The sequence below is a fragment of the Chlorocebus sabaeus genome, chromosome 17, assembly GCF_047675955.1.
Source record: "Chlorocebus sabaeus isolate Y175 chromosome 17, mChlSab1.0.hap1, whole genome shotgun sequence".
NCBI classification, from domain to species: Eukaryota; Metazoa; Chordata; class Mammalia; order Primates; family Cercopithecidae; genus Chlorocebus; species Chlorocebus sabaeus.
This window is the reverse complement of record NC_132920.1, coordinates 33,751,059-33,891,277: the sequence shown is the minus strand read 5'-3', so window position 1 is coordinate 33,891,277 and position 140,219 is coordinate 33,751,059. Positions and strand designations below refer to the sequence as shown.

At 53.0% G+C, this 140,219-nt stretch overlaps 3 protein-coding genes across 3 annotated transcripts; 2 read left to right on the top strand and 1 right to left on the bottom strand.

Annotated features, from left to right (window-relative positions):
• Positions 1–7,226: 7,226 nt before the first annotated feature.
• Positions 7,227–31,190, top strand: IP6K3 (inositol hexakisphosphate kinase 3). Its single transcript, XM_007972913.3, has 6 exons — positions 7,227–7,525; positions 18,305–18,681; positions 24,514–24,727; positions 25,904–26,079; positions 27,209–27,384; positions 29,668–31,190. Exons 2-6 carry the CDS (start codon positions 18,483–18,485, stop codon positions 30,133–30,135), a joined length of 1,233 nt encoding a protein of 410 aa, XP_007971104.3. The 5' UTR covers positions 7,227–7,525; positions 18,305–18,482; the 3' UTR covers positions 30,136–31,190.
• A 10,185-nt stretch (positions 31,191–41,375) lies between these two features.
• Positions 41,376–55,279, top strand: UQCC2 (ubiquinol-cytochrome c reductase complex assembly factor 2). The gene is made up of 4 exons (XM_007972914.3): positions 41,376–41,557; positions 51,412–51,486; positions 52,315–52,384; positions 55,097–55,279. The coding sequence occupies exons 1-4, from the start codon at positions 41,420–41,422 to the stop codon at positions 55,192–55,194; spliced, it is 381 nt and encodes a 126-aa protein (XP_007971105.1). The 5' UTR covers positions 41,376–41,419; the 3' UTR covers positions 55,195–55,279.
• Positions 55,280–56,286: 1,007 nt separating this feature from the next.
• ITPR3 (inositol 1,4,5-trisphosphate receptor type 3) lies at positions 56,287–131,019 on the bottom strand. Its single transcript, XM_007972918.3, has 58 exons — positions 130,649–131,019; positions 112,003–112,073; positions 97,201–97,322; positions 95,072–95,158; positions 94,275–94,433; positions 93,984–94,082; positions 93,554–93,637; positions 90,434–90,580; positions 90,102–90,197; positions 89,559–89,609; positions 89,233–89,375; positions 88,150–88,249; positions 87,906–88,066; positions 87,113–87,254; positions 85,796–85,957; positions 85,125–85,297; positions 84,467–84,586; positions 83,935–84,117; positions 82,523–82,774; positions 82,284–82,428; positions 81,779–81,920; positions 80,852–81,051; positions 79,370–79,499; positions 78,824–78,881; positions 77,225–77,390; positions 76,167–76,331; positions 76,010–76,084; positions 75,470–75,595; positions 74,562–74,684; positions 74,272–74,472; positions 72,967–73,218; positions 72,646–72,771; positions 72,419–72,544; positions 70,462–70,582; positions 69,711–69,901; positions 68,954–69,102; positions 68,658–68,766; positions 68,433–68,523; positions 68,179–68,348; positions 67,582–67,756; positions 67,288–67,472; positions 66,862–67,062; positions 66,596–66,706; positions 65,980–66,075; positions 65,753–65,854; positions 65,244–65,330; positions 64,637–64,747; positions 64,375–64,567; positions 64,028–64,153; positions 63,398–63,570; positions 62,613–62,777; positions 61,700–61,892; positions 61,092–61,196; positions 60,885–61,012; positions 59,929–60,094; positions 59,115–59,275; positions 57,747–57,908; positions 56,287–57,147 (listed from the first exon to the last, which is right to left on the bottom strand). The coding sequence occupies exons 1-58, from the start codon at positions 130,735–130,737 to the stop codon at positions 57,079–57,081; spliced, it is 8,016 nt and encodes a 2,671-aa protein (XP_007971109.3). The 5' UTR covers positions 130,738–131,019; the 3' UTR covers positions 56,287–57,078.
• Between the last annotated feature and the right edge of the window lie 9,200 nt (positions 131,020–140,219).

Below are 140,219 nucleotides of genomic sequence, written 5' to 3'. Positions count from 1 at the left end.
ACCACCAACCTGCCCAGGTTCGGGGCCAGCTGCCAGGGGACAGTGTGTGGGCAGGCCAAGGATGGAGAGCAGCTTCAGCCCCGCCAGCCCAGCTCAGCAGAAAGCAGGGCCGACAGTAATGGGCTGGCAGCCCCCAGCTGCAACCCACTTCATTTTCTGCCACAATTAAATGATCACCCGCATTTGCTCACCCTCACTTATTCAATTACTTTAGTGGCCCTGAAGGACTCTCAAATAAACAGCCATAAATAACACGCGTGGCCGCCCCCCAGGCTATCATCCGTGCCCAGCAATCACAGCCCCAGCCCCGCACCTTCCTTCCAGCAGAGAGATGCTGCCTTGCGCCTCCCCATTCCCCAAGTTAATCCTCCCCAGCTCCCACCACGCACGTCTGAAAGTCCAACCCCCAGCAGGAGAGTCTGCACATCTGGGTCCCCACCTGGCTCTCCCCCTGCCCAGCTGGATGTATCTGGGGGGCCACTGCCTCTGGGGGCTTCCATGTCCTCATCTGTGGAATCCCTGTTATTAAAAATAATAGGCTGCCAGGCATGGTGGCTCACGCCTGTAATCCCAGCACTTTGGGAGGCCGAGATGGGCGGATCACGAGGTCAGGAGATCGAGACCATCCTGGCTAACATGGTGAAACCCTGTCTCTACTAAAAAATACAAAAAATTAGCTGGGCGTGGTGGCAGGTGCCTGCAGTCTACTCTGGAGGCTGAGGCAGGAGAATGGCATGAACCTGGGAGGCGGAGCTTGCAGTAAGCTAAGATCCCACCACTGCACTCCAACCTGGGTGACAGAGCAAGACTCTGTCTCAAAAAATAATAGGCCAAGCATGGTGACTTATGCCTGTAATCCCAGCACTTTGGGAGTCCAGGGCAGGACAATCCCATGTGGAATGAGGAAAAGTCCATGTGAGCTATAAAGTGTTGTCTTGGCAAGGGGCTGCAGTCCTGGCTTCAGTTGAAATGGGCACCCCTGGAGAGGGAGGAGAGATGAGGTGTCCTTCTACCTGTCTCCATCCCCACTTCCACCCCAGCCACCTTGAAGCCTTCCAGAAATGCCATGCTCTTCAGGCCTCTGGGCCTTTGTGGACACTGTGCCCCTTGCTATTCCCTTCATTCACTTCTCTGCTTGGAGATTACTACAGGAGTCCTTCAAGGTCCAGCTTGGATGCCCTCTCTCCTAGGAGGCCTGCACCTCACCCCCATGGCAAGTAGATTAATCTCTCCTACCTTCTGCTCCCACAGCAATTTACGTGTGTCCTGGATTTGGGGGACAATGCCAGATTCAAATATTCTGAGCCACAACATAACCATGTCAAGACATGAATCTAAAATTAGAGTTAGACAGTATGACGACATCATTTCCACTTCCAGAGACCAAGCCCCATGTTATTAAAAATAATAGGCCAAGCATGGTGGCTCATGCCTGTAATCCCGGCACTTTGGGAGGCCAGGGCAGGAGGATCCCTTGAGCCCAGGAGTTCCAGACCAGCCTAGGCAACGCAGTGATACCCCCAACTCTACAAAAAAATCCACAATGGGTGCACACCCACAGTCTTATTTCCTTAGATGGCTGAGGCAGGAAGATCACTCGAGCCCTGCAGTGAGCCATGACTGCACCACTGCAATCCACCCGGGGCAACAGAACATGACCTTGTCTCTAAAATATAAAAAAATTTAAAAATAACAATATTCAAGATTTGGGGGAACCTTGTGTAATACACTGTGCTAAATGCTTTTTACTTGCATTATATCACTGAAACATCACAACAATCCAAAGAAAATTATCCTCATTTTACAGATAAGGAAACTGAGGCCCAGTGAGGTTAAGATGCCCATCCACAGTCACATCACCAGGAAATGGCAGAGTAAAGAATAGAGCCCAGGTGAGTCCACATCCACAGCCCAGCCTCAATTCTGTGCAGCAGAAAGAACTGGCCATTCTGGGACTGGGGTTTAGTTCTGGCTCATCCACTAGCCATCCTGCAACCCCAGGCAGGGCCTCTCACCTCTTTACAGCCTAACTTTGTCTCTCCTCTCCTGGAAAATGAAAAGACTATTATCAGGTGGCTTCTGAAGACCCCTCCAGCTCTGGTGTTCCAGGATTTTCTTTCTTTCTCTAAAGGACTGCTCTGAGTGGAGCCAACAAAGCTGTCAAACCAACAAGAGTGGCAGGCTCAGGCATGCCCTGGGGAGACGCTCAGGGCAGGGTCCTCCCAGTCTCCCCCTCCTGCCTGGAAGGCAGGTGACAGCCTGTTCTCTTCAGGAAAGCAGCCCTCCACCCTAGAGAGGGCAGCAAAAATTTCTCCAAGGACCAGTGGGCAGGGCGGGGCCCCTGCTGGCCACCTTCCTCCTGCAGCCCTTGATGTCAGCCACCGTGAAGGCCTCATAAACGTTACACGCAGATTGTTTGTGGGACAAAGGAGATGCAGGCTGCCATATCAATGGCATGTAATTGGCTTCTCAATGTCACACACTGGCTCTTGCGTGGATTAAAAGTCCACAAGAACCTGGATCCTGGCCTGGGAGGTGGCAGCCCTGGATCCTCTGGGTCCCAGCTCCCCGTGTGGCCCTCAGCAGGGTTATCTTCTCCCTGGGCCTCAGCCAGATGTGGTGTGGTCTGGGGGATGTGGATGAATGACCCAGCACTGCTGGGAGAGCTAGCCCAGTGCCACAACTCCAGCCTGTGGCCACGTGAAGGGGCAGCCATCTCCTCCCCTCCTCCCAGCCTTCCCCAGGCCCAAATAACGGCCCGGGCTTGGCTGGGGAAGTGGAATCGGGACCGTGCCTTCCCCATGACCGTGCCTTCCCCGCTGGGTAGAGATGTGTCTTTGCACCAAGGTGTGACTGAGGGCTGCCTGATCATGAATCCGGTTAGGAGTGGGGGCCCCAGATTCAAATCCCGGCTAGGCCACTCTGTTTCCTCTTCTGTGAAATGAGGGGAATGATGGCCCCTCCCTCACAGGGCTATTGGGAGGACCCAATGAGATAAAGTGTGTGAAGAGCTCAGGGCAGGGCCGGCCCTCTGCCCCCTAACCTGCTTCTACTGATCATGGCCATAGGGTGGGCATGGTGGCTCCCCTCAGCACCTCCCATTCCCAGGGCCACACACACACACACACACACACACATACACACACACACACACACAGCCTGCAGAGGTTGTCTGTCCCTGAGGACCTGAGTGGTAACACCCCTGCTGCTTCCTAGTCAGTGGGGCCGTCTGCCTTCCAGAGAGTTTATCACCTCCCAGATTCCCGGCTGTAGTGGTCTGGGCCGGCCCTCCTACCCCAGTCTCTTCAGCTGTTTGGGAGCCCGACAGGGCAGGCTCTGATGCAGAGCCCTGAACTGGATCCAACACCCAGGCTGGAAGCTCCCAGGTGGGGCTGGGAGCTGGGGGCCAGGTCAGGCCAGCAGGGATGTGATGCTAGGGAAGCCACAAGCTGCCCAGCCTCAAGGTCCCCCTTGCTGTGAAGGGCTGGACGCTGACCTCTCTCAGGGCATGCTCCAACCTGCACTTTCTAGGGAGTGGGGCGGCGGGGAGGAGAAGGAAGGGGAAGGTGCCAAAAGCTGGGGTGCAGTGACAGGGGAGCCCAGCATGGGAGGAGGGGCTTTTACTGGAACCTGGGCAGGTCTGTAGCCGCCACCCATGTTTACACTGTGGGAAGTGGTGATGACATATCCTAGAATGAGGTGGAGGTTGTCTCTAGGGCAGGAACACTGGGTCATGGGAGCAGGGACGGGGGCAGCTGTTGAGGAGGGATGATGCCACAGAGCCACAGCAACCGAGCCAAAGGCCCCCATCAACAGGTCAGGGAGAGGAAAGGAAACCGCTGTTGTGCAAGCCAGAGCATGGCAAGCCCAGGAGGGAAAGCCAGAGACCCAGAATGTGTCCACGTGTTTATCCATTCATTCATTCATTCACCAAACAAGTATTGGAAGGCTGGCGCTGGGTTACATGCTGAGGACATAGCGTTGAGCAAAATGAGCCAAGTCACTGTCCCCAAGGAGGAGATACAGGCAAGGAGCAAGTCACACACATAAATATGCAACTACAGCTGACATATGCACTTCTAAAAAAGGGACTAGGTGGTGGACTGTTTTAGAAAGGGCCGGGAGGGCTTCCCGGAGGTGGTGACACTGGAGCTGGAGCTGGCATCTGAAGGATGAAGAGGAGTTAGCCAGGTGTGAGGTGGGGCTGAGGAAGTGGGCAGGGGCTGAACACTGGGGGTGAAATTTGGACTTTATTCTAAGGATGGAGCCACTGACGAGTATTAAGCAGCAAAGTGACATGACTTGAATTGTTTCTAAACATCACTCTGGGGAGAATGGCTTGTAGGAGCAGGCTGTAAAGAGATGTGGGAGAACAAGAGGAGCTACTGAAGTCATCCATGACCACAAGGTGGGCCAGGCCAGGGCCACAGAGATGGAGAAAAGGGGACCAATTCGAGAAACGTATGGGGCATGAAATCCACAGGACATAGTGATGGATGAACAGCCAGGGAAGGCAGCAGTGAAGGGGGAAGTCCTCAAAGGTCAGTCCAGGCTGAGGAGGGAGAGGCCAAGGGGGAGCTGGCCAGAGAGAGACCTGCCCACCAAATAGTGAGTGCATGCCTATGAGCCCCAGGCGTTTTCTGCCTCCAAATGGTGGCATCTAAGGGCTGGCCTAGGATGCTCCTAGTCCACAGAAGAGAGAGTACCATGCTGGTCAGGAGTGATTTCCGGAAGCCAGGACCAGAGGGTAGGCAGGGAGCAAAGTGGGTCCCAGACATGGCTATGGAAAGCGTAGAGCAGCAGGCATCTTGGAAGGGAAGTTGAGTTTTGGGGAAATGACCATGGAGAGAAGTTGGCTGAAGTCGGAAAACAGAAATAAAGTGCCCTATATGATTGCGTAAGGAAAGTACTGGATCACGGATTCTGGACGGCAGGCCCCTGTGTGTGTTTACTGCTGTACGTCTCAGGTCACATATTAGGAGCTCGAAAATGTTGTTACATAAATAGAAGAATAAGAAGTCAATATGGAACCTTGCTCTTTACAACAGCAGCAAAACAAACACAGAAAGCAGCTGGTGGAAAGTGGACAGGCCCTCCTGGAGACCTGGGGGCCAGGGCACTCACTGGCCATCTTGCTCAAGTGGGAAGTCCTTCCCCCTCTAGAACCTGAAGGGCCTCCTGCTCATCCCTGTGGAGGTTCTGGGGTTCCCAGAATAGGGATGTGTGTGAGTCCAGCCTGAGAGGGAGAGGGGAGGTGGGGCAGGGCTGGGGGGAAAGGAGGTCATACCCTCTTCCAGGGCCAGGTAACCGGAGCCCAGCACACAGCTGGGCAGGGGGAGGGACAGAGCACGCAGGAGGCCATGTGCCTTCCCTGGTGAAATGTGATCAGTCAGTCACTCTGCAGGGGGAGTCATGGGGCAGGGAGGGGAGCATGGGACCCCTACCCCACTTTAAACCAGGCTTCAGGGCACCCCAGGAATTCCTGTTATGTCTGTGGGGCTCTGCCCTCTCTGGGCATGGGGAGGCCCACATCCATCCACACAGTGGAGTGGAGATGGGAGAGGAGCTCAGCCACCCAAGGGCAGCTGGGCAGGTAGGTACCCCCACACGGGCTGCAGCCTCTCCATCACCCCTTGTTCTTTTTTTTTTTTTTTTGGAGACAGGGTCTCTCTGTGGTGCCCAGGCTGGAGTGCAGTGGCGTGATCAATTATGACTCACTGCAGCCTCAGCCTTCTGAGCTCAAGCATTCCTCCTGCCTCCGCCTCTGCCTCTCAAAATGCTAGGATTACGGGAGTGAGCCACCGTGCCCAGTCACCCCTTGTTCTCTTGCTGCTAACACATCTGCTGAGCAGCTCCTGCTGTGCCAAGCGTTGGAGCAGGTAAAGAGGGCACTGAACAGACAACGGCTGGCGGGCGAGGGCCAGGAGAGTGGTTTCCAGTCGCCTTCCCCATCTTGCCTCTGTGAAATGAGCAATGAGGGAGAAGGGGCCGTCCTGGAACATGTTCTCCATGGACACGTGGAAATGGAGAAAGTACTGCACCAACAGATCTGGGGGGACCAGGAGATGGGTAAGGGGGTCCTGGGGGATGAGTCCGAGAAAGGCTGAACCAGACCAGTGGGCGACCTGGGCCTGAGCGAAGCAGGCAGTGTCTCTGGCCAAAGAAGAGGCTGAGCCCCTCATCCACACATTGGAGCGGCCCAGGAAAGGCAGGTGGGGCACCAGTGCCCAGGGGAACTTTAGCCAGATGTCCAGGGTAGCCTGATCTGCCTAATACTCGTCCAGGGTTACTTGGACCTGAAGCCTGTCCCCTGATGAACCCTGTCCTTTGCCCCCACCCCTTCTCTCACGGTCCACCAGCCTGATTCCTCAACATCTCAGGAACTCGCCCTCTCCTTCCCCACACTACCCCCTCTCCCAACCAGGCTAGGACTTTCCTGGAGGACAGCATCTGTCTGCTCACCTTTGAGAGTTTTAGACACAAGCCTGAGCCGACTCTTCCTGGCATAAAGCACCTTAATTCCTCCCAGAGGCTGAGGACAGAGGGTGGTGAGGCCACCTTGTCCCTACCCCATCTGTCCCCAGTCCCACTCCCTGTAGCTTCCACCTCCCTGACCCTCCTCCTGCCTGTCTCTGGGCCTCTGCACAGCCTCTCCTGTAGCTACAGCCCCTTCTCACCACCCTCCCCACTCAACCAAATGACCCTGTTTCTCCTTCAGCTCTCAGCCGGTCAGCTCCTCCAGGACGCCCTCCTCACTCTCTGCAAAGTCCTCTACCCTCTATTCTCTCACCAGACACTTAGCCTGAAGTTGCCCTCTGACTTGCTGAGCCCCCAAATGCAATTCCCTGGCACTGGGGGTGCCTGGTCAGCCCTAGCAGAGGGCCTCAAAAAATGCTTGTTGATGGACTGATTGTCCTCAGTCTAACTGACTGTTGCCTGAACGTCTTGCCGCCTGACTTTCCTTCTCTCTAGCAGCCACAGCTTAGGGTAAGCTGCAGTGAGGTTCCTGCAGAGAGGATGGGGCAAGAAGCCCAGCAGAAGGGAGAGCGTGAACCCCCAACCCGAGACTCACCCCTTTTCTTTCAAATTAGGAATAAAAAAATAACCAGGGCCTTGCGGTGATCGGCCCTTGGTGCCCAGGTCCTGACATCCATGCAGGCAGCTCAGCTGAACTCTCCCCTACCTTAGACCACTCCTCCTTTCCTCCTCCCCTCCTCTCTCCTCTTCTTTGTCCCCTCCCTTCCAGCCCCTCTGGCCCTGCCCCAGAGCAGCAGAACACCCAGCTGACAGCTGGACATGCCAGTCCCCACCAGCCCTTCCCCAGAGGGTCAGGTGACCCTTCCCTCCCCAGGCCACGTCAGCCCGGCTCTCCCGGACAGACCTCGCGCACCAGGGCTCTGGTGGACAGTGAACGCTCCACGCTGGGATGGGCTGTTGCCTGATGCCTGTACATGGTGGGCACTGAGAGACAAGATTCCTGGGCCCTGCCTTCCACACACTCCCCACCATCTCAGAGGAAGCTCTGGTGAGTGCTGCCTTGTGGGCAGGGACGGGCAGGGCCAGCCTTGCTGAGCCTTTGACAGGGCCTGACTGAGGGGAGAGAGGGTCTTGTGTCCACAGGGCCTGTCTATACCCTGGGGTCTCATCTCCATTCCAGGCTGGTCAGGAGTCTGCCCCACGGAGGTGCCAGCGTCTTCGTGGAGGTCTGTCCATCTGTGTGTGGCGGGGGTGGGGTAGAGTGTTGGGACAGTTCAGTGCATATAGGAATTCTGGCATCTGCTCCTCTTTCATCCCTCTCCCTTCTCCCAGGGGAATTCCACCCCTCCCCTTCCAGTGGTGCCTGGAGTCCTCTCACTTCAGGGTGGACTGGGACTGCAGAGGAAGCTGGGGGGAGGGGCAAGTACAGGGGGCTGTGTTAACCCTTAACAGAGGCAGATGTCCAAGAAACATGGGCAGCAGCATCCCCTGGGCCCAGGAACGGCATGTCCTAGCCCAGCAGCCCCAGCTTTCCACGGGAGGGGGCAGGAGGCTGGCACAAGGTTGGATGACGTCAACGTCTACAGCAGCTGCCTGGGGCCTGGGGCCTGGTGCAGGGTGGCGGTAGACCATGGGATGGGGGTCATGGGGGTCGGAGGCATGTCTCCACTAAGCGGTGGTCCCTGATGCCCTGGGCAGTGGTGGAGTCTTGGCCCCCACCCATGACTCTTCTAGGCACCCTAGTGAACCTGAGAACTGAGCTTGCTTTGGGGGCCTTGGGGACCCTGGGGGCCTTAAACCCCCCATGCCAGGCCTCTTCCCCAGAAATTCTGACCCCATGGGGAGGGACTCAGGCTTCTACACTTTTAAAAAGCTACCCATTTATTTTTTATCCTTGTATTATGAAAAACTTCAAGCATACAGAAAAAAATAGAGGGAATGATCTCATGAACACTTGTACATCCTGCGCCTGATTTCAGCAGTGGCCCGAGTTCTGTCGTATTTGTTTCATCAAATACGCTACAGCTAGAGTGTTCTGACATCACAGCATGCCTCTCCCCCATCACAAAGTCCCTCAGTACGTCCTCACATAACCCACTGTCCACTCACAAATGAGCAACTACCCATGAGTGTCTGCATCCTGTCCTCGGTCTCGTTTCTCCAGCTGGCCCCAAATGTCTGTTAGTGTTTTGTTAGAAGAGGATCCAGTCAAAAGGCACTGGGTCAGCAGGTCTCTTAAATCTCTTTCAGTTAGGAAGAGCCTCTGCCAACCTCCCAACCACCCACCATGGGTGATTTTTCCCCACCACTTTGCCTTGCTGAATCGAAGGGGTGGGGGGTGTCCCAAAGGAGGGTAAGAACATGGCAGGGTCAGACAGCTCTCAGTACAGATAGGGAAGCTGAGGCCCAGAGAGGCAGGCACAGGGAGCCTGAGGTAGAACCAGGTCTCCTGTCCCCTCCTGGGCCACTTCCCTGCATCCCTGCCCCTCAGTGCTCCTGTGGCCTCTGGGGCCCTCCCTGTCTTCGCCCTGCTGCTTCTGGGGGTCACAGGCCAGGCCAAGCCCACCACCTGGACAGCGGCATCTCCTGCTTTCTCCTGCCCTCCACAGAGCACTGAATAAATCCTTCCCAGGCAGAAGCCCTGATGGTTGCTATCTTATTCACCAGCAGCCACAGGGAACAGCAATAAACTTTATGAGCATCAAGTCCTTCAGGGAAGGAAGCCTGCGCACTGGCTGGGGAGGTGAGGGGTGGGAGCGGGAGCAGGAGGGGCGTGCTTGCCCGCGGGCTGCAGTTGCAATGAGTTACCTCAATACTAGTTACTGCAACTCATCCAGGGCTGGGAGGCCCAGCTGGCAGCTGAGAGGGCTCACCCACCCACCAGGGTGCCACAGCCTGGGTGGGATGGACAAATGGGGTGGAGATCGCTGGAGACCCCGTCCTGCTCTGCCCAGATGGGCTCTCAAGTGTCCCACCGCCCCCAGCCCATTCCCACCCCCTCCCCCTCAGCCCCTGACCCTGGTTAAGCAGCGGAAGGGGAGGGCAAGAGGAGATGTTATAGAACGTTATGGGGAGAATCCAACCTCAATGATGGCTTCTGAGCTTTTCAAAAACCCCCTGCCTGGTGGAGGCAGAACTTCAGCTGCCGTTGGGGCTCTCTGGGACAGGTCTGGGCAAAGCCAGGCAAACCTAGGGCAGTTCCAAGAATGTGTCCCCCAGTCGCTGGGCAAGGAGGTGGGTGCTGGCTTTAGTTTTCTGTTAATCCCTCTCAGGCATTTGGAGCCTCAACGTGTGTGCTGCTGCCCTCTGCTGGGGAAAGACCTTGCCTGCATTCTCCCTCAGCCACACACTCCCAAACACGCACAAGCATTCACACGCACTCACACAAACATGCAAACACACACACGCACACACACTCCGTCCCATTATTGTGTTTTGACCTTAAAGAGCTGTTCCATCTTGCAACCATAAAACCGCCATGCTAACCGCTGGCAACACCTTGCGTCTGTGGCTCATAGGCCTCTTGCACAAGACAGGTGGTGGCTGGTCATATTACTTAGAGGAATGCGGCAGGTGTGGGGCAGGGTGTTGGAGGCTGGGAAATGTGTAGGCAGGTCTGGGTGTTTGGCAACATCCAAGATCCTGGGTGCAGCTTCAAGAGGCAAAGTCCAGAGGAGAAAAGCATGCCTGGGAGGGGCTGTCAGAGCAGTTGCTAACCATGGCTGAGGAGCTGCGTGTCCAGGGGTCAGGATCTATTAGGGGACCCAGAGGGAGAAGCCCTCGCAGCCTCTGCCTTCCCCAGAGCAGCCCTTCCAGTGGCACTCGACTTCGTGAGTCATCTTTCCCCCATATTTCTCCCACCTTGACAGCAAGATCAGAACATGGTTGGTGCTGCTAAGTACATTTGTCAGTGGCTGAAGGGCTTCTAAACTAATAATCGCTGTATTAAAATCGTATTTGGTCCTCAAGCTGGAGAAACATTGTGAGATTTTAAATGTTAAGAAAAAAGAAGAAAAAAAAACCCTCTCAAAGGATAAGATCAGCCCCGAAATAAGTTTCTATGACTGAGGAATATGAAGTATTGTTCTGTGATTCTAGAAATCAAGCCTTCCCCGGGAAACAGATTCTCTCCTAAGCCACATATTTCAGCCACGGCTGGGAAAGTGATGTGTGAAGTCCCCCAGCACCAGGTATTGATCCCACTGAGCCGGGGAGCCACACGGACGGAGGGCGCACCATCCTACAGCCCTTGAGTCATTTTTAGAATGGATTTTAAAACTCCATTTTTCCCCCTGGAAAATAAGCTTGTACCTTCCAACCTGGATGGCCCCAGATGATGCACGACCCCTCAGCCATGTGAGAAACTCCAAATTTCTCCTGCCCATTACAACCTAAGCGGTTTTAAATGGTTTTTGGGTCCTCTCATCTCTAATAGATTAAAAAATGCTCCCTTGGGCATTGCGAAGACATTGAATGGTACTTGTACCAAACCTCTGGCTCCGAGAGGCCTGTGAAATGTAAGTTAGAGCTTCAGAGGTGAGAGGGCAGGCCATAAACCATGCTGCTTTGCCGCCTGCCACATTTTATATTATAGTTTTCTTTTGCTACAAGCTGTTTCTTAATTATCTTCTACCCAGAAAGCCCTCTCTCCACCACACGGCTAAGATTTATCGGGACGTGGTCCCGAAGGCTTCAGCACCCTGATGATCTCAGGAGACCACCTCCCTGCACTGAGCTAGGGCCCAGGCCAACATCTCCTCTGTTTGGCCAGGCTAGGCTCACTCTCGGTCCCCCTCCATTGCCGGCTGCCTCTGCAGGCGCCCTGGTGCTGCAGCACTGGCAAGGCCAGCCCAGCACTCCCGCATCCTCCTCCTCCACACAACCCTCCCCTCCAGCCATCGCCTCCCACCCTGTCCTTGCCCTTCCCTATTGCTCCTTGTACACACGCTCCCCGAAGCAGGCCCTCCCCCAAGCTCCCCAAGGCTGAGCCAACATCTCCCCTCCTCCTGGACTCCTTCTCAGACCCCTCACACCACCCTGATCTCAGCCAGGAGCAACACCTCTCCTAACCTCTTCTCTAGGACCCATTTGTCAACATAGTTTTTTCCCTACCAGTCCCTATGCAATCCTCATTACACTCTTAGGATCTGTTGATTGAGAAAAAGAGATGATGACAAAAACTACCAGGAATTCAATAATGCCTTTAAATGAATTTGTATTTTGTTAATTACCAACACATTTACATACATTTGAGAATTATCATGCCTCTAGGGGATTACTTTCCTACTCTGCAGACTGTGGTGGTGAGGATTTGGGTAAGGTCTTGGTGGGCCCCCGGGTGACAGCCCTCACCCAGGGCCTTAAGAATCCACACTGCTAAGCACTTCGTTAGGCACTGCCACCAGCAGCAGGATGCCCCTGGGTGTGCGCTCTTGCTGCCTAGCCAGGTGCAGCTTCTGAAAGGCTCCCTATCCTGACACAGGTTACTGAGACAAACGGCATAAAGAGGGCCCCAGACATCACCCTGGCCCTAAGAGCCTGAGTTGGGTCTTGGTCCTGGGTCTCTGAGACTCTCAGAGACAGCCAGAGCAACTCAGCAGCCACTCCCCATCCAAGGGGACTGCACATGGTCAGAATGGGCATCGACTTTAGAATGAGAAAGACTCATCACGGCCGAGTCCCAGGACTAGTGCCTGCTAGCTGTGGACCCCAGGAAAACTCTGCAACCATTCAGACCCTCAGTGTCGCCATCTGAAAATTCTCATCTGGAGAAACAGAGGTGTGACTGTAAAGCCAGGGGTCCAGAATTGACCCTTAGGAGTGGCAATGACATAGGATATGTTTGTGCAAGGAACGATTTGAGTACCTGACTCAAGTGAAGTTGCTTTCTTTTCTTTTCTTTTTTTTTTTTTTTTTTTTTTTTTTTTTTTTGAGATGGAGTCTCGCTCTGTTGCCCAGGCTGGAGTGCAATGGCATGATCTTGGCTCACAGCAACCTCTACCTCCTGGATTCAAGCAATTCCCCTGCCTCAGCCTCCCGAGTAGCTGGGATTACAGGCACGTGCCACCACACCTGGCTACTTTTAAAAATATTTTTAGTAGAGACAGGGTTTCACCACGTTGGCTAGGCTAGTCTCGAACTCCTGGCTTCAAGTGATTCACCTGCCTTGGCCTCCCATAGCACTGGGATTACAGGCGTGAACCACTGCGCCAGGTGAAGTTGTTTTCAACTTAAGAGCTCCACACTGGGTGCCTGGCTGTGAGTCAGTGCATCAGGCAGGATGGACTAGGTCCTGCTGCATAACAAGCCACCCCCAAATCTCAGTGACTTCACAGAGTGAAGATTTATTTCCATAATGCTATATATCCAGTATGTACAGTCACTTAGGGACCCTGCTGACAGAGGCCACACCTCAGCATGTGCTTCCAAGATCACCATGGCCAGGGAAAGAGAATAGGGGGAATATCTCTTGAAGTTCCCGCCCAGAAGTAACACATGGCACCCATCCACGTGATGCTGGCGAAAGCAAATCACGTGGGCCATGCTTACCTTCAAAGCTGCAATCATACCATGTTCCCACAGGGAAAAACAGAATGTTGTGAACAGCCCTGACAATGGCCACAGTCAGCCAGTCTGTTTGCGGATATAAGAAGCCAACAGGCTTTGAAAAGATACAGTCCATGACTAATCTATTCCTATTTTGAACCCCTACAAGTTTGATTTGTGGTTTCGTCTGCCACCTTCCCTAAAATGGGAGTGTGAGTCCTAAAAGAGATGCATCTTCTGTAATGTTAATGAACTCAGATTTAGCATGTGGAAAGTGCTTACAACATACAAAGACTCTCTGGAAATAAAACTGTGCCGACGGGTTGTGACAAGTTATGATGCCCTTCTCCGCCTCGGGTTGATGGGTGGCATCTGTCATTGTGTCTGGCATCAGCGAGGTCTTGGGGTCTTAGAATCACTGGTATTGTCATCTGTCTCCACTCTGGAAGCCAAACCCACTCACAGCCCTGCTATCAGTGACCCTCTTTTCAGACTGGGGAGTGTCTCACGGTCTAGCACAGGCTGGCTGTCACTCAGGCCCCGTGGGGCTGTGGAGCAGGGTCTGTACTGGCACAGACAGCCCAGGGCCTCATTTAACAACCAGCTTGGTGGCTGTGCCCCATCAGCAGAAATTAGCCCTTGAGTCTCCTGGAGTGAGGCCCAGCGTTACTTCATTCAGGACATGATGCAACGACAGGGCAGGAGGACACAGAGACCTGGGGCCATCTGTCCACTTCCTGGTGGTGGCAGGGGGATGGGCAACCTTTAAGTTGAGCTCTTCTGGCTAGGGGCATCTCACCCTCTTCCCTGCCTCATTCTTACTCCCCCTATGCCCCCCTAAGGAGCCCTAGGGAAGGATGCTGGGCAAGGGGTCTGAGCTGCAGGGATGTGGGAGGAGATGTGGGCTGGAGAGAAGGACAACTGTCTCCCTTCAAAGCACTAAAGAGAGCCAAGGATATTTGGCAGCAGGCGCCTCACCTGCCATCCAGCACCCAAGTTGACTCATGGGAGTTGGTCCTGAGAATAACCCAGGCAGTGACAGACCCCGCGTGGTGGCAATGCTTGGAAGAAAGACTCCACGAAGGAGTGTCAGCGCTTTGTCATCAGAGCATCACGACAAGGCTGTGGCAGAGGGCCACAAGCCAAGCCTCAGAGCACTTCCCCGGTTCATCTCAGGCCTCAGCAAGCTCCAGGGGTGCCTGGAGTAGACCCTGAGCTTCTGACCCTTGCCCAAGGCTCTTAGGAAACAGAACAGGCCCAGGGCGCTGTGGCAGAAGTGCCTGCATGTGGCAAAAGGAAGGTCTGGGGTGAGAAAGGTCCTGCCAACTTGAATGATTTAATTGGGACTTGCCCGTGAGGAATGGGAAAAACAGGAGCCTTCCCCAGCTCAATCCCACAGAGCTGGAGGCCACACACAAAGGCAGAAACAGATAAAGAACCCTAGTCTTCCTTGGGAATCTGAGGTCAGCATCAGTGCCAAGGGGAAGCCACAGACTGCCTTCCCGAGGAGCGGTGAAACCTACCCTGCCCAGCCCCAGCTGAAGCTCCAGGGGCAGATGCCACTGCTCCTCCTATCTCCTTCTGCCCCTTCCCACCAACCTGTGTCAGAACTGCAGACCACACAGCTCAGGAGCAGGAGGCCCTGCAGATGTCACCTAATCTACATCCTAGGCTGGCCCTCAAGAGAAAGGGCCTCAGTTTCCCCAGCCACCAAGTCCAGGTTTTTTTTTCACAGGCTGGCTACCTGGTAGACAATCGCTGCCAATCCGTCCAGGTCCAGGGCAGGGGAGTTTGCACTGCTGTGCCACAGGCTGTGCGGAAGGCCCAGGGGTCTTCCCTGCTCACACTGCGCTCTCTGAGGAGGTACAGCCAGGACTCCTGAGAACGTCTGAGATCAGAGGGGAAGACTGCAGCAGGAACCAGTTCCCTGCTGGGAATGACAGCGCCTCTCGGGTCTCAGTGACACCCCCAGCCAGGAGGCTGTGGGAAGGTCGATACCAACCCCTGCTCTAGGTGGGCTCCCGCCTGATCCCTTGTGGTGGTTTCTGCAGAGGTGGGAGAGAGATGTGCTCCCCTCTCCAGCCCACCCACTCCTAGCACATGAACTCAATGTCATCAAGTGGGATAGGAGACAGGCCAGGGGGTAGACCAGGCCTGGGAGACAGGAAAACCTGTCCCAGCACCACCAGTGACTTACAGGTGACTTTGGCCAAGTCCCGGCCTCCTTGTGGCTCAATTTCCTGAAGTTTGAAGTATATAAACAACCCTCAGCCCTCTGCAGTGTGGCCGGGGAGCACACTCTGGGGCTACCATGCCTGGGTTCAAATCCCTGCTCTTCCCATATTAGCCAGGTGCAGATAGGGAAGCTACTTAACCTCTCTGTGCCTCCGTTTCCTCATCAATAAAACGGGGCTGGTAACACGAATTGCCTCACAGGGTTACTATGGGTTGTAAGGCTTAAATGGGTTACTCTATACAAAGCACTAGAATGTGGCCACAGCAAGCGCCATATGCATGTAAACATTTATTGCCATTATTTCCTTGCCACAGCTTGCCACGGTGACGTCCATGTCCTTAGAGCTCTTTGGGGAGGTGAGCCGGGGAAAGACAAGGGGCGTGGACTTCCCAGGGCAGCAGCAGGAGGCCCAGGTGTGATTTGGCTGGGATGAGGCTGTGGAGCTGGGCTGGTATCCACTGAGGCCAGGCCTGGCTAGTGAGGGGCCAGCCCTGGGGATACAAGTGTGCGGGGCGGGAGCCTTGCTCCGTCCAGGAGTGGCTATAAATGAACTTTACAGACTACCTGTCCCTATAGTCACCAGAAGTACCTCTGCCTGGGGACAGGTCAGCTGGCAAAGGCCGACATGCCAGCAAGCCCAGCGAGAGGGGAGGCATCAGGCTGCCTTAGCTTCTCTGCTCTACTCTTTCTTGCCTTCTCCAAATTCCAAGTAGGATTGGGTTTACAGGCAACTGGCATATCCTGTCCCATAACCAAAGGGTTAGCAAACTGAAGTTATCAGTTTTTTTGTGGGCCAATTTTCCTCTGTGTCCAGATACCTATCACCAGCTTCTTTTCTCAGGTCCTGAAACAGCTTCCCGATGGGGCTCACCTCTGCGCCACACTAGAGCAGAGCTGAAGAATGCCTAGGCTGGAGTCTCAGGCCCAGCCCCTTCACCATCAGACCTCCATCCTCCCACCCCAGCAGCCCCAGTTCTCCCAGTCACTCCAGCCACACAGCCAGTCACAGAAGCCTCACCCCTCATCCTACGTACCAGCCTGAAGCCACACTCCTTCTCCCTCCTATAGCGGCACTTTTGGCCTGTAGGGCAGTAGCCAGTGGAAGAGGCCCAGTGTTAGGGAATGAACAGGCTGTGTTGAGGTTTTAAATGCCCGAGTGAGGTAGAAGTCCAGGCGGCTGGCAGGAGCCTCTCTGAGCCAGAGGCCTGGACAAATTGATGGGCACTGCTGTGCATGAATCCAGCCGGCTGTGCCTGTGGCCTGGACTGAAGGTCAATTAGAGGGTTAATCTTGCCCAGCACTGCCCAGCCTGGTGGCATCCATGACCGGGAGTCCAGCAGAGGGAGAGAGTATTAATAGCTTGGTGGTGACGGGCACCGCTGTGGGAATGTGCTCTCAGGACAGGACGAACAGGACTGGAAAAGCCTCCCCTTGCAGTGTCTCCTCGGCACTCTCCTGAGACAAAGTCAGGACATCTTTAGGGGCTGTGTTTCCAACCCAGAGCGCCAGCTTTTGCCTGAGACCCATAGGCCCACCCTCAGGGAGGGTAAGAGGAGGGGGAGGGGGAGGAGGGGGCCAGGCCTAGACAAGAGGAGGCCCCGGCTTTACTTCCCACTCTCCTGGCCAGCCGCAACCCTGCATATGGTACTGTAGGCCTCACTGTCCTCATTTGCAAAGTGGCCTGCCTGTCCTACAACCCAGAGCTGTGAGGAAAATGGGACCAGCATGGCAATAATGCTGGAAATAATGATCACATTTATTGAATGCTTTGCTCTGGGTACTGGGCTGTCCTTTCCACGGGCCTTATCTCAACTACGTCCCTAACTCCATGAGGTGGGTATCATTATTATCCTGTTCCACAGAAGGAGAAGGAGAAACTGAGGCCCAGAAAGGTTCAGTAACTTGTCCGAGGTCCCACAGCACTTATGTCACGGTGCCACGATGTAAATCAATGATGCACACTCATGCTGTACAAAAATAAAGCACTCCTGGCCGGATGCGATGGCTCACGCCTGTGATCCCAGCACTTTGGCAGGCCGAGGAGGGCGGATCACCTGAGGTCAGGAGTTCGAGACCAGCCTGGCCAACATGGTGAAACCCTGTCTCTACTAAAAAATACAAAAATTAGCCAGATGTGGTGGTGGGCGCCTGTAATCCCAGCTGCTTGGGAGGCTGAGGCAGGAGAATCACTTGAACCCGGGAGGCAAAAGTTGCAGTGAGCTGAGATCACACCACTGCACTCCAGCCTGGGTGACAGAATGAGATTCTGTCTCTAAATAAATAAATAAATAAAGCAAGCAAGCAAGCAAGCACTCCTGTACCTGTAATCCCCTGCAAAACAGTGAGAGCCCCAGTAGCAGTGGTTCAGCTTGCTTCTTGTTGGGCCTGGGATGAGTGTTCCCAGATGAAGGCAGGCAACATGACAGGTGAAGTTAAGATACTGTCTCTGCACCCTAGAAGCTTAGCATGTTGCTTGAATTTTTTTAAGTTTTAATATTTAAATTCAAAAAGTACAAAACATTATTTAAAGTCTCTGGCTGGGCCCAGTGGCTCATGCCCGTAATCCTAGCACTTGGGAGGCCAAAGTGAGTGGATCACTTGAGCTCAGGAGTTTGAGACCAGCCTGGGCAACATGGTGAGACTCCATTTCTACAAAAAGTATAAAATTAGTTGGGCATGCTGGCACACACCTGTAGTCCCAGCTACCTGGAGGCTGAGGAGGGAGGATCACTTGAGCCCAGGAGGTCAAGGCTGCAGTGAGCCAAGATCATGCCACTGCATTCCAGCCTGGGCGACAGAGCAAGACCTCCTCTTAGATAAATAAATAAAGTCTCCTTCTCATCCCTGCTCCATGGAGGCAACCACTGTAACTGGTTTCTCATGACAGATTATTCCAGAAGTAATTGATGGATATTCACAGTCTTGTTTAAGGTACCAGTGAGGAACCTGTTCTGGGGTCGAGGCTGTGTGGGCTCTTCTAAGCACTGCCCTGCCCTAGCCACCACCTCCCTCATCTAACTTCCACCTTCCTCCCCTGCTTTCCAGAGGCCCCGCTGAGAACCCACAGACAGGAGGACAACTATGCTATGACAGCAATAAAGGCCAAGAAGGAGAAAGTTGAGGACTGCTGACAGCCCGTGTGCCGTTGGGAGCTGCCCGTTCTACTTCACACCTTCCTCTAGCAAACTGTGCAGGGACCCCACCACCACCACCGTGTGTCACCATGGTTGTGCAAAACAGCGCAGATGCCGGGGACGTGAGGGCAGGTGTGCAGCTGGAGCCCTTCCTGCACCAGGTTGGGGGGCACATGAGCGTGATGAAGTATGACGAGCATACGGTGTGCAAGCCCCTCATCTCCCGGGAGCAGAGGTTCTATGAATCCCTGCCGCTGGCCATGAAGCAGTTCACCCCACAGTACAAAGGTGAGTGCCTGGGCAGCCAGGCCACGTCTGGGTGCCGCCACATGGAGGCCAGCTCATCCAATGCACCCACTGCATCCTCCTGTGCTGTGGGTGTGTATAAGGGTTGCCATGGAGACATGCCCCTCTCCCAGTGGGGCTGGCCTTCGTTGTCCTAGTTTCTCTGCACTCTTCAAGCCTCCAGGTCTAGAGTGTAATGCCGTTTGGCTTCCTTATAAATTAGCTCAAGCCACCAGGCTCCAAGGGATGGAGAAAATAAAACAACACCCTGGTCCCACCCGGTCTCCAAGGGGGCATTCTGGTCTGTGCCTTCCGGGTGCCATAGCCAGCCATCTGATGCTGGCTGTAAACACAGGGCAAAGTGGGGCCTCCTTAACCTCCCTCTGAAAGCCAAGGAGGATGGCAGGACCCTCAGGCCTGGGACAGGGCTTGGGGATGCTGGGATGTGGCTTGCTTGGGAAGCCAGAACTGCCGCCCTCACCCAGGAAGAGGCAAAGCCAGGGATACGGTTTGCTGCTTGTGTGTAGCTGGGAAACTTCTGCATGGGGCAGCATGGATCTGAGCACAAGGTGGGTTCTGGGGAAAGAAAGTGGGTGGGGACGGTGCTGCCTCCAGGCAGGGGTCAGGCTCCCCAGGACAGGGTGATTTGTCCACACCCAGCCTTCTGAAAGTGAGGCTTACAGGGCTCAGCCACACTCTGCCAGGTAGCCGGCCCCAGCAGTGAGGTGACTGCTCAGAGAAATAACCTCTTTAGAGGACTGTAGACCCCATGACTGCAAGCTGCTGCCCTGGTTGTCAAAGTGTTGATGGTGAAGGTCACAATAATATCCAAATAAGTCAATGAAAAACACATTTGCATTTCAATGATCAAGATAACTGGGAAGGATGGGGCCTGGTGTTTCTCAAGTGCAATCTCGCCTGGGAAACCAACTTCACCAGAATCCAGTGTGTATGTGCACAAAGGTGCACAGGTCCCCACGCCCCATGCCAGACATGTGAATCAGAATCCCTGGGTCTTGGGGTGAGGGTCAGGAATTCTCTTTTTTTTTTTTTTTTTAAATAGTTTCGGTCTTGTTGCCCAGGCTGGAGTGCCATGGCGCGATCTCGGCTCATTGCAACCTCCGCCTCACAGGTTCAAGCAATTCTCTTGCCTCAGCCTTCGGAGTAGCTGGGATTACAGGCACCCGCCACCACACCCAGCTAATTTACGGGGTTTCTCCATGGTGGTCAGGCTGGTCTCAAACTCCCAACCTCAGGTGATCCACCCACCTCAGCCTTCCAAAGTGTTGGGATTACAGGTGTGAGCCACTGCGCCCAGCCAGGAATTCCTATTTAGCATGGTCCAGACCTAATACCAGTAGGGAGACCAGGGCCTGGAGCCTTGAGCATTGCTTCCAAGCACTGTTTCACACATGCCTGGACTTCAGGCCTGGCCTGCCACTCCTGAGAGTCTAAGACAAGACCGATCAGTGTCACACACGGAGAGACAGGGGAAGATGGTCCATGGGCCGCCTGTGTGGGCCTCCCTCTCCCTGGGGTCTTCCCAGCCCGCAGGCTGGTGTTGCCTGGCTGGTTGTGGGGTCACTTCCCATCTTGTCAGAGCACCCACTGGAATTAATGTCTGTTCCTTCAGAACTAAACTTCACCCAGCAGAGGGGTAGCAGGATCGTGTGTGGGGCGGCCTCCTGCCAGCACCATTTCACGCTTGCTCCACACAGCTCTGGGGCTGAGATGGATGCCGGGCAGCCACAGGCTAAGTAGGAGAGGCAGAGAGGTTGGCCTGGCCTTCAGGAGGTCATCCTCACCCCCTCCTCTGCCCTGAGGTCTGGCTCCTAACTGTGGGCTCTTGGCCACATGGGCCTGCTCCACTCAGCTACACTGTTACTAAAGGGGTGAACTTGGGTGTCAGTGCTCAGGGGTCATCTAGCCCAAGGAAGGAGGGGGAGTGACTTGCCCAGGGTCATTCAGCGAGGGCCTCAGGTCAGGGGCACCTGAATCCCCATAAGGCTGCCACAAGGGTCTCCCTTTTCTCCGCTCTAGAAACAGCCCTCACTGAGAGGGGCCATTTCTGAAGTGGCCACCACATGCCACAGAGTGCGTGTTCTCTCTTCGCACCGCCCTGCACCATGATGGCATCAGGGAGGACAATGGGCAGGGACGCCACTCCAGAGGGCAGACTCTTGGGTCAGAGCTCGCCCGGGACCTCTGCTGGGCTCTGCAGGCGTGACGGTGCCCTGGGGCTGCACCCCTCTCCTCCCAGGCTGCCGGTCAGCACTGGGCAATGAGGATGTACTCGTAGGTCCAGTTGGTTAACAGTTGACCCGGTTGACCCGATTCATATTACAGACGGCAGCAAGTAAATGCTCTCATAAACTTAAAAATAAATACATGATAGAATATTCACGGAGGCTCAGGAAGCTACTAGGCCAAACCAAAATTGCTGAGATGCTCTGGGCATGCCAGTTGTGGCAGTAAGCTCTCTCATCTGTCCAGCTGGCATGGTCTCAGGTCGAGATGCATGGGGAGGGCTGGGCAGGCCCTCCCGCCCAGGGCAGGCAACTGGAGACTGTTTGTAAGGGGGTTATCTGCTTGTGGTCCCCGACTTCAGAGGGAAGGGCTGTGCTAAGCCACAGAGCAGGGTGAGAGGGAAAGACAGACAAGAGCTGGAGACAGACACAGCCCGTCGGAGGCACGCAGAAAGACAGAGAGGCAGAGATGCAGAGCCTGGCTGTGTAACTCTGACAATATGAGAAATGGAAATGACTTTTGGATTTTATTGGTTTTGGGTTATTTGCACCTCTGCTCTCCTCCATTTACTCAGACACTCAGAACTGATGAGATCAGACAAGAGCTGGAGCCTGGAGAAGCGGGTGAAGGTCACGCTTCCTGTCCCTCCAGGAAGGCCTCCTGGGCCTGGGACTCCCAAGACTATGGTTTCTGGCAGACCTGTCACCGTAGCCTCACATGTAGCAAGGCCAGGGGAGTGCTGGAGGGCAGCGTGAATTTTCCAAGACCCAAAAGGGCTCTGCACAGGACTGGCACACCAGGCTCCCCAGGCAGCTGGGAGGCCTCAGGGTTCCCCAGGACCTGCACCAGGCTGGCAGCTCTCCCCTCTTCTCACACCTGGAAGGATGGGCTCGGGACAGGCATTGGTTTGGCCTGGGCTCCCAGCTCTCAGTGCTGATGACCCTCCCCTCAGGGAGGAATCACAGCCTCTCTGTTCTCTCCTATGGAACAGAATGACCAGAACAAACATGACGGGGGACACAGCAGCAGTGTCCCTAATGCAAACTCAGGGTAAACATAGCGTGACAACACCAGACCCTCTGGAACAGCCTGTCCCTTCCTCCATCTCCACGTCTGGCATGGCCCTCCCAGAGCTCCATCCCACACCGGCTGTGTGCCCTTGGGCAGGTTATCCCATCTCTCTGAGCCTCGGTGCCCACCGTCAACACTCTTCCAGGCGTACTGTGACTTAGCAGTAGCAAGGGAAAAGCAGTAACATGCCACCCAGCAGGTGGAAGACAGGATGGCTGTGACGATCTGTGATTCCTTCCTCAACCTGCCATCAGCCCCTGTCTCGTAAGCAAGACAGAGACAGTGGGCTTGGCCTAGGGGTGAACGTTAATGGCAGGTGAATGGTAAAATGCCAGGTTCAGGGACCGCGTTATGGTTATCATCATGACGACTTCACAGGACACGGGAGCCTGGGATGGGGTGAAGAAAGGCAGCACCTTTTAGGAGATGGAGAGGACTGAATGTCACTCTCAGGCTGCAAAATTAGGGCACTGGGAATCTGAGATGACAGGACTGGCCCAGGGAGACCGCTGAGCTAGGCACAGGCAACTCTGGAGAGCAACCTGCTGAATTATAGAGCAGCCCTGAAAATGAGTGTCCACGCTGACCAGCCCAGGAGGGCCCGGCAGCGATGCAAGCTGGGAGATCAGCTGCCTTCACGGCTGGCTCAGCAGAAATTGCCACTTACTCTGAGAAGGTGACCACGTGGCTGGGGGGAGAAATAAATACCTTGGAGGACATACAAACATGCAGCCTACCCTTTCTTGGTCAGGACCTGGCAGAAAACAAAAGGCACACTCAAACGAGGTTAAATGAAGAAAACCTTAAAAAGGAACTGTTTGGCAGGGTGCAGTAGCTCACATCTGTAATCCCAGCACTTTGGGAGGCCAGGGCGGGTGGATCACAAAGTCAGGAGTTCGAGGCCAGCCTAGCCAAGATGGTGAAACCCCACCTCCACTAAAAATACAAAAATTAGCCAGGCGTGGTGGCTGGTGCCTGTAATCCCAGCAACTCGGGAGGCTGAGGCAGGAGAATGGCGTGAACCCAGGAGACGGAGGTTGCAGTGAGCCGAGATTGCGCCACCGCACTCTAGCATGGGTGATAGCGCAAGACTCCGTCTCAAAAAAAAAAAAAAAGGAACTGTTTGCAGAAATATATGCAGGATTCAAGGAAACACCAGGGACTGGGGGGACCCAGAGACCATCAACGCTGGAAAGCTGTCACCACCCCAGGCCAGGAGGGCCACAGAGGAACACAGCAGGGTATGAACACAGTGAAGAGGGGTGGGAACCAGTGGAATAAATGCCCAACCCTTCTCCTCCCACCCTCCCATCTCCTGCCAGTGCCCCCCACTGGCAAATCCACTGGGAAACTGGAGGGCAAGGGAGCCACTGGTATACTCCATCAGGTCACTCCTTCAGCATACAGCAGGACAGAGGGGTGCAGAGTGTGCTGGTGACGGCAAGCACAGAGAGGATGAGCGCATCAGCGCAGGAGAGAGGACACGTATTCTCACCTCTGCTTCTCCCAAAACCACAAGGGTGGCCATCTCCTCGGCTACTACCAAGACTCTGGCGAGGCCAGGCACCACCGGAAGCCAAACTCCACGGAGGAAGGCCTGGGCTCTGTCACCCCCAGAGGGAGGACACTAAAGGGTGGCCGCAGAGCTGCTAATGTGCCTGCCACAGCTAATTACTCAAGCCTGGCCAATGCCCAGGAGGATGCCCCTTAGCGTGTAGGGTAAAGGTATTTCAGACACTCTTCACTTTCACAACCAGTGTTTTTTTGTGCCTCAATGACCAACACCGATGGTAGGATGTAACACAGTTGGGGAAACCTCAAAAGGCTTGTTTCATCAAAGAACCATGTTCCACCAATAATCTTCATGTGCAGATACGTCTAACCAGAGGAAATGGCCAGCCATCAGCTCAAGGGCAGACAGACGGGGGGAGGGCGAGTGAAGGGGTGACGGGGAGCCCCGAGCCCTGGAAGGCTGTGAGAGGAAGGCTTCCTGGAAGAAGCAGGTCCGATAAAGATACATGGGAGGGAGAGGAAGGGTCATCAGGAGGCAGAGGGCACAGAGGAGGGATAGGATGGGCCCAACTTCCCTCACTGGCACTCTGAGGTAGGAGGCCCCTTCGCAGAGGACCAGCTCCAATGCCCCCAGGTCAGGCAGAGCTGGCTTGGCTGTGGCGTGACTGGGAGGTACGACTGTGCACAGAGGAACTGGAATACGAGGACAAAATGTGAGGAGTTGACTTTGTTTAAAGCGCAAAGGGGCAGGGAAGTGCGATAAAGCAGAGGATGTGTCAAGATCAGCCCAAGGCTATTTTCTCCAAGCTCTGGGGCTCATTCTGGGACAGCGAAACCAGGCAAAACCAGGCCAGTCCCAGAGCTCTTCCTCGAGAGAGGAGCTGGGGAACGGGGGAGGTGGACCTGGACCATTAGGCTAAATTCCCAACCTGTCATCGCTCCTGCATATCCGCATGGTGGCCCTCTCACCTGGCTCCTCCCCTCCCCTTCCCTGTGTGTTTGCAGGCACCATCACAGTGCACCTCTGGAAAGACAGCACAGGCCATCTCAGCTTGGTTGCCAACCCAGTGAAGGAGAGCCAGGAGCCCTTCAAGGTCTCCACAGAGTCGGCGGCAATGGCCATCTGGCAGACGCTCCAGCAGACCACCGGCAGCAGTGGCAGCGCCTGCGCCCTTGCCCAGTGGCCGCACGCCCAGCTGGCACGCTCACCCAAGGAGAGGTGAGGCCACTGGGCAGGATGACAGAAACCCTGTCCCTCAGCAGGGACCGGCACTGCTCCCACCTGTGCCCAAGGCCAACCACTCCCCATTAGGGCTGGTGCTGAGAAAATGAGAAATTCAGATGAATGCTCTGTCTAGAATAACCAATGTGACCAAAGAAAGGAATGGATTTTCTTTATGCCACTCCTAGAAGGGAGGATTGTGATGCATTTTATCTCAGAAGTTGAAGCACAGGCAGAGTTCTCTACTGAGTAGGTATCCGGTACATATTTGTTTAATTAAATACCTGTTTCACTGAGACCATGAAGTGTCTCTGGGGAGGAAATGTACAGAACAGAAACCCTAGAATAGTGTATATAGAGGAAAAGTGTGGCTAATTGCTCTCAGAAATCATCTCTTTCCCTAGCAGTTGGAAGGGGCCAGAAGGGAGGTCAATGTCGTGCTCAGAGGTCCCTGGAGATGCAGGAGGCTCAGGTGCCTGAGGTCCCTACCAAAAGCTTTGACAATGTCAGCTGACCTTTCTCAGGTGAAAAGGCTCCCTGGGGCTTTTTAAAACATTTACGGGAAACAAAAGGGAGCTAATACAATGAAAATGCCTCCCTTCCCAAGGAGTGCCACAGATCTCATTAAGCCTCTGGGCTTGGAGTCAGGAAGCAGGTGCATTATCTCCATTTCACAGATGGCCACGCCAAGACGCCCAGAGGGCAGGAGGAAAGGACCTGCCACTGTCCGCACCCCCTGCAGCCCCCACGCCACTCCCGTGCCCTTCTGAGGTCTCAGGGAGGTGACGGCCTGCCTGCTGGATTATCAGAGTCCAACCCCAGGCTTGTGATTCCGGTTAGGGCCACTGCCCCCTTAGTGTGTTGCCTCAATAGTAAGACCATTAATAATCCAGGTCACTTGCAAGTGAGTTCAAATCACCTCAGTCCTCTGAGGGGGCAACATGTCCTAGTAAGTTCTCCAGGGTTTGGAGAAGCCACTTGAGGGCTGCAGTGTGGTGAACTCTGGCCCCAGGACCTGAGCTGGGCAGGGAGGGTGCCCCAGCCTGATGAGGGCCACCCTAGAGAGCAGCTGGAACCACCCTGTCAGAGCCCATCTCAAAGAGCCCAGTCAGCCCCAGGCAGCAGTGCTCTCAGACCTCTGCTCTGACTGTCCTGTGCTCCCCTCCGCCGCAGCCCAGCCAAGGCTCTCCTGAGGTCCGAAACCCACCTCAACGCTCCAGCCTCCTCGCTGGTGGAAGACACTAATGGGAACCAGGTGGAGAGGAAGAGCTTCAACCCATGGGGCCTGCACTGCCACCAGGCCCACCTGACCCGCCTGTGCTCCGAGTACCCAGAGAACAAGCGGCATCGTATCCTTGCCATCCCCCTCACATGTAGTCCCAAGGGCGGGGGGATAGAGAGACACAGGGGGCAGAGGTGAGTAGAGGAAACACACACAAACACGGGGCCAGCGGAGGGTGGGCAGGGAGAGACAGATGTGAGGGACAGCTGGAAGGCACAAGCCCTCAAACCCAGGTCCTAGAAGAAATCAGCTGCCTCCAAAAGAACAACTAGACAGTATGGGGAAGGCAGATGGAATTACACTGAGCGCAGTGCCCTCGGGGGGCCCTGGCTGTGTCTTTGCCACTTGGCAGTAAAGACGGGTTAGGATGGGAGTGTCTGTGGTCAGACAGGAATGATGAATGCCATATTGGGTGGGGGCAGCAGGGGGCTCAGAGAGCTGGATGAGTTCCCAGCCTCAACCTCCCTTCCATCCCTCCAAATTCTACCTGCAGGCGTCTTCCCATGGGGCCCACACAGTGAGAGGGAAGTGTGGCTCCTCCCTTAGGGGAGTGTCCATGGGGTGGACTATGGGATGAGGTAAGAGCCCCTCCCCTACTTTTTCAGGGAGAAAATTTAGGAAATTTCAATTTCTCCGAAATTGAAATGCCCCTTCGTCACCACTGCTGTGCTCCTTCCTGCAAATGGGTGGCTGGTTTCATAGTATTTACCAAGACACATCTGCAATCATAATCCCTAAGAAGCTTTTGCAGGATAATTACTCCACTGAAATTAATATTCCTGCAACTCATCTCCAAAGCTAACATCAACCCACTTTTCCCAAAAGGTATTGGTCCATTCAGCAGGACTGGAGGTTTTAGCCTTATGATTTTCTGCCGTAAAATGTAAATTGGGCATGGCCTGCCAGGGATTTCACGCTTGCATTTAAATTTCAACCTCAGAGCAAAATGGAAAAGGAAAAAAAGCTCACATACTCATAAACTCCCCCTAAATAAATGGACTTATTAAAGCAGCCTGCAAAGCTAATACTTTGAATTCTTAATAGCAAGGATGAGCTTGTCTGTAAGGAAGGCAATGGGAGTGAAGAATGGTGCCCGGAATAGGGAATTTCCAGGCAGCTTCTGAGGCATGCAAACGGCCTGTGGCGGAACAGTAGCTCTGAAGTCCTCAGAGCCTTCCTTAACGTGGTGTGACTAGGGTTCTTGTTGCTGGAAAATGTAGTGTCACAGTACACGCATCCCTGCGTCCTGGATCTGAAGATGGGGACCCGGCAGCATGGTGATGACGCGTCCGAGGAGAAGAAGGCCCGCCACATGAGGAAGTGTGCGCAGAGCACCTCAGCCTGCCTGGGTGTGCGCATCTGCGGCATGCAGGTAGGTTGCATGGGGCCCGCCGCTGCGGGGGAACATCCCGGCACATCCACGGTGGGGTAGGGATGTCTCCTATCCAGATGCCACTGCCCCCTGCAGAGCCCTTCACTTTGGAGGAGCCACAGAGGAGGCCAGGAGCCAGTCTTCCAATGAGGAAATGCATACCCTGGGCTATGACACACTTGGTCATTTCTTTTTCTTTCCTTTTTTCTTTTTTCTTTTTTTTTTTTTTTGAGACAGAGTCTTGCTCTGTCACCCAGGCTGGAGTGCAGTGGCGTGATCCAGCTCACTGCAACCTACGCCTCCTGGGTTCACGCCATTCTCCTGCCTCAGCCTCCCGAGTAGCTGGGACTACAGGTACCCGCCACCACGCCCAGCTAATTTTTTGTAATTTTAGTAGAGACGGGGTTTCACCATGTTAGCCAGGATGGTCTCGATCTCCTGACCTTGTGATCCGCCCGCCTCTGCCTACCAAAGTGTTGGGATTACAGGCATGAGGCACCACTTCAGCCCACACTGGATCTTTTCAAGAGTACCCTTCAGAATAGTGATGTCAAAAACCATCACATTTGAATGTGGTCTCACAATCTTTGGCAGCTGAAACTTTCCACAGTGGCCATGTGGCTCCTGCTCATGGTGCAAGCGGACCTTTGATGGCAGTGTGTGAGGCTGGGCTGGGGGAAGAACTAAGAGAAAGGGCTTCTTGGTGCAACCCGTGGCTTCCTGAGTCCTCCTTCTCTTGAATGATAAAGCTGAATTCTCTCCTTCTTAGATGCTGTATGGCAGTCAGCTCTTTGAATTTCTATTAGCCATTTCCCCTTCTTAATCCACCTTTTCTGCTGCTTTTTGCTACCAGTTCTGGTTAATAAAGTGGGAAGGTCATAACCTGCTAACCCTGCAAAGGGATGGTTATTTTCTGTAACTCAGACTCCACGCCTCCTTTTTTGGGCTCTGATGTGGCTTATGGCAGGGGCTGCGGGAGAACAGGAGAAAATAAACTTCCTCTACTGTTCCCTCTTATAGTCTGTCTACTCAACGCAAAACCAGACACCGATTTGACGGTAAACGTTATAGCTTTCCTTAATTGAAACTGCCACCCCTTGAAGCTGGAAGTTGAGTCTATAAATTTGTTGCACAGATGTCCTTTGGAAAGCCGGGAATGCAGTCCTCAAGAGAATGGAGTGTGATGATTTGTGGTGTAAATGGAATCTCTCTCTGGACCTCAAATCTTCTGAAATTGATCTGATTTATTTAGAAAGTGATGCCTGTCATGTATTTATGACGGCTAATTTAGCAGCCAATCTGCAGCCCTCCAAAGGCAACACCAAATCTATCATATCTTTCTGATTTTTTTAAACACTGGTTTTCTATAAACATATCATGTAATCTGAGGGCAGGAATGACGTGAGAAACTGTCTTGGCCAGGCACAGGCTGCCCCTTCTAGGTGTGCCAGGCAGAGGGGTGCCAACCCCCCCTCTGACCATGCCCACTGCTGGCCTTGGTTCAACCTCGGCTGCTGCCTGTGCCATCTGAATGAAACGGGGGTGGCTGCCACTGTCCCCCATCAGCATCTCTCTTCCATCTGCTCCCTTCTGGTGGCCAAGACACAATAGGGGAGGGGAGGAGAGATGGTGCCAAGGAGAGGAGCCACCAGCCCCATAGAGCTGCCATGAACCTCCCTCCTCTACCAGGCTCCCCTCAACTGCACTGGCTGCCTGGAAACTCTGTCCACACCTGACCTAGCCTATCTTTTTATCTTCAAACAATTCACCCCACTCTACCTCAAGAGGCATTATTGTTGCCTTGGAATCTGCGGAGAAAGGACTTTATAAACTTTGTTGGGGAAATTTTAATCTAGTTGGCTTTCCAAGGCCATTGGCTGTGATTTCAGATTCCTATTAAAGCTTTCTAGCTTGGGTTTGCTAATATTTGAATTGAAGAGGGCCAGAAGCCAAGGCTTAAATCACGATTTGGAGGTTGACATTGGAAATTCACAAGAAAGAAGATCCAAACGTTTTCCTCGTGGGTGGAGGGTCACCTCTGTAGGGTGAAGGATCTTTAGACCTTGGATTACGACTAAAGACTTGCACAGAAAGCATTTTAAAATGTAAAAGCTACCCTGGCACTTGACGGAAGATCATCTTCTGCTCATTTCAGTCACTCTTGCCCTACATCTCCTAAAAATCTGTTCATATGTTATCCTAGCTTGTGATGCTGCAACCATACCAGATGCGATTTGTTTAAATTTCCAATCTTCACATTTTCTTTCTTCTTTTTAATATAAGGTTTATCAAACAGACAAGAAGTACTTTCTCTGCAAAGACAAGTACTACGGAAGAAAACTCTCAGTGGAGGGGTTCAGACAAGCCCTCTATCAGTTCCTACATAATGGAAGCCACCTCCGGAGGGAGCTCCTGGAGCCCATCCTGCAGCAGCTCCGGGCCCTCCTCTCCGTCATTAGGAGCCAGAGTTCATACCGCTTCTACTCCAGCTCTCTCCTCATCATCTATGATGGGCAGGAACCGCCAGAAAGAGCCCCAGGCAGCCCACATCCTCAGGAGGCTCCCCAGGCAGCCCATGGCAGCTCTCCCAGTGGTCTCACCAAGGTTGACGTCCGCATGATTGACTTTGCTCATACCACGTACAAGGGCTCCTGGAATGAGCACACCACCTACGATGGACCAGACCCTGGCTATATTTTTGGCCTGGAAAACCTCATTAGGATTCTGCATGATATCCAAGAGGGAGAATGAAACTTCCTGGGCTTCTCTGGATTTTTCTGGGCTATAGATCTCAAAAAGGGACCTGTTGGTTGCTAGGGTAGTCCAGACACCCCTTAGATATCTTCAAAATAGTCCTATCTACCGTCAAAAACCATCTCTATATACGGCAGACTATGTTAACAGCTGCTGAACAAATCAGGTCTGGAGGTGATTCCACATCCCCTGGCATCATGCTCTAATGCTGCTCATCGGAGAATGGACAGCCAGGATAAAGTGGCACCTTCTGGAGTACATTGGAGGGGGCGGCCCAAGTTAGAGGCCAGCATTGCTGTGACATTCTGGAATATTTGCATCTAAAAATGTTTACTCGTTGCCATGCTGCAGTCCGCACCAGCTGTGAGGCAGAAAACTTGACTTGAAGCAGCCTTGAAGAGTGAGTTCATGAGTTCATAGTTTTTCTCTTTGTACGGGCTGCCTGCTCCAAGGGCAGGCAGAGCTCATGAATGCCTCTTATCTTCCTAAGCAGAGTTTTAGGTGAGACAGGATGAAGCAGAACAGTCTGCCCATCTTACCTGCTCTGCACCCAGCTTCCAAGTGGACAGAGCCAAGCCCAAGCATGAGCTCTGGCAAAGCAAGGCCCCAGATTCTCCATTTTTGCCTGTGGAAAAGAGGGTCCCTTTACAGACTTTTTTTCCTTTTTTTTTTTCCCCAAAAATCTCTTAAAATGAGGAATCTCTTAGCAGACTTTGGAGTTCCCCATTCTGCCACATTCTGACCATGAGACGCGGCTTGCAGTGGGGGTGAACGCACATAAGAAGGGACCACTGATGCCCAGCTCTACTCTCTGCTTTCTACTTATTTATTTTGGGGGTGGGTTGGGGAGTCAGAAGAAGCTGGAGGACTGAGGAAACCAGGGGCAATGTTTACAAGACTGGTGGACAAGTGTAAATATGGAATAAGAACAAACAGTTCTAATTAATTCCTTTTTCTGCAGTACGGAAACCTATTACAATGCCCTTGAGTCAAGCACTGAGATATGTTACCCAATTAGGGAAATACATTTGTTAATAAAATTGCTGAGGTCACCAGTGATTATTGGTGTGCCTTATTACCCTTTCCATTTGTTTATTCTGATCACACTGTATGATAGTTCCAATTTATGAGCGACTAGCGTGTACCACAAGAACAGTTCACTGATTTCCTACAATCCTTCAGGGAACTCGGGTGGAAATGGTGGCTAATAAAATATTTGCATGTATCTGCAAGGCAAGCACCAGACCTGAGAAGTAAGTGGTCCTTTTATTTGAATCTCATACAATGCACAATTAAGTAATTTTTTATTCTCATGGATAATTACTATTCACACTCCAAAATCCATACTAATAAAAAGAAAGAATGGACTGGATAATTAAAAAAAAAAAAACTTTTGTTTAATTTTAGAACATACTCTATGGGTTTCTAAGCAGGTTAACTTCCCAAATTATGTTTGGCCAAGGCAATGATGTGATTTATTTGCATGCTGTGTGCCCAAGGTGGGAGAGTTGAGTCAGAGCATGTTGGGTAACAAAAGGGAGTCAGCCTAAAACTAAATATTTGCTAATGACAAAACAGAGCCCTAAATACTGCCTTTTCCAGGCCAGTTCCTTGCTTGAGAATCCGGAACCACATCAACCAAGTCCAAAGCCCCCTGCTTCATTTCTCATTTCTCCACCTGTTCTCAGCTCTGGGTGTGAGGGGACTTGCCTGAGGATGGCACAGAGATGATCGGCTGGAATCCAAGTCTTTGAGGGCTGGCCCACCCAGGTCATTAGCTGTGTCACAACTATTCCCTGTGGCCGGGGCCCCAATTCCTGCCCAGGTGATGCCCCCTCTCTCAGCTATTCCTTTACCCCATGGCACCCCTCATATATGAGGTCTTCTTCCTTCTTCAAATCATTTGAGGCCCAGCCCATGTTCCCATCTCCTCCTAAATATGTCCCTAAAAAAAGTAATTTGTTGTTTAAAAAAAAAGTGGGGGGAACAAAGTTGTCTACTGGTTTTAGTGCATTCTTACTGGACTAACAGACTCCGAGGGGTTGCTGTGATCTGAAAATTTGCATGTGACTCTGCAGATTGAGAAATTCAATGAATTTAGAGACTGAATGAGCCCACCCAGTTGCTCCAATCTGCGAAGCAGGAGAAGAGAAAGGCATGGAAAGAAGAGATGATGGGGTGTGTATGTTTTTGGTCTCCAATCTGTGTTTACTTGAAATGGCAAAAAGAGTGAGGAAGCTCTAAATAATCTGGCAGTCAGCAAGAGTACACTGAGCAGCTATTCCTTGCTCATCTCCTGGCTCACGCTGGGGAAGATGCAGCTCTTGAGGAGCCTGTATTCTAGTTAGGGAGGCAAGAATAACACACATGAACTGACACAAACCATGCAAGACAGGACCGAGTGAGACAGAGAATCACCTGTGTGGGGCAAACAATCAACCCTATCATTTACAGTTGAAGATGTTCGCTCAGAGCGGGGGCATCACTAACACTGTTGAAGGAGGTGGAGCTCCATCTGAACCCTGAAGGGTGAGAGGAGTGGAGAAGGGCTGGGGGATGGGTGAGGGGATGGCGGGTGGAGATTGGGGGAAAGGAAAAGTCCAGCATGCCCATGAGTCTGTGGACAGAACAACCCATTTGGAATGGGGGTTTTGTGGTTGGAAGTAGTAGAAGAGAAATGGAACAAGCCCAGATGGTAGAAACACTTGAAAATCTAGTCAAGTAGATCATTTGTTTGTGATGTCATTACTCTATCCTTCTTTCCTTCTTTCCTTCCTTCCTTCCCTCCCTCCCTCCCTCCTTCCTTCTCACCAAGTATTTACTGAGTGTCTGGTACATATAACACAGTGCTAAGCCCTTGAAAATCTGACTAAGTAGCTCATTCATTTGTTTGTGATTTCATTAATCAGTCCTCCCTCCCTCCGTCCCTGACTCCCTCCCTCCCTGACTCCCTCTCTTCCTTCTTGAGTACCTAGTACAAACAACACAGTGTTAAGGCCTACATAGGAAACAAGGAAGTGTGAGGATCATGTCGTTATTGCTAAGAATCTCATAATTTAACAGAGAAGTCAGACCTCCTTATGAAAATATCACGGGTGCTTCAAGAGGGGATGAGGACCATCTGCTCGGCTATGCAGTGCTACCCGGAGAGGAGGGGCAGCGAGGGCTCACTGCCTCATGGGGTGATTGCGGAGGTGGTGTTTGAGCTGCAACTTGAAAGGGAGTCAAGTCTGAAAGGTGATGAAGAGGGGCAGGTGTTCTAGGAAAAGGATCAACAAGCATGAGAAAGGAGAATCGAGCATTCTGCCAGGGAATGGCAAGTAACGGTTTGGGGTGGCCACAGGGGTTGATATACTTGGGCACTGAGAGATTAAGATGGAAATGGAGAAACCCCAGAACATGAAAACTAAAAAGGACCTCCGAAACTTCTATCTCTATGGCTCCCTCTTGCCTGGAAGACTGTAAGAGCCTGTTGGCTGGCTTCCCTTACCCAACTGGGTAAGGGAAGAGCCCTCTTCTTTTTTGAATCGAGGTACACAGGTATTAGTAATTACTAATCGAATAACTGAATTAGTAATACACAAGTATTAGTTGGAGTTAGACTAACTGCTATAACAAACAATTCCCAAGTATCAGTAGCAAAACATTACAATCCAATGTGGTCAGCAGAGAACCCCCTGCTCCACACAGTCATTCAGGAACCCAGGCTCTTCCCATCATGTGACACCACCCTCTTCAAACACAGTCTACAAGGCTGCTTTGATGGGTAAAAGTCAGACAGCAGGGAGAAGGCACATTCCCATCCCATGGGCAAGAACTAGCCATGTGGCCCTACCCAGATGCCAGGGGGTCTGATGTGTCGTATAATTAACTGTGTGGCTAAAAAGAGGAAATAGGTTTGATGAGAACCTCTTTCTCCGTAAACCTCAAGTCAAGTTGATACCTGACCTAAGGAGAGAGCAACAGAGACATACAGAGCAAGTGGAGAACATAAGGGGATGACAGGGGCCTGGCAGTGCCAGGGCTGCAGGTTCTGATCTAGATCCTTCCTCTGCCCATGTCCTCATAAGGTTAGTGTGCTCCAAGTGCTGGAAGATTTCCCAAGCATCTCCCCTACCTCAGTTTCCTCTTCTGTCCCATGGGAACTCTAACTTGGTCCTCCAGATAGGAGATGTGGAAGAGCAAACACGGATCCTTTCCATCTCTGTGGAGCAGGGACTCAGGGCAACCCAGGAGATATCCACCCCCCACCCCCATCCCATCCCTCCAGTGTCCTCTGTGTGATTAAAGAGGAGGCTAAACAGCAGAATGTTATTACAGCTTTTCCATAATGCAATGTCATCAGGAAGCCCTGGGCCTCTGGGCAGCACCCTGGCAGCCCCATCACTCTTCCCAGCTGCACAGAGTTTTTAGACCACGCAGGAAAGGGCAGGACGCAGTCTAATAAAACAAATGGCAAGGCAAGACCACTCATCAGCAGCTCTTCAAAATGATCTAAACTCCTGACTTTTGATTTAAATCTGCATCCTCTGTGACCAAAAACATAAAACAGAAGATGAGGAAAAGAACTAAAATGGAAGTGTGGGTGCCAAGATTGAGAGGGGAGGGAGGCAGGGAGGGGGAAAAGCAGCCTGGGACAACACTGAGTTGAGCGCCAGCCAGGCAGGCTGACTTGCAGCCAGGCTCGAGTCATTTTTATTATGCATCTCTCAGAACTTCTCCCTTCCATTACTAAACTGCCCTAAATGCGACAGAAAGTTTGAGAATCAATCCCAGAGCAGACAGGCGTGGTGGCTCACATCTGTAATCCCAGCACTTTGGGAGGCTGAGGCAGGTGGATCACTTGTGGTCAGGAGTTCAAGACCAGCCTAGACAACATGGTGAAACCCCGTCTCTGCTAAAAATAAAAAAACTGGCCGGCATGGTGATGCACACCTGTAGTCCCAGTTACTCAGGAGGCTGAGGCAGGAGAATCGCTTGAACCCAGGAGATGGAGATTGCAGTGAACTGAGATCATGCCACTGCACTCCAGCCTGGGCAAAAGTGCGAGACTCTGTCTAAAAAAAAAAAAAAATCCCAGAGCAAAATGTGGAAATCTACCTGCTCCCAATTTCCCTTAGCCTTTCTCCCCCAGCCCTTGAAGATGGGCAACTTAAAGGGGAAGGGCTGAGGCTGGGGATGGGGGGACCAGATGACCTGAGCTTATATTCTCAGGTCGTTCATTCTCTTCAGATTCTTTTACTCAACAAATATTTACAGATGACTGGGTACCAGGCCCTGCTGTCAAACAGTGACCAGTGCTTTGAGGCAAAAGCAAACAAGAGAGAAGAGGCTGCTACTTTAGATGAGGGTCTGGAAGGCCGCTCTCATCTACTACGGAACAGATGCAGAGAGGCAGCAGATCCCTGGGGCAGATGACAGGCATCTCAGCAGAACTGAGGGGCTTTGGATATATTCAGCTGTACATCAGGTCCCCACTGAGCCTATCCCAGCACACCTCAAACACTTACACGTCTTTAAAAAAAGCTCACCTCCAGAATAAGGCAGCAGTCTATTACCAGAGTGACCCTTCCAGCTATCTTTAACAGAGGGCATGAAATGACTCACTATTCTGATGCAAGTCCAGATTCACTTTTTGGGTAACATATCTAGGTATTGCAGCCAATCATTTCCTCCAGTTGAATAAGGTGAAAGAAGAAAAATCAGGCAGTCATGCTCCACAATGAAGCTAAGTATTTAATTCCTTTTTAATGTTTACATTATTAACACCAGCATTACAAAACGATATTTTTTACTTGCAAACGATTTAAATGCGCAATTCCGTGTCTCAATTACCGGGATCATTATAACTTGAAAACCCGAAGCAGCGCTCCCTCCCTCCTCCCTCCTCCCCCTAATGGTGCCTAGTTTCTACAAAGAGCAATCAGGGCTCCATAAAGCCCAAATACCCACTCCAGATGACTTGGGAGGTGAGGCCCTGGTGGGGGTTTTCAATGAGCCAAGGGGGCTGCATTCACTGTGGAATGAGTGACAGCCAGCAGGTGGGTGTTAAAATGGTCATCAACTCCCCAAGGTGCTGGCACCACTGAGCTGCATTCCAGGCAGTGCCTATTAATGTGCTGGGAATGGTGCTGGGTGATTGACAAGCCGGTGAGTACAGACTGGCTGAAACCACCCACGGGCACAGGGAAAGGAAAAGGGGGCCTAGAAAATGATCAATGATAGCCACTGCGATGTGTTGGCTTACTTTGCGCTGGAACTGGCCAAGGCTACACCAGGTGTATAAACACACCAAGCACATGGTTTACGATGATAATGCTGCAAGGGGGCGTGAACAGGCGCCTGGGGGAGTGGCCAAGAACACAGATCTGAGCCACCCAGCCTGGGCTCAAGTCCTGGCTCTGCAACTTACCAGCTGGTGACCTTATCCTCTCTGTGCCTCAGTTTCCTCAGTTTTTGTAAAAAATGGCAGGATAACAGTGGTACATAAATCTGAGAGCCATTGTGAGGACTAAATGAGTACATAGGTGTAAGGCATTTAGAATTGTGCCTGGGCTGAGCACAGTGGCTCATGCCTATAATCCCAACACTTTGGGAGGCCAGGATTCGAGATCAGCCTGGGCAACATAGCAAGACCCCATCTCCACAAAAAATAAAACAATTAACTGGGCATCATGGTGCCCAACTGTAGTCCCAGCTACTCAGGAGGCTGAGGCTGAAGCAGGAAGATCACTTGAGCCCAGGAGTTCGGGGCTACAGTGAGCTCTGATTGTGCTCTTACACTCCAGCCTGGGTGACAGACTGAGACCTTGTCTCTAAAAAAGAACAAATAAAATAAAAAAATAAAATTTAAAAAAATTGTGCTGGCACATAGTAAATAGTATTAATTTATCACCATAGTTCTCATTTTAAGATGAAGAAACTGAAGCTTACGGTAATTAAATAACCCACCTGAGTTTGGCTACTCTGAAGATCTTTGCCTTTGCTGCCCTGTGCCTGGAAGCCTCTCTTGCCCATCTTCCCGTGGCTGCCCCCTCAGGTGACTCACAAGTTGCTCAGGGACGGCCTCCAGACCACTGACCCCTCCCCTGCCCCAATCATTGTGGACCCAGCACCCTGCCTTGATCTTTCCTTGGCACTTATTACATCTGAAATTATCTTGTTCATTCAGCAAATGAGCTATAAGAGCACTATTATTATTATATGTTTGCTTGGTTGCTGTCTGTCCCCATAGGGGCAGGGCCCTCACTTGTCTTGTCCACCACATGACAGGAACTCACGGCCAGCTTTATGGGTGTGTGGCCTGCACACTCGCCCAGGGCCCCGCACTCAGAAGGGGCTACATTTGCTTTAACGCTCTGCTGTTACTGTCTTGAAATTCTTAACAATTTTTTTTAGAGACAAGGTCTCACTCTGTCACCCAGGCTAGAGTGCAGTAGTGTAATCACAGCTCACTACAGCCTCTGACTCCTGGGTTCAAAGCAGTCAAGCCATCCTCCTACACAGCTAAGACTACAGGGGTGCACCACCACATCCGGCTAATATTTTAAATTTTTTGGAGAGATGGGGGTGTCTCGCCATATGGCCCAGGCTGGTCTCGAACTCCTGGGCTCAAGTGATCCTCCTGCCTCCAAGTAGCTGTGATTACAGGCGCAAGCCACCATGCCTGGCCTTAACAATTTTTTAACAAAGGGCTTTACATTTTCATTTTGCACTGGGCCCCAGAAAATTATACTGATAGAGTGATCAGGGCTATAGATCAGTGAGTGAATGAATGAATGAATGAATGAATGAATGAATGAGCAAGCCTACATTCCAACCAGGTCTGTCAGACTCCAAAACCCTACTACTTAACCACCATGCCAAACAAGCTTCCATATGGAGGAAAAGAGGTGGGCAGGGCAGTCAGAACCAGGGACAGCCTGAGCGAGAAGAAGCTAGGGTACAGGGCAAGGGAGCACTTTAAGAGGAAGCATCTGTTTGCGCTTCCTCTGGAGCCCAGCGTTCTTCTCAACCTCTCATTGTCCTTGCACCTCAAGCGGCATGAAAACCATTTGCTGCCACCTAATGTTACTTTTTGGTTGCCTAAGACAGAGGGACCTTGGCCCTGCCTTCCAGGACAGATGTGGACCAGCCAGGTGCTCTTTAAAGTTACAGCTACGAGAGCACCTCGGGGCAGCCAGCACAGCCCTAGGTGCCTGGACTTTGATAACAGATACAATTCTTGTCCTTTGCACCTCAGGGCTGTCATCAAAACTACATGGCTATGAGGTGAGGATGGAGCAGGGAGAGACTGTTGGGCTGGGAACCTGGTGAGGTTAATCAGGGGAGCTTTCCGGAGGAGGTGCCCTTGGGCGCCTCATTTTCCACTCCCCCTGAACTCTCCTTACCTCAGGCGGGCATCACACATTCTGGTCCCCAGAGGTTTTCCTTCAGTGGTTTACTCTTAACATCTTCGGAACAGTTAAAGTCATTCCAGTTAAAATCACCCACTGATCTTTCCTCAGATTAAACTCCTCCCTCTCTTTCCCACTGCCACCCCAGGCCTGCCTCTGGCTGTTCTTGGAGCCATACCTGATCTTCTCCCACTCTCCTCTGAACAGCAGACCTGTGTTTCTCCAAACTCTCTAGCACTGTCTAACACTTCAGTTAAAGCTCTTGTCATCTGTAACTTTATGTCCTGGTTATGTACACATTCCCAGACTTGGCTGTCAACTTCTTGAAGGCAGGACTCTCCTAGATTTACCTTTAAAATGTAGGTAGGGGCCGGGCGCGGTGGCTCACGCCTGTAATCCCAGCACTTTGGGAGGCCGAGGCGGGCGGATCACAAGGTCAGGAGATCGAGACCATGGTGAAACCCCGTCTCTACTAAAAAATAGAAAAAAATTAGCCGGGCGCAGTGGCGGGCGCCTGTAGTCCCAGCTACTCGGGAGGCTGAGGTAGGAGAATGGCGTGAACCCGGGAGGCGGAGCTTGCAGTGAGCCGAGATTGCGCCACTGCACTCCAGCCTGGGCGACAGAGCAAGACTCCGTCTCAAAAAAAAAAATAAAATAAAATAAAATAAAATAAAATAAAATAAAATAAAATAAAATGTAGGTAGGGCAAGAAGGAAAAGGTTTGGAGGAAGCAAAGTTTTGTACACATTGGATGGTCTTGGCTAAATACAGGACAGTAGAGATACACTGAGGCTTCCTTATGAAAAATGCAGATGGTGGGACAGCCTTTTGAGAACAAAAATCAGTTCACATGGTGATATAGCTAGAGACATATAAGAGAAGACTTGGTAAAACAAACACATTTTAACGGGAGAAAATATTTTGAAATCACATAGCTGTCAAGGAATTAATATCTGGAATATACAAAGAACTCCTAAAACTCAATAACAACAACAACAACAAAAACCTGATGAAAAACAGGTAAAGGACTTGAACAGGTTTTTCTCTGAAGATATACAAATGGCTAAGCACATAAAAAGATACTCAATATCACTAATCATTAGAGAAACACAAGTCAAAGCTACATTGAGATACAGCTCTCACCCATTACGATGGTTACTATCAAAAAACCAGAAAATAACAAACGTTGGTAAGGATGTGGAGAAATTGGAACCCTTGTGCACTGGTGGTGGGAGTGTAAAATGGTGCAGCTGCTGTGGAAGACAGTATGGCAGTTCCTCAAAAAACTTAAAATAGAATTACCATATGATCCAGCAATTCCACTTCTGGGTATATACCAAAAGAGTTGAAAGCAAAGTCTTGAGATGTCTGTACATCCATGTTCATAGCAGCATTATTCACAAGAGCTAAAACATGGAGGCAACCTAAGTGTCTATCAATGGATGCATAAACAAAATGTAGCACATACATGCAATGGAGTATTACTCAGCCTTAAAAAGGAAGGAAATTCTGACATATACTACAAAATGAATGAACCTTGAGGTGAAGATATTATGCTAAGCAAAATAAGCCAGTCGCAGAAATATTGCAGGATTCCACTTACATGAGGTACCTAGAGTAGTCAAAATCATACAGACAAAATAGAACGGTCGTTGCCAGGGGCTGGGGGGAGAGGGGGGAATGGGGATTTATTGTTCAATGAGTATAGAGTTTCAGTTTTACAAGAGTTAGGGAGATGGTGTGATGGCTGCACAATATTATTCAGTGCTATTTCATACCTATGAACTGTACACTTAAAAATGGCTGGCCGGGCACCGTGGCTCACTCCTGTAATCCCAGCACTTTGGGAGGCTGAGGCAGGCAGATCACCTGAGGTCAGGAGTTCCAGACCAGTCTGGCCAACATGGCAAAACGCCATCCCTACTAAAAATACAAAACATAGCTGGGCATGGTGGCGGGCGCCTATAATCCCAGCTACTCCGGAGGCTGAGACAGGAGAATCACTTGAACCGGGGAGGCAGAGGTTGCGCCATTCACTGCACTCCAGTCTGGGTGACAGAGCAAGACTCTACCTCAAAAAAAAAAGGTTAAGGCCAGGTGTGGTGGCTCACACCTGTAATCCCAGCACTTTGGGAGGCCAAGGTGGGAGGATCACTTGAGCCCAGGAGTTTGAGACCAGCATGGGCCACACAGCAAGACCTTGTCTAAAACAAAATGGTTAAGATAGTAAATTTTGTTATGCGTATTTTACCACAATACAAAATTAATAAATTAAAAAAAAAAAAAAAAAGTTTTTCTGAATCAACCCCGTTCGCATTCCTCATTCTAGAAAACCTGGGCCTCCCACAGAAAAATGTCTGACTTATGAGGGGTAGGAAGGGGGGAACAGAAGGGATACTAGCAGGGACTGGGCAGAGAGGAACAAGAACTAGGAAGCACTAAAGAAGGAACTGCGGCAGAGTACGAAGGGATAGTGACAGGTACAGGGACACACACGAACAACGTTCAAACACATCTTCATCCAGTAACCTGTATTTACACGCAAATGTATTGGTTTATGCAAAACAGCGGAGGCCTCGGAGGAGGGTTTTTTAGTCTCAAGCTTGTGCAGTCATTGAAAAAGAGAAGCAAAGCTGTCCCTGAGGTACTCCACGTCCGCCTTGCCCCTGGGAGCTGGGCCGGTTCCAGGAGGAGGACGACTAATTAGCTCGCTTTGCAGAGAAAGGCGAGCAGCGCCCCTACCCGGAGAGTAACTGGGCGCCTGCAAAGTCGCGCATGCCCACTTCGGCCTCCCGCCCCACTCCTAAGGCGGCGAGACTTAGTGCGCAAGTACCATCCATTGGCGGCGACTCCTCCCCCTAAGGCGGGAACACACGGGGCCCAAAATGGCGGCCAGCCGGTACCGGCGTTTTCTTAAGCTCTGTGAGGAATGGCCAGTGGACGAGACCAAACGGGGCCGGGACTTGGGCGCTTACCTGCGACAGCGGGTAGCACAGGCCTTTCGGGAGGGAGAGAATACCCAGGTGACCGGCGGGGAGGCGGCTGGGACGAGGGGAGGAAAGAACGAGGCAGGGGCGGGGCCAACTAGCGCGCTAGCAGCGGGATCTGCGCATGCGCGCGTCCTCCTTCCAGGCCGCACGTGAGCGCAGACCCGCGTTTCTCCCCAGGGAGCTACTGAGAGCTACGCCCTTTCTACTCAGCGCTCTCCCCCCGCTGCACCTTGGAATTGCCGAGGAAGCTTTTTTAAAACTCCAGATGGGCCGGGCGCGGTGGTTCACACCTATAATCCTGGCACTCTCAGAGGCGGGAGGATCGCTTGAGCCCAGGAGGTCAGCCTGGGCAACATAGTGGGACTCCGTCTCTGCAAATCAAAAAACAAACAAAAACTTAAGATACAGAATCTCTAGGGGTGGGATCTTGACCTCAGTGTTTTAAAAGCTCTCCAGGTGATTCAAGGTGCAGACAGTTGAGATCCACAACACCAGTGGCAGCTGGTGACAGCCTCAGCTTTTTGCTCCCGTGTCACGGTAACGTTACCTCATTATCTCGCAGTGTTGTGTATTGACTGAGCTAATCCCCAGTAAACTCTGCAGGTCCCGGCTAAGCGTTTGCCTTCTTCCTGGGCCCTGTAAGCCTGTGCAGCAGGTTTGGGTCCTCAGCTCACGTAGCTGTGTGTGAGTAGTAGGCCTACGTTCTTGCTCTCCTCCAGGTTGGCGCTGCAGCTCTGGGATTCATTCGTTCATATAACTCGTATTTATTGAGCACCTACCATATGCCTGGAGCGGTGCTAGGGAAACAGCAGTGTTAAACAGGTGAAGTCCTGCCCGCATGAAGTTTTACATTGTAGTTCAGGACACAATAAACAAGTAGGTCTACATAAGACAGATAAGTACTGTGATCTATAGAAAATAGGGTAGCATGATAAAAGAGTAATGTTATTAGTCGGGTCTTTCTGAGGAGATGACACATAGGTAAGACCTAAGGCAAGAGGATGAGCCAGCCATGTACACTTGGCGGGAAGGACATTCCAGACACTGCGCATGCCCAAAGGCAGGAGGCAGATTGACATGTTCCAGGACAGAAAGCAAGCCAGAATGGCTGCAGGGTAGTGAGTAAGGTGGAGTTTGCTAAGGTGGAGGTCAGGAGCCAGGCACAGTAGGATATTATCTGCTCTGATTAGCTGTTAGACCTCATTGTAAGGGCAGTGAGAAGTCACTGGGGATGTTTAGTGAGGGGACTGATGTGCCCCAATTTACTTTTTTTAAGACTATTCTGGTTCTGTGTGGTGAGTGGGCTATAGGGGGCAATAACAAAAAAGCAAGGAGTCTGGAGAGAAGCCGATTATGGTACTATAAGCGAGCGATGGTGGGGGGTTGGATGAGGATGGCAGCACAGATGATGGGAGTGGCTGGATTCAGGTTATGCGCAGGTTGAGTCAGCAGGACTTGCTGATATGTGGGATGTGGGATAAAGGAAAAGAGAGGAACCAAAGATAGCACCTAGATTTTTTTTGGCCTGAGCGTCTAGGTCTAAGATGGTGCCATTTACTGAGGCAGGAATAGGTGAAGTGTAGGAAGAATATCTTGAGTTCGGTGTTAAGCAGGTTAAACCTGAGATGCCAAGTACACTGATTTCCTAGTGGCAATGTCAAGTAGGCGTGCTATATTTGAGCTTGGGGCTCGGGCAAGAGACCAGAAATGAAATGAGATCCATACACACACAGTCTGAAGAAATGACTTGCGAAACTTGGCCAAGACCTGTCAAAGAAGGAACATGGTCTTTTTTTTTCTTTTCTTTTTTTTTTTAGCTTAGCCCAAAACAGAGCCAAACCAGCCCACCTAAAGGAGCAGGAGCACGCCCAGTGGCATCATTGTGACTGGACTGCTGATTGGCTGACAGCCTGGGGAGTGTCTGGCCCAGGTTATACGATACCCAGGGCCCTCCCATTGTTCATGGTGGTCTTCACTGGCCCAAAGTGGAAAGATCTTTAAGGCAAGAATCTTATCTAGTCCCAATTCTACAAACCCCGTGAGCTTCCTAAAGCTGTACTCCCTGCATGTTTTTAGTATGAGCTTCCTGAAAATAGAGATGATGCCATTTTTATCTTTCCCCCCTCCCCTACCAGTGTCTAGCATAGTTCTTGGCCCATAAAAAACACTCAGTAAATGTCTGAATGGATAAGTAAATAATTGGTTGTGGCTCATGAGACAATTGTCTGAATATAGTTTCAGATGTAGCAGAACTAGACAAAGAGAAGTTGTGAAGAGTGAGAAAGGAATATTTGTGTGTTCTGAGTGGGGAGAATTGATTTGAGAGCTTACCATGTTTGGGGAATTTCGGGATCTATGGAAGAAGGCCATAAGCTGGCCCTCACCACCAAGGAGCTTACAGTTGGACAGTCAGAGGCTCCATCTTTGGGGAGGTGAGAGAGCATTACATTCATTTGCTTGATTGTTAGTGTAAGAGGAGCCAGCAAAGGAGGAAAGAGTTTTCTCTTTTGGAGTTGTTATCACCTAGGGAAATTGTTCCTGAGCAGTCAAAGGCCCACACAGGTTTGAGTCCCAGCTGCAGATGCAAGTCATGGCTCTGTTGATGATTCTGTAGCAGCTGATGAATGCATTCCTGGTAGAGTGAACCAGTGCATCACGATGGCAGCAGGAGCATTACTCAGGACCACTGTTGTGGTGCCTCATCCTGATGTCACCTGAGAATGCACCTGGGCTTAGTAAATCTTTGTGGTCATTTTTGAAGGGCGCAATTCCTTGCTGGAATTGAAAACACTACTGTGAGTCACTCCTACTGACACCCCCAGATCATGTATAAAGACCTTGAGAAAGCAAGGTGATTCTGGTAGGCTGTTCATTAAACTGGCAGCAGGAGGTGGGGATTAGATCCAGTTGACTGACTAGTATGGAGCTCCTCCTTGGTTATGCCGGTTGCCAGAAGACAGGACTGGAGGGGAAAGTAGCTCTGTTCAGGCCATCTTTCCATTCCTGTAGAGGAGAGAGGCAGTCAGTCCTCCTCTCAGCCTCTTGGCTTCCTTCGTCCTAATGATCACCCCGAAAGGTGCACAGTACACCTTTGCCAGCATGATCTCATTTAATCCTTAGTGCCGCTGAGTGGTAGCTGTTACTGTTCCCATTTTACAGATGAGGAAACGAATCAGAAAAACAAGACAACTCTCTGGGGGTTCTCTAGCCGTAAGAGACAAGCCAAGTGAGAAACATACCCAGCCCTCCTGGCCCTCGTGTGCATCGTCTCCTGGGTGCCTGGCCTTTCCTCAGCTGCTGTTCCAAGTTATTGTTAGAACAACCTCTTATTCCATGAACATCACACCACTTCCTTCCCCTGGTTGCCTGTTCAAACCTTTTTGGGCCATAGATAGTTTGGGCAGCAAATGGAACTCCCTGTGTTTACCCATCTATTCTTTGCCCCAGCCACTACCAGTCCAGATGGGAAGAAAGATGGTCCTGGGTGGGACACCAAGCAGAGAAAAGCTGGGTAACTAAAGGGCAAATTAATAATTCATACTCAAAATCAGAGTACAAAAACCACTGCCTCCATTTATTCCACCTCAAATTGCCCTCTGGGGAGTCTCATGGTCCACCCTAAACCCACCACACGGGGAGGTAGTGGTGGGAGCAGGAACACACGTAACTCCTGTTACACCCCATATCCTATTGTGTAGTTTTAAAAAGTCAGTGTTTATGGGCTTTGCCCCTTTTGAATACAGTTTGTCTAAGAACACGTGTTTCCTACAGCGCTGAGAGCTTAATAAAAGAATTGCAACATGGGGGAAGGTGGCACAACAACTGTAATTGTTGACTTAACAACAGGGAAGGGAGCAGATCTTTCTAATGAGTTCATTAGGTGCTTCCTAAAAGATCCCAGACTGCACACCAGCACCCACTTATGTAGCATGAGTTGCAACTCCGAGGGGTGGCCTGGAAGAGCTGCTGCCCAGGAAGGGGCTCGCCCACCAGGGAGTTCTAATTGTATTGTATCCAAGTTTAAGTATAATAATATTGGCCCAGTTTGAAAGAAGTTAAACTTTTTCTTGAGTTTCTAATAATGTAAATGATATTTCCACCTTCTCAGAGGATAATTCAAAGGTTTTTTTATGATTCCGTTTTGTCAGTCATCCAGTTGAGGCCTGGTCCTTGGCATTCCTCAGCGTGGCAGGGAGCTAGCTCCCAAGCCACCTGGCATATGCTGGCCACCATGAAGCCATCTCAACGTTGCTCGCCCCCACTTGTGAGCCCCCTGAAGTCATATTTTTGAAGAGTGTCCTAAGAGCAGTTTATCCTATTTTTAGTTATATATTGAGCCCATCTAAAACCTGGAGTTGTAAGGAGAATCATCTCTAAGAGGGAATGCAAACATCTCCATCTTTTTTTCTCTTCCAATTCTGAATGGCGCCAGTGTGAGCTAGGGTAGTATTCACACCAAGGGGTGGCGTTTATCTCTGCATATGTAAAGCTGCAGTCCTCCTCCTGAAGGGATAAATTCTTAGCCACTTTTGGTGGGTCACTACTTTATTCAAAGATCTCTGGGGTCTGCCTGTTGCCTCCTGGACAGGTGGCAGGCAATTTTGTGAGACCTGCAGTGCCTCTGATCCTTGGTCCCAGCCTGTGTTTCCAGCCTTGCCTCTCACCACCCCAACACGAGCCCCAGGCTCAGCAAGGGTGTCTTCTCATGGTCTCCCAAATTGTCCATGGTACAAGCGATTCTGATCCTTTGAGACTTAAGTGCACTGTGGATCACCATACCCCTACAACCTCCAAAAACCCAAACACAGAGTTTGTCAAGAATTTGGTGGCTTCCCAGGCTCTTGGAGCCCTCCCTGGGTTCCCCTTAAAAGCTCTGCCTGCCTAAAACACCCTTGTCCTGTGTCTCTTCATGCTTCATCCTCCCAGTCATTTCTGGTCCCTGTGTCACTCATGCCCAGGTCGGCACTCCTCACTCTGTGCACTGTCGCTGCAGTGAAACTTAGCCCTTCCTTGCCATACCTCCCCGTCAGCACAGCCTGGTGCCCAGCTCCCACCTCAGCTCTCCTGCGGCGGCCCGTGCTTCACAGCTCTGGCTCTCACTTGCATGCTGCCCCGGGCAGGGTTGGTTTCTAATTCATGTGTATCTTGTCTCTGCAGTGTGCCTGCCAGCTTCTCCACAGCCGGCCTGGGTCGCCTTCTTTATGGTCCCTCACAGTCCCCTAGTGGGGCACTCTCTCTATAGTAGGTGCTCAAGAAATACATTTTCAACTCAATTGAAGGGAATAGGCTCCCATAACAGAATGAACTCATTTCAGAAGTTCATTACCAAGTCTTGAAAGCCTTTTTTATAGATCCTCCTGGACTGAATCCAGCTCTACCTTAATTAGCAAAGCAATTTGCAACACCCTTTCCCAAAAGTGCTTATGCGTCCCTTTGTGTGACTAGAATAGGGGCCGCTGTACCAATTGCTGTCACCACCCAAAATTCAATTTGGAAAATCGAAATCAGTGCCTGCGGCACCGATGTAGATTTGTATGTATAAAAGTTTAATATGGTAAAGAGAAATTTACTGACGACTGAGCAGGGGAAATGCAAAAGGAGCAAAAATAGGGCTATAAAGGACACTCGTCAGATGAACATCTATTTTATTCACATTTGGGGAGCAGTGCTGAATTTTTCATAATGTCCCCACTGCTGCCTTTTTCAAACCCAGCACTGCTATTAGTCCTAAAACGTCCATGATCTCATTAGGTATGAATGCAAAATCAGGTAATTTAAAGCTTGTATTAAGAATATTTCTAAAAATGCACAGTCCATTTCATCAGGAAAACTGCATTTCAGAACTCAGGAATGTTAGTGCTGGAGTCTGTGAATAAAGTGTAAGCTATAGGAACGTGGTGAGGCTTCTGGAATTTGACAGATGTCTCCACTGACATCCTTTTAAGGATGACTTTTTTAATTGCTGAGCTTGAGTTATCTGTGGCTAGGAACCCAGCATTGATCAAGGCTTCATCACTCCTCAGGCAGTAAGAACTTGCTAGAAATGGGTATATCTCAAACTCCTGTCACCTCACTGAGCTGCTTTTACAGCCTCAGACACCTTCTGACCTCAAACAGGAAACTGGGTGGCAAGTCTGTTTTAGGACTCAGGTGTTTGGTTTTCTTTCTCGGATTACAATTGAGTCCAGGACTTCTGGGAACTCTCTAGGAGACTATCTCTTTCACACAGAGGAAGCTTAAGAAGTGAGAGTACCTGAGGGTCACTTTGCTTTTTGCACTTAAACTTTGTGCACTTTTCTCTTACAGGAGCAGCACTCTGCAAGGGTCACCCATCCCTTGTGCCCCTCCTGTCTGTCCTGCTGCCTATCAGAGATGGGACTAGGTGGCAAGGAAGACAGCACTTTATAGCACACCTGCTTGAGGGTATGATACAAGGTTGCTGAGCAGCCTACTGGTGACTTCTCACTGCTAGAGAGTTGGAGCAGGAACTTGAGTTAACAAGGTGTTTGAGGGTGAGGATCTGGTTGGAATGCAGGTTTATCAGGAAGCAGTGTTAGGAGCCCAGGAGAGAGGCAGAGGCTATGGGAGGAAGGCAAATCAGCGTGTGGACTCCTTTCCTAAGAGCTTAGTTGGGAAGGTGGTGGGGATGGTGGCAGGATGGGAGGGTCCAGATAAGCGGCCATCAGGTGAAGACCGGGTACAGCAGACAACTGCTCTCTTGACAGACCATGGAGTGCTCAGTGACCGCTGAGAGCCACCAGCGTCAGTCAGGAGTGAAGCCTCAGCAGTTTCTCATCCGTCCTCACTTCCGTTTCCAGCGCCATCATCTGCAGTGCACACCAGCCATGCTGATCCACTGATAACATGCTGACCCATTCCCTGGGCACGGGCTCCACCTGGTCCTGTGTCTGGAGTGCCCCCACTGCCTTGCTGGTACATGCACCCATCCTCAGCCGCTCGTTCTCTAGCACTTCCTGCCTGGCCCCGCAGGCCCATAGCACCTCGTACATGCCCCTTGGTTCCATTCTCACCAGGGTGGTCCTAAACCGTTCTGTCCTTTCCCCTCTTACTTTGTGAGACAGGGGCCTGTGTTTACTACAACTCTTTACTACTAATAACTGTAAGAAAAACTAATCACTCACATTTATCAGTGTTCCAGGCCTGGAATTCAGAGCAGCCCAAGCATTACCTCATTTATCCTCACACCACCCTGGGAAGTAGGGGCTATTATTATATTTTCTTTTAAAAGAAAGGTTAAGTTGGCCAGTATGCTTCCAAAATGTTCAATGCATGAAAGACAAAGGCCGAGGAACTGTCCCGGATTAAAAGAGACTAAAAGATACATGACTGTTACATGCAGCAGGACATCCTGTTTTTCCTTAGATTATTATTGACACAATTGACAGAATTGGAATATGGACTGTGCATTAGATAATAATGTTGTATCGATGTTAAGTGGCCTGAATTTGATCACTGAACTGTGGTTATATAAGAGAATGTTCTTCTTAGGAAATGCACAATGAAATATGGGGTGAAGGGGCATTATGCTCCTACTTTCAAGTGGATCAGAAGAAAGATAAACTGGCAACTTTTTTTTTTTTAAGTGTGTTTCGTGGGGGAAGAGTGAATGGTTTGCCTGACATCACATAGCTGATAAGGGATGGTGCCAGGATTCAACCCAGGTAGTTTGACTCCATTGCTCCCTACAGCCTTGGAGGTACTCATTCACCCAAGCATCCCCTGCTCATAGATGGGCCAAGCATGCTCTAGGGTCTCAGTGAATATCTGTTAAATTTATAAGTGAGCACACTTTGGGAGGCCGAGGCGGGCAAATCACAAGGTCAGGAGTTCGAAAGCCTGTCTCTTCTAAAAATACACAAAATTAACTGGGTGTAGTGGTGGGTGCCTGTAATCCTAGCTACTTGGGAGGCTGAGGCAGAAGAATCACTTGAACCCGGGAGGCGGAGGTTGCAGTGAGCTGAGATCGCACTACTGCACTCCAGCGTTAGCTTTTGGCTATGCATGCCCTGCTGAAGAAATATTCCAGATGTGTTCGTCCAGATGTGTGCAGAAGTCCATTCTAGCGGGACTTTCCCTGGAAGAGCTGTCCGGCAGCAGGGAGGCACCAGCCTCATCCTTTTCCATTCATTCTGTCCCCTCAGATAATGACTTTGATGATTATTCAGCAAACACTGGCCACCTCTTCAGGCCATACTCCTTCCTCTTCTGATGTATCCAGCTGTTCTCATGATGAGTAGCCTGAACCCAGGAATGGGTCAGGTAGAACTAAATGATGGATTGTCTTTTTCGTTTGCTGTAAAGTAGGGACCTCATTTGACATGCACAGAGAGGCAGCAGTGGAGCTGCCTATTAAACTCCTTTACGACTGATTTATTTATGCTCTGCCTTCTCCAAGGAAGGATTTAAGTTAGGAAAAAATCCATCATTTGAATTTTGGGGGAAAAAAATATAAAAGAGAAAGTTTTGTTCTGGGGAGCTTTTCAAAATTCTTGGCAGAAAAATTTCAAGAATTATACATAAGTAATAGCAAGGACAGAGTAAAGGGAAAGTTCGAACTAGAGGGAAGAGACCACGCCTCCTCTGTATGCCGCCTGTCTTCCTGACCACGCCTCCTCTGTATGCTGTCTGTCTTCCTGACCACGCCTCCTCTATGCTGTCTGTCTTCCTGACCACACCTCCTCTGTATGCTGCGTCTTCCAGAGAATGCCCATCAGGGGCATCGCTGTCTCTGGCACCAGAGAATTTATTTATATCCCCCTTTCTATGGCAATGCCTCAGGGTTCTGGGCCATCTCCTTTCTAGCAGGACCTAACTGTGGTCCCATCTTGGTTCTCCTCAGTTTACCCATTTTATCTTAAATGTTGCCGCCTTCATGTTTCTTCCCTTCTTGTAGAGTTTCAGCAGCTCCCCACTTATCACAGATGAAAACTCAGGTGATTTTTTTTTTTTTTTTTTTTTTTTTTTTGCCTTTGCTAAAAGATTCTGTTGGTCTGAGGCTGGGCATGGTGGCTCACGCCTATAACCCCAGCACTGGGAGGCTGAGGCAGGCAGATCACTTAAGGTCAGGAGTTCGAAACCAGCCTGGCCAACATGGTGAAACCCTGTCTCTACTAAAAAATACAGAAATTAGCTGAGTGTGGTGGCACATGCCTTTAATCCCAGCTACTCGGGAGGCTGAGGCTGGAGAATTACTTGAACCCAGGAGGCGGAGGTTGCAATGAGCCAAGATTGTGCCACTGCACTCTAGCCTGGGCAATAGAGTAAGACTCTGTCTCAAAAAAAGAAAAAAGAAGAAAAAGAATCTACTGGTCTGGCCTGAAGCATCCCAGAGGATTCCTGCCTCCTCCTCCTTGCTGACAGCATCTCCTCCCCCAGGAAGGCCTGCCCTTCTCCCTTCTGCTCGCTGACCCCTGTGCTTCTTTCAGAACCTAGCGTCGTCTCACTTCCATCATGCACTGACCACTTGAGCATGTGGGGACTCCCCCACTGAGTCCCTGTAGCCCACTCTGCCCAGCACCCCCTTTGTTAGGCACGCCTTTGCAACCTTACATTTCTATTGTGGCATCTCCCACTGCAGCTGGTGTCGTGGCTCACAAGTCACAGATGCTCCACAAATGCTTGTTTGCTGATTAATCTGATTTTTCTGCAGGTTGGGGAGTTGATGAGGCAGAGCTATGCCTCCAAAAAGTAGTTTCTAATAGCAGAGCTATAGTCCAGGTTTGCTTCCCGCAGAGTGGAGAAGCCAGTGCTAGCTGCAGGCCTGCTTCATGTGAATGCCTTCTTAAGTATGGTCTTTCCTCGAGGTACAGACACTGTGGGAGGCAGAACTCCTTTGCTCACCTCCTTGGGGGTTCTTTGCTTTTCAGGTTGCAGAGCCTGAGGCCTGTGATCAGATGTACGAGAGCTTAGCGCGACTCCATTCAAACTACTACAAACACAAGGTGAGTGGGCCACAGTCTTTTATATCCCCAGCTTTCTGACAGGACAACTAATAAGAATGAGTGAAAATCTGATTATGTAATGTTTTGTAAAGAATTGGCTTTGCTGCTTTCAAATGAAACCAGTAATTTCAACCAAGCCAACAGAGGTGCCTGGTAGAGGCTTTTACACCACCTAAATAAAAGCTGTTTAAAATTGTGAATACAGGGAAAAGGGAAGAAACAAAACCAATTATGAATAGAAGCCATGTATTTGATATGCCAGTGTGTGCTCCTGGGAGTGTCTGACAGCCATTGGATTTATACCAATTTTCTCATTCACTCTGATGGAACTGACACCTCCCCACACTCTGGTGATAAAGGTGGGATGATTGGGAAAGTGCTGTCCTTTCCGGAGCTGGGCCCCAACGTGATTACTGTCAAATTCCATTTAGAGTGGTTTTTCCCATACTTGAAAAATGTGTTCAGTAACTCCACAAACGTGGCCATATGCCTATGTGGAAGATGGATTTTTTCTAAATCCTCCCTACTAACATGTGATCCATGAGCAGCAGCATGGGCATCACCTGGGAGCTGGTTAGAAAAGCAAATCGGGGGCCCCACCCATACCTGCGTTTTCCAGGGAGGACTCATGGGTACATTAAAGTTGGAGCTGCCTGCTGGAGACTGTACTGGTTCTTGTGAGGCCAAGTCTTAACCTCAAGGTGGCGCTGCTCTTCTTGCTAGGCCTGGCCTCTGGTTGCCGAGGGCCCAGATGAAATGCAGTCAGAGAGCAGGGCTTGTGTACTGATCTCTCTCCTCCCTTCACTTCCTTTCTGCCCCGGTGACCAGTACCCTCGCCCCAGAGACACCAGCTTCAGTGGCCTGTCGTTGGAAGAGTACAAGCTGATCCTGTCCACAGGTAATGAAAGCACAGCTGCCTTTTCTCATTGGTTTGCAAATGACTCTGAGTTTGAGTGGCCAAGGGGAATTGTCTAAGAAGGCAGCTTTGCTTGATGGAAAGTCTTGTAGAACGGCCCAGAGGAAATTCTGAAGCTACAGGGCTCATGCATTTTGACCATATACTGTGGAGAAGGTCAAAGGCGTTATTTAAAAAAGAAAATCTATCTTTAGTGCTTTTAAATTCAAGGTTGGGCAGCAGGGAACAGGGGAATACATATTTGCCAAATGGAAGTAGTTGAAATCAGGATGGAAGGAAAATTATTTTATTTTTATGGTCCTAAGGGGGCTTTATAAACAATGAAGGTTTTAATTAAAACAAAAAACCATTCAATAAACGTGTTTGGGGATATCCGCCTAAGAGTTATCTGACCCAGGGGACGTGGTCTGTGGGTTAGATATGAGTTGAACTAGGTATGTTTTAGAGTCATTGATAGACTCTGATTAACAAGAAAGGAAACATCCTGCCAAGCCTGTCCTTTCCTTAATTCCCTATCTCCATTGTCCCTAAGGAGGGGGGCCAGAGAGCCAGGGCTGAAGTAGGCAGGTACTGGAAAATAACTATTTTTGTTGCCAAGTATATTATATACAAAAATAGGCTAACCTTTTCTGGAAGGGCATGGCCCTGACACATTTCCTTCTGGTATTCTAGAAATATGTCTTTCCTCTTCTTCTGGCAGCCTTCAGCAACTTAGTTTTGAGGATTTGGGCTTCTAGAAAATCATCTTCTGAGATTAAAACCTGGTGGTGTCACCTGCTATTACATGTCAACTCTAACCCTGTTTTTATTCCAGTACTCTCTGGGAAAATGGGTGAAGATATTTTGGCCAGGCAAAATCACTTTATTGGCAATTTTTTTTTAATGTGTAAATTTACTCCTCTATCCCTGGGTCCATCTAATTAGCAGCATTGATGCACATTATTGTGAGGGCCCTGGACAGTTTGAGCAAAGTTTGAACTTGAAATGCGGGTGGAAATAAGTTCCAGAGGCCCTGCTTCTGCCCTCTATGTTGTTCACCTCAGGGCAGCCTCTGCAAGTGGAAAACAGGCAGCAACGAAGGCTAGGAGATAGTCCCGCCATTGGTCCACGCTGCAGCTTGTTCTGGCTGCAAGTTTAGTCCCAGGAAATTTGCTGAGAATTTGTTTTCACAGCAAGCCTCGTATTTTTGTTGCAAATTGTGTGGCGTAAGCTTACCAAATGTTTCCTCTGACAGGACAAGAAAAGACCTGCAGCACCTTGTAGCGAGAGGCTTTGAGGGCCTGGCGAGTCTGAAATGTGCTGTGTTCTGGGTCACGTGTGTGTCCACCCTGGGACTGGTGTCATGGAAAGCACCTAAGGGAGGCCTCAGGGCTTGGAGATAGACAGTGTGCCTCAGTGTCCACCTGGACACTGGAAACGTGGACTTCCGGAAAAGCGCCAGAGCAGGGGCTTTTTTCTGTCACCTTTCTTGGTCAGAAAAGATACTCTTTTCTCCGGTAGTTTTGTTAGCGTGAAAATTCAGGCCGGGCAAGCAAAACAATATTATAAGAATATCTAAAATTTAACATATACGTAAAATTAGATTTCATGGAACATTAGCCCTAGAGACTTCAGAAAAATGGTTTCGTCCTGGGGGTGATTTTGCCTCCCAGGGGACATGTGGCAATCTCTGGAGACATTTTTAGTTGTCACAACTGGTGGTGGGGGCAGCGGTGCTACTGGCATTAGTGGGTAGAGGCCGGGATACTTCAAAACAGCCTTCGGTGATGCACAGGCCAACCCACAACGAAAAATTATCTGGCCCAAAGTGTTGGTAGTGCCAAGGCCAAGAAACCCTGCTTTGGTTCCTGGGTGTGGGGACGTGTATTTTCTTAAACAAAAGCCCCTCCCACCCGCATTGTGGTGGAGATGGCTGCCTTTTCATTGAGTGCAGGCTGTGTGCCAAGCAACTTACTTCCATGATTTTCTTTAATCCTTACAACTTTGGAGGTACATGTTTTTTTTCTTTCTTTCTTTCTTTTTCACCTCTCCCCAAGTTGTCTGCAGATGTGTGTTTTTATCTTCATTTTACAGATGAGGAACCCGAAGTATAGAGGGTTGAGTCATGTGCTTGAGGGGACCCACAGTGGGAGACGATGGGCTGGGATTCAGGCCTAAGTCCATCCCTCTCTCAGTGCCTGCTTAATTCCACAGCATGTGCTGGACCTGCACGCCAGGATTCAAATCCCTGCTCCACTTCCCAGCTGTGCAAACTGAGCAAGTTACTTCACCGCCTCCTGCCTCAGTTTCCACACCTGAAAATGAGACAGGCCTGTGTGGAGCAGGCCAAATTTTGCGATGGACCATCTGGGCCTGTGGGTTGCACAGCAGACAGCGCAGGGCCATTTATTTGCCCTCGTATGGAGCAGGGCAACGAGCAGCACACCCTGCTTTGATGCCAAGGGTGAGGAGAGGGCAAGAAACCACTGAGAACGTGCTGGGCACACAGCCTGGCACACAGTGCTCAGTCACCGCGAGTGGTCACTTCTGTTACCCTGTTTGATCTGCTCCTCAGAAGCTGGGTCTACACTTCCCTTTTTCAGGAACACACTGTGTGAAAAGCAAGGCATGCTTGTGTCGGGAAAGCCCCATGGGTCCAATCTGCGTCATCAAGTTTTAGACTTGTCTCTCTCTTTTTGTCTTTCCCTTTTGCAGACACCTTGGAAGAGTTTAAGGAAATGGATAAAAGCATGTGGAAGAAACTGCAGGAGAAGTTTTCCTCCAAGGGTCCTGAGGAGGATCATAAGGCCTGAGCTCAGGCCTTACCTCGCCCACATATCTAGGTGTGGAGTCTTGTACATTGCCATCGTCAATAAAACTGCCCCAGTTTCCCTGTGACCTTACGGTTTGGGAATCTCCTCTAGCCTTCCCAGAAAGGAAGGCTCTAAAGAAAGTTTCAGCCTCAGAAGGGATGGCGATTGGGCTGTCTGCTGTGACTGCTGCTCAGGGGAGGGAAATCTCCTGGGGAGAGGAAATGCAGGTTTCCCTCTGGGCCTGACAAGGGAAGGTAATGGGGCCTCCGCACAAGGTGCTTCCTGCAGGACCACAGGAGCCCCCGCCCCTCCGGCAGGGGTCTGGTGCCTCCTGGCAAGATACTTGGGCTCCCTTTTGTTGTAGGAGCTCCTGGGAGGAAGCCAAAAATAGCAGTAAATACTGAAAAGGGCATCCTGTTGCAAACAGAAAGCATCAGGGAAGTGTGAGGCCCAGAGAGGCAAAAAGCCTGCTTGGCCCTCATCCCCACTGACTCAGAGGACAAACCTCAGGCCTCTGTCCCTGACCTTGCAAAAATGCACACTGCCCAGTTGGCTTAAGGGACAGGGAAGCTATAGACAGGCCTTGGCCAGGCGGGGCCTCAGCTGCAGTTGGCTTCAGCATTGTGGGCAGGTTCTGTAGGTGGCCACAAGTCAGAGGCCCTGCTGGCTGAGGACACACACAGGGTCACCTCATTATTCCATGGAACTTTGGCTCTTACTGATAGACACATTCACTTTCCTAGTTGAGCATTCTTCTGTCTGGAACCGTGAGGGACCAGGCTGGGCCCACAGCGCCCCTGGTGGGTACAAAGTAGAAGTGGGTTCTCAACCTCGTCTGTGTCTAGACTCCTCAGGATGTTCTGAAATGCATAAAATAAAATCGACAGGACTGCAGTAGAAACTAGTTATGCCTAAATGCAGTCTGGGTAGGGAGATCTCAGGGGAGGACCCCTGAGACACGATGTCACTCAGTGCATCTCCTGAGAGCCTGAGAAGAGGCCAGGCCAGCAGGGAGGGACTCTTGTTCCTGCCTTCTGCCAGTATGTCCTGTTAATCCCCACAGCCCCTGGGGGAGTGCAGGAAACACATCCCTTTTTAACGGACTAGACTTCTATTAATTTATTTAAGGCAGTTAACATTAGTTCTCAGGCCAAAGGATTTGTAAAACATTACACCAAAAGGAGAAAAACAAGCGGTCATGAAACAGCCATGCGAACGCGCTCAGCCCTTGTTTGCCTGGGCGTACAACTCTCCCCCAGGAAGCCTGGGAAGAGGCAGGTCCCAGGAGCAAGATCGTCCATCATGGAGTCATCAGGCCACCTACAGCCATGCCAGGGTGGCATGGACACGACAGTGAGGTCTGCACTGGCTACAGCAGATCTGAGGCACGGAGGGAGCTGTACAGCCATGGGCAGGGCTGAGCACAGCACCCTTGGAATAAGTTAAATAACAAAGCCCTAAAATCACTAGTAACAGCATTACTGCCACCTCCCCAGAGGCCGGCAGCAGCCAAAATGTAGTGCTTGGAGATAAAGGGGTGACCCCACTTTTAACTACCCATGAGGAGGAGTACAAAGAGTTGTCAGTTACTGCTTTAAGGGACAAAGGTCTCTAGGTAGGATTTGTCTTCTGCTAAGGCATTACGGTAAAATGAGTCCCAGTGAACTTTCAAGTCTTTTTTTTTAAGGGCTCTAAGCAGGTCTGTGAGCTCTGAGGCTCCCCCTCCATGCTGTTGAAAGCCTAGGTGGGTGTCGGGGTGTCTGGCAGAGTGGGAGTGGAGGCTGGCCAGCTGGCTGGGCCACCCAACCCGGGGGAGGGGCCAGTGTTCTTCACAATCGCAGTCTCCAGTGATGAGCATCCCGTTGGGGCCTTCAGTGGCTCTTCTCAGCGGCTCATGCAGTTCTGGACATCCACAAAGCCTAGGCGTTGCCTGCGTTTCCGCTGCTCTGTCATCTAGGGTTAAGCAGATGCCAACAGGCCCGGTCAGGCCGCCTGGCACCTTCTCTCCATGGGTGCTGTGGAAGGGCTTGGCGCCCATCTTCCTCTGTGGGCCCAGCTGCTATTCAGCACTGGCGGTGGGCCAGGGCCCCTCGGGGTGCTTTAAGGATGTCGATGTCAGCACCAAACCCTTGTTCTCAATTAGCGTGTCACAAACCCCGGATCTGATGCAGCTGGGAAACCAGCCCACTAACAGGCTGCCTCATCTTCATGCAGGCACTGCCAGATGCAGAGGAGGATGTCTAGGCAAGAGGACCTTAAACTCAGGAATCCCCTCCAAGGACCTACCTGGCAGCTGCAAGAGGAAGGGGATGAGACAGAGGGCCCCACCACCCTGTACTAAGTTTCCACTTGGCCTTGTCTTTAACGGCCCAAGGCAGGGGTTATCAACCCCAGTCTGACTTGCCATGTAGGGGAGAGTGGGTTTGGAACCTACCTTCTCATCCAGGACCAGAGGCCAGTGGGGAAGAGGGTGGGGCAGGAAGGATGAAGGCAGGCAGGGGCTGCCCAGGGATAGAGCCCAGGGTGGGCCTGGGATCAAGCAGGGTGCACACCTGCTCCTTGAGCTCGTTGAGCTGGGCAGTGAGGTGGGACACCAGCTTCATGGTGGAGTTGAGCTTGTCCTGGAGAATCCGAATCTCATTCTGCTCCCCCTCGCCCTCGTTGCTGACAAGGGACATGGCCCGCATCCGGGGGAACCAGTCCAGGTTCTTGTTCTGAAAAACATCACCAGTGGGTGAGCAGGCATGGGCCCAGCCCAGAAAGGCCTCATTTAGAGTAATGTGGGGGGAGGCTTCTGCCACACCCTTGACAAAATTACTCGTCAGGGATGTGTCATGGGAAAATCTGAATTGACCTGGTCCTCCCTGGGGCCAGAGTGAGCTGGCAGTCAACCCTCTGTCAACCCTCTGCCACCGAGACAGGCTGACTTCCGTTAGACAGCGTCGGCAGCTGAGTTTGAGTCCTTCGCTGGTATCAGCACCATCTGTTTACTCTCATAACACCCCCTGAGAGGTGGAGGAAGGCCTCTGCACCCAGACAGACCCTGGATCTCCTTCCTTCCTTCCTCCCGCCCGCCTGCCTGACAAGCACGCCCCACGCCCCGGGAAGACACAAGTCAGACAGATGGCAAACGGAGGGAGCGGGAGGCTCCGCTGAGGAAAGCTGGCATCTGACACGTGTCTGGGAGGCAAAGCCACGTTTCCCAGGACAGAGGAGTGGGGAGGGAGGGGCACCAAGCAGTTCTCGGCTTCCTTGTTGTGAGCTGTGAATTCTCAGACCAGCAGATAAACCTGTACACAAAGATCAGCTCGAAATACAGACTTAAATGACAAAGAATTCCTTCTTTATGATTCATTGTCTTCACTCCATTATTACAGACATTGGACAGATGATATTTAAAGTTTTTCCAGGCTCCCCTTCAGCCCAGGACCATCTAATTCAGACTTTTTAGGAAGCAGCCTGCCTTCCCACCAAGCTAGAAACACTCCCTGAGAGTGGCCCACAGATCACTGGCCAAGGCAGGATCTCCCCGACTCCACCCCGCCTCAGCATCACTGCACCACAGGCCCAGGGATACTACACGCGTTCTTTGGGGCTGATGGGTTTGCTGTGGGATTTTTCCTGACACCCAGAAGTGGGAGGAGGCCCCTCCGCAGCAGCGGGCCCCCGGCAGGGCCCCCGTGCAGCCCGGAGCTGCTTCCAGCTGCTGCTCCTCACCCTGCTGACCTTTCAGCAAGTGTCTGCAGCTGTCCGAGCCCCTCCCCTGGCCTCCCAGGGCCGACAGACAGATGTGGCCACTCCTCGCCAGAGCCCAGGGTACTCAGAAGCCAAAGCCATGAGGCCTCTGGTGCACAGTGATGTTGACTCGAGAATGGCTGGCTGGTTTGGGCCCACAGGCCCGGCGCAGACCCTGCTCACACCTTGATCATCTGGGCCACGTAGCTCTCGGGGCCCGTGTAGTCGGTCTTGTTCTTCACGCGGACCAGGACAATGAAGTACAAGTAGTTCCACATGTTGTGCTCCAGCTTGATGTGTTCCTCAAATGACACCGTCTTGTTATCAAACTTGTCCCTCTCCAGACCTGAGGGTGCAGAGGGCGGGAATGAAACCATCAGCCATCAAGAGCCACTGCAGGGCCACCTGCTGGAGGGGACCCAGCTTGGGGGCGGGGAGGCATTTATTCTCGGGATGAGCGCTTCCAACAGCTTGCTCTGGGCTATTTGGGTCACTTCTATTTGAAGCAGGAGCCACTTAGCGGAGATCCTGCCCTGCCGCAGCTGCAGCCCTACCGCAGCGGAAACCGAGGACTCTGGGAGTAAACGCCAGAATTCCCCGAACTCAGGGGAAGCATGAATGGCTGAATAAGCGAGGTCCTACAGGCCATACAGGTGACACCTGCCTGAGCCCGAGGTGGCTGGTGAGGGGACTAGCACTTCATTTCAGGGGTGGGAAAAGCACTGGTGGGAAAAGACTAGAAGCTCCAGGCACTGCCTGGGCTCGTGTCCTCGCCTAGAAACCCCAGGGGTTTACAGGGATGGCCCTGTCTCGCTCCCTTCTGACTCCAAGTTCAGGCAGGGTCATGTTCTCCCCAGTTCTGGGATGAGCAAATGCATCAAATCATCAGCCCCAGGGCAGGATTCCCCAGGGCAGGAGGGGCCAAACCGCCACTGCCGCTGGCGTCAGATGATGTCCCAGCCCCGCTGTGGCCTCCGCAGAGCAGGAAGCAACTCTCACCACAGATGAAGCATGTCGTCTTGAGAATCTCCTCCTTCTTCTGCTTCTCACTACGCAGGTCAGCGAAGGTGTCGATGATTACCCCAAAGATGAGGTTCAGCACAATGATGATGACGATGAAGAAGAACAGGAGGTCATAGACCACTCGAGCTGGGAAGAGAGACTCCTGCGGGGGGTGAGGCAGGGAGGCTGGGCCCGGTGGTCCCCACATTCACCCGGGCAAGACAGGACTCAGGTGGGGGCCAGGGCTGTGATATTGGGGACCCCAGCAGAAGGAAATGAGGGCCTCTGGCTTGGGGGCTGTCAGATAGCAGAGTGGACCCAACCTGGCTCCAGAGCAAGAATTGCAAGCAAAAGCCCTAAGTTTGGGTTAGGAAAGCGTGGACTCAGGACACACTGGGGTGAAGGCCTGCAGAAGGAGTCAGGTGCGGGGAGGTAGGGCTACGAGTCTTGGCGTGTCTCTGCCCCTAACATTGATTAGGGAAACAGGCAGCTCTGAACACCTCTGCCCACCCTCAGGACGCCTGGCCACATGCATTCCAGAAACCCTCCGTCTGGCCAGGGAGGCGGCCTCTCACTCCTTCTCAGCAACAGCGGAAGGACTGACATTCGGGAACGTGGCTGCCCAGGCCGAATCATGAGGCCTCCTGATGAAGCTGATGAGCTCCGCCCTCTGCCCGCCTGCTGTGGGCTAGGAAAGCCAGTGGTCACCGTCCCTAGCCCTGGGGCAAAGTTTGGTTGCCAAAGTCTTTCCTTATGGAATGAGGGGGTGAGGGGGCAGCTGAGCAGTAATGTCATGGAATTGGCCGGGTGTGGAAAGCAGAGAAAAGGGGATACAAGTTCGGGGGAGGGGGTTCAACCCTGAATATCTGATGCGAGGCCAAGAACTCTCCACATTTGCTGATCGGTACAGTGGCTTGGGCCCCGCAGGTTTGGGAGCGGGTGGGAGTGCTCACATCTTTGGAGGGCTTGCGGAGAATGTCGCCTACACCACCACCGTTGCGTAGCCCATGGTTCATGACAGTGACGATGCACATCAGCAGAGTGTCACAGGCCCGCTCTGTGCTGTCCAGCTCCCCATCCTCTGCAGGCAGAGTGTGCTCAGGCCCAGGCTATCAGCTCCTCCCTCCCCACCCAGACTCCCACACACACACCACCCTCACCTTCCAGGACCTCGGGCACCGAGACCCCTGAGACACAGTCCATCTTGTCCCCACTGCAGGTGTCCACAAATGCAGCAGCTCCATGTGGCATCCCCAGGGGGCTGGCTGGAGGGGACATGGATGAGGTCACCAGGAGGTCCAGTCCCTGGCCTTATCATCCCCTGGCTCTGTCCCCAGCGTCACATCCTCCAGGAAACCTTCCCTGATCCTGCCAGCCCTCCACTGTCTGGCCACAGTGAAAGGTCATCACGCCTCTGCCCCCCACTGGGTTGCACACTAAGGGCAGGGAGGGGTCTCTGTACCCCTAGGCCTGGCACACGGGCAGCTTCTGCAAATACTGGGTTTAACATGAATGACAGTGCAAGGAGCTCCAGCCCTCAAGCAAGGGGTTCCTTAGGGGCCAGAGACCCAAGGCTCTCCCACCCACTCAGTGTGTTCCAGAAAAGAGCGAGGCAGACTGGTGTGAGCTAGACGTCCCCAGAAGCCAAGAGGAGAAGCAGACGGGAGCCTGGTGAGGTAAGCACTGCGGGTCCTGGTCCTGATGCCAGACACTTGTGAGACCCAACCTCATTCCCCACAACCTGCCCAGGAGAGGACGCCTCCAAGACCTGTGGAGTGGTTGCTGGGCAGTCGGTCGACCTCAAGGATGAAGTCATCCTTGAGGAAGAGGAAGCCAACGATGGAGAAGAGGTAGACCAGGATGAGGGCCAGCAGGGCTGTCAGCAGGATGGAGCGGCCATTGCGGGTCACACTCTTGATGACGTTGAACAGGGTCTCCTCGCGGTAGATGAGGTCAAAGAGCTGCAGGATGGGGTTGAGATAGGGATGGCGCCTTGAGGGGCTGGGCCAGCCAATCTCGCTGGGGATGCCACTGGAACCCTGAGAGCTGCCCGGGCTCCAGAGTTTCCCAAGGCTCCTCCAGGGAGGTCTCTGCACTTAGTCAGGAGTAACCAAGCTGGGTGGGTCTGTCAGGGGAGCTTCTCAAAGAACCTGGAATTCTAGGGTCACAGAAAGGGAGTGGCCCAGGGGAAGGCACGAGGGGTGAAACGGGTGGCTGAATACCAGCCAACTCTTACAATGCCCTTGCTACATGCCAGGAAACAGTGTAAGTGCTTTCCATGCATTAGCTCATTTCATCTCACAATTATTTTAGAAGGCAGGGGCTGTTGTAATCACCATTTTACAGGTGAGGAAACTGAGGCATGGGGCAGTTAAGAAACTTGCCCAGTTACACAGCTAGTAGTAGCCCAGCTGAGATGCAAACCCCTGGTCCAGCTCCAGAGTCCAGGCTTGAACCACCACTGTACAGGAGAAAGGGGTCAGATGGCCACCAGGAGTGGCCATCAGGGCCTTGAGGGCCAGGCTTGGGTAAGGCAGAGGAAGACTGAAATCTCACTGCTCCCAGCCCAGCAGCAAAAGGACTGGACAGAAAGACTGGTGACAGGGAACTGCCAACAACTCACGGGAAGCCTCAACCACCTCATGCCCCCATCCAGCCCCAGCCCACCCAGAAGGCCTCACCAGGATGCTGTAGAACAGCTCATGAGCAAAGAGGCCCAGGACACTGGTCAGGATGTAGCCCACGTGGTAGAGGAATTCCATGTCCATGACCATGGCCTTATAGCCCCGGATGAAGGTGCCACGGTTGCCCACGAAGCTCACCACAAACACGATCTTATTGGTCAGCTGGGGGCGAGTGCAAGGCATGAGGGTCAGTACTCTACCACCTACCCTGAATCTGCACACATGCCTCCCCAGTGCCCAGCTCAGAGCCTGGGAGGCACGACATTAATGAAATTGCTTCCGGAAATACATCTGGGCGCCTGGGACTCAGAATACAGAAGCAGCCCCTTGGGTCCTCAGTTCCAGGAAGACAGTGACGTACAGGCAAAGGAGGATGGGGACAGAGAAGACCACTGACTGGGTCTATCAGGCAAAGGTATTCCTTGCTCAAAGCACTTTATTTCCATCTGTCAGGAGATTGTCATTATATATGAATCTGCCCATCTGCCGCGTAGCAGTGCCCCTGGGCAGTGCACAGCCAGCAGTGTGCACAGCCACCCTGACCCTGTTGTTCCAAAGGGACTCTTGAATTTCTGTCTCTGGGTGCCAGCTGCCCTCAGATGTTGAGGGAGAGGAAGAAGGCACAGAACAGTCCCTGCCATCGGTCTATAAGGAACTTGGGAGCCCAACAGAGAGGAGGGGATGGGACGGAGCAGGGGCTTCTGGAAGCAGCAGGCCAGCTTGCCGTCTGAATGCAGTGAGCATGAGCTTGTTTGGGAATGGGGGCTCCCTCTGGCACTCACATTGAGGGCACCCAGGATGTTGAGCGTGGGCCCGATGCCCAGATAGTAGATGGAGCGTAGGATGAGCGCCACGATGAGGGGGCGAATGCTGTAGCGCTTGGTGAACAGGGCCGCGATGGAGAAGCAGATGAGGATCCAGAACAGCAGTGAGATGAGAGGGGAGTCCAGCACGCCTGGGGGCCAGGGGCAGGGTGAGAAGGGCTCCCTCAAGCCCACCACAGCCCCAGAGCAGGTCCAACAGGTGCCGAAAAGCCACCTTCTCCTGGCAGCCTTCTTGGTTAAGTTCCTGGTGCCTGGTTTTAGCCTCCTCCATTACACCTGCCCCTCAGGCCTAAGCGGGAGGCCCTTTCCAGCTGCGGCTACCAGGTCTTGTTTCTGGCTGACACATCTGTGCATGTGCACGTGCACGCATGCGCCATCTCCCATGAGGTCAAAGACCCTGACCGTCCCCTTGGACCTCACCTGTGTCTCCATGATGTGGTGAGAGCCCACAGGATGGCGCAACGGGGTGCTTTTGCACACTCTGCATCTGGTCCCCTCAGAGGCCAGCTGGCCTCAAGGCTCTGCCCCACCCCAGGAAGGAGGCATGGCAGGGCCAGGGGAACCTGCTGGCCAGCCCTGTGTTCTCACCTGTGGACGCACCCTCCATGTAGGGGTAGAAGAAGGCAATGATGATGTTGATAAACACGGCCAGGTTGAAGGAGATGCTGCCCCACAGGGTCATGCGGCGGGAGAACCAGTAGATCAGCGGCATGCCTGAGGAGGGGCAACGGCGAGCTGCTGGAGGGCCCTGGTGAGCACCCTCTGTCCCTTGCATGCGGGGACCCGCTCAGGAGGAAGCCACACATGGAAGAGCGCTTCCTTGGGGTGAGGCGGGGGTGGGCGCAGGGCACCCACAGGCAGGCAAGGGAGGCCATTATAACAGGGTGTCAGTGAGCAGCTCCAGACCACCCCACCCTCCCGCCCGCGGGTCTCACTGCGGAGCTTGCGCTGCCACTCCATCTCGTTGTGCAGGAAGGAGGACTGGTCAAAGAAGTCGCTCACTTTGCTGCCCTGCTCGTCCTGCTCGGTAGTGGTGAAGAGCCGGTGCTTGGTCTCCTCCGTCAGGAACTGGCAGATGCCGGGCACTGGGAACACGATCTGCTCCATGCTGCGGTCCTGCCGCACAATCTGAGCACACAGCACGTGGTCACACCCGGCCCAGGCCCCCACGCCCACCCCTGCTGCCCACAGGCCCACCTCGATCTGGGACGTGTGGTTCTCGTAGTAGGCCAGGGGATCTTCCTCCTCCTCCTGTGCTGGCACTGAAGACTTGAGCATCTGTGACAGCTGCTTGTTGTTGAGGCTGAGCTGGAGATGGGGAGGGCATGGAGGTCAGACCCCAGCCTGCACATCCAGATCTGGCACTCAGCCCCTAGCCTCCCAGGCCTTCCCCCAGCTCTGAACTACACTTCAGCGAGTGTTCCCGCCAAGCCAGACCAGGCCAAGCCCAGCCCAACTAGGACTTAGCCTCAAGAATCTGGTGCCAAAGGGAGGGAAGCGGGAGAGCCATTACCAGAGAATCCCAGAGGATAGCCGGGGCCTTCCTCAGTCCTGCCCAAGTGCAGCCCAGGTCCTGCTTAAAGCTTCCAGAACCACCCCTGACCCACCTGAGCCTTGCTTCCATTTCTCAGTCTGGGTTTCACCCCTGGCTGCCAGTCCCGATCAGCCTCCTGAGCTGTACCCCCAAATTCTAGCCTGGCTCATATTCTAGGGCCTCACTCTGTTCCAGGCCACACCCTTGGGTCAAGGCTCCTCCCTGGGCTCCAGGCCCTGCCCCACCCCCAGTCTCGGGGCCAGCACCCACCATGGAAGAGATACCCTCGGCCTCCTCCTCTTGAATGCGCTTCACCGGCTTCAGCAGGTGCTGCAGCTGTTTATTGTGCCTGGAGAGCTGAGGGAAAAGGCAGCACAGTCACCAGGGCATGGTGGCTGGGGGACGATGATGGTGACTCGGGGGTGATGGCAGCTTGGGGGTATAGTGGCTGGGGGTGACAATGGCGACTGGGGGGTGATGGCAGCTGGCGGGGGCATGGTGGCTGGGGGGCATGGTGGCTGGGGGGCGATGATGGTGACTGGGGGGTGATGGCATCTGGGGGACATGGTGGCTGGGGGGTGACGATGGCAACTGGGGGGTGATAGCATCTGGGGGCATGGTGGCTGGAGGACATGGTGGCTGGAGGACATGGTGGCTGGGGGGTGACGATGGCGACTGGGGGGTGATGGCAGCTGGCGGGGGCATGGTGGCTGGGGGGCATGGTGGCCGGGGGAGTGATGGCTGTCGGGCACCCAGGGGGCCACTGGTGGAACTGGTACCTGCAGCGCCAGGATGTAGATGTTGTGGCCCACTTCACGTGGGCTCACCTCCGAGTTCTCACGCTCTTCTTCCTGCAGGTAGGCCTTCTTGATGACGTCCACCTGGAGGGGTAGTGCCTGTTCCAGTGCTCTCTTCCTAGGGTGGTAGGGCCAGCCTGGCCCTCATCCCCATCCCAACACACTCCACCCAGTCCTGCCCGCCCGCCTGCCCACCTGCCCAGCCTCACCAGCTCCTGGGGCCGCAGGCTGATGAGGATGCGCTCGGCATTTTCACTGTCATGCCGGCTCTCCATCAGAGCCAGGAGCAGTTTGGAGGCATTGTCCTGGATGGAGGGGCGGAGGGAGGCAGGCCACAGTCTCAGGGCCCCCACCATGCCCCTGACAACTTCTCCCTCATTCCTCTCCATCACAACTCTCCCATCCCACAAAAGGTCAGGTGCCATGACCTTCCCATCCTCCCTCCCCTAGGCTTAATGAGAAGCATCCTGCACAGCCAGCCCACCCATAGGCTTGCCTTCACCCCCACTGTGGCAAACACTCAGCTACCCAGACAGCAGACACACACACAGCAAGTCCTCAGCTAAACCAGGACATATTTGTATCCAGAGTGTGTGTTTCAGCATGCTTGCGCACACGTGCACTCATGTATATATAAACATGCGAATATTACACACACACCCTGCACACACCACACACTTGTGCATCCAAATGATGCCCCATCACACACATAATCTAACACCCACATATTACACACCACTATGCACACTTGACACGCAAGTCACACATACGTGCACGCACATCACATGCACACCCAGCACTCACACACCTGCCACTGGGCCCCACCTTGAGCTGCAGCACCAGATCCATGCGATACTTGCACAGGGGGCTGATGTCATTGAGGATCAGTGCGGTGATGATGTCTATGCCATTGGACTCGTGAGTCACAATGCAGGTCTGGCAGGAGGCAGTGGGGGACACAGGGCCCAAGCCCTGTCAGAATTGTGGCAGCTCCAGAGAGCTCAGCCTCTCTCCCTGCCCCAGCTGGCTGCATCTACCCGCATGTCCACACTGCCACCCTGGCTGCCGCTTGTGCCACCAGGCCAGCTCACCTGGTTCTCATGGCAGGGGCCCTGGCAGTACTCAGTGAGGGTCTCCAAGGTCTGGATGACGAGGCCCACGTTGTCCTCATTGATGTAGAGCCCCAGCAGCCCCAGGCCACCCGTGGTGCTGCCACACATGATGTCCAGGAACTGCAGCGTCTCACACACCAAGTTGTAGTTGGTTTTGTTGTTCTGACAGCGCAGGAAGTTCTGCGGGGCACAGACGGGTTGGGCACAGCACAGCTGCAGCACGGAGTGGGAGGCTGGCCTGGGGAGCACGATCTTGTGTGCTGCAGGGGTAGGGGAACCACTGGCCACAAAGCAGCAGTGCCCAGGCCAGGGCACACATGCCATAGAGGGACACCAGCCACAGTGCCTGGTCTGCATGCCAGCTGGCTGGTGGGGAAAGGGGCAGGTGTGTGGCAAGGCACTCACCTGCAGGTCCCGGTTGTGGTTCTCGCACAGCAGCTGCAGAAAGCGCAGGATGGGCTGCATGATGAGCACGGACGTGCCCATCTCGTTGCTCTGCACACGTTCGCTCACCTCGTGCCCCCGGCGCAGGCTGGGGCCCAGTGAGTAGCGGGATGAGGAGCCAGGTATGGAGAAGGAGGCCACGCGGCCTGTGGGCGACACCTGGTGAGGCTGGAGCTGCCCACCCCCTGGGCCTCCACCCTGCACATCTTATCCTGGGAGCCCCGTCACGCTGCGCCTCTGCCTCAGACCCCTGACCTTTAGTGGTGGGGTCGACTGGCTCACGGTCCTCATGTGGCTGGCTGCCCAGGTCATTCATGTTGACTGCCACGGTGGACTTGGTCTCCTGCTGGGCCCGCTTCATGCGGTCATGCAGCACCTTGAAGAAGCGTTCTGACTTCTTGTCACTCATCATCAGGTTGTGGAAGGATTTCTGGAGGTGGACAGTGGCCAGGGAGCAGCCTCAGCACTGGACCCTGCTCCTACTCAGGGCGTGGAGCAGGCACACCACACTGCTGGGGCCACCGGGGCCACAGGGGCCTGACTGAAGGCCTGGGTGCTGGCGGCTAGCATCCATGGCCACCCATGGGCGGCTCCATGCCCCAAATCTGTTCCTGCGTCACGTGGTCCCTTCACCACCCCCGCATATCCCTCTGCCCCAGCCAGGCCTGAGCCCATCTCCTCATCATCCTGCCCCCATCATGCCCACTCTTCTCACCGCTCAGCCTCTGCTCAGGCCTCCTGCTCTCCTCTTTCACACCCTCCTTGGCCTTCAGTGCCCAACTCAAGGCCCACCTCCTCCGAAAAAGGGAGGGAGGCAAAGGAAAGCATGTCCAGGCCCCAGGCCCCCCACACCTGGATCTCTGTGTTGCCACCATCCAGCAGGCGGATGGCCAGGCCAATGCTCTCCTGGAAGATCTTCTCATTCTTGGTGCTGGTGATGAGGTCGCATACCAACTTGGTGGCCCCCTCCTTGTCCAGCCGGCACTGGGTGGCTGCGATTGCCGACCAGTCTGGGTCCAGGCCTGCAGGGGGACTCAGTTGAGGGAGAGGTGGTGGGACAGGAGAGCGGAAGGGAGGGCCCAGGGGCAGGAGAAGGCGATACTGACCAGTGCCCATGGGGTCAGGAAGGTCCCCCCGCGAGGTGGACTTCCGGTTCTGGAGGTAGTTTTGCAGCAGCATCTTGCGCAGCTGATTGCCCTGGGGGAGGATGGGAGTGAGGCCCCATTGTGGGTACAGTGCACCATTGACCACTGGCCCGATGGGCTTGACAACCTGAGCCCCTGGGCACTCCTGACTGGCCCACCCAGCACTTGCCCCACCAGGGCACTCACCCGGTCCCCATACTTGGTTTTCTTGAGCAGCATCTGCTGCAGGGTCCGCAGCACCTTGATGCACAGCTTCTCCTCCGACTCCATGAGGTCCTTGGTGTGCTGGATCAGCCTGAGTCAGTCAAGGAGGCAGCTCAGGGCAGCCCCATGCTGCCTCGCTCCAGCCACTTTCCCGCCCCATCCCAGGCAGGAACACCTCCAGGTCCTCTGACCCCGTGAGCCTGTCTAGTCCCCACCGGGCCCTTCCCTGCCCCCGGCCGCTGCACCCCTGCTGCCCCCACGCCCGGTGTCTCGCTCACTTGGACAGGAAGCCCCCACTCTCGCAGCGCTGGTAGGCCTCACTGCCCTCCAGGAAGAGCAGCTCAGGCCAGTGCAGGACGTCCACCAGCACGGACAGCTCAGCCTGCACCAGGGGCTTCAGCCGCTCCTCCAGGGCTGTGATGATGTCCTGGGGTGGGCAGGGCAGGGTCATTGCCAGACCCAAGAAATGACCTGGGTATGACTGCCATTCCCCTGACCCGAACACCAAACGGCTCCACAGATTGCCCTGCCTCTGTCTGAGGGGCCCACACCCACAGAGACACCCTGAACACAGCATGATGTCTGTCTGCTCAGAGCCCTGGCTGGGAGCTGCAAGGCCTAGCTTCTCTCCCAGCTCTGTGACCTTGGGTAAACCCCTTACCCTCTCTGAGCCTCAGTCTCCCACCACGTGGGGAAAATAACCCACCACACCCCTCTACAGGCCAACGAGATGGCACACAGAAATGTGCTGCGTAGACAGGAGGGTGCTGCAGGAGCCAGGGGTGGTCCCGAGCTCCAACCCCACTAGCAGGCCTCTGGGTTCTCCAGGCTTCCTCTGGAAGGAGGCTCCCCAGTCCCCTGCTGCAGGGCCTGCCCTTAGCAGCCCCAGAGTGGGGAGAAGCCAACCAGCCCCTTCCTGGAAGTGTGAGCAGGACAGGAAGAAACACTCCCCGAGAATTTGCCCCTCCAAAGTAGGGAGGATGCTGAGTCAACCAAGCAGTTCCCGTGGCAGATGCCAGGCAGCCCCACACCCACCTGCAGCTTCTCAATGATGTTCTTGTAGTCCCACTGGTTAGCGGTGGGGGTGACGCGGGGGAAGGCCCGCGTGGTTGCCTTGTAGCTGGAGGCGTTCCGCTGGGCGGCAGCTGCACAGCTGGCTCCACTGCTGAGCATCGAGCTGATGTGGGCGTCCAGGTCCATGGGCAGCGAGATGGCCCGGCCCTTGGCTGGGTGGGAAGGGAGGGGGTGCTGGTGCAGGGGCAGTTCAACCAGCCAGAGGCCAGGCTCAGGGCTGCCACACCAGGAGACAGAGTGAACTAGACTGAGGGTCTGGGGGACAGAGACCCCCCACCCTGGCCTACGCTTGAGGGACTGAGAGGCTTTCTTCCCCTTGTTGGGTAAAAAGAGAGTTTCTGCCTCTTTGATTACCCTCTGACTCTACCCTGACTTCCCCCTCCTTTCTCTCACCTGTCCTCTCCTCTTCCCCAGCTGTCCCTAACAATCCACAGGCCTCCCTCCTGCCTGAGCCCATCTGCAAATACCCATAAAAAACTCTAGCTGGAGAATGTCGGCCAGCATCCTTCTCTGGGGAACTGACTCAGAGGAGAAAACAGCTTCTCTCAATTGCCAGGATGCCAGGCAGACACCAAGAAGGACTTACTGAGAACCACCTGGGAGCAGGAGATGGGCGAGCTTAGGGATAAAGTGTTTATTAGGAGGGCAGGCGTCCCCATTGTGAGCAGTGGAAGGAGTGGTTTGGAGCTGGTCAGTACCCCGGCACACTCACCCACCATGGCGAGGGTCCGGATGCAGGCCTCCACAGAGCCCTTATGCTGCTGCTGTAGCCACGGACACTCGAGGAGCCGTGTGGTGGACTGCAGCAGCTGCACCACAATCGTCTGGTGTGTCTGCAAGAAGTCACAGAGCCCGCTGCTGCAGCCCAGCCCCACACCCTGGGCAACCCAAGGTCCAGGAACCAGGGCCCAATCAGAATGGGCATGGGTGGAGAGACGGAGCCTTCACTAGCCACCATATGCCTTTGTGCTGGTTGGAAAAAGGTACTTGCATTCCCTTCAGCAGTGCACGACCTGCCCAGCTGTACACGGCAGCCCTGTAACTCCCCAAGGCTATGGGCTCATAGCCATGTTGCTGACTCTTTCAAAAAATGTTTAAATAAATTAATGTTGTAAAAAGATGATGGATTTACATGGTTCAAAAACCAAAAGGTTATTTAAAAGATAACACTTTGAGGCTTGGCACAGTGGCTCACACCTGTTATCCCAGCACTTTGGGAGGCCGAAGTGGGTGGATCACTTGAGGTCAGGAGTTCGAGACCAGCCTGGCCAACATGGTGAAACCCCATCTCTACTAAAAATACAAAAATTAGCCGGGTGTGGTGGCGGACGCCTGTAATCCCAGCTACTCGGGAGGCTGAGGCTGGAGAATTGCTTGAACCTGGGAGGCAGGGGTTGCAGTGAGCCAAGGCTGTGCCACTGCACTCCAGCCCGGGACACAGAGTAAGACTCCATCTCAAAAAAAAAAAAAGGTAACACTTTGAGAAGTCTCTCCCCTATCACTCTCACTGCCCTGGAGCTGATCAAGGATGGGGAAAGCTGACCCCAATTACCAGAGTTCCATGGTCCCAAAGGGATCCCAGGGCCCAAACGATGTGTGTCAAAATATACCACCCTTCCTGGGAAGGCAGGACTCAGCATTTTTCCCCCCAGTCTTAGAAACGCTACCCCACGCCACCCCAGCCCTATCCCCCTAAGTAGACCCTTTTGTTGGTTTCTTTTGTATTCTTCCAGTGTTTCTTTGATCTCGGTCATGTAGCAGGGCCCTTCCTTAAGGGAATCTGGCTCGCTTTCATTCAGGGGGCTCTGGGCTGAGCAATGGGTTGAGTCTGGGAATCTGGGGATTGACTGAGGAGCCATGAATCTTTCGTGATTCAAATCAGGCTTCTGTACACTGGCCTGGAGCCCTTCTGCTTAGGCCTTCAGAAGACTACCTGCCTATTTCAGTTCTAAGATCACTGTGATCAACTAGCCAGCACGAAGGATCTCTGCCAGGGAGACTGTCGTGATCCCTGCTTTGGCTGTGCCATCCCATGCAAGGCACGTCCACCTTTTCTTTGGTGAGTAAGTGCTGCCACTCTGGAATCTGCCACACCCACTGGACTTGGGAGTTCCTGCTGGATGATACCATTCCCACTGTCATTCTGGCCCACAGAAACTGAGATATGCTTGTTGTTTTAAACTGCTAGGTTTGGGGATAATTTGTTAACACAGTATAGATAACTAATACACTTAGGCCGGGCGCGGTGGCTGACACCTGTAATCCCAGCACTTTGGGAGGCCGAGGCGGTCAGATCATGAGGTCAGGAGATCGAGACCATCCTGGCTAACACCGTGAAACCCCATCTCTACTAAAAATACAAAAATTAGCCGGGTATGGTGGCGGGCGCCTGTAGTCCCAGCTACTGGGAAGGCTGAGGCAGGAGAATGGTGTGAACCCAGGAGGCAGAGCTTGTAGTGAGCAGGTATGGCGCCACTGCACTCCAGCCTGGGCCACAAAGCGAAACTCCGTCTCAAAAAAAAAAAAAAAAAAAGATAATACACTTATGTATCCTTTTGCTACTTCTTTATGTACCATAAGCAAATATGAAGATATATTTTTATTTCTCCCCTTCCTTTCACAAAAGCTAGGCAAGTTGGCCCTGGGGTGGCGGGAGAGGAGAAGCTCACCTGCAGGGAAGTGCTGTTCTCAGAGAATGGGGAGCTGAAGAAGGCGTTGATGGTGTCCAGCACGACGCTCAGCACGTACTTCTCCAGGGTGGGGTCAGCCACGCGCTTCTCACGCTTGCTGCAGACCTGAGGCAGGGGAGAGGAATGCCTGGGGGGGTCCTCACATGGGGCCCCTCCACTCCCACCCCTCCTGGGGGGCTTTGCCCACACCCCACACGGGGACAGACCCGCGCCATGTCCAGGGTGAAGTTCTCAAAAAGCGTCCAGATGTGGTTGCTGGTGTAGATCTCCTTCATCTCCACCTCCGTGTCCACGTAGCAGTGGTTCACGAAGTTCACATAGGCCATTTTCACCTGGGCAGTGGGCGGGAGGTCAGGGGTGTGAGCAGGCTGCCCAGCTGGGCTGTCCCTGCCACATTGCTCCTGTCCCCTGGCCTCCCAGTTCCTGCCCAATTCCCTGGCTTGGCTTTGCCCACTCTTCCTGTCCCATGGCTTTACCCGCCCCTTCGCCCCATCTCCAGCGGTCTTGCCCAGTCCCCCGATCCCCACCTCGGTGATGCAGTCCTCATGCGTCACCACAGACACCACGTCCTCCAGCGGCAGCAGGGAGGTGCACTTGATCTCAGTGTAGACGTTTTTGCCCTCGGCGCAGGCAGCCAGCAGGTCCACCAGGGAAATGTGGTACATGAGGGGGCTGTGGTCCTCCACGCCATCGCGGGCGGCCTTCATCATGTCCAGCAGGTGGGCCAGCGATGCCTTATCATTGTAGAACACGACCACATCGTCACCTGCATTGGTCAGCTGCGGGCAGGAGGGGGCACGTGTCTCACACTCTCGGTCCAGCAGACCCTGGGCTCTCCTCTCCTTTGCTTACCAGGGGGAAACTGGGACTCTGACCACAGAGTCCCACCTGAAATCAGGAAATCCTCCCCTGGCTGGGATTTGGGGGTTCCCCAGCTGATGTCTCAGGCCCTCTGCCAGCAGAGATATTGACCCCAGGACCCAGAAAGTCCCCGCATCTCCCCCCTGGAAAGAAGTCCCATGGGGGTCATCTCAGAGGCAGCTTCCTCCAGGAAGCCCTCGCTAATCCTGTCCTGCTCACCCCCTCCCTCCCCTGGGCTCCCACAGCGGTTATTTAAACCCTCCTCACTAAGCACACACCACATCCCTCTCGTGCCAGCGACTGCATTATTCACAGTAACATAATAATAGCAATTAATAATTAACACTGCGCAGCAGTTCCAGCACATCATGTCTTGTTTATGATGTCCTAATCTCCCTTCAGTGTTTGCTCCTTTCTTCCCCTGCCGCCTACACTGTCAGATGCTCAGGGGCAGGGACCACGTCTATTCCAGATTTAGACTTAGCCCTTTATCCTTCGTGCCTTCACTCAACAGGTGTCTGTTGAGAACCTACTATGCGCCACACACTGGGGCCCTGGCGATGCACACAAATGATGGGGTCCCTGCCTGTGCCCCCCAGGAGCTGGCACTCAGCTGATGTCCCCCGTGCACATACAATCCATGGCACGTAGCGGGTGCTTCCTGATTTTAAATGAACGATGACAATTGACAAGTGAAGGAATGCGTGCTTGATTTCTTTCTGGCCTATTGTCTGAGTTCTGCTGGGTGTCTGATGCTGCTGGGACCCTGTTTGAGTTCTATCAGGTCCACAGCCTGAGTTCTACCACATCTGCCGCCTCACTTCTCCCTCTGCGTCCCCTCCATGTTCAGCAGCTGAATGTTTCTTTTGTGACCCACCATCTGACTTCTCTAACTCTGCAGCCTTCCCGCCAAGCCTCTGCTCTGGGCCCCCACCCCAAGATCCCTGAGCACCCCTCAGTCCCGCCCTCACCTCAGTCATGATCATGTCCTGGCACTTCTTGACGTACTTGCCCTCGGCCTTGATGACGGTGTGCAGGAAGTCCAGGTACTGCACATGGCGCCCGTGCGTGGCCAGCAGGTGCACGAAGTGCTGCAACACGGGCTCGCTGATCTCGGAGCAGAGCTGATAGTTGTTCAGGAAGATGTGCTGCATGGTCTCTGCCTCCAGGAGCTGCAGTGGGGGGCATCTGTCAGAAAGAGTTCTGGGCCCTGCCCCCACCCTCCCGCCTCGTCCAGGTGCTCCCAGCCCTGCACCCTCACCCCTGGTGTGAGGAAAAGGTGCAGGTGCTTGTGCAGCAGGGCCTGGTTGCCAGGGTTCCCTGCACAGAACTTCTGCAGGAACTGGTGCGTGTAGCGTAGGATCTCCATCATCTTGGCATCACCCTGGGCACAGGAGGCAGGGAGAGGGTGTTGGGCCCACCAAGGAGGGAGGCAAGGCCCCAGCTAAGCTCTGACAGGAGCAGGGGCGTGTCGGGCTTGGGACTGGGACCATGAAGAGGCCAGGGTAAAGGGAAAGTGGGGCCCCCAGGTCAGGATGGAAACGTGTGAAGGGCGGGAGCTCAATGGCCGAGATGAGGCTGGAGTTGGGGCAAGGTGACAGGGTCACAGTCAGTGTCAGGGTGAGGCCTGGAACATACTGAGATCAAGATCAGTCATGGCAAGGGGCTGAGGGTCAAAAGGGGAGATGCGACGAAGATTGGAGTCAGGAGCCAGGGTGGGCCTGGGGACAGGTCAGCGTAAGATGTCAGGATGAGGAATCAAAACCAGGGGTCAGGACAAGGCCAGCACTGATGTCATGGGTCAAAGAGAAGTTGGGTTCAGTGAGGGTCAACATGGGTCAAGGTAAGGAAGCTGAGGGTCAAAGGTTGAGATGAAGCTGAGATTATCAGGGTTAGGTTAGAGAGGGGGAAAAAAGGGAGTCAAGGTCAAGAATCAGCATGAGGCTGGGGTTAAATCAAGGTCAAAGGGGATTAGGATGAGGGGTAGAGGGTCAAAGCTGATACTAAGACAGGGTTCAGGGGTCAAGGCGTGCCTGCAAACAAACAGGGCAGTGTAAGAGGCCAGGTGAGGATGGGAGAGGTTGCCTGCATTAGGGCCTAGCGTACGGGTGAGGTCGGGGTTCAGGGGGAAGCCGCCCCAGGGAGTCAGAGGTCAGAAGTCAGAGCCACCTTGTCGTAGGGGATCTGCAGCAGGTCCAGCATGACCTTGTGGGCATCCATGTTCTTCAGAAGCCGTTGCTGCTTCTTCCTCATTTGCTCCCCGACCCCGCACATCTTGTTCAGCCTTTCCAGGATCTGCAGAGGAGGCGGGTGAGCCAGAGCCCCTTCCCTACTTCTCAGGCTGCCCTCTGCCCGGCCCACCACAGACAAGTTCCAGCTGGCACCCGGGACAGGAAGGGGGCAGGAGGTCATGGGCGCTGAATCAGACCCTTGCAACAGGCCAGGGAAGCACTAAAAAACCCAATTCCACCCGTAAAAGTAAATAGAACAATATGACTGCAAAATGGAATTTCATGAAATTCCTTCAGCTTTAAAATAATTCCATCTGGACCTTGGCAGGACTGTTTTTAATGTGCAGCAAAGGCTGGAAGATGTCTATTGTGAGGGCCAGTGGCTGGCCGACGGAGAGGCACAGGAGGTCGGGCCAGCGGGAGACCCCAGGACCATTGGGGCTACAGAGCCCTACCCCGAGGACCCTTGGCCACTCACGCCCTTGACAATCTGGTAGTTCTCACTGCTTTTCTCCCCTGGTGGGTGCAGAAAGCCCTCCTCGTCTGTGGGCCGCTGGAAGCACAGAGAGGATGGAGATCAGCCAGGCCCAGCTCTCACAGGGATGTCTGCCCTGGCCCCCTGCAGCCCCGCTCACCTCCTTCTTGTCCTTGGCTGCGCCTGCCTCCCCCTCCTCGCCCTTGCCGCTGCCCTTCTTGTCCACCCACAGCTCTGACTTCTCCACCATGGTCCGCAGCCGGTCCAGCTCTGACTTGATCACCTTGTAGTTCTCCACGTCCTGTGCTGAGATCAGCAGCTGAACCTGAAGGTAGAGGATGGGCCTGGCTGGTGAGATGGGCTCCAGGTCCATGCCACTTAGAGACCTCCAGCATCTTCCCTACTGGAGGGTTCCCCTCCCAGCATCACCTACCACCACCTGCCTCTCTCCACCAAGCCAATTCCCACTCAATGTTTCTGGCTCTGCCATAAGCCCACCACCTCCAGGAAGCCTTCCCTGATGGCCACAGGCCTCCCTGCACTGTCTGCCCTCAGCTGCCACATAACCTGGCTTCAGTTACTCACTGACTAGTGCCTCAAGTGGCTGTGGTCTGTCACTCATCCACTGAGACCCCAAACAGGCAGGGCAAAGCATAGTGTCAGCCCTGAACCCTGAAGGCCCAGGCCTGCCTCTGACTGCCACCATCCTCGCTCTGGGTCAGTGGGCAATGGAGGAAAGCTCCCTGGGCCTGGATTTCTCCCCGCTCTGGAATGGGAGGGAGAGTAGTAACCTCGCTGTCAGGGCGGCTATGAGAATGCCATGCAATAATGCAAGTCCAGTGCTCAGTGCCTGGTACATGGCAGGCACTTATTTTTTAAAGGCCAACACTGACTGGTATTGATATTTCACAGGGAGCTGTCGGGACTGCGTGACATCACAATAGCAAATGCCAGTCACGTCAGTGAGGGTTGTCTGCATGCTAGGCATGATTTGAAGCATTTAGCATAGGTGCACATAATAGAGTTGGCAAACTGTAAAGTGCTGTCCACATTGTAAGAAATGGCCAGGTTAGGAGATTCAGTCTTCACCTAGGAGCTCAGCAAGGCTGAAAACCCCAAATTAACCCCTGAGCTGTAAGCTCCTTAATCATCGTTTACTGTCCCCCAGTGCCCGGTGCAGGCCTCATGCTCAGGGCCAGGGCCAGGTAGTCCCGTCACCTGCTTGAAGGTGTGCATGGCCTCCTGGCGCTGGCTGAAGTGCTTGAAGAGCAGCTGCAGGGCACCCGAGACCAGCGGCGCATAGTCGTGCATGGTGAGGTGGATGAGCACGCGCAGGAACATGCGGCCGCCCTCGTCATCCACCTCCAGCATGCTGCTTGTCTTCCTGCGGACACGAGGGCGCAGGGCGCGTGGGTGAGACTGGCACGCTCCCTGCTGTCCGTGGCCGGTAAGGGGGCCCTGGCACAAGCACACTCCATGCCACCCACTCAGCAGATGCAGGGCCAGTCTAAATGTGTTTAAAATATTGACACTTTCTCAGCAGTTTTAACAGCCACTCCCCTGAATCCCCGGAGTGATCCGTGTCTCCTGGGATCTCTCAGGACTTCCCTTGATTAAGCAACTGAAGCAAGAACTCTTTTATTTATTTATTCATTTATTGAGACAGTCTTGCTCTGTCGCCCAGGATGGAATGCAGCCAGTGGCATGATCTCGGCTCACTGCAACCTCCACCTCCCAGATTCAAATAATTCTCCTGCCTCAACCTCCTGAGTAGCTGGGATTACCATTATGCGCCAACACACCTGGCTAATGTTTGTATTTTTAGTAGAGACAGGGTTTCACCATGTTGGCCAGGCTGGTCTCGAACTCCTGACCTCAAGTGATCTGCCCGCCTCGGCCTCCCTAAGTGCTGGGATTACAGGTGTGAGCCACCGCGCCCAGCCAGAAGCAAGGACTCTTAACATAGATCCCACTGCCACCATGCCGGGGATTCATGGATAGAAGCTGGGCCCATGAACAGAGATGGAGAAAACGTTACATCTTTATTTTTCCCAACCTCTAACCAAAATACAGCATTTCCTTCAATGAGGAAATATTTGTGGCACCTGTGAGTCTGTCACCAATAAATATCACAGATGTTTTCACACCACCTCAGTTGTTAAAATCACAAAATATCGTTTATATTCGTCGCTCCCTTGAAGTAATGGTACTAATTATACCCACCGGTGCGGCTCGCTACTTAACGTATTAGCAAAGAGGCACATATATCACTGTCACTGCTAATTTGTTTTCTCCAATATTTTGATAACTGTCACTCCAAGCCATTGGTTCCCTTTGTCTTGTTATGTGCTTTATTTTATGAGTTTACAATCACCATTCTGAAAAACAGTCCGTAGGCCCTGCTAGACCCAGGTATAAGCCTGGCCCCAAGATGCTAAGAGCCCCCAGTAAGCCTCCGCCTCCAGCCCCTCAGGGCTTCGGGCCGATGGGCTGCATGTCCCCACACTTCCTCCCTCCTGTGGGACTGGGGACGTTGTTCCAGCTATCCAGCTACCTGATTCAAGTCCACTGCACAAGAGAGGCACACCTGCCCTGAGTAGGGGTGGAAGAATGGCGGGATGACTAGGAACCAAAGGGCCCCCGAGATCAGTGGGACTGGGGAGGCAGGGGAGGGGCTGAGCACAAAGCCCAGTGAGGGTCTGCAGAGAGAATGGCAGAGGGAAGGGCCAGCCCCCAGCCCAAGAACCCAGACCAGCCCAAGAGAGGGTATCGAGCCTCCCAACCCCACACACCCCTGCAGCTCAACCCTGGCCTCACCCCACTCCAAACATGGCCTCCGCCTGCTCCCCGATACGATCCAGGTTCATGTTGGCAGCTGTGGGGAGAGGTGCAGATGGGAGCAAGTGGTAGGCCCAGCCCAGGAAAGAGGGGAGCACAGGCAGATACTCAAACCACCCTCTTTCCTGCACTGGCTGCACAGCAGCTGCTCTGCCTGCCCCTTTCTGGGAAGGAACCAAGTAGGGGAGGAGTCACAGCCCCCTACTTCCCTGCAGGGCAGTACAAAGTGGGCAGAGATCCAGGCTGGGGAGTCAGGAGATCAGGTCCTGGTCAAGCTCAGCCTCTGATTGGTTGTCACCTTGAGCAAGTCCCTGCTTTTCTGTGAGCCTCAGTTTCCCCATTTGGAAAACGAAGGGAAGGATGCCTGCCCTTCCCCCTCACTGAGGCAATTAAATGAGACAATGGAGAGAAAAGGCCTTTGCGGACTAGAAAAAGGAGCAGGGCTTGGGAGCTGGCTCCACCCCACTGCTGTGTATCCCTGGGGAAGTCGCACAGCCTCAGCCTGAAGGCAGGGCAGGGGCTCACTGGTAGAGTCGAAGGCAGGGGCTGTGCCATCAGCCCCGCTGTCCTGCATGGGAAACACCTCCACGAACTCCTTCTTGAAGACAGACAGCAGATAGGAGATGCGGTAATCCAGGCGGACATTGAGGATGAACTGGAGAAGAGGGGAAAGAATGAGGAAAGGGTCAGGTGAGGATGGGGTGAGGACTGACCTGAGGTCAGAAGGCCCTTCCTACTTTATGGGGGGCAGGGGGCCCCCAAAAAGGCTCTAGCACTTGGGGTAGCGGGGTCCTCAGCACAGTCCTTCGGGATGCTCCAGGATGTCACAGCAAAAAAAACAAGACCCCTCTCCCCAAGGTGGCCCAGGGTGCCCTCCCCCCAGCTCTTGCCCCAGTGATGGAGGACAGGGGCCTCCTCTCAGCATGAGGCAGTGAGCACCCCTGCACCCGGCCCACTCAGTCCCTCTTTCCCAGGTTAGACACTGACAGGAAGGGGAATGAAGCTCCCAGGTCCAAAACCTGACTCTTGTCCTCCTGTCCTGCTCAGTCAAACAGACCCTGGATACTCACAGGAGGGGAAACTGAGGCCTATGAGGGAGGAGGAGCAGCTACTGTGGGGCAGATGTGAGGATGCAGGGTTTGCAGACACGGGTGAGTCACACAGCCTCATGGCGCACAGGGCCTTTGGCCAAGCCCCAGGATGCAGACATGGAAGGCCCAGCCCTCAGAATGAGTCAGAAGCTCCCTCCACTCTGACACCCCGCCAGAGGTGCCCCATGGAGGTCACTGCACTACCCTTCCTGCCCTCTGGTGACAGCAAGGCAAAAGCAAGCATCCCCATCCCTCCTCGGGGATGAGCCCCTTCCTGGGGTGTGGCTGGGGAGTCTCAGATGAGACCAGAACAGCGATGACCGCATCCACCTTGCCAAGAAATAGGTTCTTAAATCTCTAGCTCTGCTTCAAAATCCCTGTGACCCTGGGAAAGTCCTCTCCCCACTTTTACTTTCCCCATCTGTAAAATGGGAGAATTGAGTTAGACTTCAGTGCACGTCAGAATCACCTGGAGGGTTTGTCACAACACAGCCCACAGGAACTCTCTAGTGTTCCTGACTCAATAGGTCTAGGGTGGGGCCCGAGAATGTGCATTTCTGTTTTTCGTTTCATTTATTTATCATTATTACTAATTTTTTAATAGAGATGGGGTCTCACCCAGGCAGGTCTTGAACTCTGAGCTCAAGCAATTCTCCTATCTTGGCCTACCCAAGTGCTGGGATTACAGGTGTGAGCCACTGCGCCCAACCGAGAATGTGCATTTCTAGCAAGCTCCCAGGTGAGGCTGGCCCAAGAACCACAATGTGGGAACCGCTGGGCCTGACAGCCAATCCCGATGGAGCCTTCAGTACCAAATACTGAGATCTGAAGGGGTTTGCCCTGCCCAGCCTCCCTATACCTGCCCCATTACCCTCCCCCATCCCCAACATCTCCCACGTGGTCCTGGCCCAGGCACCTGAAGGATTTCCAGGATCTTCAGCTTGGTCTCCATCACCACAATGTCCTCATTCTCCTCAAACTTGCTTCTGTCCAGCGGCTCAGCAGCACTGGCCCCAGCAGGCAGGCTGGGGGCACCGAAAACTGACTGCTTGCGGCTCAGCACCATGGTGGACATCATGTGCCCCACACCCTGGATGGACCGCCGCACATTCTTGCCTGTGGAGCGGGGAGTACAGGAGGTTGCTGAGGAGGTTGTAGAGGGTGTATAGCAGGGATCCCTGGTCTGATGAGGGAGGCAGAGGGTGTGCACATTCTGTTTGTGTCAGCTGCAGGCAAAGCCTTGCTAAGGAAGGGACAGGGCTAAACCAGGAAGGCTTCCTGGAGGAGGGGAGCTTTAAGCCAAATCTGGGGAAAGAAGGAGGTGTCAGGGCAAAGGTGAGCTGTGTGGGGAGATGACTGAGAACTGTCTGTAGGAAACCATAAGAGCAGCTACACAGCCTGGGGACTGAGGGGACACTGCAGGGAGGACAGCCCTGAAAACAGTACCAGGCTCTAGGCACCTTTTGTTTAGATGAGTTTATCAGCCTGGGGGTGTCTGGGAGGGCAAGGCTGCCGCTCGCTCATCCCTCAGACAGGCTGTGCCTCCCTCCTCCTCACACACACAATGACAGGGCTGTCTCGCTCCTCCCTCACTATCTCCCCTCAAGACCAAGCAGGGTTGGAAGGCAACTCCCCCAGACCCGGCGTCTCCAGGGAGTCCGGGCAGGGACCCCTCTGGTCTCGCTGAGGTGGGAGAGGCTTGGGCCCAAGATATCCCCTTGAGGCAGAGCCAGGTTGAGTGGGGGGAATGCGGGGCTGGGGAAGGTGTTGATCTGAGGGAACTTCCTGTGCTAGAAGGAGGCTGAGGACCGCCAGGGTGGCCCAAGCCGGGCAAAGGCCTCACCGCCGGGGTCCTCATAGGCCTGCAGCATGGCCGCGGGCCCCTGCACACAGTCGATGATGCCCAGCAGTGTGCGAGTGAGCCGCAGCAGCTCGCTGAAGCTGTAGAAGCCGAAGTAGATGAGGTTGTGCGCCAGGCTGACCACCTGCGGAGGGGCGGGGCCGAGGTGAGGTGGGAGGGGCCAGTGCGTGGGGGCGGGGCTTCGTGGAGGGCGGGCCGGGACTGGGGAAACTTCGTGGAGGGCGGGCTGGGACTGGCGAAAGGGGCATCATGAGGGCGGGGTTCCCAGGAGGGACAGCGGGGCAGGGAGAGGCAGCCCTTTCCCAGGCATTGGATCAGCAGCCTGCCTCTTGGAGAATCCCAGCCTTCTATACGGTACCCCTGCACTGGCTGGGGACACAGAAGGAAATGGGGGGATCCCACAGCCGATTCCTGGGTGCAAACTGAGGCCAGTGTAGGGCCAACCTGAGCCCCACGGACCCCAGCCCCTGGGCACTCCCCCAGCCACCTCAAAAGTGAGCTTGTTCTTCTCCTCGTTGGCAAAGGGCACAGCCTCGCTGACCACATTGTTGAGGTAGTCCTCCACGAACTCCATGGTGTTGGCAAACTTGTTCTTCTTGTCATCTCGGGACGCGTTGAGGTTGGAATCATAGCTGAGGGTGGAGGCCATGAGGCATGAAGGTCCCTGAGATGCACCCAACCCAGCCTCTGCCCCTGCCCCGCCCACCCTGCCTCCACCCCTCTCACTCCTTGATGGTGATGGCTGTGGGGATCTCAGTCCAGAGACGGGCAAACTTGACCGGCGTGACCAGCTCCTGGGGGTCGCGGTCCACATGCACGTGCAGCATCAGGTGGCAGAAGGAGGCGCGCAGGTCAAAGGGCAGCATCTCGTCCGCCATGCACAGGAAAATCAGGTCCACACCCAGCTGCTGGGAGATCTCATCGATGGCCAAGTACTGGCGGTCCAAGCACATGCGGGCAAAGAGCTTCAGCTGGTACCTGCAGGACAGGGAGGACGATGAGGACACGGCAGATGGCAGCCGCAGGGCTGCTGGCACTGGGCACTGGACTTGGTGAGGACTCAGTAAAATGGCAAAGGGATTAGGTTAAAGATGCACCAGCTGCAATTCTGAGTTAGAAAGGTGAATGGAAAACCTGTCTGTGATGACGAGTACTTGCAATTCTCCCCCTCCTGGCTAAGACTCAGCCAGGACAGGTTTTTATGGGAAGAGGGACGTCTGAGAGATGAGGGAAAGGGTGAGAGACAGGGGAGGGCAGTGAGGTGAGAAGAGCCAGCCTTGGCCAGGAAGGGTGAGGGCAAGATGGGAGAGAGAGGACAGGGAGGTGGGTAGGTGGTGAAAGGGGTGTGACCTTGATGGAGGGGATACAAAAATGAGGAACGTAGGAAGCTCTGTGCTGCCCTGGCAATACCAGGCCCTCTGCCTCCTCCTCACAGACATGACTTCCCAGGGGCTCTGGAGCCGGACAGCCTGGGTGTGGGCCATGGCTCACTGCTGATGGCTGTGTAACCTCAGGCAAGTTCCTTTACCCCTCTGTGCCACTGTTTCCCCAGTTTTACAACAGGAGTAACTATAGTAGCTACAACAAGGGTTGTCATGTGGCTCAAATGAGGGATCAGGACAAGTTTAAAAGGGGACTACTACGTGGCAAGCATTTAAGAAGGGCGTCTAAAGAGATTTTTTTTTTTTTTTTTTTTTTTTGAGATAGTCTTTCTCTGTAACCCAGGCTGGAGTGCAGTAGTGTGATCTTGGCTCACTGCAACTTCCACCTCCCAGGTTCAAGCAATTCCCATGCCTCAGCCTCCCGAGTAGCTGGGACTACAGGTGTGTGCCACCATGGACAGCTAATTTGGTGAGGTTATTTTAATAATACACATGTTTGGAAACAGGCTGGGTTTCTTTGAAGCCTGGTTCCTGTGCTGCGCCACCCAGTGCTATTCGGGGCACACAGTCCTCTTCACTCAGACTTCCTGGAATGAGGCTGCATGGCAGGGGAGTGACAGCAGGGACGCCTCTTCCGAGGAGGCAGGAGCCCCACCTGAGGCTGTCAGAGCTCATCCTCAGCAGGGATTGGCCAACAGCCTACTGAGAAGGCTCAAAGGCAGAGGAAGAGGGAGGGGAGGAGCTGGGGCGGGGCACCTGTAGTAGCTGAGCACATTCTCGTCGTGGGCGTTGCCGGCCCGCGCCTCCTGGGCCAGCTGCCTCACACTCTTCTCATGGTGCTCGTTATTCTTGTCAGTCCACGTGAGCCACACTTCCTCGTCTGAGTACTCGATGCTCAGGTACTCATGGGATTGGGCCATCTCCTTCACGGGCCGAAGTCTGCAGACCACCAGCAACCTGTCACAGGGAGCCAGGGCCAGGGCGCTACGCCTGGACCCCTCCCTGAGCACACCCAGCTGCACAATGCCAAACACCACAGGGACCCAGACAGACCATATACATCTCAAGGGCAGGGTCCGTGGCTCATTCTTTTCTGTGCCCCTTCCCCACTCCCCCACCCCGCCCCACAGTGCCAGGCACACAGCAGGACACATAAGAGGCACAGAGTTCACAGCTGCAGAGAGCAAGAGTGCCAGCTCCAGCCTGAATCCAGACAGGGCCTAAGCTCTAAGACAGCTGGGCGCCAGCAACGTGGAGCCCAAGTGCGGGCAGGGGGCGCAGGGCTCACTCGGTCCGGATGAGAATGTCACTGTTCTTGGGGTCCAGCACACACTTGCAGATGAGCTCCTGGGTGACGGGGATGGCAATGTGGTTGGACACACACAGGTCAGAGAGGTAGTCCAGGAACCTGGGGTGGTGACAGCCAGGGGTGGGGAGAGGGTCTCAGAGGCTGGTCCCTCTAAGGACGGAGCCCACCCTTCCCTTTCTCCTTCCCCAGCTGGCAGCACCGCCACCCTGGGACTAGCTCCCTCTCAAGGCTTAGAGATGGGTGGGATGGACTCCCAGGTCCCCAAGGAGGGAGAGCCCCAGGGCATCATCCTGGAGTCCGGGAAGGCTAGATGGGAGTTCGGGGGGACAGGGTGAGGAGGCGCAAGGGCCAAGGTGATATTCAAAATATTTAACAACTGGCTCAATACAGGTTCTGACTTTGTCACTGGAGAAGGTCTTGGGGGCCTCTAGTGGTACCAGGAGTCATTCCCATTGTTGCTAGGGTGGGCCAAATTTGGGGGATCCCAGAGAAAGGCTAGGGAGGCTAAGGCCTCAGGGGGGTGGCAGTTACCAACAGGTGCAGGAATAGTTCAGTATTCTCACAATCAGCAGACTTTCTACCCAGGCAAGGGAGGAGGGAGGGGCAGGCGCCGGGCGGGGAGGGGCTTCGGGCCTACCTGGGCTCCCGGTTCTTGCGCACAAGGCTGACGAAGGTCTCCACCTCGGTCTTGGTGATGTGCTTTTCCAGGAGCTTGCGATTGTTGTGCAGCAGGGCGGTGATGGTGTCCTCAGCCAAGATATCATAGCCAATCTGGGACTGCATCATCCCAAACTGCTTGGCGATGTGCTCCTGGGGGGCAGACAGGCTGGGGGTCACAGAGAGTCACAGGCGGGCCACAGGGCCCAGCTCTGCTCAGGAACACTGCCCCCAGACCCCGAGATAGGGACCCAATACCCTAGAAAGGTGGAGGTCCGGGAGAGGAAGCATCACTGGGCAGAAGAGTGACTTAGATTACGTAGTTATTTAGCTCGTGGGCTGTTTCCCACCAGAGCGAAACCTCCACGAGGGCAGGGACCTTGTTTGTGTGGAAGGATTGGCTACGTAACTTGTCGGGCCCAGTGCAGAATGAAAGAGCAGGACCCTTGCTCAGCACGGAATCTAACCCAGTGCAAGGCCCTCGTGAGCAGTGGGCCAGGTCCCGTTCCCATGAACTCAGTCCTGCCGTCTGGTGCCCTACCGGACCCCAGACCCCAAAACAGTGCCTGGCACAGCACGTACGCCTGAGGAAATCACTTGCTGAGGAAGGAACACGTAGCCAGCGAGTGGGCCAGCGGGGCAGTGGCACACCTGGTTCTTGCGGTAGTCCTCCTGGGAATGCCGCAGCACACGGTAGCACAGACGGAACATGTGCTGATAGGGGGCGTTCTTCTGGTCTGACAGCTCCTCCAGCCGCACCAGGGGACCTTCACCCCCCTTCTCACGGAACGGGGCCTTCAGAATGCCAAAGATCTGGGGGAACACGGAGGGTGAGGACTGATTGCTCAACACCTATCTGCATCCTGAAGTCATCCCAGGAGTCATCCCTGAGCCCCGACTGACTCTGCCCTAAAGCCAGCCCAGACATTGGCTTTGAGCTGATTCTAAGCTGGACCGCAACCCCAGACCAGCCATCCTCAGCCCCATTTCCAGCCCCAGCTCTCTCTACTCCTTGTTGGAATCCCCAGCCCATCCCTCCCTGATGCAGATTCTAATCCCAGCTCAGATCTGGGGCCTGGGGGAAGAGCAGAGGGTCTTGGCAGCTCAGGGTCTGAGGCTAAGAGAAAAGGCAGGCAGGGCCGCTGTGGCCAGAGCTTAAGAGATGAGACACAGGCCTGCCTTGTCAAAGTAAAATGTTACATAATTACAAAAATGTTTTAAAGGTTGGGGCTGGGTGGAGAGGTGAAAAAATTGTTCTGAAACAGAGACCAAAGTGACAGTGCAACAGAATGGAATGAAAAAACCTTAACTGGATCCTCATTTAAAAAAAAAAAAAAACAAGCTTTACAAAGACATTCTGGGAACATTAGAGAAATGTGATATGGACTTGGTATTGTTGTGATTTTCTTAGGTGTGAGCATATACTATGGTTATATAAGGCAATGTCCCTATTGTAATAGGGATGCCTGCTGAAACTTTTGGGTGTAAAATGCTGCCTATTTTGAAATGTGTGGACGGAAAGATGGATTGTGGGAATAGAGCTACATAAAGCCAAGGCAGCAAAATAGTGAGGCACCTTGTTCCCTGTACTATTCTTCTAATACTTTCTCAATATTTGATGATTCTCATAATAAAAAAATTGTTAAACATTTTTTTGAAGCACAGCTCTGGACCCGACATCCTGAGCTCAAATCCTGTCTGCCGCTTCCTAGCTGTGAACCCTGGGCCAAGCGACTCTGGCCTGTGTTTCAGCTTCCTCACCAGTAAAACAGGGTAAGAATCACAGTGCCTCCTCCAGGCAGTGAGGATCAAATTCGTCAACACATGTGGGGTACTTAGGGAAGTGCCTGGCACGTGGTTGTGCCCCATATATACTGGATTTTGTTAAAGTGGGGGATGAGCCTGCAGTTCAAGGCATCCCTCTTCCAGCACCGGCCCCTCCGCGTCCCCTCATGAGTACACACGCACCTGTTTGAGGATGTTCTGCTCCCTCATCAGCTTCTGCCGTTCCCGGTTGGGCTTGGTGACCATGATGTCCAGGACATTCTGTCCGTTGTTGGGGACATCACTGACAAAGAACACCAGGTCTTCCAGCAGCTGGATGACAAACCTGGGTGAGGGTACCCAGGGATGACGAATGTGAGATGCCCACCCAGCAGGTGCCCCTCATGGGGAGCCAGTCCCTCCCAAAACATGGCTTTCCTGAGTTAACTCAGCGGCCCTCAAAGCACAAAACCCAGCCTCAGCCTACAACTCCTCTCCCCGGCTTTCCCCTGAAATACTCTCCAAACACGCCCAGCCCCACCCACCCTGGATTTCAAAGTGGCCCCAACATACAGAATCTCAGAATATCCCAACCTGGAAAGGAAGTGCAGGGCACGAGGCGGGGAGTCTGGTGTGAAGGGGGCTGCATTTGCATCCTGACTCTGCCACTTACTAACTCTGTGACCCTGGGCAAGTCTGGTAACCCCTCTGAGCCTCAGCCCCATCATCAGTAAAGCAGGGCTAAGTGGCCTTGAGACCATGCTCAACACAGTAACCAGCTCCACCATAGGGTTAGTTCTGGGAGTACTTGAGCTGTGAGGCACCCAACTCCTGGACCCAACTCCAGGGTCCCAGGCTCAGCCAGCGCCCCACAGAGGCCAGTCCCCCACTCTCTCCCCAGTTTGCCTGGCTTCTGCTTCGTGACTCCTTTCTTCATGAAATGCAGGCCCTGGGAGGGCAAGATCACTCAGAAAACCTCTGTGCCACTGCAGCCCACCTGCGGTCATTCTGGCTGATGAAGCCCTCATTGAGTTTCTCCACGGCGCTGGCCAGCATGGAGCTGGCATCATTGGCAAAGTCCAGGTCTCGGATCTCGGACACAGGCACTGACACGATGGCAAAGGCCTCCTTGTCTTCCTTGGTGGGGCAGGTGCCCAGCTGCAGGGACAGGGGTCAGCAGGGCACCTGGGAACAAGCTCCGGCCCTGGCCCCAGCCCCACCCCCACCCCAGGGACCCATACCATGAGCCGGATGGGCCGCTCCTCCTCGATGTCAATGGGCACATTGGTGCTCTGGATCCACGTGTTGGTGCAGAGGTGCCGCAGCCGGACGTACGAGTTCCTGCAGGCGGGTGGGAGGGCAAGGACTCGGGAAGTGCACCACGGAGTGCGTCCTGCTGCCTGCCGGCCTACCTCCCCAACACTGCCACAGCTTCCACCCTACTCCACACCCTCAACAGCTGTGGACAGGGCCACTGGTGCCCCTCCAGATGAGGAAGCTGAAGTCAGAGAACAGCCAGAGCTAGCCCTGCACCCAGGCCCCGTCCTGACCACTGCACTAACACGGGCAGCCTTGTCCACACTTCCAAAACCAAAACTTGTTTGTACACTTGGGACCAAAATTCATTTGGACAAATGAGGCTATTTAACTATTTATCCCATTAAATTTCAAGATGCACACATTTCATAGAAACACATGCATTACACAGAAATACTCAATGTCTATGATTACAAAATACAAGTTTACCTTTCTAAAATGAAAAACAATCCGAATACCAAATCCATCTGCCTCCGAGAGTTTCAGGGAAGGGACTGTAGGCCTATGTTGTGACTCAATTAACTCTCCCATTAGCCCTGTTAATAGGGAACCTTGATGTTCCCACTAAAATGACGGAGGCAGAGTGAGTAGCAGCCTGAGGGCATACAGCTTAGGACACACCAAAGCCTGGACTGACACTTGAGAAGTTTCTTGATGTTCTGTCCTAGAATCTCAGGGTTGGCGGGACCTCAAAGGCCAGAGAGTCTGGCCTCCCCATCCAGTGTTTGGGTTCCCCGTGCTGCTGTGTCCTAGACAAACCGCCATGCAGCCTGTGCTTGAGCACTCAAACCAACTGGGGCAGGTGCTGGGCACACGGCAGCCATGCAATGGTGGTCAGCTGCCAACAGACCTCAGAGCTGGATCCCCTGAGGGATGGGACCTGCAGAGAACCCAGAGGCCAAAGGACCTCAGGAGGGCGGAGGAGTGAGGAATCCAGAGAGTCCCAGAGACGGAGGGCCCAGCCTGGGCACCACCAGCCAACCCCCAGGCACATGGCGCATACTCACCGGGGCACGAAAGAGTCGGTTTTCTGCAAGGTGGTGGGGTCCAGCTCAAAGAGAGAGGCAATGTCGTTGCCATGAGGCACGGCCACCAGGCGGTACTTGATCTTCTCCCCAGCGTTCCTGCGGCCTGCACGGCCCTGGGCCCCCTGGGTGAGGACCCCAAGTCAGGTAGAAAGCCCTACCTCCTCTCAAGCCCCCAAAGCACCTTGGATCCCATCTGAGGGGCCGCTTCCCTCCAGCCCCCCTCCCAGGGTTTCACGGCCTCCCCTGCCCCCGCCTACCCCCAGGGCAGGCCCATGGCCTCACTGGAGACCTGCTTTGCTCCTCACCATTCCTGTTGCCTTGGGATCCGAGGCATCACCTTTGTAACTGGGGTTCTCCTGGACAGAGATACAAGATGCAGGGGAGCTACTGGACACCAAACTATACCCACACGACCCCACTGCAAAACATAGTCACCTACATAGGACCCTGGGTTTGGGCAGGCAGCCTCCACCCCCCAGGGGTGCCCACATCATTCCAGGGGAGCCCTTCATGGCCCCTCTCCATAGAACCACAAATGAACACACATACACACCAATGCCCCAACACACACAAATGTGTGCATTACAGACACATGAGAAATTTTGCTCACTCTGTATCCCCAGTGCCTAGAATAGTGCCTGGCACATAGTAGGAACACAGTGATATTTATTAGGCTTCTTTACAGTCATGCCTTTATTTGGTAATATTGGATAAATGCATGAGTGCAAAGAAGTCAGGGTCCACAGGCACATGTGCCACATATTCAGATATGTGCACAGACGCTCCCGCACACCCACGTGTACATGCACACAACATGAGCCCCAGGATGCCCTCTGCCTCCCGCTCACCTCAGCAGCCAGGTAGTTGCCCGTGGCCAGGTGCTTGAAGCGGTACAGGCCATTCCAGTGCCCAGCTCCTCCACGGCAGGGGTCGTGGTGGACCACCTGGGGGCACGCAGGTGTGAGGCAGGAAGGAGAGACTGGCCAGGCATGGGGAGTCAGACCCCGGGGAGGCCTGGAGATCTCTGGGTAGGTGGGTTCTGGACCCTCCCTGGCCTTTTGACTCTGGAGGCGCTCAGAAGGAGGTAGGGGTCAATATCCCACCCTCCAGGATGGTGGGGAAGAGGGACAGGTGGCATCCAGGGCTAAGTCCGGGGTGCCAGAAGTAGGGCTCTTCTGACCTCCACCTCCCAGAGAGCATTGGAGCTGGTGGCCGAGGTGGCCGACTGGCGCAGTGTGGTTCTCAGGAACACCTGCAGCTTGCCCTTGTACTCGTCACAGGTCAGGAACTTCTCCTGCTCCGCATGGAACAACCGCACCACGTCTCCCTGCAGGCAGCGGGGTGTGGCTCAGGATGGCTGCGGCCCCTCCAGGCTCAAGGACCCACCCAAGGCCCAGCCCCACTTGGCTCAGACAGGGGTGGCTGCTGGCAGGGCCCCTCTTCCAGAGCTGGCACACAGAGAGGGGGCTGCAAGCTGAGCCCCCCTAGAGAACAGCCAGAGCCCAGGCACTCTGCCCTCAGCCCACAGCCCAGACCCCAAATCCAGAGCTCTCCCAGGCCTTCGCATGTTCAAACCCACCCTGGACCGCCTCCCTCCCTATCTGTGCCTCTAGACACCCTGCCTAACCTCTAACAGCCCATCTCCAGTCACCCTCTCCATGAAGGAGGGGGACCTCACCCCCTCAGTCTTCCCAGGGCCATGACTGCCCCTCTCTCAGGGTCCCTTCTGCCTAAATATTGGTAGGTTGTGCCCATTTCTTTTGCTCCCCTGTTGGATAGGGGCAGCATGGAGGGCATGTCCATGGCTTTGGACACAGATACCACATTTGGATCCTGTCTCTGCTCTTTTTTTTTTTTTTTTTCAGAGACAGTCTCCCTCTGTCGCCCAGGCTGGAGTACATGCCACGATCTCAGCTCACTGCAACCTTCGCCTCCTGGGTTCAAGCGATTCTCATGCCTCAGCCTCCTGTATAGCTGGGACCACAGGTGCGTGCCACCACGCCCAGCTAATTTTTTTATTTTTAGTAGAGATGGAGTTTCACCATGTTGCCCAGGCTGGTCTCGAACTCCTGAGCTCAGGCAATTCACCCGCCTCAGCCTCCCAAAGTGCTAGGATTACAGGCGTGAGCCACTGTGCCCAGCCTGTCTCTGCTCTTAAAAGTTGTGTGACCTCAGATAAGTTCCTTAACATGTCTGAGCCTCAGTTGCCTCTTCTGTAAAATGGGAATACTATGACCTCCTTGCAGAAATTGTGAGGATTATAATATGCATGATGAAGTCACACTGCACACTTACCGCGTGCCAGCCACTGTGCAAGCACTTGTAAGCTTTCTCACCCAATCCTCACACCAACTCTCTGGGTACATACATCATTAGCCCCATTTTATGGGTGGAGAACCTCAGGCATAGAGAAGGTAAGTATCCTGCCGAGGGTCACGCAGCTAATGGCAAATGGGACATGAATCTGTGGCCCAGTTCCAGGGCCTACACCTTCATCATTCCATCACCTTCCTCCTGCTGAGACCCTGCCGCCCAGCAAGCACACAATGCATGGCTGCCACTCTTGCTATCATCACTAAAGGCATTTTCTGTCTTCCCTCCACTGAACACACACTAGACACAAAGCATTCAGTGAATACCTGCAGAGTGAGTGCAGCAGTGAATCCAAGAATGCAGGAATGAATGACGATACCCAGATTGGTCAGTTACTACGGCAGAACCTAGTGACTTCTGTGCCCGAGAAGCACAGGGCAGGGGCAAAAAAGCAGTGGACTTAGCACCAGAAAGCCTTGCTTCTGAGCTGCCTTGGAACCATGGAGCCATGGCGGATTCCCCAGAAATAATCCTATGTAGACCATAGAGTGAGGCCCAAGTGATGCTTCATTTTATTTATTTGTTTGTTTGTTTGTTTGTTTGAGATGGAGGCTCGCTCTGTCACCCAGGCTGGAGCGCAGTGTGGTGCAATCCTGGCTCACTGCAACCTCCACCTCTCAGGCTCAAGTGATTCTCCTGCCTCAGCCTCCTGAGTAGCTGGGATTACAGGTGCCCACCGCAACGCCTGGCTGATTTTTGCATTTTTAGTAGAGAAGGGCTTTCTCCATGTTGGCCAGACTGGTCTTGAGCTCCTGATCTCAAGTGATCCACCTGCCTCGGCCTCCCAAAGTGCTGGGATTACAGGCGTGAGCCACCCCGCCCGGCCAAGATGCTTCATTTCCTAAGTGCTGCACAGATTCGGGGCTGGAACTTTAGAGAAGGCTTCCGGGAGGGGTAGTGCATGGCTGGACCTTGATTAATGTGTAGACGATGTGCAGACTTAAGGGAGGGAGGGAGGGAGAAGGCATTGGGGCAGGGCATGGGTAGACGGGAAGCAGCCCAGGAGGTAAGAAGGATGAGGAGGGTGGGGGGGACTGAGGCAGCCTGAGCAGGGCAGGGGAGTCTAACAGAGCGGCTCAGCAAGGGGAGGAGGGCAAAGGGAGCCACTGCAGGCTTCTGAGCAGGGAGGTGCATGAACGCGCAGCCTCCTTAGGTGGCTGCTCTCGGGCCTGTCACCTGTCCCTCTGACAGGTTTCACAGCTAGATGTTCCTGCCTGCTCCCCTAGCTGGACAGCCTCACACTCTACAAATCTGCCCTCCCTCAAGAGTGTCTGCACCCCACCTGCTGGTTCCATCCCCTGCAGCCCCACCTAAGAGACATCTGAACTCTCCTCTCGCCCACATCTGGTGTTCAGGTTTTCTCGAATGGTCTCTTCGGTGACCCCAGACAGCTCCCTCTGCCCTCAGTCCTGGATCCTCCCAAAGTCTTCACTGCAGTATTTCCCAGGACCCCCTTCTCTCCCAGAGCTCACATCAGCATGTTTGGGACCAGGAAGGAGACAGGCGGTGACCCCTAACTCAGCGGACAGGGCAGCCTCACTCCCTCGCCAATGAGGGCACAGGGTAAGGGGCAGGGGGCCTGGCATGGATCCAGGCAGCAGGAGTCAGGGAGAGGATGGTGCTCAAAGGCTCTGGGCAGGGGGGATGGAGACCCCCATCCACTGACACCCCCTTAAACAAGAGAGAAAACAGAGACCAGGCAGGACCCAGGGAGGATGGAGAAGGGGGCTGTGGCCAGAGACGAGAGAAGTGGCAGTTCTGGTAGGGCCATGTGGGTGGGGGCCTGTGGAGGTGGAGGGAGGCTGGGGGGTACAAAGCTGGGGAGAGGGTAAGGGCCTGAGGCCTGGCAAGTGGAGAAGGCAGAAAAGGACCCTGGTGGGGAGGGCTGGGTGGCCAACTGGGCAAGGCAGGGGTTCCCAGTCCTTACCCCTTTCAACACCTCCTCCAGGTGGTCCCGGAACTGCATAAACAGGTTGATCTTCCAGCTGGTGTTGCAGTTCACAGAGTTGACCTGGGGAAGGGTGACAAGACCTGTGTTGCCAGGCAGATCCCAGCCACTGAGGGCCCAGAGCAGGGCTGAAAGGAATAAGCAGCCCAGCCACTATTACAGCACAAGGACAGGGTGTCTTCTCCCAGCCAGGGTCCCCAGGCCCCAGCCTGGCTACCTTGGGGCCACCAGCCTGTGGGGTGGAGAATGAGGGCAGCATTGGGAAACAGATGCAGGAGCCATGAGGCCCAGCTTGTCCGGCGGGCCAGATGGGGCTGGAGGCAGAGACTATGGCGGTGAGCGGGGTGTCTTCACCACCAGGGGTGTGTGGACGTCCCTGCACTGCCTGGCTGAACCCCGACCCCCTCACCTCCTTGCAGCCGGCATTATCGCTGAGTTCATAATTGCTGGCATGCAGAGGCTGCCCGGCGTTGACAGGATTCAGGATCACCTTGTCCCCCACGACCACCTGAGCAGACAGGCGGGACAGGTTAGGTGGGAAGGGCAGGGCCCTCCTGTCGCCACACCTCCAGGCCTCCCTCGGGTCTCAGTCTGCCCTTCTAAGAAATGGGCATGACCTTATCCAGTCCCCACACCGAAGACCCTACAGAAACCCCTCTGGAGTTCCACCAGGCCCCTCCAAGCCCAGCCCTGCCCTCACGTTGTCCCCATTGCTCCGCAGCTTCCAGAAGGGCTGGATGAAGAGCCAGGAACCCTCGTTGCCTGTGGCATCCAGGGTCACCCGCATGGCATTCTTCTCCAGCAAGGCCGGAAGCCGCTTGTTCACTGTCAGGTACTTGTTGCTCTTCATGTGCAGGAGCTGGGGGTCAGGTGGGTGCGGAAAGGTCACCGGGCCCCAGGGGGCAGCCATCAGGGAGGGGATATGGGGGGATGCCCTAGACCCTTGGTCACACCCTGGCTGCACACACAGTATCAGACACCTGTCACAAACACACAGGCCGACACCCACAGCCACAATCACACACAAACATGCACACAATAGGCACACCCCCATGGACACCCTGGTGATCACAAGAAAGAAGCTGTTCTAAATACTTTACATAGATTAGCTCAAGTAACCTACAAGGATCCAAGAGGGAAGCACTATTACTGCCTGATTTCACAGATGGGGAAACCAAGGCACCAGGGAAAGTTAAGTAACTTGCCCAAGTTACACCATTAGGAGTAGCAGAGGCAAGATTTGAATCCAGACAACATGGCTCCAGCCTCCATGCTGATGGTCACCATGCCATAAACACACCCATGGCCGCTACTGAGGCCACACAGCAACAGACACACACAAAGTCAGACGCACAGCCACACAGGCCCCAGGGCCACTCATTCACCCAGGGACACACATGCACAGAGGGCAATGCCTGCTGGCAGCCCTCACCTGGCACCAGCCCAGCCTGTTAGGCAGGGAGAGGGACAGGTGGGAGAGAGGTGGGCCAGCCTCACCTGGATCACACTGCCATACTTCACGACATCCCCGTGCACCTTCTTGTTCTCCGTGTCGTTTTGCTTCTGCTCCATCTGGGCCGCATGCTGGGCAGACACACACAGAAGTGAAGGGTGGGCTCAGAAGCTGCTCCTAGAGGGAGACATGCCCCAGCCCCACACATGCATGCACACATGCACACACACACACACACACACACACACACACAGAGTCACCTTGGACTCCAGGACCCTTTGGACCCCTGCCCCAGCTCTTAGTGCTACACCCAGAGTGCTGCACTCTGAGTGCAGAAGGCAGCCTGAGGTCTCACAGCACACACAGCCCAGGGAGCCAAATCCCTACACCTCCCCAGCCACCTCCCCTGGAGAGGGCATGCCAGCAGCACCTTCAGCATCCCCGGCAATCCCCTTACACCCCCAGGAACGTAAAGCTGTGTCTCACCACCTGCTCTCATCTCACCAGACTCCCGAAGCCCCAGATACGGGAACCCTGTCCCAGTCCAAACCCTGGCAGGGGCCGCTTGGTGCCATTTCCTGGCTCCCACCACCACCCCCACTCCTCTGCAACCTTCCCTCCCAAAACTGTATGCATTCAGCCCACTGCCTCCAGGCAGCCCTCCCTGACTGGTCACATCCCACTCTGATGGATCCAATGCTGGTGGCCTTGAGGATTTGGTCTACATCCCATTAGAGACAGCTTTTTAGGCTCTTCTGTCCCCTGTTAGACTGGAAGCTGCCTAAGGATAGCTGCCCTGTCTCCTCCACCAGATTAGGGGTTCCTGGAGGGCAGGAGCCCTGTCCCCTCCATCAGACTGGCACTCTCTGAGAGCAGTGGTCTCTGCCCTTTCCTCCTCCTCAGTCCTTTACTGAGACCAAGGCGAAGGTGGCAGCTGGAGAGCCTTGCCATGGACCATGTGACTTTCACAAAGCAACAGCATGTAGCTGTGTGGCTGCTCACGGCTCTGATTATGTGACTCTGCGTAGGTGAATGCCCTCCCGCCAGGCCAGATCCCCAGCTCAGCCTCTACCTGCCGGCAGCGGGAAGGAAGCCTGTGGCAGCCCCCACCCCAGGAAGAGAGCTGGGGTATTAATACCAGAGCTCAGGCAGTCCACCTGCAGCTCCCTCTCTCCAGCCCAGTTCACAGCTATAGGGCGTAGCCCAATGTCCCCATTCTAGACCCACCTCCTCTGGGCATGGGGCTTAGGGGAAGGGGACAGAGGAAGCAAGGTTTGAATGACAAGGGGTGGGGCAACAGGGCCCAGGGCCCAGGCTGCAAAGTTCCTGACCACAGTCCAAGCCTCCCACTCTCTTTGTGGTTTGGGGAATGGGGCTGGGACCTGGAGATCTGCCCAGGATGTGAACTGAGCCACTGCCTACAAGGGGCTCATAAGCGACCACCACATCCCAGCATCATGGCATGATCCACGTGTCTGAGGAAGCCAGGGTGAGTCAGAGACCTGGGGGCCTTCTAGGCTGTACTGCAGACTCACAGGATGACCATGGACAGACCAGTCCCATCTAAGGGCCCCAGGCTCCAACTCTACAAAACAAGGGGAGAGATTAAGACTAGATCCAGGGCTCCCAAATTGGGTTCCCCAGAGCCACTGTCTCCACAAGCCACTGGGAACTCCACGGACAGCTGTACAGGTTGTTCACTGGTCTGTGGTGTCGGCATTCCACTCTCTGAGCCATGCAACCTGGCATAGGGCTGTGCCAGCCTGGAAGAAGGAACACTTTCTTCCCACTGACACAACAGAGTTATAGAGACTGGTGAGTCACTGGGAAGGGACCCTGCTCCCCCTACATCCACTCCTTCACAGCAATTCACACCAATCTCTTGCATATTGGAATTTATTTTTTTATTTTTATTGTTCATTAATTTTTTGTAGAGATAGAGTCTTGCTATGTTGTCCAAGCTGCTCTCAAACTCCTGGCCTCAAGCGATCCTCCTGCCTCGGCCTCCCAAAGTGCTGGAATTACAGGTGTGAACTGTCACACCCATACGAGTTTTGGAAACCACTCAGCTCAGCCACAGAGCCCCTACTGGCTCCAACAAGCAGCGCCGCTGTTTGTGTACCCAGGCTCCTGGTACATGTGCACAGATGCATGCCTGCACACACACACATACCTGCAGCTTCTGCAGCAACACCACATCAGCGATCTTCTCCTTGTCCTGCTTGGTCTGCTTGGCCTTCCAGTACTGCTTCTGGGCCGAGTAGCGGTTCATGGGGCACACCTTGAAGAGGCAGTCTGTGGTGGGGCAGGTGGGGGATGAGGGGAATGGTTCATCTGGGGCTCAGGGCCCTCCTGGAGAAAACCCCAGCCTGCAGCTCTGCTCTTCCAACCTTTCCCCATTCCCGTTCCCCGCCGCAGGCAGACAGGAAGCAGTTGGAAGAACCTCATAGAATTTGGAGCATCCCGTAATACGCTGAGTAGAATGGGGAGGCTCAGAGGTGGGTTTGAGAGCAGTGCATCTCACTTGGTGGGGTGCCCTCTTCCCCTGGGAGATGTACCAGAGGCTGCTGGGGCCTCACCCTTATGCCATGTCTCTGCCCAGCTTCTGTGAGTATTGGCAGCTAACAGCTCACATCTGCATCCTCCTTTAGCTAATTGCCTTGGCCGATGGAAACCCTCTTGCACACAGATGCCTGGGAAATGGCATACCCCTCTCCCCAGGGGCAGCCCCTATCCAGTAACTGACACAGGCACAGAACAGCCCAGCCTCTGGAGGGGACAGTCTGAGGAGCAGCTCACAGTCCCGAGCTCCCCGTGGGGTCAGGCTGAGGCGCATCTCCCCCTGAAACCACACCCTTGCTCGGCTTCTTGCCTTGCCTATACAGAGAGGAAGAGGCTCCCTCACTGTGTTCTCCTGAGAACCTCCTCAATAATTCACCCATCTTAGGCTCCGCTTCTAGGAATCTGACCTAAGACAAGGCAAATCCAAATTCCAGAAACACGTTCTCTAGTACAATTTTTATTTTGGCAAGTAGATAAAACAACTGTTATTCCCATAAGCCTAAGCTGCAGGAAGGGTGTCCAATTTTTCTGCTTATCCAAAGGAGGCAGGAGTTGGAAAAGCCTGTTCGAAAGCTTGGTAGGAGGGGAGGGAGGATTCTGGGTGCTGATGAGGGGCTGGTGTGGGTGACTGGGCCTGCGTGACAATAGCCTGGGCTGCCCTGGGAAGCAGTGAGCTCCCCATCACAGGAGGGATCCACAGCCTGGGCACGGAGCAGGACTCAGTGGCCCTGAGACCCCTCTCATGCTGCAGCTGTGTGAGTCCCTGATTGCACAATGCTCCAACAGCGTGGAACAGAAGGGAGATGGTGATGCTGGGGGACTGGAGAGGAGAGAGCCACTGGAGGGTCCCAGAAACAAAACCCCTTCTTCAGGTCCTTTCCTGGTCCCTCTAAGAAAGCTGTGTCTTTTCTCTGGTCAAAGCTGGTCATCCAGTCCCAGGGATCAAAGAAAAACTGGATTTTTCGTCCAGTTCATAAGGAGGCAAAAGTCCCATGGGACCATTGAGAGTACAAACTGAGTGAACCAAAGATGAAGGAAGACAGAACTTCCTGGAAAGGAAACGGAAAAATGGCAATTCCACAAGCAGATGGAGCCACCAAGGGCCGCCCCGCCTAGCCCCCCTCAGCACTGCCAGCATGAGTGGACATCACTTCCAAAAGAGCACCCAGTTTGTTGGAGAGAGTGTGTCTTTTTTTTTTTTTTTTTTGAGAGACAGTCTCACTCTGTAGCCCAGCCTGGAGTGCAGTGATGTGATCTTGGCTCACTGCAACCTCCACCTCCCAGACTCAAGCACTTCTCCTGTCTCAGCCTCCCAAGTAGCTGGGATTATAGGCATGCACCACCATGCCTGGCTAATTTTTGTATTTTTAGTAGAGATGGGGTTTCGCCATATTGCCCAAGCTGGTCTCGAACTCCTGGCTTCAAGTGATCCACCCACTTTGGCCTACCAAAGTGCTGGTATTATAGGTGTGAGACACCTAGCACGGCTAAGAGTACATCTTTATGGGTTCGGGTCAACCCTCAAGAGGCAGCTGGGGTCCTCCTGCTTCTTCAGGCTGGGTTGGCACTCCCAGGGCTTCCCCACGTCATTTTGTGGATCTCACTGCCTTGTTAGAGGTAGGCAGTTCCCAACAGAGTGGTGGGGAATGGGGCACACCAGGGAATGTTCCAGAAATTCACTGGGTAGGGAGTGATTTGGGCTGTACCACCAATTGTCACAGTAGCACTTAGTGAGCAGAACAGGGATGCTGGACGCCTGCACCACAGAGATTATCCTGGGTGATGCCTGATGGCAAATGTCCTGCCCACACGCACAGGTGGGCATCTATGAGCAGTGTTCTGGGCCTAAAGCTATACACAGAGGCACGAATTTTTTTTGCATGGATTTAGCAAACACTGAATTTTCCAGGAATGCAACTCCAATATAAACTGAGGGAAAGCTGCCCTTTGTGTTATTCAAATTTTCCCAGGAGTTTTCTGCTATTTCAGAAAATACATCACTCATAGCCACACCAAATGGGTGCGTGTGTGGCTGCCACACTCATGATTTAAAGGCAAGTGGGCTGGGCACAGTGGCTCATGCCTGTAATTCCAGCACTATGGGAAGCCGAGGCAGGAGGATCAATTGAGGCCAGGAGTTCAAGACTGGCCTGGGCAACATGGCGAAATCCTGTCTGTACAAAAAAAAATTTTTTTAATAAAAAATTATCAACGGGCAGCAAGTGGTGGGAAAAAATAAAAATAATTTTAAAAAACAAAAAATTAGCCAGGCATGATGGTGTGCATCTGTAATCTCAGCTGCTCAAGAGGTTGAGGCAGGAGGATCGCTTGAGCCAAGAGTTCAAGACCAGCATTGGCAACATAGCGAGACATTGTCTCTACTAAAATTCAAAAAAATTAGCTGGGCATGGTGGTACCTGCCTGCAGTCCCAGCTACTTGGGGGACTGAGACAGGAGAATCACTTGAGCCTGGGAAGTCAAGGCTGCAGTGAGCCCTGATCATGCCACTGCACTCCAGCCTGGGCAACAGAGCAAGACTCCATCCCCAAAAATAAAAAATTAAAATACAGATATGGATAGATTGTATTATTTATGAATTCCACTGTATGTTTTTTGCTACCCTCACCAGACTCAGGGGTGGGCAGGCTAGCAGGGATTGGTACAGTTCATCACTGTTTCCCCAGCCCCTAACCTGGGGCTCAGCAAGCATCTGCCGGACGCATACATCAACCCAGAAATGACTTCCTCCTGTATAAAGAGGTAGGGTTTGATTTAACCTTGGAGGGAGGAAGAGGTTATGAGGCACACAACTGGAGGAAAGGGCAGGAGATGGGAGAGGATATGGTGCATCTGGGAACAGGACACAAGTCCCTCCTGGCAGGGGCAGGGAGCTCATGCAGGAAAGAGGGGCCAGGCAAGGGAGGTGCTGAGCTGAGACCAGAGGGGCTAAGAGGTGCAGGGCCCTGTGTCTGAGCCCACAGTCCCGGGGATTGTCAGCCACTTGGTCTCCACATGGCCCACCAGCCCCTTCGGCCCTTAGTCCAGACAGGAGAAAAGGCGGAAAGGGACAGGTACAGCCCCTAGAGCAGGGGTCTCAAGCTTTTCCGACCTTGACTCACCCAAGAAATAAAACTTAGATCATCACTGCTTAAAATGACACGGGGACTCCCTGCCCCTGGTCTTGGAACCAGGCTCCAGGTCCGACAGGGCTGAGAACCATGGTGACCATCTATGGTGATAAAAAGCAACTAAAACAATGGAATTTTTTTAATGTGTGTTATGCTAAGACTTAAAGAATTGACAAGATGGTGAAGAATCACCCAACCAAAAGAGAAGACAGAAAGGAAAACAAAAGAGATATAGAAACACCCAGCTACTTTTGTCTTGAGGCGACTTCCTGATTCCCAGCAGCATAGACTTTTATTTTGACAGCTTCTTCAGATGGAGGTATCAGAGGTCCATGCCCAGGCCCAAAGAAGGTGAGGGGTCAACAGGAGATCGGGACCCTAAAGGGATACCGTCTCAAACAAGGGCTGAACTCACAGTGGAACACCTCTACCAGGAGCTAAATATACCAGTTGGAATCCCCCAGATGGTTCAAGAAACCCCAAATTTGAGCTGGGCTTCAAGAGGGCTTAAACTGGTGAGACCCCCAGGAGTCTGGCAGAAGGAACAGCAGGGCCTTCCTGGAGGAAGGTACCTTCATCCTAGACTCAAACCAGACTTTTCAAATGCAATAACCGGTATATGCTCAAAGAAAAGCAGGAATCCTTGGGAACCAGACACCACGGGGAGAACAAACCCACAAAATAGACGCTAAAAACAGACACGCGCAGAGACTTCAGACGCAGACAGCACCTGTAAAACAGATATGTCTTCTCTGCTTCAATCAATAAAAAAAAAGCTTCAAGATCCCTGCAGAGAACAGAAAACGATAAAAAAAAAAATGACACGGCAGAAGAAAAAAGAACCATGTAGAACTTCTAGAAATAAAAAAAGCTTCAATAACCAAAATTTAAAACTCACTGGACATACTTAACCAGAGAATAGCCAGAGTTGAAGAAAGAATTAATGAAACCCCAACAACCCTTATAGGGTGGATGCATTCCAATTCTATCCTATCCATTTCTGTCAATGATGGCTGAGCCCATTCAAGTGACTTCACAGCCCACTAGCGGGTCAGAGCCTGTGTCTGCATGACAGACACTGCCCCGAAGCATCCCCGGGAGAGCAATGAAGTCAGAAAAGAGCCCTCCCTGCTCCTGACTCCTCCGTATCTTTCTTGGAAACTTAATACCTGGAACTTGTGAGATTCAACTTTTTCTCTCACATTGATCCTCCCTCGGAGCCTTGCCCTCACATGCATGTGCCAGAAGATGCCAAGTGAATGAATAAACAAGTGGGTAGACTCGGGGCCCATCACCATACACATCCCATGCTTCTACTGCACTGTGCTCCTTGCCCAAAGGCAAGCCTGTCAGAACCCCAGAAGGGGCCTGAGCCTTCCTTGTCACTAAACTACAGGGCTGAAGGGCAGAGAGAAGGACAGATAGCCAAGAGATTGGGCCCACACAGGAGCTGCAGTTTCAAAGGCCATGAGAAAAGGTGGAGGGTCCAGGGAGGTTTCCTTGTAAGGACTGTTGTGTCCCAGGGTATGTACCTGTGGATGAAGGGGCACAGGGCTGGTGAGGCTGCAGACAAGAGGCTATTCATTTATCAAATAAGGTCAGTCAACATTTACCCAAAACTGACTAAGGTGCCTACCACTCCAAATGCCCACTGCCACTGCATACCATCATTCCAGGGCAAGGGGATAGCTTTAAAATATACAAACTCCCAGGCCCTCCACAGATCTTGGCAGGTCTGGTGTGAGGTCTAGGAATATGCATTTTTAATGGCACCTCTCCCCTACCCCTTTTCTACCCCAGATGGTTCTGTTGCTCAATCAAGCACCAGAGTAGAGGATCCAAGTCAAGGACAGAGAGCAAAGCAAGTTATACAGTCACGGTAATGTACAAGCTCTGCATGAAATAATGCCTGTATCTGCTTCCAATTGCCTTCAATGTTTAGACTCAACCTATAAAACAAAACACCCAAGATGTCACTGTGGTTACGGAAGATAATGGAAGGGTTATTCAGTCTTGATGACTTAAAAATAAAAATAGGCCAGGTGTGGTGGCTCACACCTATAATCCCAGCACTTTGGGAGGCAGAGGCGGGCAGGTCACCTGAGGTCAGGAGTTTGAGACCAGCCTGACCAACATGGAGAAACCTCCTCTCTACCAAAATTACAAAATTAGCTGGCTATGGTAGCAGGTGCCTGTAAGCCCAGCTACTTGGGAGGCTGGAGAATCGCTTGAACCCAGGAGGCAGAGGTTGCAGTGAGCCAAGATCACACCACTGCACTCCAGCCTAGGCAACAAGAGCGAAACTCCATCTCAAAACAAAATAAAAATAAAAATAAAAATACATGTGGCATAGGCCGGGCTCAGTGGCTCACACCTGTAATCCCAGCACTTTGGGAGGCTGAGGCAGGTGGATCATGAGGTCAGGAGTTCAAGACCAGCCTGGCCAAGATGGTGAAACCCCGTCTCTACTAAAAATACAGAAAACATTAGCCGGGCGTGATGGCGCAAGTCGATAATCCCAGCTACTCAGGAGGCTGAGGCAGAGAACTGCTTAAACCTGGGAGGCGGGGATTGCAGTGAGCCACGATTGCGCCACTGCACTCCAGCATGGGCGACAGAGACTCCATCTTGGAAAAAAAAAAAAATAGACGTGGCAGCCTGGGCGTGGTGGCTCACACCTGTAATCCCAGTACTTTGGAAGGCCAAGGCAAGGGGATCACTTGAGCCTAGGAGTTCAAGACCAGCCTGGGCAACTTGGTGAGACCCCTCATTTCTACAAAAAGTTTTTAAAACTAGCCGATCTGCTGACACGCACCTGTGATCCCAACTACTTGGGAGGCTTGAGGCAGGAGGATCACTTGAGCCCTGGAGGTCCAGGCTGCAGTGAGCCATGATTGTGCCACTGCACTCCAGACCCCGTCTCAGAAAAGAAAAAAAAATACACATGGCAGTAGTGGGAGGGAGACATGGACAGAGTGCTTGGAGGAACTGACAGAATGAGGGGGGGAAAAAAAGGGGGTACCTGAGACCCTCAGGTTTATAAAGGTGACCCTAGATAATCTACAGGCCACAGGATGCTGTTGGGAGGATGAGGGGGGCAGTGAAAGAGCAGGCCATGAGAGCTAAATTCTCATCTATCTTAGAAGGGTACCAACAGATACTCTAAAATTGGTAAATCAAGCAGTAGTGGTTGGGCACTGTGGCTCATGCCTGTAATCCTAACACTCTGGGAAACCAAGGCAAGAGGACAGCTTGAGCCCGAGAATTTGAGACCAGCCTGGGCAACACAGTGAAACCTTGTCTCTACAAAAAATTTAAAAATTAGCCAGGCGTGGCAGCACACACCTGTAATCCCAGCTGCTCAGGAGGCTGAGGTGGGAGGATGGCTTGAGCCTGGGAGGTCAAGGCTGCAGCAAGCCATGATTGTGCCACTGCACTCTAGCCTGGATGACAGAGCAAGACCCTGTCTCAAAAAAAAAGAAAAGAAAAAAGAAATAGCAGATTAATTATAACATTTGGAGACATGGGGGTAGCTAGCAGAAGAAACCATGAAAAGAGTTAAAAGGGGTTGCTCTCTCTTATTACATTGCTGGTGAGGGTGCAAAATGGTACAACGGCAGTGGGGATCAAGAGCAAGTGGCAATCACAGAGCTCCCACACTCTGCCTCAGCAACCTCACTGCTGGGCCTGCATTTTCGGAGTGCACCTTTGCTTACATAAAATGACCACAGAAGAGGGTCTTTGCTGAAGCACCAACAGGAATAATAAAAGACTTGAAACAGCCCAAGAGTTCCTCAGGGGGACTGCTGAAACAAATCACAATAGAGCCACATAACTCTATGTGTGGAATGCGACATAGCCACAAGAAAGAGAGAAATTCTGACAGATACTGCAACATGGATGAACCCTGAGGACATTATGCTAAGTGAAATAATCCAGTCACAAAAGGGCAAATACCATATGGTTCCACTTATATGAGGTACCAAGAGTAATCAAATTCATAGAAACAGAAAGTAGAATGGTAGTTGCAGGGGCTGCGGGGAGGAGGAAATGGAGAGTTATTGTTTAATGGGTATCGAGTTTCAGTTTTGCAAGATGAAAAAAGTTCTGTGGCCGGGCGCGGTGGCTCAAGCCTGTAATCCCAGCACTTTGGGAGGCCGAGACGGGTGGATCACGAGGTCAGGAGATCAAGACCATCCTGGCTAACCCAGTGAAACCCCGTCTCTACTAAAAAATACAAAAAACTACCCGGGCGAGGTGGCGGGCGCCTGTAGTCCCAGCTACTCGGGAGGCTGAGGCAGGAGAATGGCGTGAACCCGGGAGGCGGAGCTTGCAGTGAGCTGAGATCCAGCCACTGCACTCCAGCCTGGGTGACAGAGCGAGACTCCGCCTCAAAAAAAAAAAAAAAAAAGAAAAAAGTTCTGTGGATGGATGGTGGTCATGGTTGCATAGCAATGAAAATGTACGGAATGCTGCTGAACTGTACGCTTACCGATGGTTAAGATGGTAAACTCCTTGTTATGTGAATCTTACCACAATTAAAAATAAGTGACTTTTGTCAGGCACAGTGGCTCACGCCTATAATCCCAATACTTTGGGAGGCTGAGGGGCAGATTGCTTGAGTCCAGGAGTTTGCTTATTTTCCAGCCTAGTCAACACAGTGAAACCCTGTCTCTACAAAAAATAAATAAATTAGCCAAGCATGGTGGCACGCACCTGTAGTCCCAGATGCTCTGGAAGGTGAGGCTGGATTGCTTGAGTCCAGGAGGTCAGGGTTGCAGTGAGCCATGGTGTCACTGCACTCTGACCTGGGCAACAAAGCAAGACCCTGTCTTAATAAATAAATAAATAAAAACTTTTTTTAATGTTTAAGACAAATTACTATGTAATTTGTAGGAGACTATTTTCTCATAGTTGTCCAGGATATGCAACTAAAATGAATCTTTTTTTTTTTCATCTTTTTTTTTGAGACAGGATCTCACTATGTCACTCAGATTGGAAAACAGTGGTGCAATCACGGCTCACTGCAGACTTGACCTCCTGGCCTCATGTGATCCTCCCACCTCAGCCTCCTGTGTAGCTGAGACTACAGGAGTGTGCCACCACACCCAGCTAATTTTTGTATTTTTGTAGAGACGGGGTTTCACCATGTTGCCCAAGCTGGTCTCAAACTCCTGGGCTCAAGCGATACACCTACCTGGGTGTCTCAAACTGCTGGGATTACAGGCATGAGCCACCATGCCTGGCTAAAGTGAATATAATTAATGAAAGAGAAAGAGAGGAAGTTTGAGCTTCTATATATTAAGAGAGAAAGATCTCCAGAAGGGTCTGTCTACAGCAAGATTTATAAAGCAAAACCAGCAAGGAACAGAATAGTGTATATAGAATGCTATCTTCCTGTAAGAAAAGGGAAAATCTGGCTATATGTTTGTATTTGCAGAAAGGAACACTGGAAGAGACATAAGAAATTAAAGACAATGATGACCTAAAGGGGCAGTGGTGGAGGGGGTGGGGAGTGGGAAGAGGGTGGGAGCAGACTCTCAGTGTGTGTTTGTATGATGTTTTGACGTTTTAACTGAATGAATAAATTACCTAGTTAGATTTTCTTATATGGTTGTCCCTGGAGAAAGGGAAAGAAGGTTGAGTGAGGAGGGTAGAGTGGGGGACCAGGGTAGAGTGCGGGATCCTAGACCATGTATTTGTCTTACTTTTATAAAAAGGAAAAAAAGGAATGAGTACATTTTTGGCCGGGCGTGGTGGCTCACACCTGTAATCGCAACACTTTGGGAGGCTGAGTCGGGTGGATCACGAGGTCAGGAGTTTGAGACCAGCCTGACCAATATAGTGAAACCCTGTCTCTACTAAAAATACAAAAATTAGCTGGGTGTGGTGGTGCATATCTGTAGTCCCAGCTACTCAGGAGGCTGAGGCTGGAGAATTGCTTGAATCCGGGAGGTGGAGGTTGCAGTGAGCCAAGATCGTGCCATTGTACTCCAGCCTGGGTGACAGGGTGACTCCATCTCAAAAAACGAAAACAAACAAACAAACAAAAAAGTACATTTTCAGTGACCAAAAAAACTTATGAAAAGATGCTCAGCCTCACTAGTAGTCAGAGAAATACAAACTAAAACCACAGTAAGATGCCATTTCACACCTAGCAGGCTGGAAGAAATTTAAGTGGGACAAGAACAAGTGTGGCAAGGAAGTGGGCAGAGCGAAGGGAGCTGCCTGCACAGTTGCCACAGGGTCACTTCTCATGCCATGGAGGTGCATCCCTCTCACCTCGTAATCCCCCCACTCAGAACATACCAGAGGAACCCAAGCACACGAGCCTAAGGAGGTTCACTGCAGCATCACAGGCAATTGCCAAAAGCTGGAAATGAGTTGAAAGTCCATCAACAGGAGCAATGAAGGGATTCCGTTTATCACCCAATGGAATGCAACATTGCAATTAAACACATGAACTACAGCTGTGTGTATCAACGCAGCTAAATCTCAAAACAGTACAGAATTTATTTTTATTTTTATTTGTTTGTTTGTTTGTTTGAGACAGCGTCTCCCTGTGTCACCCAGGCTGGAGTGCAGTGGCGAGATCTCGGCTCACTGCAACCTCCGTCTCCCAGGTTCAAGCAACTCTCCTGCCTCAGCCTCCTGAGTAGCCGGGATTACAGATGCCCACCACCACACCCAGCTAATTTTGTATTTTCAGTAGAGACGGGGGTTTCACGATGTTGGCCAGGCAGGTCTCGAACTCCTGACCTCAGGTGATGCACCTGCCTTGGCCTCCCAAAGTGCTGGAATTATAGGTGTGAGCCACTGTACCCGGCCAGGAACCAGTATAGAATTTTAAAAGTGCAAAAGGATTTGTCCAGAAGACTACCTTTAATATATGGGGCTTAAAAAATATAAAAACTCAGCCAGGTGGCAGTGGTTCACGCCTGTAATCCCAATACTTTGGGAGGCCAAGGTGCGTGGATCACTTGAGGTCAGGTGTTCAAGACCAGCCTGGCCAACATGTGAAATCCCATCTCTAGTAAAAATAAACAATTAGCTGGGTATGGTGGCAGGCGCCTATAATCGCAGCTACTTGGGAGGCTGAGGTGGGAGAATCACTTGAACTCGGGAAGAAGAGGTTGCAGTGAGCCAAGATCGCACCATTGCGCTCCAGCCTGAGTGACAGAGCGAGACTCAGTCTCAAAAAAAAAAAAAATCAAAACAAAAACCCTATATTGTGCACAGTTACATCCCTATGCATTAATAGCAAAAGCATTAAAACAGACCCCTGGTCAAAGCCTTGTGTTAGGCATGAGTAAAAAATAAAAATAAAACAGGTCCTTGAATGATGCACACCAATTTCTGACAAGTGTTTACCTCTGGAGAAGGCAGGAAAGGAAGGGGAAGGGAGGAAGATGTAGGGGCTTCGGCTACAGCTGTGTTAATTCTTTAAAAGTAAAACGATCTGGGCCAGGCACGGTGGCTCACGCCTGTAATCCCAGCACTTTGGAAGGCCGAGACGGGTGGATTGCCTGAGGTGAGGGGTTCAAGACCAGCCTGAACAACAAGGTGGAACCCCCATCTCTACTTTAAAAAAAAAAAAAAGTAAAAAGATCTGAAATAAACGTAGCCAAAAGGATTTGACAAAGCTCAGCAGTGGGTGCATGGGGTGTGTGTTTTCTCTTTCTTTTTTTTTCCCTGAGACAGAGTCTTGCTCTGTCACCCAGGCTGGAGTGCAGTGGCGCAGTCTCAGCTCACTGCAACATCTGCTTCTTGGGTTCAAGCAATTCTCCTGCCTCAGTTTACCAAGTAGCTGGGCTTACAGGCACGTACCACCATGCCCGGCTAATTTTTGTGCTCTTAGTAGAGACAGGGTTTCACCATGTTAGCCAGGCTGGTCTCGAACTCTGGACCTCATGACCAGCCTGCCTCGGCCTCCCAAGTGCTGGGATTACAGGCGTGAGCCACCGCACCTGGCCCTATTTTTCTCTTTACTGTTGTATAGACTTGAAATATGTCTTAATCACAATAACAATAAACCGGGCTTGGAGCGTGGACAGGTAGAGAGGAGGCGTAGGCTGAGGAAGGGGGCATCCAGTCATGCAAATGGAGAGCGGCCACCTCATCACTCTCCTGCCTGACACCTGCCCCCACACACTTGTCTTGGGGTCACTCGGGCTGGGGGTGCAGGTTCTGAGCTTCCCTGAGGTAGACTTGGAGACAGGAGCTACCCAGTCCCTTGCCCCAACAGGAGGAGGAAGAGAAGGAAAAAGGGCTAGGAGACGGAATGTGCCCCAGGCTCAGCCCAGTCAGCAGCTCGGGACTCACTGCAGCCACAGCCCAAAACCTTACAGCCAGGCAGAGTTCAAAGGCTGGCCTAGTGTGGGTGCCATACATACCAGGGCATCAGCAGCCTGGGCCTCCCAGGGCCTCGTCGCTCTGGAAATAATTCCCTGAACATGTTGGGGCTTAGGGTGTCTTTGAAGGTGGCTGGAGCTGAAGCCACAAGCAAAGAGCCATGCAGGGGTTCCTTCCCAAGGTGGGAGTGGTGGGGGCTTCTCGAGCCCAGCCTCCAGGGTCAGCAAGTGAAAGGGGAGCTGGCAGGGAGTCGGGCAGGGAGCTGGGAGTCCCAGCAATGGCCAGGCTCACCCCAAGATGTTGGGGGGCAGAACTTCTGGGAGTCTTCAGGACAAGGCCATTTCTGATGACCACCAGCCAACTTCTAAAACGCCTGCCATCACCCCACCCCCTTGCTGGGTCCCACCCTCATGGGCCAGTGGAAACAGTGAAAGCCAGGACTCCCGGCTTGCGGCCAAGCCCCATCTTTGTCTTTTCTGGGCTCCAGTGTCAAAACTGAAGAGGCTATAGTCCATGTCTCTCGTCCCACATTGTAACGCCCCAAACTCGTACTCGCCAGCCACAGGGTGTACGGAGGCCTGGCTCTGTCCCAGAAGGCCAGCTCTACTCAGGTCCCAACAGGGCCATAGGGAGTCCAGAGGGGCCTCTACCCACCTTACCAAGACACCCAGGAACCAGGAGCTTGGGCAGAGAAGAGGGGGAAGGAGATGGGGTCTGAACCTTTCTCTTCCACATCATTTTGCTGGATGGACCCAGCGAGGCTATGGGACCACACCCAGGTATGGGGGAGGAGCCCACTCACAGACTTTGGGAAAATGGAGAAGAGATGGAGGCCTGGGGGAGGAGGGAGGGGGAAGGCGTGATGAGGGTGGAGGAGGACAAGAAGTCAAAGGAGCATTTGTTCTGCTAAGTGGCCTTGTTGTTGTCAAAAATTGGCCCCAAACTCTGTCCACTAGAAGCCTAGGGCAAGTCTTCCTCGGTCACACCCACCTCCCTGTCACCAGCCTGTCACACCACACAGCTGCCCACACACACCTCGACATATATGCAAACCTTCCCCTTCCAGCCCTGGCAGAGCCCACCCATGGGGCCCTCACCTCTCTCTCTCTCTCTCTCTGTCTCTCTCTCTCTATTGCTAAGTTCCTTCCAAGAACTAGACTAAATCCTGCTACTAGATGGCAATCCACCCTCCATTTGCAGCCTCAACGCCCTCCCATTTCTGACTCCAGGAGAGGCCTAGGCCTCCTGTCTCTACCCATCCGTCCTTCAGGGAACTGGGATAGGAGAGGTCAGAGCTGTGCCTCCAAGTGAGCACATGAAACCCACAGAGCCTGGGCTCCACTGGGGGAATTCTGGGTGGGTCACAACAACAGAACATGGAGCAGCCAGGCCTGAGTGAGGGGCAGGGCAAGAGGACGCTGGGGAGGGGCCCCATGCATGCACAGATTCCTCAAATGTGCTCGGGGACCCACCATGTGGCAGACACTGCAGGTAAAACAGCAAACAACAACAACACAGAAATCCCTCCCCTGGTAGAACTGACATTCTAGTGGGGCAGAAAAATGGCAAACACAAATAAATAAAATACAGTGAGCACGGCAGATTCACGCTACAGAGAAAAAGAAAGCAAGGAAGGGAGGTGGGGCCAGCGGGGTGATTTTGTATTGAATGGTTAGGGAGGGCCTCGCTGAAGATGTGAGACCTAAAGCCGTTGAGCATCTGGGCTGCGTGGATATTTGGAGAAAGAATGTTCAGAGCAGAGGGAACAGCAAAGATGTGGAGGCGGGAGTGTGTCTGGTGACTAGGAGGAATGGCAGGGAGGCTGGTGTGGTTGCAGGGAAGTGGGAGGGGGCAAGGGGGAGAGGATGAGGTGGAGAGGCAGCAGGGGCCAATGGTGTAGGGCAAAGGGGCCTTATGGTGGTGAGGCTCGTCCACCAGCCAAAAGCCCCCATTCAGAGCCCTGTGATGGAAGCAGGAACAGAACTGCAGATGGGGGGCCCCTCTGCAGGTTCCAAGTGATGGGCAAGGTCCCCGGCAGCCAGCCAGCCTAGGATGCCGCCAGATTGTCTTAAATCCCGCTCCCCTTCCAGCATCTCCCTTGAGGACAATCCCAGCTAAACTCTCCCTAGAGGAGCAGCCACGTGGGCAGACTTGGTGGCAGCAGGCCCAGCATGTTGCTGCCTGCTCCCACCATGCCCACCACACCCAGGACCTGTCTGACTGTCGGTCGGTCTCAGCCCTCACAGGTAAGCACAACAATAGCACCTCACTCTGCCTCGGCATAATGACAGCCAGGATATTGTTTAATCCCCACAAAGGTCCTCAGCCTGCTGCGTGGCCCGAGGAGCCCACTGACCACACAGGACAAGGCCCCATAAACAAAGTCACTTGCCCGAGGTGAATTCTCACCAACTTCCCACCGAGGGGCTTTGTTATTAGAGCCTCCTACAGGGCAGGACTCACACACAGGAGGGGGCTGAGGACACAGCCAGGGTCAGAAGAGTTCTGGGGTCCAAATCTCTTACCATGCAGATGAGGAACTGAGGCACAGGGAAGGGCTGTCAGCAGGGTCTCCTAAAGCCTAAGACAATTCTCTTTTCCACCCATTCCCTTAGGAAACACCCAGTCACACAGACAAAGAAAGCCCTGCAGCTGTGGGGATTTTGGGGGGGGCAGAGAATGGGCCCCTGGCCAGAAGTGGGTGTGGCCCTGAGAAGTGGGGTATGGCCTCGAAAATGAAGGGAATGGCGTGTCTGTGCCAAGATGGCAGCAGTGCAAGCCAAGGGGGATTCCACCGACAGCAGAGTGAGGTCTGCAGGGCAGCGCCACATCTAATCCAGCCACTGGGGCTGAACGCAGTTGAATAAATTCAGTCGTAGGTCCAGGACCCTGCAGCCTGGGAGGGGCGGGGGCCGAGGAAGCAGAGGTCTTACCTCGGAACTTCTTAGGAGGGTTGTCCAGGTCCCCGGCCGCAGGCTCCACCACACAGCGGTCATCCACCAGCCTGCGGGACAAGGCAGCTCGGTCAGCAGGAGAGAAGAGACCTGTCACCCACAGCATCCCTCCCTTACAGCAGGGCATGCCAGGGCACCAGTGAGCCCATAAGGTAATTCCTCCATCTCTAACAAGCTCCCCACCATCAAGTCATTCTTTCCTAGGATCACTGTTGAAAGGCAAGGTGTCTCTTGGGGGTGGGGAGAACCCCAGGAAGAACACAGAAGCACACCCAGCCCACCCCAAACCCCTGACTGGAGCTGCAGCTGTCCTGGGGGTCCTCTGCTGCCAGTCAGGACTGTCACATGCTGCAAGTGTATCTTCTGTCCCAGCCCTGAGACACTGCTGCCCTGATGGGAATGGGCAGTGGGTGAAGGGGGCAGGAGAGGAGGAGAAAAACAAAAGCATAGAGGAGTGGAAGGGAGAGAGACAAAGAGAGTCAGAAAGATAAAAAGGATGAGAAACAGAAGCAGAGAGAGACCAGAGACAGACAGATGACAGAAGCATAGGAGACACCAAACTAGCGGCATGAGTCTTTAGGTCTCCAAGGAAGGATGATGAGTCTCACGCCTTCCAGTCTCAGTCAGGCCTCATTTCATCGTCTCCTCTTTGGTTCACCCTAGGACAATTTCCCTCTTATAGCCATGCTGGCATTAATCTCGTATTTCTTGAGGGCATTCATTTACTAATCCATCTATCCACCCATCCACTCATCCCTCCACCCATCCATCTACCCAGCCCCCCATCATCCATCTATTCATCCACCCAACCATGCACCCATCCATCCACCCATCTACCCATCCAGCCACCCTTCCTGCATTTAAAATTTGTCAATGCCACTCCAGCCTCTAAGATAAAGTGATGCTGCTCACCAACCGTATCAAAGGCCAACTCTGTCTCAGCACCCCCATGCCTGTTACCTCTGAATTCTCACCAACTTCCCAGCAAGGGGCTCGTTTTTAGTGCCATTTTACTGAGAAGAAAATCAAATCTGAACATTAAATAACTTGCCTAAACTCACAGAGCTGATTTCAAAGTCCATGCTCCTTCTGTACCTCCCCTCCCTGGGTTGGTTAAGGGAGGTATTTTCTGTTTTCTTTTTTGAGACGGAGTCTCACTCTGTCGACCAGGCTGGAGTGCGGTGGCGGGATCTCGGCTCACTGCAACCTCTGCCCCCGGGGTTCAAGCGATTCTCCTGCCTCAGTCTAATGAGTAGCTGGGATTACAGGCACCCACCACCACGCCTGGCTAATTTTTGTATTTTTAGTAGAGACAGGGTTTCACCATCTCTTGGCCAGGCTGGTCTCAAACTCCTGACCTCATGATCCACCCGCCACAGCCTCCCAAGTGCTGGGATTACAGGTGTGAGCCACCACGCCCAGCCTAACAAGGTCTTTTGTGATCTGACCTCTACTTACTCCCTAGCTAGCCTCACTATTTCCTTGCCCCAACTCTACTAAACCTCCAGTTGATCCCAAGGTCCCCAGAGCTCTCATCTCTCCAGAGGCAGTCCTGGCAGCCTGCAATGCCTTAATATTCACTGCACCCTGGCCCCATGAAGCCACAGGCCCAGCAAAACTCCATCCTTCCACCCTCAGCTCCGCTCTCCTACTCTGCAAAGCCTTCCTTGGCCAGTGCCTGTGGGCCTCCCTCCTTCATGTTCCGGCACCTGGTCCTGGCAGTGTCTCTCCCCACTTCTTGACTTGCTGTGTCTACGTGTGAGTTCCTTGAGAACGGAGCCCCTATGTGTTTTCTTTGGAATGATTAACACCTCGCACAATGCAAAGTGTTATGATATAATAAGAAATATATATTTGGTCTTCATCCCGGTTCCTGGCTAGAGCTCCTAAAGCCCTTGTAACTTCCTAAGTGATAAGGGCAAGAAGAGTTACAACGTTGAGATTTTTGCATCCAGTTCCTGAAATAGATCGGAAGCAATAAAGACGAAATGGCATAAATTTTGTTCATTCCAAGCCTGTTTCAACCACACCTGGTTTTATGTTAATGAGGTGACTTTTGGAAATCCCCTGAGGATGGGGCTCCCAGGGGAATAACCAGGTAACTTGAGGGTTCCCATTTTCAGCCCCACTCCCATCACGACCTCCTCCTGGAAGGAGAGAGCCGCTGAAGGTTAGGTTAACCACCAATGGCCAATGGTTTAATCAATCATGCCTATGTGGCCGGACGCAGTGGCTCATGCCTGTAATCCCAGCACTTTGGGAGGCCGAGGCGGGTGGATCATGAAGTCAGGAGTCCAAGACCAGCCTGACCAACATGGTGAAACCCCATCTCTACTAAAAATACAAAAATTAGCTGGGCATGGTGGCACGTGCCTGTAATCCTAGCTACACAGGAGGCTGAGGCAGGAGAATCACTTGAACCCGGGAGGCAGAGGTTGCAGTGACCCGAAAACACGCCTGCACTTCAGCCTGGGTGAAAGAGCAAGACTCTGTCTCAACAAAAACAAAACAAAACAAAACAAAAAACATGCCTATGTAAGGCAGCCTCTGTAAAAACCCAAAAGGGGCCAGGCACCAGTGGCTCACACCTGTAATCCTAGGACTTTGGGAGGTCGAGGCAGGTTAGTCACCTGAGGTCAGGAGTTCGAGACCAACCTGGCCAACATGGCGAAACCCCATCTCTACTAAAAATAAATAAATGAATAAATAAAAATTAACTGGGTGTGGTGGTACACGCCTGTAACCCCAGCTACTCGGGAGGCTAAGGCAAGAGAATCACTTGAACCCGGGAGGCAGAGGTTGCAGTGAGCCGAGATCAAGCCAATGCACTCCAGCCTGGGCAACAGAGTAAAACTCCGTCTAAAAAAAAAAAAAAAAAAATTAGTTGGGTATGGTGGCACACGCCTCTAACCCCAGCTACTCAGGAGGCTGATGCAGGAGAATTGCTTGAACCCGGGAGGCAGAGGTTGCAGTGAGCTGAGATGGAGCCACTGTACTCCAGCCTGGGCAACAGAGCAAAACTCCGTTAAAACAAACAAACAAACAAACAAAAAACCAGGTTCAGAGAGCTGGGCTGGTGAACACATGGGGGTACTGGGAGGGAGTCAACCCTGGAGAGAGCCTGGAAGCTCTGTATGTCCTGCTCCATATTAATCTCTTCCATCTGGTTGTCTTTCTGAGTTCTGTGAGCCATTCTAGCAAATTATTAAACATAAAGAGGAGGTTGTGGGAACCCCTGATTTACGGCTGTTTGGTCAGAAGCACCAGAGGCCCAGACTTGCGACTGGTGCCTGAGATGACATTAGTCATGGGGGACTGAGCTTTCCACCTGTGGAATCTGACACTGACTCCAGGTAGATAGTGTCAGAATTGAATTGAACTGGAGGACATCCAGGTGGTATCCCCAGAGTCTGTCTCCTTTCCTCTCCCCGCCTCCCGCACCTGCTTAGTCCCTGGCCCTCTTCCCTTCTCCATCTGCACTCGCATTGTTGGGCATCCTGACCACACTCATGAACTTAAAAGCACCTCCAATACATTCACTGAGAACCCCCGCATTCACCTCCCACGAACTCCAGCCTCGGAGATCTAACTGCCTAGTCGACATCTCTACTTGGATATCCACAGGCGTCGCAAACGCAGCCTATACAAGCTGAGCTCCTGGCCTCCCACTGGAACATGCTCCTCCAGAGGTCCTCCCCATCTCAGTTGACGGCAACTCCATCCTTCCACCTGCTTGGTCCAAAAACCTTGGACCTTTCCTTGGCTCCTCCCTTCCACTCACACCTCACACCTAACCTGTCAGGAAATCCTGTGGGCTGCATCTTCAAAATACACAGACAGGTACAGAATTGGACCTCTTCTTGTCACTTTCACCACCACATTGTCCAGGCTCCCACCAGCTGTCACCTGGATTTCAGTAACTACCTCCTCATTGGTCTCCTGGGTTCCCCCTTCACTCCCTTCAGCGTATTTCCCATACAGAAGCAGGGGGATCTCTTTAATTTTTTATTTTTTTGAGACGGAGTCTTACTCTGTCACCCAGACTGGAGTGCAGTGGCGTGATCTTGGCTCACTGCAACCTCCGCCTCCAAGGTTCAAGCAGTTCTCCTGCCTCAGCTTCCCAAGTAGCTGGGATTACAGGCGCCTGCCACTATGCCCAGCAAATTTTTTTTTTTTTCATAGAGACGGGGTTTCACCATCTTGGCCAGGCTGGTCGAACTCCTGACCTCAGATGATCCGCCTGCATCAGCCTCCCAAAGTGCTGGGATTTCAGGCATGAGCCACTGCACCCAGCCAGGGGATCCCTTTAAAAGGTAAGTCAAATCAGGCCAGCACTCCACTCAGAACCCTCCAGAAGCAACCATCTCAGAATAAAACCAAAGAACTTACATGGCCTGAAAGACCCACATGGTTCACCCCCTCACCTCTCTGATTGCATCTCCTCCCCATCCCCCTTCCCCTCACCCCTCTGCTCCAGCCCTGGAGCCCCCTCCAGGCTCCTCAAAGCCCTGAGGGGACTGGGCACTGGCTTTTTCCTCTGCCCAGAACACTCTACCTCCAGGATCCTCACCTCCTTCAGATCTGGGCTCAAACAAGCCTGTTCCCATGGAGACTCCCTCTCCCATTTTTATTAAAAATTGCAAACTGCTTCCTGCCACACTCGGTATGCCCCTCCCTGTGTAATTGTTATCCACAGCCTTTATCACCACCTGGATGGCTAGCTAGTTTACTTATTTTGTTTACTATCCCTTACCCTGACCCCATGGAATGTAAGTTCTGTGAGGGCACAGACATGTCTGTTTTGCTCCCCGCCGTATCCTCAGCACCCAGACCACTGCCTGGTGCAGAGAGGGCACACACAAAATGCATACCGACTTAATTAATTCGTTTTACTAGCTGTGCAGTAAAGTACACAAGAAGCAAAAGACAAGGTCCCTGCCTCAGGGAGTTTAAAATCTCATTGGGAAGACAAATCACATACTCAGAAGATAAATAATAAAAAGAATATGTATTAGAGCCGACTGGTGGTACCAGCCATGGGTTTTGTCCGAATTCAGGGAAGGGAGAGATCACTGCTTGGCCAATCAGAGAAGGTATGGGAGAAGCAGGAGCTGCTCAGAGCCTTGAATAATTCACAGAATTTCTTGTGAGATATTAGTGAATCAGATTTGCTGGTTGTCTCTTAGCAAAGCCCTGAAGGGAGGGGACACAGGATGGATGAATTTTGATGGTGAGAGGAAGAAAGCATTGACCAGGGGTGATGGAGCCACAGGGCAGCATCGAAGTTGTGCAGCTGAAGAGAGGCTGGCGGCAGTCCCCACCGCCTCCATCTTGACCAGCACACAGGGCCTTGTAGAGGGGAGAAGAGGAAGAGGCCGCAGAGTCCCCCTCCTCAGAGGGTCCCTGTCTGAGGAAAAAACCCATCCTAATCCCTGACCCCTCCACGCCTCTCCTGGGAACTCCTTGTCTGGGTCACACATGCAGGAAAGACACGCAAATTGGGGGGCCAAAGTGTTTTTCCTTACCCCTCTGGGCAAGCCCACTTGGTCATTAGGTGGATGTCCATCTGTCCCAGCCTGCGCTGGCACAGCTTCTGAGACACAGCTTCTGAAGCCCCACTTCTCCAACTCAGCCCCTCCCCATCCCAGGGCCCGGCAGTCCACAAAGCAAGGAGTGCAAACAGACGCCACTCAGAGAAGGGAGGGACCGGTCAGGAGGGAAGCACGGACTCCGGAGGGGAATTCAAACAAGGTTGGGAAGGAAAACATCCCAGATGTGCAGCTGAGCAGACGAGAATTGTCTGTGGAAGGGACTGGAGCAGAGAAGCAAGCCCTGGGCAGGGTTACGGAAAGCAGGGCGGGTCGGTCAGGAGTGAGGACTTGGGAAGCAGGAGATGGAACCTTGGGCATTTTCTCCTGGGTCCGCCAGGACCAGCAAAACAGGCATCATCTGGGAATGCTAGGCTCCTTTCTGTGTCCCCTAAGAACCTCCAAGGGGTGGCACCTTGCCACCTAGCCTTCCTTGTTTTATTCTCCAGCTAGTGTTTAGCGCAGCCCCCACCTGGTGTGTGTAAATAAAGAAGCTGGCCCTGGGCAGATGTTTGCAGGGTCCCACCGTGCCCCCAAGCGCCCCTCACCCGTGTCTCTGTGCAAACTCATTAGGCCTGAGAGATCCCACGAAGGAGATCTCCGGCGACAGCGGGGCGGGAGGGGACGGGAGGGAGCGTCGAGTGAAGTCATTAACAGATAAGCAAGAAAGCTCTTAACAGATGAGCTGTCGGGAGACCTGGGGCCAGAGGGAGGCCCGAGGGCCGGGACACAAGTTAGGTAAGTTTGGATGGAGAGGGACCTTCACCAGGTGAGGCCAAGACCTGTCCATCGCCGCGTGGTGGGGGCGGTTGTGGGTCCGCGCGGCGCTTCGCCCTGGCCCCGCCCCGCGCCGGCCCCGCCCCGCCCCCCGGGGCTCTGGCCCCGCCCCCAGCCTGGCCCGGCCCGCGAGCTCCGGGCGCCTGGCCCCGACCCCGCCCCCGCCCCCGCGGCGAAGCGAAACTCGCCGCCCCACGTGCAGCCGTCTCCCCCGACGCGCCGCAGCTGCCAAGGGAGGGCCAGCGCGGCCTCGCCCCGGCCTGCCTCCGACTGCGGGCCGCTGCCAGGACCCCGCGCCTCCGCCAGACGCGCCCGGGGGCGGGGCGGGTGATGTGCCGCTGCGCCCGCGCTTTCCTGCTCTCCCCGGCTCGTCTGCCCGCGTAGGGCGGCCCCGGGGGACCCCTCCCCACCTGCTGGCACCGACGTCGCTGGCCTTAGCGCCCCACCCCGACTCTTCCTTATGGCGGGCACCTGTGTTTATCAAACTAGCCGGACCACAGGTGCCCTGCTGAGTGCGCACCTGGCGCTGAAACCAGAGCCCGCGCTCTACAGGGGAAAGTGCCGTGTCGCTTCACCCCTCTCTCCCCAACGCCTCCCCACAAGGTCCCTCCACCCACAGGCCCCGGAGAAGGCCTGTTTCCACCCTCTACCAGCCCACCGATCTCACTGTCCAGACTCTACTAGGATGACACCCCATCCCACTCCTGCCATCTCAAGGCCAAGCTGAGGCTCCCGCGTGGTTCCCTGCCCACGCCCACCTACGCCCACCCCCGATATCGCCCCTCATCTAGAGGCCGATGGTACCCCAGCCAAGATCACAGAAAAGCTGCCCCTCCATCGGGCAACTCTATAGTTTATCAATCGTTTGTATATCCAGTATCTCATTGTGTTCTTACCACAGTCCAGTGTGAGACCCACAGAGTGGATGGAACCCCTGAGCCACACAGCTGGTCAGAGAATGGCACAGACACAACCCAGGTCTCCATCTACTCAACAAACCTCACTACGAGCCTACTATGTGCTGGGTGTGGTCCCCACCCTCCGGGATCTCCTGCGACCATGCTGAGTGCGGAGGACAGGAGCCCTGTCTACACCTGTGTGTCCCCTTCTCCCCTCCATTCAGGACCACCCCAGCAGAGGCTCAGGAGCCCAGAGGACAGTCCCTACAGTGCGCCTTCCATCCACTGGGAGGCACAAGACCAGTCTGAATAGCAGAAGGAGCCAGAGGATGGGGCTATAAGGAAAGGGTCCTGGCTGGAGGCCTGTGGGCAGGCAGGGCTGTTCTGGGCCCTCTGGAGAGGAGCTGGTTGACAGCTTGCTCTAGGGTTGGAGGAGTGCATAGTCCCTGAAATGCCCACGGGGTCTACACCCCAAGACCTTGATCTGAGGTAGGAGAGGAACACAGCTGCATCCCATTCCACCCCATTCCACCCAGCATGGACTTTGAAATCCAGGTGGGCTCCATGGGAAAGGCAGCAGGGCCGGTCAGTGCTGTCTGGAAAGATTAGATAAGGAGGAGGAAGGGAGCTAAATAGAAGTGGGGCAGGTGACTATCAAGGAGCCTGACTCAAAACCTGCACCTACCAGCTTGGCCACCATCAGAGCACCATGGGAGGGGGAATGACAGATTGGGAGAATGACAGACTGGGGAAATCCCTGCAGGACTGTGAAAAGCCCCCCTCCCCCATTCAGCTGTGGATGAGAAAACTGTCCCTGGGTCATGGAGGAGAAACTGATCAGCCCAGGTCACACAAGTTAACGAACAGCAAGTTCCAGATCCCAGGTCTTCTGGCTCCCAGCCCCAGACACTGGCTGTGGGTGAAGGATTACCCGGTGCGAGGCAAGAAATTGAAGGCACAAACTGTTTCAGTATAATAAGGAAAAGAGTTAGAATAAGAATAGTCATAAGACAAATTAGATATAGAGATGATCATGGACAATTAGCAATCATTATTATAAACATTATTAATCTTCAGCTTTTAATATTACTCTTTGTTGCATTACTAATACAACCTAGGAATAACCAGCGGGTATAGGGTCAGGTGCTGAAGGGACATTGTGAGAAGTGATCTAGAAGGCAAGAGGTGAGCCTTCTGTCACAACTGCATAAGGGCCGCTTGAGGGCTCCTTGGTCAAGCAGTAACGCCAGTGTCTGGGAAGGCACCCGTTACTTAGCAGACCATGAAAGGGAGTCTCCTTTCCTTGGAGGAGTCAGGGAACACTCTGCTCCACCAGCTTCTTGTGGAAGGCTGGATATTATCCAGGTCTGCCCGCAGTCATCCGGAGGCTTAAACCCCTCCCTGTGGTGCTGTGCTTCAGTGGTCACACTCCTTGTCCACTTTCATGCTCCTCCCGTACTCCTGGTTCGTCTTTGAAGATCGTAGTAGATAGAAGTAGAAGAAATAGTGAAAGTCTTAAAGTATTTAATCCTTCTTATAAGTGCAGAGAAGAAAACGCTGACATATGCTGCCTTCCCTCTCTGCTTCGGCTACCTAAAAGGGAAGGGCCTCCTATCCTATAATCACATGACTTGCTTCACCTTGTCAATCACTCAGAAGATTCACCCTCCTTACCCTGCCCCCTTGTCTTGTATGCAATAAATATCAGCGAGCCCAGTCGTTCGGGGCCACTACTGGTCTCCGCGTCTTGATGGTAGTGGTCCCCCGGGCCCAGCTGTTTTCTCTTTATCTCTCTGTCTTGTTCCGTTATTTATTACAGTCTCTGGTCTCTGCACACACGGGGAGAACACCGGCTAAGCCCCGTAGGGCTGGACTCTACAACTGGCCACCACTCCACAGATGCAGGCCAGCCCCAAGGACGCCACTCCAACAGGCACTGTCAGAACACTGGGATGGGCTGGTGGTGGGTGGAAAGCCTGGGGAGGCCCTTTCTCCAGATAGCCAAAGTCACACCTACTAGGCGGAATGTTAAGAGAGGAACCCGGATTCACTGGTTGGGGTTTCTGGCTCATCAGAGAAAAGAAATTAACTCCTGCATCCCTGCAAAAGCAACCATTTCCTTTGCCTCTACCTATCTTTACCAAGAATCCACCCTGTGCCAACAAGGGGCCAGGCAGTATATGGAATATATGGAATTTAAAAACAAGTACAGCTAAAGCCTTCAGAAAGCTTAAAGTCTAGAAAGGACAATAAGCCACACACAGGCAGAGAACCCCAACAATAGTCTCTCCAGGAAGAATGGAGATAGCAAGAACCACTAAACTTGGCCCAGTAGAAATGAAGGTCGAGGCCAGTGTCCCAGCCTGCCTCTGCCACAGGCCTGGGTTTCTGGCTGTCAGCGTCAGGCAGGCTCTCTGACAAGTCCTGGGGTCTCTACAGCGGTGCTGGGTGCATGGGAGGACATATCAGTAAGGCCAAGGAGAAGAAAGACAGGGATCAGGAGACCAAAGGGAAAGCTGGGAAGAGAGGGAGAAAAGGTGCAACCATGGGCCGCCAGCCAGCCCTTGCCTCATATATTTGGCCTGCCAACCCCAGGATTGTCTCCCACTCTCCATAACCCAGAACTGGATTCTCAGTCTTTCTCACTTGACAGAGTAACTGAGGCTGTAGGACCCTCAGCAGGGCAGACCTTCAGGCCAGCTCGCCCTGCCTCCAAACCTCCGCAGAGCTCTCTGGGACACAAAGCAACAAAGGCAGCTCTGACAAATCAATCCAGAAAGTGAAGCAGCCTACACCACAACCCCGCCTTGCCAGAAAATCGGTGTTCATGGTGGAAAAGGAGATGGGGGCAGGGTGCTGTTTTAGATTAAAGGAAACTGAAGAGGCATAAGAAAATGTAACACGAGGACCTTGACAGGATCTCCGTGGGTTTTTTTTTTTTTTAGACGGAGTCGTCTCGCTCTGTTGCCAGGCTGGAGTGCAGTGGTGCGATCTCGGCTCACTGAAGCTTCTCCCTTCTGAGTTCTAGTGATTCTCCTGCCTCAGCCTCCAGAGTAGCTGGGATTACCAGTGCCAGCCACCACGTTGGGATTACATGCGTGAGCCACCACGCCGGGCCTGACCATTGGTTTCTTTAAATCAGGATCCTAGGCCGGGTGCAGTGTAATCCCATGCCTGTAATCCCAGCTCTTTGGGAGGCTGAGGCAGGCGGAACACGAGGTCAAGAAATCGAGACCATCCTGGCCAACATGGTGAAACTCCGTCTCTACTAAAAATACAAGAATTAGCTGGGCATGGTGGTGCGTGCCTGTGGTCTCAGCTTCCGCTTGAGCTCAGGAGTTCAAGGTTACAGTGAACTCTGATCATACCACTAAGGACAATGGGCACATCTGACTATGGATTGGGTCCTGAATGCTATTAGGAAACTTTTTTTTTTTTTTTTTTTTTTTTTGAGACGGAGTCTCGCTCTGTTGCCCAGGCTGGAGTGCAGTGGCGCAATCTCGGCTCACTGCAAGCTCCACCTCACGGGTTCACGCCATTCTCTGCCTCAGCCTCCCGAGTAGCTGGGACTACAGGCGCCCGCCACCTTGTCCGGCTAGTTTTTTGTATTTTTAGTAGAGACGAGGTTTCACTGTGTGAGCCGGGATGGGATGGTCTCGATCTCCTGACTTCGTGATCCGCCCGCCTCGGCCTCCCAAAGTGCTGGGATTACAGGCGTGAGCCACCGCGCCCGGCGGAAGCTATTAATTCATGTGATCATAGCACTGTAGTTACATAGGAATGTATAATAAAATATTTAGAAGTGAAAAAGATGCAATGTATGTAATTTATCATAAAATACTTCAGCAAAAAATACATGTATCAAATGTGACCACTGTAAACAATGATTAAGTCTAGGTGGTAAGCAAATTAGTGTTCTAAATGGTTCTCACTACTTTTCCTGAATTATATTTATGCCTCAGGCTGTGAGAGCATACGTAAAGGCCATAGCCACCATAAGTAAGTGACCTGTAAAGTCTACCCACTGCCATGATCATCATCATCATCATCATCATCATCTTTGAGACACAGACTTAATTCTCCCTCCCATTACCTATATCACCCCCATCATCTATTTCTAGACTCATGCTGGAGAAAAGGGCTCTCCTGCACTGTGCAGGAAGGGCTAATGGCTGGCTGGCTGAGTGACGGGAAGAGCAATTTGTTAACCAAATATGCACAGGTGTCTGCCTCAAGCACCTGCAGCTGCTCCTGGACTGAGATTTGTGTTCACAACCCCTTCTGGCTCTGCCCACCTGCTGGCCAAAAAAACATACCACTCTGATCATTTTACTTCCTCGCTGAAGCCTCTGCAGTGAGTTTCTCCTGACTGCCTCCCCAAATGGAAATCCCTCTGTAACGTGGCTCCACCCAGTTCCATCCCCAGCCCACACCCTGGACTCACTGTGTTGTGAACGCCCAGCCTTATTTCTGCACCCACAATTTTTCTCACAGTCCCTAGCCTGAAAGGCCCAGTAACCTTCTCTCCTCAGTCCCCTGCCGCGTGACTCCAAGCTCTCTAAGCCAGGGGTCCTGACTGCAGGGAATTGTGACTGCAGGTACAAATGCTGGGTGCCGTTGGCACCTTTCGCATGTCCAGCCTGACATACCCAAGGGGCTCAGAGCTCACATTCAGAGGCCTGTGATGAACTTAGTAGAGATCTGGGTTCTGCTTTCCTCCTTTCCCAACCCCAGGTTTCCTCCCCTCCACTCACACAGTCCTCACTCCTAGAGAGGGGTGCCCCAGCCCCACATGGGGTGAAGTCTAGAGAGCAGGGCTGGGGGTGGACACACAGGAACCCAGGCATGTGTGCAGAGGTCATACAAACCCAGAAACCTCCCCACAAGTTGAAAGCAGAAAGCTGGTGTGGCCCCACCTAAAACTCAGCATATGTCCCCACCCCCAACCCAAGCCACCGCCCCAATGGGCCAAGCTAGGGAGGGGATGTGGGGTCAGGAATGTAGGGCAGGGCAGAGTGTGAGCAAGTGGCTCCAGCAGGATTCTCTCAGGCGGGCAGGATTCAGGCCAAGGAGCTGGATGCAGCCTGAGGACCTGGAGTCCCAAGGTGGACGTGTGGCACTGGTTCTAGGCTGAGCCAACCCTGCGCCACCCCCTCTGCACTTCATCCCTTCTCCATCACATCCTCGCACTGCCTGGGAAGTGCCTGACACCTAATCTTAAGGGCAGAGGCTGGTCTTACTCCCCACATGCTAGTGCAACACGCACACATGACATGAATCGGGTCTGACCCTCTATGGCACCGAGTTCTGTTCCCATACCCCTCCACCACTACAGAAACACAAAAAGTTAGGGAGCCTAAGAGTTAAAGGTATACCCTGTCTTTGATCTCCATTTCTGGAAACGTGTTACCTGAGAGGATAACGATAACTAGACAACTGTTCAGGCACGTATGCACTAGGATGTTCAGGGCAAATTGTTCTTAACAGCAAAAATTGACAAACAGCCTGAATGCTGAATACTAGAGCTGCTTAAATAAATTAAAGTACAGCATACCATGGCTGTGCAGCCGTAACAATGGTGTGTTGGCATGGGAAAATACAGCTCACTCTACATATATCCAAAAAAGGACGGGGTACAAAGCCATACATGCAGTTTGATACTGTTTGTAAACGTTCATTTATGAATATAAAAGGCTAGAAGGTCACAGAGAATGTTCATGTAAGCCATAGTGGTATGACAGATCATTTTTTTGAGTTTTTCACATTTTCTCCAAAGAATGTATATATTTTCTTAATCTGAAAAATACATATATTTTCAAAAACTGAGTTGCATGGATTAGACTAAGACCAAGACTCTGCCTTGGGGTACAGAACAGAAGTCTAACATCTCATTCCAGTGAAATCACAATTAAATGAAAGCCAAGCTGGGCGCAGTGGCTCATGCCTGTAATCCCAGCACTTTGGGAGGCCAAGGCAGGCGGATCACCTGAGGTCAGGAGTTCCAGACCAGCTTGACCAACATGGAGAATCCCCGTCTCTACTAAAAATACAAAAAAATTAGCCAGGTGTGGTGGCGCATGCCTGTAATCCCAGCTACTCAGGAGGCTGAGGAGGGAGAATCGTTTGAACCCGGGAGGCGGAGGTTGTGGTGAGCTGAGATTGTGCCATTGCACTCTAGCCTAGACAACAAGAGTAAAACTCTCTCCAAAACAAAAGAAAAGAGAGCCAAGGCAGGTCTGAAATCCACCCAGGGAATGCTGTCAGCAAGGGAAGGGCAGTCCCCCACTCCTGGAATTACATGTGTCTCAGAGACTTAAGGCTCAAAGGGCCCCACTGCACAGAATGGAACAAGCTGGACCTGTGCCTTGATTACCACTGATTCTCCAGTGCCTAAAACAGTGCCTTGCCTAGCACATGGTAGATGCTTAATAAATGTTTGTTGAATGACATTATGAAGTCTGATGAGGGCAAAGAGATGGGCCTTCTGGGCTGAAGGGCAGGTAGACCTAGCAGGCAGCCTTCCTCACAGCCTGTCAGCCTGGGAGGGCCCCCAGATCAGGGATCCAGGCCCTAGGTACTTATTAAAACCACCTGGAGAACTTTTTAAAACTCCAACACCCAGACCCCAGCCCTAGAGATGGTGATTCAATTGTTCTGGTATGGGACTTGGGAGCTGAAATTGTGTTTTTTTTTTTAATCCCCAGGCGATTCTCAGGTACAGGCAGAGCCCCTTAGAGGATAATGCAGGCCAACAGAAACTCACTCTGAGAAGGCAGGGCCTTGTTCAAAACACCCAGCAATGGCCAGGCACGGCGGCTCATGACTGTAATCCCAGCACTTTGGGAGGCCGAGGAGAGAGGATCACTTGAGCCCAGAAGTTTGAGATTAGCTTGGGCAGCAGAGGGAGACCCTGTCTCTATAGAAAATACAAGAACTACCCAGATGTGGTAGCACATGCCTGTAGTCCCAGCTACTCGGGCGGTTGAGGTGGAAGGATTGTTTGCGCCTAGGAGGTTAAGGCTGCAGTGAGCCCAGATAGCACAACTGCATTCCAGCCTGGGTGACAAAGACCCTATCTCAAACAAAACAAAACGGAAACCACCCAAAAAGTTGGTGACGGAACATGAGACAGACACCCTTCCTGAGAGCTATGCCTCTGAGGTTTCTGACCTAGGGATCCTGAGCCTGGAGACCTGGGGCTTTCTCTATATTTACCCCCATACTTTTTGGGTCCTGACCTCCAGGGAAGTAGGTCAGGCTGGCAGGTAGACAGGGAACCCCATGGGTAAGAGGCAGCGTCCCCTACTCACTATGGTGATCCAGCCCTGGGTGATCCAGGTCCAGAGGCCCTGAGAGCTCCAAATGAGGCTCCAAGGCTGAGCCATGGGTGGGCAGAGGCACTGTGACAAATGTTGAAAGCTTAGCTCCAAGACCCAGTTCACCTGCACTCCCCCAGTTTACTGTCTGTGGGTCTGGGGCCACCTCTCCAGGTACTCAAAAGAGATCTTCGCCAGGCACAGTGGCTCACGCCTGTAATCCCAACACTTTAGGAGGCCGAGGCGGGCAGATCACCTGAGGTCAGGAGTTTGAGACCAGCCTGACCAACATGGAGAAACCCCGTCTCTACTAAAAATACAGAATTAGCCGGGTGTTGTGGCACATGCATGTAATCCCAACTACTCGGGAGGCTGAGGCAGGAGAATCCCTTGAACTCAGCAGGCGGAGGTTGCGGAGAACCAAGATTGCCCCATTGCACTCCAGCCTGGACAACAACAGCGAAACTCTGTCTCAAAAAAAAAAAAAATGAGGTCTTCAAGAGATGACTTGAGATCCTGACAGGTTTACCCTGTGTACCCAAGGCAAGTTCTCCCTAGCCACTGGCCTAAGGCCATATTAAATTGTCCACTTTTTGTTGGCCCTGATCAGCTACTCCAGCCCTGGCCTCTGATGCTCCCACCTGTGGTGAAGGATAAAGCAGTGGCATTGGCCTCGCTCTCCTGCCAAAAACAGGTGTGGGCCTGCTTTCCTTTGCCGGCCGGCAGTCTCAACCCCTCCTGGATCCACTCCCCAGACCCCTCCCGTCCTTCTCACCCAGAGTTAATAATGTACAATCTTCACCAGGACCTCTTATTCGCCAGGAGGCTCTAATTGGCCTCCTCCACTTTGCACTGAAGAACTCTGGCCAGAATCTGAAGATTGCCTCTGCCTCCCTCCCTAACCAATGCCCCCTTCCCATCTCCCAGGTGACCTGGCCCATCTGCCCACCAAGGCCACCCCTGCCTTCAACACATTCATTTTTATCCAGCCCTTACTGGGTACCTCCTGAGGCCTACACACTGGGCACTGGGTTAGCCCCGGAATTCAGTCAAATCAGCCTACGGGTTCACAGACATGGGCACCAACGGCCTCGGGAAAAGCAGAGGGGACCAGAGTTAAGAAAGGAAGCAGAAGGATTCTAAGGTGGATGAGGCAGAGAGAAAATCACTTAGAGCAACACCCCTCACACTTTAATGTACCAGTCCCCTGGGGATCTTAATAAAATGCAGATTCTCATTCAGTAGGACCGGGCATGGGGTCTGAGATACTGCATTTCTGACAAGCTTCCTGGTGACGCTGAAGCTGCTGGACTAATTACTTACAGCACTTACAAATCATTCCTTCTTTGACCTTTAAGTTCCAAGGAAGCAGGAAGCACAGCTCCCTTAATCACTACCAAGTCCCCAGCACCCAGTACAGTGCCTGTGGACCGGCTAAATATATGAATGGTGTTAATCTTGGCAAGGTGCCCAGCATTCCTGGGCCTACAGGGAAGCCTCCAATGTAAGGAACACCAGAGAGTGGTTTGTACAAAGCAGACAAAGCAGTTCAAAAGCATAGAGGACAAAGGGTTAATTCTGCCCTAGGGGTAGGGGAAGCTGGATTTCTCAAAAGAGGCCACTTTGCATTAAGCCTTAGAGGGTGGGACAGATTTACCCAGGTGGAGACTTGCTGAAGGGCGGGAACAACCCAAGAGCAAAGGTAAAGAGACTGAGAGCACGGGACAGGTTGCAGTTGTGTGGTGCACCTGGAGTTCCAGGTGTGGGAAGGTGAAAAAGCCCCAGAAAAGTATGATGCAGACATGCACAGGCCGACGTTAGAAAGTCATGCTAGGAGGGTGGACGCCCGCTGGTGGAACATCAGGAGATGTTGGAGGTGTTTGCAGAGGGAGGGCACCCTGGCATAGAAGGGCTTTCTAGAGGTCACCAGGATCTGTCCCAGGATCAAGGTAGACTGGAAGAAGCAGTTCCTGGGGCAGGAAGGGCCAAGGTGGGAGGAAGTTATGGAGGTAACAGAGGGAATCCTTTGTGAGGGAGTGAGGCCTGCACGAGGGTAGGGGAAGCAGCAATAAGATGTTTTCCCTGATTCTGTTAAATCTCACAGGTGCTAGGCAGGGCACGGTGGTTCACACCTATAATCCCAGCACTTTGGAAGGCTGGGGTGGGCGGATTGCTTGAGCTGCGGAGTTGGAGACCAGCCTGGGCAACATGATGAAACCCAGTCTCTACAAAAAAAAATACAAAAATTAGCCAGGTGTGGTGATGTGCCTATAGTCCCAGCTAGTTTTGGGGGCTGAGGCAGGAGGATTGCTTGAACCCCAGAGGTCGAGGTTGCAGTAAGCCGAGATTGCATCACTGCATTCTAGCCTGGTGACAAAGTGAGAGCTTGTCTTAAAAAAAAAAAAAAAAAAAAAAACCAAAACTCACAGGCGCTTGAAAATCATCACGTGTTTAGCCCCAAGCCAGGCACCAAGCAACAGAGGTGGTCGTTTCCCAAAAGTCCCTGGTGCTCTTCAGACACCAAGAGGGGACTTCCGCGATATTTCCCTATGTCCCTCTCAGCCCCCACACCCTCTCCTCCTTCCCTCAGCTTTATCAGAGGTGTTTACTCTGTACCTACTATGGGCAGCCCTGACGTCACTAGCCCTAGTCACTGCTCTCTGGAGGAGGCCTGCACAGATGCTGGCCCAGATGTGGCTCCACCCCCATCCTCTAGGGAGCTGGGAAGAAGTCAGATCTAGTGGAAGTGGGGACAAACAGCCAGGGATTCCACATGTGAAAGGGAGGGCACCAGGAGGGACCTGGATGGTTCTGCGAGAAGGCAAGCAGGGCATGCTGGAATCCCAGGTGACAACTCCCTGCTGGCAGAGCCAGCCCTCCAATCCCACAATCCATTCCCTTTACACCAAGATGAAAGCTAAACTCCCAGCAACCCTGGGAGAGACCAGTGACCCCTCACCTCCCAGGCTTGGGGTGAGCCGGGCCCTGTCCAGCGTCAGTCCTGAGCTGAGGGTGCCAGGTTGTCCTCCAAGGCCACCAGAGAGAAGGCTCCACATGGCTGGCTGGTCCCACTGAGTGGGTCAGCGGAGGAGGGTGAGTGTACCCTAGAAGACAGCCACGTGTGGTTGGGAGGATGATACAATTTAACCCAGGCCCCCGGACTGAAAACAGAACAAAGGTAGCAGACCCTGCCCTGGGGCCTGGCTGGAGAAGCCACAGTACACTCCCATCCAGCGAATCACCCAGCTGCTCCTCTGAACATAAACCCTTCTTCTCTGCCTAATTTCTCTGCTGCCCTATCTCTGCTACAGGCCTGGCTCTCTCCAGGGACATGAATTGATTCCCTGTTCATCCAGCCCAGACCCTGGGAGGTGGCGGCCAGAATTAATTAATGTTTGTGAAGTGCTGGAGAGAAGCTAGAACCAAGGACCCAAGGGCGCCAGATGACCCGCGCAGGAAATTGAATGGGAGAGGCGGGGAGAAGGGGCAGCTGGCCAGGACCTTGGAGCCTGGAAGGGGAGGGCTGATTAGACACTCCTACTGAAGCTGGGAAGAACAGGGAGAGACCTGTGAGGAGAAGGTGCGACCCCTCAAAGGCACCACGGGATCGGTAATAGAGGATTACGGGCTCCAAGCTGAGCCTGCCCACCCCCCACAGCTCCACCCTACCCTCAGAGCCGGGCACGTCCCGGCCCGGCTGCCCTCCCCCAACTCAGCCTCCAGCCACCCACCTGCCCGCCCCCGCGACCACCTGCAAAGGAAGCTTCGGCCCCTCCGCCCCCTCCAAAGGAGTGCGCGGGAGGGTAGAGGCTGCGCCGAGGGGGCCGTCTCCTGCCAACTCGAGTAGGGCGCCCGAGTGCTACCTGAGCAAATACTTCACTTCCTTTCTCTAAAAGAAGGAGGAGAGCCGTTCCCCGCTCCTTGAGACTAGGGGGACGTCCAGGCCCTCTGTCAGGGGGTGGTGGCGGCTGGACGCACGCAGCTGGCACCAGGGCCCACGGTGCCCCCTCTTTGCCCGCGCCCCTCTGGAGCTCGGCTCACTCACCCCAAAGTGCTGATGAAGCCATTGACGGAGCCCTCGGCGTACAGGGAGACGATGTCCCCGATGTGAAGAAAGCTGGACATTTCACTCATGGCTGCGGCCCTCTGGGGCCCGGGGCGTGAGAGGCGCCTAGGGGCGCGTGGCCAAGCTCAGTGCGGAGGACTGAGGCGTCCGGGGGGCGGCGAGGGGCGCGCCCCCACCTCGGAGCCCCACGCTTGGTGCGGCCGGGGCGGGCTGGCGGCCACGGGAGCCAGGAGGCTGCGCGGCGGGGCCCGGGGTCCGGGTGAGGAGGTGCCCGCGTCTTGGCGCGCCCGCCGCCCGCCCGCCCCGCCCGGCCAGCGCGTACCTGCAGCGCAGAAGGAGCAGGAAGTCTGGGGCCACCACACACATGCAAATCCCGCCCGGGAGGCGGGGAGGCCACACCCCGGCACCCCCCCCCCCCCGCCCCGGCAGCCCGCCCGCCGGCACCCATGTGCACCCGCCCGCCTCCCGGCGCCTCGCGCTCCTCGCGCGTCCTGGGCCCGGCCTCCCGGACGCCAAATGCGCCGCCAGCCCTCCTGATCCCCAAAGGCGTCCTGCATGGAAACGGGGAGCCCCCGAGTCTAGGGGACTCGTGGAACTGCCATCCCTGTGAGGCCCAGGCGTAGTGGGGAGTTCTCCGCCCTCGGGGTTCCCGGACTATCTGCACCCGGGCCCTCGGCTGGCTAAGAGCCAGTGCAGGCGCCCGCGGAAGGGGGAGTCCAGCTCTCTCCGGCGGGCGCCACCCCCGAGCAGCTCACGGAGGACGCGCCCTGGAGCGCCCTGGCCGCGGCCGCCCTGCGGCCACCGCGCGGTCTCCGCGCCCAGCTGAGAGCAGGCTAGCGCCCAGAGGCGCGCTCATCCCTTTGCAGAGCAAATTCGGGATTAATTTTTCTCAACGTGGAAAGTCTTTTCATTGCACAATAGAAAGTGCTCAGGCTTGGAGGGGAAATGAAGCAATGGGGTGGGTTTTGTTTTGTTTCTCTCCGCATTCCTGTGTACAGAGATCCAACTTCCGAATCAGTTCAGCCGCTCCCTCTCCAGGAGTTGGCTCCAAAACTCTCTTGGCTCCTTCCGTCTTTCCTTTCAAAAAAAAAAAAGCAGGGATGAAAATTACCTTCGCTAGTTGATAGCACACCCAAGGGCTAACGATGCCAAGTCTGGGTGCCGGCCCCCTTGGATTGACCCGCTGCGGCGGCGCCGCCAGGCTCTGGCTCCCGAAGTCCTGCCCTCAAATTCGCGTCCCTGGCTCGCTTACTTTCTGTTCTGTTCCCCGGTGCTTGGGTGTTTGCTTCCTAGTCCTTTATTTGAACGCCTAAGATAGGGTGCCCATTGCCACCGCCATTTGATCACTTTTGCTCCCTTCGGACCCTCCACCCCCACTTCCTGAGTTGTGGGGGGCGTTTGTCCCTGTGATAAAGGGAGGAGGGGACTCGGTGACTGAAGCAGGAAGAAGAGAGGCTAGGGGAGGGGTGGAGACAGCTAAAAGCAAAGAGACAACTGCTGACCCTGCGAGGAGAAGAGCCCCAGGCAGTGGTTTTTTGTTGTTGTTGTTTTGTTTTGTTTGTTTGTTTGTTTGACGAAGACCCCAGGAACGATATGGGAGGGAAAGACACCTCCAAGATCACTAAGTACCGTGTTTTACAGTTTTGTTTTTTCACCAGGGCAAACAGTAACAAGTTTTATAGCAGACCAGTCCACACCTTCAGCTATATATAAGCAAAACAATAGTTCACCAAACAATACTTACTCTTATGACCTTTGATGCACGCTGATATTTTCTATTCTATTTCAGTTGTGTTCTTGTTGTTGCTTTAATGCTGATTGTTACCCACTGAATTGTTTTTTTTTTTTAATGTCCCAAATGGGTTGCAAACTGCAGTTTGAAAAACCTCATCCAGTCCACTGTGCCAAAAAGAGATGGCCAAAGCCCAGAGAAGGAACACCACCCATCAAGGGCACACAGTAGATTCCTGGCAACTGGAGGCAGAAACCAACCAAGCCTCTGATTTTTAGCCGGGTATTCTCCTATTACCCCGCACCAACTGAGCCACAGCAATGGGTCCCTGGAGCCTCACTGAGAAGGGGCAGCCCCTGGGACAGTTTCACTTGCTCCCAGGAGTCAGGCCTCCTATATCTTCCCCAATAGTTAGAAGGGAAAAATATGCCTTCATTCCATAAGCATTTATCGAAGGCTTGTTATGTCAGGCCTCTGCTGGGCACCAGGCTCTGATCAAGCTGTCAGCCTGGGCCCAATTGCCTTTTTCCCCTCCCCAGACCATGAGGATGAAGAGGGACAAGTTGAAAACTTGCCTCCAGTGGCTGCACTCAGAACTTGTGCCACAGCCACACCCAGGAATCCACCTCCTTCCTCCCCTGACATCCATATAGAGGTTCCATAACTCAGCCAAAGTGTAGTAGCCAGGAATGGAGGTCACTCCACTTCGGGTCTCTCTGGACTAAAGCACATGGCCTTGGTTCTCCCCACCCCTCCCCATCCTAGGAGTACTTGGAGCCTCTGTCTCTCCACCAACCAGGAGGTCTCAGAGGTGAGGGCTCTGGGCCCCTGTCCCGTGCTTCTTCCAAATCAGCTCCACTGTAAGCTCTTTTATACACCTAGGTTTTGAGTTAGAATTTGTTTCAAGAAAGGTTCTGTTGGTTAAACAACAACAATGAAAACCAAAGTTTAAGAAACAGGTGGTACAGCTCCAGTGAGTTCCCTCCCCTGATTCCTGCGTGAAGCCTTCCTATGCCTCCTCACTGGCCACAGAATAGTCTACAGACCCGAGCCCAGCACACTGGACCCTCAAGTCTTGCTGTCCTCCCACCCTCTGCGGACAACACGATTGCTCCTCAAGGAGGATCCATACTGTGGACTGGTCAAGAGTGCAGGCTCTGGCTCTCTTTTTTTTTTTTTTTTTTTTTTTTTGAGACGGAGTCTCACTCTGTCGCCCAGCCTGGAGTGCAGTGGTGCGATCTCAGCTCACTGCAACCTCTGCCTCCCAAGTTCAAGTGATTCTCCTGCTTCAGCGTTCTGAGTAGCTGGTGCCCACCACCATACCCGGCTATTTTTTGTGTTTTTAGTAGAGACAAGTTTTCACCATGTTGGCCAGGATGCTGTCAATCTCTTGACCTCTTGATCCACCTACCTCGGCCTCCCAAAGTACTGGGATTACAGGTGTGAGCCACCACGCCCAACCCGGACGCTGACTCTTACAGGCCTGGATTAGAGTCCCAGCCCTGCCACTTTCTAGCAGGCATTCTCTCAGCCTGTTTGCTCATCTGTTAAATGGAGAGAGTACCAAACTAACATGTGAGGGAAGTGTGAGCCATCAGCACAGCATCCCAGGCAGGAAGGACTCAGTGTGTCCCTTCTCATTTCCCCAGGACCTCATCCACTCATATCGCTGTGCCTGGCCTCCTGTGGCTCACTCTAGCACTTCCCCTTTTCAGTTTCCCACGGTCAAAATAAAGTCTTCTTCCCTAAAATACTGGAGCACCAATCTTTTAAGTACCATTATGAAATACTTTAAGAAGTAATAAATAAAAATACAGTGAGTACCTTGTATCTTTCCTCTAGTTTTGTCAAATCTTTGTATTTTACCAAATTTGGTTCCTTTTTTTTCTTTTCTTTAAGAATTAAAACTTAGGCCGGGCACAGTGGCTCATGCCTGTAATCCCAGCACTTTGGGAAGCCAAGGCAGGCAGATAACCTGAGGTCAGTAGTTCGCAGCCAGCCTGGCCTACATAGTGAAACCCCATCTCTACCAAAAATACAAACATTAGCCAGGCGTGGTGGCACGTGCCTATAGTCCCAGCTACTCAGGAGGCTGAGGCAAGAGAATCACTTGAACCCAAGAGGTGGAGGTTGCAGTGAGCCGAGATCATGCCACTGCACTGCAGCCTGGGCGACAGAGCACAATTCTATCTATTAAAAAAAAAAAAAAAAGAATTAAAACTTAACAAAATTCAGTTGTGTCCAGGCAAAGTGGCTCACATCTAATCCCAGTACTTTGGGAGACTGAGTCTGGAGGATCACTTTTGCCCAGGAGTTCAAGACCAGTCTGGGCAACATGGCAAAACCCTGTCTCTAAAACAAACAAAAACAAAACAAAAAACAAAATTAGCCAGACATGGTGATGTGCACCTGTAGTCCCAGCTACTTGAGAAGCTGAGGTGGGAGAATCACCTGAGGCCAGGGAGATTGAGGAGGCTGCAGTGAGCCATGATTATGCCACTGCACTTCAGTCTGGGCAACAGAGTGAGATCCTCTCTTAAAAAAAAAAAAAAAAAATCAGTTGAAGTTCCTTATGCACCCTTCCCCAAGTACATTCTCTCCCTCCAGAGACAGCCACTAACCTGATTTGGGTGGGTTTCATTTCATGCAGGTTTTTATGTTTGTATCACATTTCAATGTATCCATAAACAATGTATGATATCACTTTGCAAGGTCTTATATTTTGTATAAATGTTATCACCCTGTGTGCATCCTTTGATACATAACTACTGTGTGATAGTCTACTTCCTGACCACATCACAATTACTTTATCCATTTTGCTGGTGACAGGTCTCAGATAAAGACTTATCAAGGTTTTGCTATTGCAGCAACGTTGCAATAAACATTCTTGTCTCCTTATGCACAGACATGAGTGTCTGTAGGGCAGTGTTGTTCAAACTATGGATTGAGGCCCATTAATATGTTAGGAAATCAACTTAGTGGGTGAAGATCAGCATTTTTTTTTTTTTTAAACGCAGTCTAGCTCTGTCGCCCAGGCTGGAGTGCAGTGGTTTGATCTCGGCTCACTGCAAGCTCCATGCCATTCTCCTGCCTCAGCCTCCCGAGTAGCTGGGACTACAGGCGCCCGCCACCACGCCTGGCTAATTTTTTATATTTTTAGTAGAGACAGGGTTTCACCATGTTAGCCAGGAGGGTCTCCATCTCCTGCCGTCGTGATATGCCTGCCTTGCCCTCCCAAAGCGCTGGGATTACAGGCATGAGCCACCGTGCCCAGCCAAGATCAGCATTTTTAAAACTCAAAACTGACTAGGAAATATCAATGTTTGTAACACATCATCAGGGTAACTAGTAGGGTGAAAGTTGTCTGTTGTGTGGCATGTGTGCTGTGGGTCACGATATATTTCTTATTGAGGATACCTGTCAAAAAGCCTGAAAAGCCCTGCTCTAGAGTAAAAATTTAGTACAATTGCTGGATTACAGGGAAGGTGCACTGTCAACCTCCAAGGAGTTGCCAAATTATTCTCCAACTTGGATGTTCTAATTTATCCTTTTGCCAGCTACATGGGAATGTGCCCACTGAACCGTATCCCCACCAACACAGACTTTTTAACATGAGATTTCTTTATTCCCCCACTATCAGAGACCATATCATGGGCCGTCTTGGATTGAAACATTCTGTTCTTTCTGGGCTCCCTGAGCCAACTGTGAGCTAGATGAAGGAAGCTGTGTCCTTTTCACTTTGTGTCTCCAGACCAAGTCAGGAAAATAGTAAGTGCTTGCTTGGCAGGGTGCAGTGGCTCACACCTGTAATCCCAGCACTTTGGGAGGCCGAGGTGGGTGGATCACTTGAGGTCAAGAGCTCAAGATCAACCTGGCAAACATGGTGAAACCCCGTCTCTACTAAAAATACAAAACTTGGCCGGCGGGGTGGCTCACGCCCATAATCACAGCACTTTGGGAGGCTGAGGCAGGTGTATCACCTGAGGTCAGGAGATCGAGACCATCCTGGCTAACATGGTGAAACCCTATCTCTACTAAAAATACAAAAAATTAGCTGGGTATGGTGGCGGGCGCCTGTAGTCCCAACTACTCTGGAGGCTGAGGCAGGAGAATGGCATGAACTCAGGAGGTGGAGCTTGCAGTGAGCCAAGATCAAACCACTGCACTCCAGCCTGGGCGGACAGAGCAAGACTCTGTCTCAAATAAATAAATAAATAAATAAATAAATAAATAAATAAATGAAAGACAAAAAGTAGGCTGGGTGTGGTGGTTTACACCTGAAATCCCAGCACTTTGGGAGGCTGAGGCGGGTGAATCACTTGAGGTCAAGAGTTTGAGACCAATCTGGCCAACATGGTGAAACCCTGTCTCTACTAAAAATACAAAAATTAGCCGGGCATGGTGACGGGTGCCTGTAGTCCCAGCTACTCGGGAGGCTGAAGCAGGAGAATCACTTGAACCTGGGAAGCAGAGGTTGCAGTGAGCCAAGATCGTGCCATTGCACTCCAGCCTGGGCACAAGAGCAAAATTCCATCTCAAAAAAAAAAAAAAGAAAGAAAAAGAAAAGAGTAAGTGCTTAATAAATCTGTGTGGAATTGAACTGTCAAGGAAAGAGAGGTGGGGAAAGCATATACACTAAACCAGGAGATACATACACAAGGAGACTGTGGGACCCCTAGCTTGGGGTGTCACGTGCCTGAGTCCCCTGGGTGGGGAACACAGAGCTTCCAGAGATGCTCTAAGGAATTGGGAAGAACTGATGGGCTGCACCTCTTCTGAGTGGCTTGAGTGGAATGCTGTTAAGCTGGGGCCAACTTCAGGCCCAGGAAGGAGGTCACCATCATCCCCTTCATGACCAATCTGCCCGGCCCAGGCCCCAACCTCAATGGCTGGGTATCTCCTAGCTCCCACTAGCCCCACCTCCCAAAGGGAATAAGAAGATCTGATCAGGATTCCCAGGAAGCCAGTGATTTTAGGGGTCTCTGTGTGGGAGGTCTGGGGACCAGAGACTGGTGAAAGGATCACTTTTTACCCTATCTCTTTTTAAAACTTTTTTTTTTTTTTTGAGACGGAGTTTCACTCTTGTTGCCCAGGCTGGAATGCAATGGCATGATTTCAGCTCACTGCAACCTCTGCCTGCTGGGTTCAAGCAATTCTCCTACCTCAGCCTCCCAAGTAGCTGGGATTATAGGCTTGCACCACCAAGCCCAGCTAATTTTTTGTATTTTTAGTAGAGATGAGGTTTCATCATGTTGGCCAGGCTGGTCTCAAACTCCTGACCTCAGGTGATCCACCTGCCTCGGTCTCCCAAAGTGCTGGGATTACAGGTGTGAGCCACCGCGCCCGGCTTTAAAACTTTTACATTTCAGACTATGTGGCTGTATAACCTATAACCAAAAATAGATACAAATAAAGATGTTCAAAGCATTACCCCCAAGTTCCAAGTGCCAGCAGAACCCCCCCAGGAAACTCTCCTCCTACACTCTGCATCCACCCTGGGCCTGAGAAGGCAAGGAAAGGAAGGCGGGCAGTGCCCAGACCTTCTCCTTGACTCAGAAGAGGACACTGGGGCTAAGGAAGGGGACTGGGATCTGGGGAGGGGCAAGCAGCTCTGAACCTAGGTGTCCTCCACCAATGTCTTTCTTTCCCTTCCACCTTCTAGAGACTTGCTCTCAGGTCTGCTGTGTGGATTTGCACAAGGATCAGACCTCTCTAAGTCTCAGTGTCTGCCTCATTGTAAACAGCGTTCACATCACCTTCCCAGATTCCACCCTTGGCTCTGACTGTTCTTTAAGCTCTGACTGGCCCTCTCTGACTGTAATAGGGAGGCATAGGAGAGCAGCTAGCTGTGCTTTATGGCAGCTAGCTTTGCAGACAGATAGTCTCGTGCTTGGGGGCAGATAACAGGGAGTTCTCAAGGGCTCCTTTGACCCTCAGTGCTGATTTGACAGCAGGGCCAAGTGGGGTGGGGCGAGGCCGGGCCAGAAGGGCTGACTCAGTGTAGCAGCCATCCGGCTGGGTCACCCGCCACGGGTGGGGTGCCAATCCAGGCCCGCTGGGGTTCCCAGAGAATTCCTTCCCCATGCCATAAGCTGCCCTGGGCAGGCACTCCAGCCCAGAGTAACCATTTAACCACAGCCAGGGAGAGTGTACAGGGCTTCCTCCCCCAGGAGCCTACACTCGCACACACACACACACCCTCATGCACTTTCACATTCATACACCAACACTTTCACTCACATACTCTCATCCACATACTCAGACACACTGGCACACCTGATTTCTTGGGAAGGCTAGAAAGGAGACAGAACTTGTTCTGTTTTCCTCACCCCCACCCCCATGCCCCAGTCATCAATGCCACATCTATTTCTTTCAGATATTTGCTAACCACCTACCACATGCAAGGGACTGGAGGAATGCAGCCAGCTAACTCCAACTTGTGGTCCTAGCCTGGTGAAACAAAAGATGAAAGCCAGCCGCTGCCGAGATTCCCACCAGCCACAGAAGAAAGCCTGCCGCCTGCCCTCTTCTGGTGTTGGCCTTGGAATAAGCCCCCTGGTGCTGGAGTCCTGAAACCAAGGGGCCTCTACTCCAGGTCTTCCCCAGGCTGACACTCAATTACTAGGTGCCCCCTCCTCTTCTCCCCTGAGAGGATAGGTCATAGGGTAGGTAACCTATGACATCTCCCAGGGCAACTTCACAGTTACAGTGAAAAACAAGTCCTGGGCTGGGTGTGGTGGCTCACACCTGTAATCCCAGCACTTTGGGAGGCTGAGGTGGGTGGATCACAAGCTCAAGAGTTCAAGACTAGCCATGGCCAACAGCCCCATCTCTACTAAAAACACAAAAATTAGCCAGGTGTGGTGGCGGGAGCCTGCAATCCCATCTACTCAGGAGGCCGAGGCAGAGAATTGTTTGAACCCAGCAGGCAGAGGTTGCAGTGAGCCAAGATTGCTCCACTGCACTCCAGTCTGGGCGACAGAGTCAGACTCCATCAAAAAAAAAAAAAAGAAAGAAAGAGAGAGAGAGAGAGGAGGGAAGGAAGGAAGGAAGGAAGGAAGGAGAAGGGAAGAAAAGGAAGGAAGGAGAGGGAGGGAGGGAGGGAGGGAGGAAGGAAGGAAGGAAGGAAAGAAAAAAAGGAAAGAAAGAAGAAAGGAAGGAAGGAGAAAGAAAGAAGGAAAGAAAGAGAGGAATAAAGGAAGGAAGGAAGGAAGGAAAGAAAAGAAAGAAAAAAAAGAAAGATAAGACAAGTCCTGGAGCAAAATTTCTGGAGTCCTAGCTCCAGCCTCTAACTGGGTAGAGAAGCTCCCAGCCTCTCTGGGTCTCCATTTCCTTCTATGTAAAATAAAAATGTAGACCTGTATCTGCCAGGTCCTGGCAGGAAGTTGGCAGCACACCCCCAACAGGTGATTAAAGAGAGGTTAGTGGGCTGGCACGGTGACTCATACCTGTAATCCCAGCACTTTGGGAGGCCGAAGCAGGTGGATCGCTTGAGGTCAGGAGTTCGAGACCAGCCTGACCAACATAGTGAAAACCTGTCTCTAACTAAAAATACACAAATCAGCCAGGTGTGGTGGCGCACGCCTGTAGTCCCAGCTACTAGGGATGCTGAGGCACAAGAATCGTGTGAACCCGGGAGGCAGAGGTTGCAGTGAGCCAAGATCGTACCACTGCACTGCAGCCTGGGTGACAGAGTGAGACTCTGTCTCAAAAAAAAAGAGGTTAGTGAATGGATGAACTTGCAGAGGTGTGGGCACCAAGGGTAGTGCAGCACCCTGGAGCAGGCAACTGCAGGAAGCTGTTACCACTCAGGCCTGA

What these genes read in the sequence shown, in the direction of transcription:
- UQCC2 (XM_007972914.3), top strand. Translation starts at nt 41,420, where the DNA reads ATGGCGGCCAGCCGGTACCGGCGTTTTCTTAAGCTCTGTGAGGAATGG. An exon ending in GGGAGGGAGAGAATACCCAG is followed by an intron (nt 41,558 to 51,411) that starts GTGACCGGCGGG and finishes TTTGCTTTTCAG; the next exon opens with GTTGCAGAGCCTGAGGCCTG. An exon ending in CAAACTACTACAAACACAAG is followed by an intron (nt 51,487 to 52,314) that starts GTGAGTGGGCCA and finishes CCCGGTGACCAG; the next exon opens with TACCCTCGCCCCAGAGACAC.
- IP6K3 (XM_007972913.3), top strand. Translation starts at nt 18,483, where the DNA reads ATGGTTGTGCAAAACAGCGCAGATGCCGGGGACGTGAGGGCAGGTGTG. An exon ending in CCCAGAGAACAAGCGGCATC is followed by an intron (nt 26,080 to 27,208) that starts GTATCCTTGCCA and finishes TGGTGTGACTAG; the next exon opens with GGTTCTTGTTGCTGGAAAAT. An exon ending in TGCGCATCTGCGGCATGCAG is followed by an intron (nt 27,385 to 29,667) that starts GTAGGTTGCATG and finishes TTTTAATATAAG; the next exon opens with GTTTATCAAACAGACAAGAA.
- ITPR3 (XM_007972918.3), bottom strand. Translation starts at nt 130,737, where the DNA reads ATGAGTGAAATGTCCAGCTTTCTTCACATCGGGGACATCGTCTCCCTG. An exon ending in GACATTCTCATCCGGACCGA is followed by an intron (nt 84,118 to 84,466) that starts GTGAGCCCTGCG and finishes GGTGGTCTGCAG; the next exon opens with ACTTCGGCCCGTGAAGGAGA. An exon ending in GGCCTATGAGGACCCCGGCG is followed by an intron (nt 81,052 to 81,778) that starts GTGAGGCCTTTG and finishes CCCGCTCCACAG; the next exon opens with GCAAGAATGTGCGGCGGTCC.